This window comes from Haliotis rufescens, unplaced genomic scaffold (genome assembly GCF_023055435.1).
Source record: "Haliotis rufescens isolate VD_foot unplaced genomic scaffold, xgHalRufe1.0.p SCAF_12, whole genome shotgun sequence".
NCBI classification, from domain to species: domain Eukaryota; kingdom Metazoa; phylum Mollusca; class Gastropoda; order Lepetellida; family Haliotidae; genus Haliotis; species Haliotis rufescens.
In genome coordinates this window covers 13,041,796-13,163,691 of record NW_025963802.1, presented here as the reverse complement: position 1 = coordinate 13,163,691, position 121,896 = coordinate 13,041,796, and the positions used below count along the sequence as shown (strand labels likewise).

Sequence of the window (121,896 nt, the reverse complement as noted above, 5' to 3'; positions counted from 1 at the left end):
GTTCATGAAGGTGTATTTGGTTTGTTGAGGCCGTTTGTATATTGACAGCCAGTTGAACGTGATACGGGTACAAACGGAAATAGAAATGGAAAAGAACGAGTACCGAGCAGTGATCAAGTTTTTTACTTTAGCGAAAAGTACTCCTCAAGAAATTCATGTCTCCATGTCACAAGTGTATGGGGATAAGTGTCCTAGCTATTCCACTGTTAAACGTTGGGCAGCTATGTTTAAGGTGAGGTGAGGTGAAAATGGGTTAAACGTCGCGTCCAGGAATGTTTAAGGCCGGGAGAACAAGCCTTGATGGTGACGTTAGGACTGGGCGTCCCTCAACTTCCATCAATGAAGATTCAATCAAGGGGATAGAAAAAATTATACTGTCATGCAGATAGACGTACAGTAGAACATTGATATAACGAACTACAAGGGACCAGAGAAATCAGTTCGTTATATCCGTTTGTTCGTTATATCCGTGTTCGTTATATCCGTGTTCTACTGTATTACCATTGCTGACCTTTCAGGGTGGCTTCAGAAAGCGTCTTCCTGACTGGAATTGAAAAGCGTCATTATCGATTTGAGAAGTGTAGTGAAAAGCAAGCAGATCATGTTGAAAAAACAACTACAACACTTTCATAATTGTTGTTTTTGTTTGTTAGGCTTAGAACTTTTGACCAGCCTTTGTATATGTCAAATGTCAGTATCAAACAATCACACTTGGGTACTATAGTACTCACCGGTTGAAAGAGGAATCTCGAAATATCGCGATGATTAATTAACGAAGAGAGACGCATGTGTGTTAATACTTAAATACGAAAACAAGCGATTCCGGGAACAAGGAATAATATTTACAGTCATGATTAAAATTGCAAAGTGTCCATTTTGTTACCGATAAACATCATCATTAAGGTGTGATCACGTGGTTACAATCCGGGGAAGGATCGGCAGTCAGGTGACTGCGAGCGGCTATATTTAGTAGCGTGTGCAGCGTACGTGCATTATCAGCAGGAACTGAAAGAAAAATACGTGCAGTTGTTGTACATGATGAACATGTTGTACTTTCGAGACCCGTGAAGAGCCCGGGGTAGCATAGATCTTCAGCAACCCATGCTTGACGTAAAAGGCGACTATGCTTGTCGTAAGAGGCGACTTACGGGATCGGGTGGTCAGGCTCGCTGACTTGGTTGAAGCATGTAATCGATTCCAAATGCGTGGATCGATGCTCATGATATCAATCACTGGATTGTCTGGTCCAGACTCGATTAATTACAGACCGCCGTCATATAGCTGGAATAATGCTGAGTGCGGCGTAAAACAACCAACAAACCAACCTTAGCGTAGTAAAGGTCTGCCCGAAGAGCGGTTGTTCGGAAGTTCGATCCTCGGCCTCGTCATACCGAGAGACGTTAAAAAATGGTACTTGTTGTTACCCTGCCTGACATTAATAAGGGGCTAAAACAAGGATTGGCTAGCTCTGAGTCAGTATACTGTGTCTGATAGGGGTATCCATGTTAAACTGCCGTATGGTATCTCATTGGGCTGGCACCGTATCATCGACATAAGTAGTACAGGTACTGACTAGTACAAGCAGCCACACACACACACGCACGCTCACACACGTGAACGTTGCTGTATAAATGGGGTTGAACGTCGCGTTCAAGATATTTTCCACTTATAGAAACAATCTTGAACGCGACGTTAAACCCCATTTCACCTCACCTCACAGTTCACTTCTTGTACGTATCATAAGGCTTCAGGGGTTAATAAAATTCGGGTAGTAGGCACCTCTTTTACACACATACTTGAAGTCATTTGACACGTTCCGATTCAAATGGTAGGTAAGCATTACTCGTCATAAATCGATTTCAACCCCCTTCTGGTCGACAAAAGCCCTGGGATGTGATTACGTACTTTAGCAACAGTTAGGGAAAACACTCACGTTTCAATGCCCCATGTTCGGCCGTTAATGGTCATCGTCCAGAAATTGGTCGTCTGCAGCTCTTGTCAGTGTCGTCTGCTGCTGTCACGTGTTCTCGTCGAAGAAGCATCCGTCAAGGTGTGTCAACTGGTTGTAGATGTTGGGGGCACCGTTGGTTGTGGGAGGATTGATGGTGAATATGTATGTCGGTACCTCTTTCCCATTTCTTAGTTTATGGATATATTTTTTTTCGAAACAGCGTCGATGGGGGAAAGAAAACAAAAATGCAATTGGAAAAACGTGTGTGTTTTTAACTGATCTTTTACAAGTAATGTCGGTGATGTGAAAATAAAACGTAATGAAAGAAAACGAGCTGCTTGTGGTGTGTCTTTCATTGAATAGTAGCATGGAAGCTTCTCTTACCATATCGATCGGGTTGTTTTTACTACTGAACAAGGTGAATTTTGTTAAGAGACTCAAAAGGAAATAAAAAAGAATGCTTTTAAATTTTTAATTGTATGCAAAATTTGTTAAATTTGCAGTCGGTGGATTCAAATAAATAAATAAAAAGTAGTATATTTTTTTAGAATCAAGACGCCAGGGATAAACATTTAGATCGAGCCATTTCTAACTGTTTGGATTACGCTGCTGTGATGGCTGCTTAATGCCTTAATTTTGGCAAGGTTTCTTTTACAAGGAATGAAATCCATGTTAATTTCTTTGCAAAACCCCATTCACCATCTTAGAACGTGTGGACGCATTAGCAGTGATGGCTTCTGGGAAGTTCAGGAGAGTATATATACTTTAAAAATTACCTCTGAGAGTAAATGTTCTTCAAACATACAAACCGTATCCTTTAGCTCTAAAAAAACCCACATTCAGATAAATAAAAAAGATGTATCAAGGGATATCTTGATGGTTGTTCCTAGAAACAATGCCGGCTCTGCACATGAGCGGATGTGGTGGTGACGAAGAGACTTCTGGTCACAAAGCACTTTACAAGATTCAAACAAGCACCTGCAAGTGAATCGTAATCTTTAATAATGCAAGCCGCGTCTCAGTGCAAAAAAAGTGCTTCTCGTGTTATTGTATTTCATGGTTGTAAAAGAGGGCATACCATAAGGAAATTGCTTACAGAGGAATTAGCAATAAGACGTGGCCGTTAATGTGATACTGCTGAAAGCGGGGACGTTAACTGAAGTGGATTAATTAAGGATAATGAACTGTTCGTGTATTTCTTTCACAGACCACCTGGGAACTATGAACAGGCTTCTGTATTATTAAAAATGATCAGGCACTTATTCAGGTTAGGGACTGGGCATTGGTTGGGGAAGGGGGTGGGGGGTGGGGGTGGGGTGGGGGTGGAGTTGAGATTTAAGGCGGGGTATCATGAAAAAAATGACACAGTACTGGGTTGTTGTTTTTTTGAATATATATATAATAGAAAATTATGTTTTGTTTGTTTCGTTTGTTTGTTTGTTATTTAACGCCGCACTCAGTAATATCCCAGCTGTAAATAAACGAGTCTGGACCAGACAATCCAGTGATTGACATCATGAGCATCTACGCGCTTGGGATACGATGACATGCATTAACCAAGCGTGCGAGCCTAACCACCCGATCCCGTTAGTCAACTCTTAAGACAAGGCGGGAGTGTCATGCAAAAATTAACATAACCACTGCCACCACTCCATGATAAATGAGCTGCCCCTTTATGTTCTTCTGGATTATTTTTTATTGGTGACGGTGGTAAAAATAATGACAATGAAGGATGGTCTGCATGCCTACTGTCATGCCGAAGTCTGGCGTGGAGGGCACGTGTGTGGGTGGTCTGCATGTTTACTGTCATGCCGAACTCTGGCGTGGAGGGCACGTGTGTGGGTGGTCTGCATGTTTACTGTCATGCCGAACTCTGGCGTAGAGGGCAAGTGTGTGGGTGGTCTGCATGTTTACTGTCATGCCGAAGTCTGGCGTAGAGGGCAAGTGTGTGGGTGGTCTGCATGTTTACTGTCATGCCGAAGTCTGGCGTAGAGGGCAAGTGTGTGGGTGGTCTGCATGTTTACTGTCATGCCGAAGTCTGGCGTAGAGGGCAAGTGTGTGGGTGGTCTGCATGTTTACTGTCATGCCGAAGTCTGGCGTAGAGGGCAAGTGTGTGGGTGGTCTGCATGTTTACTGTCATGCCGAAGTCTGGCGTAGAGGGCAAGTGTGTGGGTGGTCTGCATACTTACTGTCATGCCAAAGTTTGTGTAGAGGGCACGGCACGTGTGACGGTGGTCTAGACGCTTACTGTCAACCCCGGAGTCTGGCGTGGAGGGCATGTGTGTGGGGAGTCTATATGCTTACTGTCATGCCGAAGTCTGGTGTAGAGGGCACGTGTGTGTGTGGTCTGCATGCTTACTGTCACGCCAGGGTCTGAGTTTTGAACGCAATGATATTACAAGCGGTAATGACGTAACTGTAATATTTCTGACGTCATAAAACACGATTCTCTCACAAATTCAGTCATTTGTTTATTGTAGGGAACAAGTGACCCAGTGGTCTAAAGAAACGGAATGTCTTTGTGCAGAGTTGCGTCCCTTAGGCGTACCAGGTCCCGCGTGTCGTTGGTTTCAATCACATGTTCTCCCCGATTATTCCCCTAACAACTGACTGGCCATGATATAACTGAAATACTGTGCAAAGCGGGTTAAACCAAACTCACTCACTCATCCATATATGGACGTGTGACGACAGCTCATTGCCCCCTTTCATCGTGCCTGGATCTGTGGGTTCGAATACCAGCTTGTCCCCGACTATGACCCTTGGTGTGTCTGCAGCATCTACTCCTGGTTTAAAGCATGTTAGGCATTCTCCAATGGCGTGATACAACTGACATGCTGTACGAAGCGGCGTTAACTCCAACTGACATGCTGTACGAAAGGTGGTCGGTCGGGTAGCCTAGTGGTTAAAGCGTTCGCTCGCCACGCCGAAGACCCGGGTTCAATTCCCTCCATGGGTGCAATGTGTGAAGCCCATTTCTGGTGGTCCCCGCCGTGATATTGCTGGAATATTGCTAAAAGCGGCGTAAAACCTCACTCACTCGCTCACTCAACGAAAGAGGCGACTAACGGGATCGGCTGGTCTGGCTCTGGGCTTTGTTTATGCATGTCATCGTATCGTAGTTGCGTAGATTGATGCTCATGATGTAAATCACTATGTTGTCTGGTCCAGACACGATTATATACAGACCGCTGTCATATAGCTGGAACATTGCTGAGTGCGGCGTTAAATGGCAAACAAGCACTCAGACATAGCAACTGTGTAAGTTTCTGGGTCAGTGAAATAATGCTGGGATTGCATGCGGCAAGGTTAGCGCAGACGGTGTGGTGTCGCAGGCGTTAGAGATTAATGAATGACTATATATATCATGTTTCAACATAAAAGGTGTCTCGATAATTGTATTTATTCAGCAAATTATGCTATTTCCATAAATATCCGATGAATGATTTCTTTTGTCTGCAGTCAAGCGTTGTTAATAATAGACGTCAGACTGTGTGCATTTAAAGCCGTAACAAACCGCAACCCTACATAATATACATATAGAAAGAGAGAGATAGGCGTATAGGTAGGACAGAATTTGTTGAGTAATGTCGCGTATTCAAGGGGAGGTTTGCGAAGATTTGGTAGGTATTGATGGTCAGGGAGGCCATGAAAAAAGCACTACATTCGCGAGAGTTCATGGGTAAACGACAGGGGCCATCAAAAACACATTTGGACAAGAAAGCAACGAAAAAAACAGATAATACATTATGACGTGCTGTGCTCAGTTTTGTGTGTTGTAAACTGTATAAGTATTTCAGCTTCCCGAGGCAAGGGAGTTAACTGACTATAAAAGTCCAGTTTCCAGGCTCGATCGTAGCGCCAGCAGTGGCGATTACGAGTTATGTCCCTTTCATGTCCCTCCTATTGACTAATCAGCTTCCATCTCTCATATCACTTGCATTTGCTCCAAACAAAATGGCGGCGCCCCGTCAAGACGATCTCATCGATAATCAAGATCTACATTAAAATAAAAACGGGTCTGACCCCGAAGAAGTGCATCAAATTACCTGAGCACCTTGATAAAAAAACATGAAAAGATTTGCAAAATATCTGTCGACGCCTTGTTGACGGTACACGCCCTTTGCAAATCCTGCAGTTGACCAAAATCTGCACGTTGAAGTCCATATTGTTTACAAGCCAGATGTTCGTAACGCGATTTGATTGGACAATGCATAGACTCGTTACTCCAGCCAAGTAATAACCCCGGAATTCAAGGCAGGTTCGGCATGGGTGGAGCTGGACTTTTATAGTCAGATAACTCACTTGATATCATAATTGTGACGTTTTGTATCTCATGGTCAGTATTGTGACGTGAGTTGTATTTTGTTGTCAGTATCGTGATGTGTTGTATATTGTGGTCAGTATTGTGATACATGTCAATTGAAATCAAAATAGCTTCAAATACTACCATTTGGGGGAATCAAACTCAGATCTGTGAAGCAAACCTGACATCTGCTGAGCTATTCCAGCAGTGAGTAAGTTGGGTTCAACTCTCCTTTGAACAGTATTTCAGTTATATCAATGCATGCAAACTCAATTTTGAGAGGAAAGACCAAACTGATTCAAGATATAGAAATTGCCTCTTTGATGAAAGCAAGGAGCATGGCTGTGTATCGTGGAGGATCAGTGGATTGTAATAACAGAGCATCTTACCCATGTCCAAGAGTGAGTGAATGAGTGTTGGTTCTAAAGACCATTTGAACAGTATTCCAGTTATATCAGGGCATGTCATCTTTATGAGGGAGGAAAGTCCGAAGTGTTGCATGTCTCCGACATTTATTTGGTGAAACATGTGAGCATGGGTATGATGCTGACAAACCAAGAAACATAATCAGGCCAAACTATGATTACAACCCACGATCAAAGGTTTCTGGTGTGTCAAAGGGAAGCAAATTGCAGCATGTTAGACAACTGGGCCACCTGTGCACCCCACCTGTCCAAGATTAATTACCTTTGCTTCACACCACACTCATCCTGGGGTCCTTAAATCCACAGAGCCAAAAAAATACTCAAACGGATATTAAACACAAACACATTTTATTGTGCACCCCCTTTGTTGTTTTATATAATTTCCACCAAACAATGATTGACAAGCAACAATTGGTATAGCTTCAGTTCACTGAGTGACTAGCTTCAAAGAAGCATGAGAGAGAACATCAGTTGTACATACATTTAAAAGGTTAACAGCTGATCAGTGTAACAAACAGGAAGAGACACCAGTCAAGTGTCTGCTAGTAACAGCATATATTAAAGATGTTGTGGCACAAACGTATGCGGGTAACAGTTTTTATTTAAGATATTTTATTTTGTACCACAACGATAGGCCAGTTACAGTAATTATTTCTATTTTTCATTTACCACATTCAAGTTCAGGGTGTAAAAAGACATTTATTACTCTTAACAATCTACCCATCCAAACTCACACTTGGAATTGATGGGAAAAAAGTTTCAAAAATTTGCATTATTAACCATTAGGTTCAATATAAATCAGTAAGTGGCCTTTATTCTCGGTTGGCATTTTAAAATTACCATGGAAATTTCTGGTAAATAATTGTGAAATAAAAACAATATTATTATTGGTGTCCACCACTGCCTTATGCCAAATATGAAAGGATTTTGAACATAGTTTCAAAATGTTGTCCCTTTAATCAGAACATGGTTGCCTGAAAGAATGTTATCCTACTCCAGACTTCTCAATTTCAACAAAGTTCTCTACATTATCATTTGAGCCAGTACCTTACAAAGGCATTGACAATTAGTGAGTGAGTATGGTTTTATGACGCTTTTAGCAATATTCCAGCATTATCACGGCGGGGGACACCAGAAATGGGCTTCACACATTGTACCCATGTCGGGAATCGAACCCGGGTCTTCGGCGTGACGACGAAGGCTTTAGCCACGAGGCTACCCGACCGCCCCGTATTGACAATGAAACGAGTTGATGACAATCAAAGAGTAAAGTGGATCCTGCACCATAAACAAATCAATCATCTAAAGTTTCATTGTTTCCATCATTCTCTAAAGCAATATCTGTATACCGTATTTGTCAAATGCAATTTTACAGCATTATTGACCATACCTAGCCTTTGACATTTTCACAAAGGAACAATTGCAATATTGAGTAATGATCAAATAGAGAAATTAACGAGTCTAGAGAAAACGTCCCAAGTTATTAACAAACATTACCCTATCCGATTTTGCACTTGAAGTGACAAGACCTAATGGAACACAATTGTGTTCATTTCAACAGTGTTTATCCAGCGAAGCTAGTCATACAGAGAAATGAGCAAAGTGGAGCTATTGCTGCAGCCACTACAAATAAGCATTTGACAGCTATATAACATAATTGACAACTGAGGGTAGTGCAATCAGTACCGTTCCTTGTACATAACATACACAAACAGACATACAACAGAAGCATTGTACAGAGACACATTGATATTCATGGATTTCCTCGTCATTCCATCATCAGTTGGCCAGTGATGCTGTACATTTCACACCTCTTAATGGATGTCAGATGGAAATATATACTGTGATATCATAGAACTAATAAATTAGGTCATACCAATATTTGCCTTACAGATATTCATTATCAAGTCGCAAATTGCAAGAGGGGAAATAATTATTTTTTTAAGGTTGACTTATAATTTTGATTTTTTAAAAACAAAATTGCAACAAAAAGGAAACTGAAAAAAGTTTTAGCATGTTTTATAACAAACCCAGCATCTTAAAATTGTTCATCGCCCCTACCTACATACCAAATATCAAATTGCCGGTCCCTATATCTGATGATGAAATAATCAGTTGAATCCAGTAGTCATTAATTTATTTCTTTTGTTAAAATTCATGATTAAGTATCATTTCAATGAATTGAGGTACTGACCACAAAATGGCAGTGTTGAAACATATGGCTTTGTTCCATGTATAAGTTTGTCATTAACTTCTCAATCCCTCAAAACGAGGAAATGCTAAAATGCCCATGTATGCAGGTTACTGATCAGTTTCAAATTAGAAGCTTTTGTTGCTATGGAACCACATAAAAAAACAATACAGATGGGTTTAATAACTCTGTGGAATCTCAAAAATGAACACCTCAATGCCACCACATCAGGTCTTCTTACAAGAGAACAGGCAGAGTATTTATAGTAAGCCATGGGTAACAAGCAGTCACCATTCGACAGGCTGTTTGTAGCTGGCAGGATTCAAAGTAACTGCATCGTAAGTTGACACACACTTCATCATTCAGGCAGTTTTCAACTGTTAACATGGCTGGTGTCACAAACATCATAGTTGCAGACTGAAGTCCAGGGTCCACTTGCACTAAACAATCTTAGCGCTACAATGACTGTCTATGTTTGAGTAGGGGTGGACAATGGTCATAATGCTAATACCTCTTTGTAGGTCAAGGCTAGGGCCCACTTGAGCCAACTCGAGCCAACTCATCTTAGTGCTACGATGATTGTAAGTCAATCTTACAGTAAGGTGACAATTGTAGCACTAAGCATGCTTAGACTTCCTTGTAGGCCAGGGCCAACATTCATACATAAACCCATCTTAGCACTACGATGATCGTAAGTCTGTTTAGAGTGAGGCTGACAATCGTTGTAGCACTAGACCTCTTTGTGGGACAGGACCAGGGCCCAATTGCACAAAACAATCTTAGCACAATGACTGAATTAAAAAGATGGGAATTAGAGCAAGTCTTAGCCCTAAGATCACCATGTCATACAAAGTGATTTTAGTGTCAGTACTGAAATAATTTCAGTGAATAGGAGTTTGATTTGTCTTAGAACTAAGTTCTCTTTGTAGGAGTCCAAGGCTCCAGCGGCTTTATTTTAAATTACGGGAGTCGTAACAGTCATTGCACATGAATTTATTTCCCATGCCCAAGAGACATTTACTAAAATCAGAGATTTGTGGAACGGAGCTTGAAAGCTTTCAAACTTAGCATTATCATGGCAATTTGTGAGTGAGTTTAACACAGCTTTGAGTGAATGAGTATGGTTTTATGCCGCTTTAAGCAATATTCCAGCAATATCACGGCGGGGGAAACCAGAAATGGGCTTCACACATTGTACCCATGTCAGGAATCGAACCCGAATCTTTGGCGTGACAAGCGTACACTTTAACCACTCGGCTACCCGACCGCCCCTTAAACCGCTTTGAACATTATTCCAGTTTTATCACGGTGTGACGGCTTAACGTGAGAAAACAATGTTAGGAATGGGGTTTATTGTGTCCAAAGTGCTAAGATCCAAAGCTATTTTGGTGCTATGAAAGCAGTAACATAAGATAATCGTAGCAGTAAGACGGCTTTGTGCAAATTACCCTGGCTGTTTCACAGCAATCCATCTAGAACAACACAATTTATGGAATATAAGTCCAATTCACTGGAGCTATTAATTACTTGTATTTAATCAACATTTACACTCTTATGGAAGTAAACAAACAAATGATCAGCAAATGTTGAAATATTTGACAAAAATGATATAAATCTTTATCTGAACACAAACACAATGTACGGTAATGCAATTAGGGCAATTTCAGTTTTCTATCACTGGCCTGATGAAAGTAATGTCAGTATTTTGGCATTGTCATAACCACCTATACTAGCGCTAAATATCAAGTTACAAAAACAAAATCTTCATATAAAAATGTTTATTAAAGCAGTAATTGATTCCTTACATCTCTTACGATCTGTAAAAAGAGTGAAAATATTGAAATGCTTGACTCTCAAACAGTTCTTGAAATCACAATACTAACAGCATGAATTTCACAAAGCTTTTTAATGGCACGTCATGTAAGCTATGGCTGTAACCAATTTGGAATGAACGGATGACATACTACCAAGACAGAGAGAAAAGCAAGGAGAGAACATACAGAAGAGAGATAGGAGATTCACCAGCAAGAATTGATCCACAAGACAACACATATAAAACCACTCCTCAGTCTTCGCACACAAGTTCTCTCACAACAGATTTCTGACAACCTAAAAACTGACCGTCTTGCTGAGACTGATCTTGATTGACAGTAATGACAGAATACGTTAGACAATCGTCAGGGGAGGCCATTTGAATGGCATCATGATGTCAGCATATAATGACTAACTCGGAAAGTGTACTTTATTGAGGATAAAGTACAGTCGGGGCCTTTCCTCTGTTAGCGAACATCATAGAATACCTTGGAAAGAACTGGTTCTTGTTTATCAGAATAGATGTAATTTGAACAGCGTCATGACGTCAGCCCATGATGCAACTCAAAAAGGGTATTCATTACAGGATAAAGTTCAATGGGATGTGGGTGTGTTGTGTGTATTGGTTGTAGGATGGCATGGTTTTGTTGAGAGGAGAGAGAAAAGTATTTTAGAAAGACATTACATTGGATGCAACAGGAAGGACAGCCTCCCAAATCAACAAGACACGGCAAGTCCAGATAACTTTGGAAGGAACACAGGCCAAGGCTGACTAGGCTGTAACCCGAGGCCGGTCAACACACATCCAAAGTTGTCAGAAATCTGTCTCGTCACATTTTACAGTTTATATGATCCTGAGTGGCAACCCTTCACATGATCTCCGCGACATGTAATGAAACACAGTGACTTCTTAGCGTCTCATTACTCCTTACGTTAAATCTTGTAGACTTGAGCAGGACTTGTCTGTTTACAAAGCATAATGCCCAACTTATAACAGCACTATCACAAATGATGCAGCGGAATCTCATCACAGTCATACTCTTCCTTCATTGATGGCGAGGACTCTCAAGTATTCCATCAGGTTTATATTTTCTTTCTGAGACAGGTCCACGCATCTCATCACAATCATATATTCCTTCACTGACAGAAAAATCTCAAGCATCTTGTCGCAATTCTTTTCTTTCACTGACGGAGAGGAATATCTTGAGCTTTTCTTCACATATATTCATTCCTTCATAGCCTCGTCTCCAAATGTACAGAAATGTATGGGGGAAAACGGATGTTAGGTGTTTTTTTCCAATCAATTAACATCAGAAGTGTCAGAACATATGGAGAATTTTTTATCAAGTACAGATATACTTCATGATGACCATCTCCTTCACAAAAGATATCCACATGAACAACAGTCAAACACATTTTGTTCAAGAAGCACAGACAATTACGCTGGACTTTCATATCCTTTAACTCGGACTTGAACTAATATTAAAACAAATATCCACAAGATAACATAAAAAGCATCCACATACACAAATTTTCCGTGTTTCAAAATTTGAAATTCATTTGGACAAAGTTCCAACAGAATGCCGACCGTGAGCTCACTATGCATTACACATGTATCATATAAAGGGAGGTAACTCATCCATGGTCACAGTCAGGCAATCACACAATCTCCACATTTCAGTGGGGTACAATAATAACAATGTCCTATGTACAATTTATACAACAGCAGGTGTCTTGCTGGGCCATCATGACTTCTTGGTTTCAGGCTCTGGCTTGACTATTTGAAATGAGATGAGATACTCCGGGTATGCCTGGAAGGAGAAGAGAAGGATTGAGATACAGTTGTGAAATATCTTGTTCGTGGTCATCCATTCAGGTATTTATCTAGATCTGCTCAGAGGCTGATATTCAGCCCCAAGTCTGCAGCCAATGTTAGAACATATCCCCAATCGGTATAAAACATTCCGAGTTCCAACTGTTAATTTAGTTTTACACTAACATGTTGAATGCAATGTTCAAATATCTTCAAAATGTATAAAGTAACAATTTTGAAAAAAAAGGATTGTTTTCTGATTTCCCTGCCAAGGGTACTTAGTTGGCAAACCTTGATAAATCCTGGAGTGAGTTCAAACTTAAAACATTGTACCAAGAAACGTAGTAAAATATTGCATTATTCTTCAACCTTTTCTTATCATCTATTTAATCACTAAAAAATTCATATTATTTCATTTGAAGATTTATATTCGTTTTGACTCCATATCTGTAGGCCACATCTGCAAATCTCCTGGTCCTATCTCAAATCTCCCCATCTCATATCTCCTGGCCTTATCTCCATAGCTCATATCTCTTGGCCTTATCTCCATAGCTCATATCTCTTGGCCCTATCTCCATATCTTGTGGTCCATCTCATATATCATGGTCCTATCTCATATCTCCCCATCTCGTATCTCTAAGCCCCAGCTCATATCTCCAGATCCTAGCTCCACAGCTCATATCTCCCGGTCCTAGCTCTAGCTCCTGGTCCTATCTCACATTTCCTGGTCCTATCTACACAGCTCGTATCTCCTGGCCCTATCTCCACAGCACGTATTTCCTGGCCCAATCTCCATATTTCCTATCTCCCAAATTACATCTCCATAGCTCATATCTCCTTGCCCTATTTCCCATCTCCCCATCTTACATCTCCTGGTCCTATCTCATATCTCCTGGCCCTAGCTCATATCTCCTGGTCCTACCTTCACAGCTCGTATCTCCTGGCCCTATCTCCACAGCTCATATCTCCTGGCCCAATCTCCATATCTCCTATCTCCCAAATTACATCTCCATAGCTCATATCTCCTTGCCCTATTTCCCATCTCCCCATCTTATATCTCCTGGCCCTATCACCATATCTCCAGATGCTTACCTGTTCCCCTCTGTATACCACATACTCTGCGAACGAGAGTCCGCCTGTACTCGGTCGACCTATCACAGAATGGTGGCCTGGGGGGGCATGTGCCATCTTCATCGCACTGAACTGGAGGAAAGACTTGCCTAGCGTCACTCGACATAACAATAACTGCCTGCAACAAAACAATCAAACTTGTGTTATAAAAATAATTCAACTGATCATCTCTGAATATCTTGTAGCACATTGGCAAATATTTAGTTTGTGACAAATTACTCAAAATAAAGAAATAATCCAAGTCACGCGAGGCAAACCAGGAACAGAAAGTGAATAACGATTCATTATCAAATACATCAGTTAAGTCACAAGCTTGATCATCCCATCTTCACAAGGTGTCTTAAAAGACAAGCACCGAGTACTGTCAAACACTTCCCATGGTGGAAATAAGTTTGTGTATTGACTTAGTAATATAGTACTCAACACTTGATAGGGATAACCAGCTATGCCATTCCCCTTAAATATACACAGTTTTGTGTATCAATGGAAAGATAAAAATAACCCCATCAAAAACGGAGTGGAATATTATTATAACACGGAAATATAAATAACTCACTGTACTGTCAAATACCACTGCCACATGAACTATGGATAACATTCACAGGGTGCAGGACAGACTGTGAATGCCAATACATACTTCAAATGTTGCACGAAAATAATGTTGGTCGGGTTGGTTTGTTGTTTTATGCCACACTCAGCAATATTCCAGCTGTAAATAATCGAGCCTGGACCAGACAATTCAGTGATTGACATCATGAGCATCGATCCACGTATTTGGGATGCTTCAACCAAGTCAGCAAGCCTGACCACCCGATCCCATTAGTCGTCTTCTACGACAAGCCTAGTTGCCTTTTACGGCAAGCATGGGTTGCTGAAGACCTATACTACCCCGGATCTTCATGGGTCCACATGAAAATAATGAATGTGTCGCATTTTTTCAGAAAAGTGATAAACAGAAAATTACTATTTACACTGCAGCCAGCAATATTACAGCAGCCTGTAACTGATCAGTTCTAGGCCCAGCAAACCAGTGGTGGATAGCATGAGCAACACTTAATGTCAACAAGGTACAATGAATTGAAATCAGCACAATCACACAGTGCTACCATCCAATCCTATGTCAATTGTTAATCATGTGGTAATTATCACATGCTGATTGATTTTGTTGTTTATATTCACCTTTGTCATCACATAAGAAATGTAAAAGGCGACTATGCTTGTCGTAAGAGGGACGAATGCAATCCCAATTGCGAGGATCGATGCTCATGTCAATCACTGGATTGTCTGGTCCAGACTCGATTATTTACAGACCGCCGTAATATAGTTGGAAAATTGCTGAGTGCGGCGTTAAACAACAAACAAGTATTTGTCACAGAGTGACGAAATATCCCCTGCCTGTACACCATACTACCAAATATGAAGACAATCCAGCGATTAGTTCTTGAGATATTGTGGCAACACCGTTTTCCAACTCCCAAAACAGATTTGCCTGCTGTGACCTTGAAAATGGGGTCAAGGTCACCAAATCTGACAGGTGTATGCGGTGTCTGTATATACACTATAGTTCCAAATATGAAGACAATCCAGCGATTAGTTCTTGAGATATCGCGGCAACACCGTTTTCTAACTCCAAAAGCAGATTTGCCTGCTGTGACCTTGACAATGGGGTCAAGGTCACCAAAACCGACTGGTGTCTGCGGAGTCTGTATATACACCCTAGTTCCAAATATGAAGACAATCCAGTGTTTAGTTCTTGAGATATCGCGGCAACACCGTTTTCCAACTCTTAAAGCAGATTTGTCTGCTGTGACCTTGAAAATGGGATCAAGGTCACCAAAACCGACTGGTGTCTGCGGAGTCTGTATATACACCCTAGTTCCAAATATGAAGACAATCCAGTGTTTAGTTCTTGAGATATCGCGGCAACACCGTTTTCCAACTCCAAAAGCAGATATGCCTGCTGTGACCTTGAAAATGGGGTCAAGGTCATCAAAACCGACTGGTGTCTGCAGAGTCTGTATATACACCATAGTTCCAAATATGAAGACAATCCAGTGTTTAGTTCTTGAGATATCGCGGCAACAAACAGGTGGGACGTACGGACGGTCGTGAATACTATATCCCCCGCTTCGCGCTTTCGCGCGGCGGGGGATAACAAACAAAACTAAAGGAACATGGAAACTATGCAGTTGACAGATACAGTGAGTGAGTGAGTTGGATTTAATGCCACTTTGAACATTATTCCAGTTATATCACGGAGTCTGCTTGATGTGGGAGGAAAGCCTGAAGTGGTGCAGGTCTCAGACGTTTACCTCTTTGGTGAAACTCACGAGTACAAGTATGGTGCTGACAATAGTGGAACATGGACTATCTGTGGACGCATTACTTACCTATTACATATATAACAGGATCTATCTTTATGTACAGGGCACCCAGTGCCGCCACCGATACCATACACATACTGGTTGCTCTTGGAGGAATTTTCAGCAAAATATATCCCTGAAACATACAAACAGTCAAAATACAACCCTGTAACTTGCTTTCGGCTTTTCACATATTCAAATCATTCTGTCACTTCACATAAATATCCACTAAAATTTGTTTTGTAACAATGTTATCTAAATGAAATTGTCATAGAATCATATTTTTATGCTAAGGTCAATTAATGTGTGGAATATTGAAGCATCAGACACAGCCTTGTAAATTCACGCTAGTCTGCTAGCCCGAGACTACTAAATTGTGCTGAGGACAAGATTCTCACTGACTAGTACCATTTGAGGGCCATAACTGTGAACTAGTTCTCAATGCTTCAAATTCGTTACAAATCGGTACTGAAAAGAACTGACAGAACTGACAGAACATTGTAAACATTTGTCTTGTTCCAGTGGGACTAGCTACAAACTGTGAGGGCCAATGTAATTAGGCTTCCACTGGTCCTCTGGACTAGTCCTAAGATAAATGAGTTTGAGGTTGCAGACACGAAACCCATTTATTGCCCATTCTAACCCAGAATCCCCCAGGAGGCTGCTCTTACAACCATTCAAAACAAGCAAGGGATTATGGGAACCAATACTGCAGCGGAATCCATTCAAATGCACATACAAATCTAAAACTAAATAAATGAACTTCTGTTCCAATGACATCAGATAACCAAACATACTTCATAGGCACCTGAAGTGAGATGAAATTGGGTTTAAAGTGGCGTCCAAGATAATTGCACTTATATAGCGACGTGCATGCACGTGTGTGTATGTGTGTGTGGCTGCTTGTACTAGTCCGGACTGATGCCGATTTATAGTGCTAGCTCACTGAAATACCACACCGCAGTTTAACATGGATACCCCACTCAGACACAGTATACTGACTACGAGCCGACCAGTCCTTGTTTTAGCCCCTTAATGCCGAGCGCCAGACAGGGTAACAACAAGTACCATCTTTTAACATCTTTTGGTATGACACAGCCGGGGATCGAACCCCGGACCTTCCACTCTCCCGGCAGACTCTCTACCACTAGACCACGGAGGCGGTCTCAAAGGCACCTGAAGAAATTATCCATAGAAATCCATAAATAAAAGAAACTTCCATTCCAATGACATGAACTTACCAGCACCAAACATGCCCCCGATGTAAGCATGTCGTTCATCGAAACCCTTGTGCACAATGGAGTTTGTGAAAGGTGAGCCATGAAACAGCAGCCTCTCATTGGGGTGTCCGTGGTTCTCTTCCCCGACCTCCTTGCGACGATGACAGTACCTCTCCCACAGTCGCTTGTTCCGAACTTTTTGGATCTAGGAAGTCAAGCAAATTTCATTAATTCTGATTAAAAGAATATCAAAATCCATCCAATAAACACTTTATAGTTATCTACAAAGGTCCAATGATGTAAAACAAATGTTAATCTAAATCCAGTTGTTTTTCTCAGGCCTACATATTCCATCCCATCTTCCTGAGACAAGGGTGTTAAAGTCCAGTTTCCATCCTTGCTGAACTGGGCTGGGATTGCCAGGCTTGATTTTAGGGCCAGCATTGGTGATTACGAGGTATGTCCCTACAATGTCACTCCTATAGACCAATCAGATTCCATCTCTCATATCATTTGTATTTGCTTCAAACAAAATGGCAGTGCCCAGTCAAGACGATCTCATCAAAAATTAAAAAAACCTGCGAAGTGCACCAAATCACATGAGCACCTTTATTAAAACCATAAACAGATTTGGAAAATATCTCAATGCCAAGTTGGCTGTACACACGCTTTGCAAATCCTGAAGTCGACCAAAATCAGCATATTGAAATCAATGTTGTGTACAAACCAGTTGTTACACGATTTTTATTGGACTATGCAAAGACTTGTCAGTACAGCCAGAATGTAACTCCAGAATTCCAGCCTAAATCGGCAAGGGTGGAAACTGGACTGATATAGTCAGAAGATGATTCGATCAGGTCTTTAAAGTGAACTTCTACTACACAAAGAAGTTAATAAACATGTTTGTGGTAGGCAAAAGCTGATATGTTTGATTCCCATATACCCCACAAAGTCTTGCATGACAGTATTAGGTATGCTTCCCCCAGAAAGCATGTGTGTACAAAGGATCCCAATAAACAGTGGTGGCACATGTTGGTTAATAGTTTTGGTTGCCAGGATGAACTTAACTTACAAATTAACAGTCCTAAGACCATCTGTCAGGAGGTACAAGTCTATTATTTAATAATGTGATAAAATTACCTTCAGAATATTATATTTATTAAAGATGCCTCCAACGCTGTCCTTATGGTCTCGAATAGTGCTCTGCATCTGACAAGAAAGTTGACAGGGATAAGTAACACGACATGTTTAAACAAGACAAAATCAGCAATTGATGTGCCAACTACCACAAGTCGTAGTTAATCAACTTAATGTCAACAAATGTTATAGGACTGCGACTCACTCCTCTGGGAGTTTTATATACATTTTATATATACTACTCAAAAGAAGTTACAGAACACCTGATATCTTTACATAACTATAGTTAATTTGTCACGGCTGGTGGGTATTACAACACACAGCATTCAAATATTATGGGTGATCTTTAACTTGTTTTGAGTAGTATACATTGGCTACAACAGTCTATTCTCAGTACATAAACATTTGTAACTTCCATAATTCAGGTCAGTATTGAGGGCCATGGTAACAAATACCTCACAATACAGAAGACAAGAACAGCCTACCAATGCCACGAGTTAAAATCCCATACGAGACTACCAGTGATTGACATCATGAACATTGATCTACGCTATTAGGATACAATGACATGCATCAACCAAGTCAGCAAGCCTGACCACCTGAACCCGTTAGTCAACTCTTACAACAAGCATAGTCATCTTTTACTGCAAGCATGGGTTGCTGAAGACCCCGTATCTTCACGGGTCAGCATCCAAAACTAGCCAGCAAGTGATGTATCTATTAAAGTGAACTTACCTGTTCCTCCACAGAGATGTACTCTGGGTCATCAGGTGTAAGGTCAATGAGGACCGTCCCAGAGCTGGACACACCCGAAACAACAGCCGCACCTGCAGAACAACAGAACCATGCTGTATACCATGGTGGGAAAAACTCTCTACCCCTCCTAATATACACCTTGTATACATCCTGCAGAACAACACAATCATGCTGTATACCATGGTGGGATATAACTCTCTACCCCTCCTAATATACACCTTGTATACATCCTGTAGAACAACAGAACCATGCTGTATACCATGGTGGGATATAACTCTCTACCCCTCCTAATACACACAGTGTATACATCCTGTAGAACAACACAACCATGCTGTATACAATGGTGGGATATAACTCTCTACCCCTCCTAATATACACCTTGTATACATCCTGTAGAACACAACCATGCTGTTAACCATGGTGGGATATAACTCTCTACCCCTCCTAATATACACCTTGTATACATCCTGTAGAACAACAGAACCATGCTGTATACCATGGTGGGATATAACTCTCTACCCCTCCTAATACACACAGTGTATACATCCTGTAGAACAACACAACCATGCTGTATACAATGGTGGGATATAACTCTCTACCCCTCCTAATATACACCTTGTATACATCCTGTAGAACACAACCATGCTGTTAACCATGGTGGGATATAACTCTCTACCCCTCCTAATATACACCTTGTATACATCCTGTAGAACACAACCATGCTGTTAACCATGGTGGGATATAACTCTCTATCCCTCCTAATATACACCTTGTATACATCCTGTAGAACACAACCATGCTGTTAACCATGGTGGGATATAACTCTCTACCCCTCCTAATATACACCTTGTATACATCCTGTAGAACAGAACCATGCTGTATACCATGGTGGGATATAACTCTCTACCCCTCCTAATATACACCTTGTAGAACAGAACCATGCTGTATACCATGGTGGGATATAACTCTCTACCCCTCCTAATATACACCTTGTATACATCCTGCAGAACAACACAACCATTCTGTATACCATGGTGGGATATAACTCTCTACCCCTCCTAATATACACCTTGTATACATCCTGGAGAACAACAGAACCATGCTGTATACCATGATGGGATGTAACTCTCTACCCCTCCTAATATACACCTTGTATACATCCTGCAGAACAACACAACCATTCTGTATACCATGGTGGGATATAACTCTCTACCCCTCCTAATATACACCTTGTATACATCCTGTAGAACAACAGAACCATGCTGTATACCATGGTGGGATATAACTCTCTACCCCTCCTAATATACACCTTGTATACATCCTGCAGAACTGCAGAACAACAGAACCATACTGTATACCATGGTGGGATATAACTCTCTACCCTTCCTAATATACACCTTGTATACATCCTGTAGAACAGAACCATGCTGTATACCATGGTGGGATATAACTCTCTACCCCTCCTAATATACACCTTGTATACATCCTGCAGAACAACACAACCATTCTGTATACCATGGTGGGATATAACTCTCTATCCCTCCTAATATACACCTTGTATACATCCTGTAGAACTGCAGAACAACAGAACCATACTGTATACCATGGTGGGATATAACTCTCTACCCCTCCTAATATACACCTTGTATACATCCTGCAGAACAACAGAACCATGCTGTATACCATGGTGGGATATAACTCTCTACCCCTCCTAATACACACAGTGTATACATCCTGTAGAACAACAGAACCATGCTGTATACCATGGTGGGATATAACTCTCTACCCCTCCTAATATACACCTTGTATACATCCTGCAGAACTGCAGAACAACAGAACCATACTGTATACCATGGTGGGATATAACTCTCTACCCTTCCTAATATACACCTTGTATACATCCTGTAGAACAGAACCATGCTGTATACCATGGTGGGATATAACTCTCTACCCCTCCTAATATACACCTTGTAGAACAGAACCATGCTGTATACCATGGTGGGATATAACTCTCTACCCTTCCTAATATACACCTTGTATACATCCTGTAGAACAGAACCATGCTGTATACCATGGTGGGATATAACTCTCTACCCCTCCTAATATACACCTTGTAGAACAGAACCATGCTGTATACCATGGTGGGATATAACTCTCTACCCCTCCTAATATACACCTTGTATACATCCTGTAGAACAGAACCATGCTGTATACCATGATGGGATATAACTCTCTACCCCTCCTAATATACACCTTGTATACATCCTGTAGAACAACAGAACCATGCTGTATACCATGGTGGGATATAACTCTCTACCCCTCCTAATATACACCTTGTATACATCCTGCAGAACTGCAGAACAACACAACCATACTGTATACCATGGTGGGATATAACTCTCTACCCTTCCTAATATACACCTTGTATACATCCTGGAGAACAGAACCATGCTGTATACCATGGTGGGATATAACTCTCTACCCCTCCTAATATACACCTTGTATACATCCTGTAGAACAGAACCATGCTGTATACCATGGTGGGATATAACTCTCTACCCTTCCTAATATACACCTTGTATACATCCTGTAGAACAGAACCATGCTGTATACCATGGTGGGATATAACTCTCTATCCCTCCTAATATACACCTTGTATACATCCTGTAGAACAGAACCATGCTGTATACCATGGTGGGATATAACTCTCTACCCCTCCTAATATACACCTTGTATACATCCTGCAGAACAGAACCATGCTGTATACCATGGTGGGATATAACTGTCACATCTACACCTTATAGTGAATGTGGTCAATCACTGACCACATCAAGACACGTCTTTATCAACTATATCCATGTAGTGAGTTCCACAAAAAATTGGGGCACAAAATTACCAGTGGGGATTCTGAATTTTTATTCCATTTTTCTCAATTCATCAATTGTTTCTTGGTCTGCAGTGTCTTGCTCCCTTGTCTATGTTGAACTGTACAAGCCTCACCGCATAACACAATACTCGGTGCACTAGTACATACCTTTTGTAGAGATGAGCTTCTCCACGCCTTTAAGTATTTTGTGCCTGTGACCATAAGCATTAATGCCAATGTCTTTCAACTCTTCGTGTCCCATTTCAACCAAAATGTCCATTGTAATTTGTTCCTTTTCAAAAATATCTCTGAGCTGCTCAAGCCCGATTGATCCAAGGAATGCCATGACACTAACAGCTTCAATGCTTCTCTCGCCTTCTCCGATAGACCTCTCCATGTTACATCCATCACCGACCTGCGGACTCCCTCCCACGGCACCAACAAACCCATCCGAGCTGCTGTTGAGAAGACTGCTGAAAGAAAGACAACAGTCCTTTTAGACTCGCTTTGGTGGTGAACATGAACAGTTGTTGATTAGTTGATGTAAAGAACATCAATTATTATGAAAAGATATCAACAAGGAGTAAACGTTTGGCATCGAAATATTGAAAGAGCTGAAACTAAAATTAAACCATCAGTAACATGAACTGGTTTTCTGTAATGACTATGTTAATCCCTTATACTTTGTTTGTTTGTTTGTTTGTTGTTTAACGCCGCACTCAGCATTATTCCAGCTATATGACTTCAGACTGTAAACAATTGAATCTGGACCAGACAATCCAGTGATTGACACCATGAGCATCGTTCCCCGCAATTGGGACACAATGACATGCATCAACCTTGTCAGTTAGCCTGACCACCCGATCCCATAAGTCACATCTTACAACAAGCATAGTCACCTTTTACAGCAAGCATGGGTTGCTGAAGACCTATTCTACCCCGTATCTTCACGGGTCTAATCCCTTATACAGTTTAGTAGATCTCTCTTGTAGAGTTTAGAGAAACGCTCTTGTTCAGTTTGGCGAGGGCGAGGGCGAGGGCGAGGGCAGGGGCAGGGGTGGGGGCGGGGGCGGGGGCGGGGGCTGGCGGGATTGGCCTGGCTTACGTGCGGGCGAGTGAGTGAGTGTGGTTTCACATCGCTTTTAGTTATATTCCAGCAATATCACGGCGGGAAATGGGCTTCACACATTGTACCCATGTCAAGAGTCGAACATGACACGATGAGCGAATGTTTTATCCACTAGGCTACCTGGACCCGGGATTATTATCACGACACTTACGTGCTGGACCATTACATGGTGTAGAACACATCAAGACACTTACTTGCTAGATGAAGAACTGCTACTGGTGAGGTTGCCGCCACTGCCGCTGCCTCCCCCGGCCTGCGCCTTGGGGACACTGGGGGGCATCTGCACTGGTGGCATGGCATCCTGGAGGAGTGCTCGCACATCATCCGCCTGGAACAAAAATATTTGAATTTCCTTTACTTATTTGAAATCAACAAAAGTCAAGATTGAGATTTGTTTGCATTGCTTGTTTGTTTGTTGTTTAACGCCACACTCAGCAATATACCAGCTATATGACGGTAGCGTGAAAATATTCATGTCTGAACCAGACAATCAAGTGGCTGATATTTTCAGCAACGATCCACATCATCTTCAGAACATGCTTCCTTTTTAGGGTTGTTTTTTAGTCAGCTTACCGTTGCAAGATCCAGAGGTGACTGGCCCTCCTGGTTCTTCATAGTGGGATCCGCTCCATGGGCAAGCTGGAATGTGACAGGTTAACTTGTCAAGACCATAAGTCATATTCCATAAAAATTAGAACTACTTATTCCAACATGTATTAAATTAATGCACATACAGATAATACTAAGTACATAACACCTAAATAACCATAGCAATAGTGTCAACTGCATCACAAAACATTATAAAACAACATTATTCACACACTTCAACCTGTGGACAAGCAATAAGGAAGGGGAAGTAACTGTAAATCTAACAATAGAAATTATCTCCCCTTGGTCCATTTTCCACCACGCACCAAGGGTACAGGTTCTCTCCTACACCAAATCAGAATCAGTTGTTCAGCCAGCCGCTTTTATAAATCTGGCAGCTGCAAGATTTTTTGTATTTTAAAATAAAGCAGGGGACATTTGATGTGGAATTGGGGTTGGTATGTGTACCTCCCTATACTAGGAAAAGGCTAAGCTAGCTCAAATTTGTGTTATTATTGCAGCAGTAAGGTCAGGCTGTGCATACAAGTACATCTAATGGCTGTTGAATGCCAAGTTATCTTAAACAGAATATAACGTCCCCATGGAAGTCTATGGGAAAACATTTTGTTTCATGTTACCAACATGGGGAATATAATTTTTATCTGACAATAAGACTGTATGCAGAGAGACAAACGAAACCTACCAGAAGGGAACAGAGCTGTGTCCTTCCTTTCTGAGCTGCTTCGTGGAGAGGTGTAAAACCCCATCTGTCTTGAGCATTAACACAGGTGTTGAATTTGATTAGTAGAGCAGCTATTTCTACATGCTGAAACAAAGACAAACAGGTCAACATTAATACACCATGCACAGGGGAGCTGGAGATACAGGTCTGCAAGTTTTCCATCCAATAAACCAGTTTAAATTATTTGAGTTTCAGTTAACAAATAACAGCTCATGTGGTTCATAAATAACAGCACATCCATCATAGATGAAACAGAGTAAAAGAAAACCAGTTAAAGGCTTGGATAGAATATCTAATGGGATGTTCACACATAAGTTGTGTGGGGCTGGGAAGGTGAGTAATGAATATCTTAAAGGTAAGGAAAATTTTTAACAGTTGCCATTAAAATGCAGCAAATTTCACTCCATGTTATTACCCTGGTCAATGGAGGAGTGGATTTTCATTCTCGGCTCCCTTTGTTTGGTTTTGTTTACCACAAATACAACCATAACAAAAATGAAACATGATAGTCTAAAATTGAAAACAGATGATTATGAGTGTTTCCTTCAGATCAGAACAATACTCTTCAAGGGTATTAAAATTTTCATATTGGGGAGTCTTAAAATGCCAAGGCAGAGATAAAAACTTTCAATGCTCAGAACCATGACTAAATTTTCTTCTTGGGAAGCCTTATGAAAACAAGAGTTGACAACTTACCCCATAAGAAGAGGCATTGTGGAGGGGTATGAGTCCACCTTTGTCCTGGGCGTTCACGTCAGCTCCATTCTCCAGTAGGAACTCTGCTACTTCCACATTGTTGTAACCAGCTGGAAAAGATTGTAGTGTTAGCAGGTTGTAGTGTTGGCAGGTTGTAGTGTTGGCAGGCTGTAGTGTTGGCAGGTTGTAGTGTTGGCAGGTTGTTGTGTTGGCAGGTTGTAGTGTTAGCCGATTGTAGTGTTTGCAGGTTGTAGTGTTAGCCGATTGTAGTGTTTGCAGGTTGTAGTGTTAGCCGATTGTAGTGTTGGCAGGTTGTAGTGTTGGCAGGTTGTAGGGTTAGCAGGTTGTAGTGTTGGCAGGTTGTAGTGTTGGCAGGTTGTAGTGTTAGCCGATTGTAGTGTTTGCAGGTTGTAGTGTTAGCCGATTGTAGTGTTGGCAGGTTGTAGTGTTGGCAGGTTGTAGTGTTAGCCGATTGTAGTGTTGGCAGGTTGTAGTGTTGGCTGGTTGTAGTGTTGGCTGGTTGTAGGGTTAGCAGGTTGTAGTGTTGGCACTTTGTAGTGCAGGTTGTAGTGTTTGCTGGTTGTGAGGTTAGCTGTTGTTTGTAGTGTTGGCACATTGTAGTGTGGATTGTAGTGTTGGCTGGTTGTAGGGTTAGCAGATTGCAGTGTTGGCAGGATGTTGTGTTATCAGTTTGTAGTGTTGGCAGGTTGTAGGGTTAGCAGTTTGTAGTGTTGGCAGGATGTTGTGTTATCAGTTTGTAGTGTTGGCAGGTTGTAGGGTTAGCAGTTTGTAGTGTTGGCAGGATGTTGTGTTATCAGTTTGTAGTGTTGGCACATTGTAATGTAGATTGTAGCGTTGTCTGATTGTAGTGTTGGCAGGTTTGTAGTGTGAACAGATTATAGTGTTGGCAAGATCCCTATTCGTCAGAAATAAGAATTGATGATTAAATCACAAAAGTTAAGCCCTACTCATGTTAGCAATACAACAAAGTCGATGAGTAATCATACCTGCGAGATGTAGGGGTGTAGAATTTCTGCCCTGTGTGTCCCGACAGTTGATGTTTTCCTGGGATGCAAGTTTCTGTACTCTGGCAAGGTTCCCTTTCTTAGCAGCTTCCAGCAATGCAGCATCACCTGAACAAAGTAACACATTGTGTTCTCACATCATCTTTTGTCTATGGTATTGTAGGTATCTTGTTATCACATAGTAACCTCACATATCATGATTTGTACGCCTCTGAGCCATCGGGTGATGAAAGGGTGTTCCATCTTGCATGTCATGACTTCAGTTGCCTGCATGCTGCACATGGCCTTTCTCTCGACAACGTTCATAGAATTCATGCTATATCACGACTGCAGTATTGTTTCACTACAAGGTATCTAATGGGTTTTTTTTCATTCTGGTATCTGTTGCATTTCATAAGTTAGTTCACTGCTGCTCGGTTTTGGTTGAAATGAATACCAAACCACTCAGTATGAAAGTAAGACAGTACTATAAGACTTATTGTGAGGAAAACTCCAAATGGCATTACATACAGAGGAGTCACGCTATGACAAACTACTGAAGATACGGTTTAGAACTGGTAAGAGACAACTAGCGGGATTGGGGGGTCAGGCTTGCTGATTTGGCTGATGCATGTCAATATCCCAAATGCATAGATTGATGCTGATGATGTCAATAACTTGATTATTTATGAACTGTCGTGATAAAACTGTCTTAATATTGCTGAGTGCTGCCTTAATCAATGAGTGAGTGAGTGAGTTGGGTTTAACGCCGCTTTTAACATTCCAGTTATATCACGGCATGTCAGCTTAATGTAGGAGGAAAGCCCGAAGTGATGCAGGTCTCAGACGTTTACCACTTTGGTGAAACCCAAGAGCACAGGTATGGTGCTGACAAACCTAGAAACATAATTGTGGCGAACCGGGATTCGAACCTACAATCATAGGTTTCTGGCGTGCCAAGAGACGCAACTCTGCACAGCACCTTAGACGACTGGGCCACCTGTGCCCCCCGCAGTTTTAATCAACCAACAAACAACACGTGACCAGTGTTTACCTCGGAGAAGATCTGCCACATCCTGGTCACCTTCCTTCACAAGGTCCAGCGGAGTATGTCCGTCTCGATTCTTCTTGTTTGGGTCAGCCCCATGCTGAATAATAAGAACTAACTGTAAACCCATTCTCCTTGAACTAGTAGGTGTACCCTGGCCTACATTAGTGTTGCCCAGAGTTGGCATCAAAACATCCCAAGTAAAATATATACTACTCAAAAGAAAAACATCCATTTCTTTCAGACTACAGGTAATCTCTCATGCCATAACTATAGTCATATGAAAGAAAGGGTGTTTAAACTAATTTTGAGTAGTATTGTTAGCAATTCATTTTTAAACCTTGATGTAATGCTGATGCAGAAACTTACTCTTTGAAAAACTATGACAAGGATTTCATTTGTGTGCTCCTTAAATTTCATAACCATAATAGGCTAAAAAAATAACAGTCTTGGTTCTCAGGCACCACCCACATCATCATAAAGTCTGCATGTTTTGTTTTTATTTCCATTTTCAAAAAAATATAAAATTTATAATACTTACCGTATTCGACGTAATAAGCGCCCCGCTCTAATAAGCGCCCACGGCGATATTTATTAATATATTGGCTTGTGAACAATCCCAATTAGCACCCCTTCCGATTGATCAATGTACACAAGACTTATTTATTCGTGTATAATACGCACTCGTGTGTTATATGCACCCTTAATTATGGGCAATAAATTCTGGAAAAATATATCTGTCGTATATAAACATTTCAGGCTGTCAGCATAAACCATGAAATTTATCTTTCAACTCTGTTTTTTCCCCACCAAAATACCATTCTAATAAGAGCCCCTATTTCTAATTTTGAGAGCGCCCTGGGCGCTTATTACATCGAATACGGTAATCACAATGCACAAAAAATATTGAAAATGGAAACAAAAACGAAACGTGCAATGAACCTATGATAATTCAGGCAGTTTTAGCCATAACAACATGGGGCAAGAGTTGTGGCAACAACCCATCATTCATAAACAAGATAACTTGAAGAGAGCAGGTCAAAGCCTCAGTCAAAGCCAAACATTTCGTACCTTCAAAAGCAACTTGCAGATTTCAAATTTGCCTTTAGAAGCAGCTTCATGTAATGGCGTAAACTTCCACAGGTCTGCAACATTTACACACGCTCCATGCTGCAAGGGGAAGAACACACATGAAGCTACATGTCAAGTGATTATTGATTGACAGATTTTAGAAAAAAACAAACATTACAGGTCTGACTAGAAATAAATCTGGCATTACTATTATTTCTAAGAATATCAATAACAGAAGATTTCTCTTTCCTTGAGACCTTTTTTGCCTACCTATATTTGAGCCCATTGAGCTGGTGGCCTTACATACAAATAAACTTTTTCTTAGCCCAAACTTTTGGTTCTTATGAGCTATACTATACTGTAAGATACTATCTACAAAAACAATCATTATCAGTAAGAAATAAAATTCAAACATTGAAAGGTTATACATGATCTGGAATATTGCATGTCTCAAACATATTACTGATGTGAATTCGTTTTTCTTTCAAAATCATTGTCAGTGTTCTCTCAGGAAGGCCATGTTGCCTTGCCCTTGGGACTACTGTGAATTACTTTTTCAGTTTGAGATAAGTGGGGGGTTCTTCCATAAATCTTGTCTTATTGACGATGAGGAGTACCATTAGGCATATCCCAGAAGTCCCTTTTTATATAACAAGGCTCATTGGTTATGTGAGTGAGTGAAAATTGGGTAAAATTGGGTCGCTTTGAACAGTATTTCAGGTATATGACGAAATGAGTGAATGAGTATGGTTTTACGCCGCTTTTAGCAATATTCCAGCAATATCAGGGTGGGGGACACCAGAAATGGGCTGCACACATTGTACCCACGTCGGGAATCGAACCTGGGTCTTCAGCGTGACAAGCAACGCTTTAACCACTAGGCTACCCGACCGCACCTATATGACGATATCAGTCAGCTTGATGTGGGAGTTAAGCCTGAAGTGATGCAGGTCTTAACCACTTTATTGAAACCCACAAAGCATGAGTATGGTGCTGTAAAACCTAGAAATATAAATAATTAGGGTGAAACTGTGACTCGAGTCGGCAGTCATTGGCATTTGCCGTATCCTATGGATGACAACTGACACCTGGGTCGGCCGTGCCACCCCTATAATATCACATGCTATGGAACATTTCAACAGACCTTTATGAGTAACTCTGTGACTTCAAAGTGGCCATAGGAGCATGCATTGTGTAGAGGCACAAGTCCTCCCTTGTCCTTGGCGTGTACATCAGCTCCTTGCTGCAGCAGGTACTCCACGACGCTGACACGGTTGTAGCCTGCAGCGAAGTGCAGCGGCGTCGAGTGGCGCCCGTCAACATCTCGACAGTTAACGGCATGAGGGTTCGTGGCCACAAGCTTCTAGAAGAAAATGCAAAGCTGATGAAGCGATCAAAAATGCCTGTAATCTTTATGTTTCGTTTTAGCCTGGTCTTAGCAATATTCAAGAATCATGATGGTAGCCTTTGGGAAACCAAAAATCTTCTACACCACTGACCCATGTGCAGAATTAAATCTGGATCTTTCACATGACAAGTTAACACCACTAAGCTATCATACCGCCCCCATCATTATGTCATCCTGGTATTCCTCTTGGTGTTCATTAATGACAGCTGCTAACTCCTCAAGAATAGTCCACATATTAATAGAACCAGTTTAAGTTGAACCGATTTCATGATGGTGGGATATCTAACTCAATCATATAATACCCATCATTTATTATTAATATGTATCAATTCACAAAATGTTTTGATTATTTGCACATCAGAAGGTTCATATTCTTTGATCGACTTCCTAGCTCAAGATATGAATCCCTTATTCAGTCTAATCTATAGGGTTTCAATTACTAGAGCATTCGACATCTGAAAGGGGGAAAAAAATATCAGCTTTTGTTCTTTGTTATCAAATGATATAATTTTACCTCGGAGCATCTTGATACGTAAGTGTGGTGATACATATTGCAGGGAAACTTTGGTGTATGGTTTCAACCTTACCACTAGTAACCGTAATTATTTATTTATTTCACACTAATGAATAGGCATGTATGGAGACCAGTCCACCCTTAAACACATTGGCTGCAGATACACTGACATGTTGCAGCATTAGGTTAAAAAATAATAATAGGCTTGGTTCTTAGGCACTGCCCCCATCATCATAATGTTCAACACACATTTCCTTTTTATTGCCATTTTGAAACCCCCCCCAAAAATCCAAAAATATTCCAATGGTAGTCAAATACTGTACTCCAATACTTTACACATCAAGGAATACATTTATGTAGGGAGGCCCTTTCCCAGGTTGATTGTACTTTTACTGTTTATTTGGTTACACAACTGTTAATTTGGCTAGTTTGAACAAATGGTCAGCACTATAAAATAAGTTTGTTATATCTGTCAGTTCATTATAAGGGTGTTTGTTATAAACATAGTTTACCTGTATACATAATTTTGTAAAAATTCAAGGCTTTTCAAGGTTAACACTAAAAATCAAGGCTTTTCATTACCTTAAATTTCAAGGCTCTTTCAAGCCTGTGCAAACCTTGACAGGTGAAAATGATTCCAAATCAGGCATGTTCACAAAAAATCTGGACATAAGAATTGGAAAAATACAAAATGGTGACTGGCCCACCTTAACCATCTCCATATCCCCTGCCTTTGCTGCCTCCAGTAACTGGTAGTCGATGTCCGTCCCTCCGACTGGGGGGTCCTCTGTAAACACAAGCATGGCCATAGATGAATTCTCCATGTCACAGGTAATCATAGAAACCTTTTTGTGTAACGTCTACATGTAATCATGGTACTTTCAATATTTACTGTCACAGGTGACTTCTTTACATGCTGTCCCAGGTAATATCGCTATGTATTCACGGGTAATATAGCTATGTACTGTCACAGGTAATATCGCTATAACTTCACAGGTAATATCGCTATATATTCACAGGAAGTATCGCTATGTACTGTCACATGTAATATTGCCATCTACAGTTACGGGTAATATCACTATGTACTGCCACAGGTAATTTCTATATGTACTGTCACAGGTATTATCGTCATGTACAGTCACAGGTAATATCACTATGTACTGTCGCAGCTAATTTCAGAACACACTGTAACAAAAAATAACACAAAAATCTTATTAAATGATACCAAAAGCTAAGTTCAGCAAAGAAAACAATGGGCACAGACTGGTGTAGGATATCACTTACCTATCAGTAGCCTCTGGATATTTTCTGTGGCTAGCTGGGCGGCCGTGTAGCCCTGGAGGGACACTATACTTGGGTCGATGCCGTATGACATCAGCAGTCTACACGCCTGCATGTTACCCTGTTGTCCCACCCGGTGCAGCGCTGTCTGGCCATGGCCGTCTAATGCATTCACCTGAAACAGCCAAATATACCTATATCTCTAACTCACCTGAAGAGCAATAATCCAGCAATATCACAGCGGAGGACATCAGAAATGTGCTTGAGACATTGTACCAATAACAGGAAATAAATAAATGTCCCCCGCCTGTAAATACACCATAGTACCAAATATGAAGACAATACAGCGATTAGTTCTTGAGATATTGCGGCAACACCGTTTTCTAACTCCAAAAGCAGATTTGCCTGCTGTGACCTTGAAAATGGGGTCAAGGTCACCAAAACCGACTGGTGTCTGCGGAGTCTGTATATACACCATAGTTCCAAATATGAAAACAATCCAGTGTTTAGTTCTTGAGATATCGCTGCAACACCGTTTTCCAACTCCAAAAGCAGATTTGCCTGCTGTGACCTTGAAAATGGGGTCAAGGTCACCAAAACCGACTGGTGTCTATATATTCACCATAGTTCCAAATATGAAGACAATCCAGTGTTTAGTTCTTGAGATATCGCTGCAACACCGTTTTCTAACTCCAAAAGCAGATTTGCCTGCTGTGACCTTGAAAACGGGGTCAAGGTCACCAAAACCGACTGGTGTCTGCGCTGTCTGTATATACACCATAGTTCCAAATATGAAGACAATCCAGAGATTAGTTCTTGAGATATCGCGGCAACACCGTTTTCCAACTCCAAAAGCAGATTTGCCTGGTGTGACCTTGAAAATGGGGTCAAGGTCACCAAAACCGACTGGTGTCTGCGGAATTTGTATATACACCATAGTTCTAAATATGAAGACAATCCAGTGTTTAGTTCTTGAGATATCGCGGTAACAAACAGGTGGGACGTACGGACGGTCGTGAATACTATATCCCCGGCTTCGCGCTTTCGCGCGGCGGGGGACAAAAATAAAGGTTTCTTCATCATATTTACCTACAAAACACAAAACAGAATCCAACTGGAGCCCAGAACAATACCTAGAGCTGAGGACACAGACTAAAGTGACTTCTAGTAATGTTTCAGCCATGAGATTTACAGTAACTAGGAATAAGTCAGGTTTCAGCATGGCAGCATCGACATGGCAGGACCCATTACCCTACATCTGATCATGTTCTCCTAACTCCTAATGCTGCAATGACCTACCTTGGCTCCATGCTTGAGTAGGACATCCATCACATCATAGTGGGCCTTATCTCCAGCAATATGTAGTGGTGTCAAGTAGCTGTGGAGGAAACAGTACGTTACCTAGGTGACCCTTGTAGGCAGGTTATGGGGTATTATACAGGAAAGATGCTAAGGTTCTACATAGAACACAATTGCTCCTCAAATAGAAACTTTCAATAATTAGTGTTATGGGCCTATCTGTCACAAGGATGATTCATATGTTTGTTTGTTGTCACCACACACAGCAATATGAGGGCTGTGTGTTAATAATTGAGTGTCGACCAGACAATCCAGTGATTGACATCATCCACGCCATTGAGATACAATGACATGCATCAACAGAGTCAGCGAGCCTGACTACCCGATCCCAGTAGTAGCCTCTTACGACAAGCATTGATTCTTATGTAACTAGTTACATGCAATAATATGTGCTTCAAAAGATTGGGTTCAAAATCATATTTAATTTTTGGAATATCATAATTTAGAAGAAGATAAAAGACAAAGAGCAAACGATTCTTCCTACATCGTTCAATGTCTCTGGGAATTGTAATCAAACACAAGATAATTGGCCAGACTCACTCTTTGTTTTTATCGTTGAGGTTAGCTCCCTTCCTAATGAGCTGCTCCACCACCTGCTTCCTCTTCGGGAAGGGTGAGGCCGCCGCACAGTGCTGAAACACAACATGAGAATTCTCAAATCACACAACCATTAACAGCCACATAAATGTCAGCAGCAGCATTTCATGAATTCCAGCGGACACCAATATGAACAGAGTCAAAGTCAAACTTGTTGCCTTGAAATGAAAAAAAATATAAATTCTAAAAATCCCTAAATAGCAAAAGGCACCATTGACCTGGTCTTTGCGTGTGCAAAGTTTCATGAAAGGATACCTACCAGTTTTAGAGATATGGTCTGGACAAACACCACTAAGAACAGAGTCAAAGTCAAACTTGTTGAGACAAAGTCCAAATTGTTTCCATGGAAATCAAGAAAAATAAACATGCAAAAACTCTGCAAAAGGCACCAAATAGCAAAAGGCACCACTTCAGGATCTGTTTGATGTATCTGCCAAGTTATGTTGGTATTTTAGTTGTACCCCAGAAACGAAATGATTACGGATGAACAGACAGACAATGCGACGACTATATCTCTCACATTAGGGGATTAATTAACACTGATCATAATGCTCTAATTGTTCAATTATTTAAGTGGGGCCAACTGACCTTGCAACAGGTGAGGGAGGAAACCAACTCTCAGCACTCATCATATTATTACTACAACTCAAGACTACCTACCAGAGCTGAATCCCCAGTGTAAGGATGCTTGAAGTTGACGACATCCATTGTCAAATATTTCTTCACCCTGGCCAGATCCGATTGTCTTGACCCCTCCAGTAATGAGTGGCCCTTGTATTCAACTGTAACAGGGAAAGGCATTGAAAACACAAACCAATAACATATAACCCCTGTCATAATTCATTATAATTCATAATTCATAATTCATAATTCATTACAGTGTGTTACAGCAAACATCGACCATACTCGTATCAAACTGACATATGCAATTGTTCAAAAACGTGTCAAATTTTACAGTAATGGAAAACTTTGGAATAAATAGGCAGCTTATGGAGACAAAACTAAACATTAGCTTTGGATCAAATACACCTAAAATGGCAGGCAACTGACAAGGCCATGGTCATCTAAACAGAACTCTTTCTTTCATTACTTACACTGTAGCCTCTCCTGGAGTTCCCTGGTGGGAGCAACATCCAACGCACTCTTGGAATGACAGTTGACCAGTGTTGGATCTGCTCCGTGAGACAAGAGCAGCGAGCACACTTCTACACGGGACTTTGACGCTGCCTCGTGAAGCGGTGTGAACTGCCACAGGTCCATGGCATTAACACTGGCACCAGCCTGCGACCACACATTGAGTTGTTTCAATAGGAGTTCAATGATTAGACTACTACAAGGATTCTTGCAACAATTCGTTTTTCCTTGTTATCATCACCAAGGTATTCAATCAATTAGGTAAAAACAAAAGTGATCACCTATAACAAAATCAAGGCAAAGCCAATGCAATTGAAAAATGAATTAACTCACTTTTATTGAAGACATGATGGTGACAGTTAGGTCTTAAACTGATTTGAACAGTATTTCAGTTCTATCACAATGTGTCAGTGAGTGAGTTTGGTTTAACGCCGCTTTTAACAGTATTCCAGTTATATCACGACATGTCAGCTTAATGTGGGAGGAAAGCCCGAAGTGATGCAGGTCTCAGACGTTTACTACTGCGGTGAAACCCACGAGCACAGGTATGGTGCTGACAAACCTAGAAACATAATTGGGGTGAACCGGGATTCAAACCCACAATCATAGGTTTCTGGCGTGCCCAAGGGACACTCTGTACAGCGAATTGCGGTGCCTTAGACAACTGGGCCACCCGTGCCCCCTCACAGTGTGTCAGCTATGAGAACAAGGTAATGCAGGTCATACACGTCTGTCACCAAAACATACAAGCGGTGCTGCTGACACGACAAGATGCAAACCCGAGATGAGCACATCCTGAGGCAGCAATGGGATACAATATTTGCACCAGTGTTTTCATTCTCTCCACCTCCAGGGCTCGCATTTCAGTAAACCTACACTAACCACAGGATCTGGTTCTCTCGATCCCAAATTATTCCCCTTAATTTTTATTAACATCTTACCGACCAATCAAATGTCCAGATAAGGAATAAGCAAAAGGGGTAGGGGAGGTGGACACAAGGACATTCTTTCCATCAAGAAGATCATTGAAGGCTTTCTTTTGCGTGTTAGTCAGTTTTCCAATGTTGAATTTCTTGCATACCATATCGTACTCAGTGGGACTGGCCGTCATGCTGAGGCTGGTTTGTAACTTGATTTCTGATTGGTCCATTAGACTTAGTAGCATAACAAATCAATTGGTTAATGACAATCAAGGGCAGGTAACTTAAGATCTCAAGAACAGCGGGAATGGATCCAGGGGCTGGTGTAGGTGTACCAAAGTGCGAACCCTGGGGGCATAGAGGATTCAGAATCCTCTCAAGCAATAGCAATCACACTGACCTTCAACAGCATCTCTGTGACCTCAAAATGTCCATAGGAGCAGGCATTGTGCAAGGGGACAAGGCCACTGAAATGCAGAATTCAATCAGGTTACTCAACGCTCAACAAATAATTGTCCTGATCTTACATGTCTGATCACTCTCAGCAGGGCAGAGATCTAATAGAAGATAAGACTTGGGTGATAAACAAATTACAAGTAACTCATATAGCACAGAAACATAAAAACATGTAGTTTTTCAGAGACGAAACATTTGACACCAGACATGTCTTAGAACCATGTCTTCACCAAAAAAAACCCCCAAAACAATAGATGCACAAAGTTATTAAAAACATTGCCAAAGAACCAGTTGCTTCTACTTCTTCAGAATGTGTAAGATGGCGTTTAGCAAACTTCCAACAATGGGGTACCAAGAATGGGCCTCACACACTGTACACACGACCATAATCAAAGCAAGGTGATGACATCTGAATGGGCCATCTCACCATCCAAGTTTACAAAGTAAACTAAGGGAATGAACACCACCCGAGAATGTCAAAACTGTATTTGTGAAACCTACCCCTTGTCTTTGGCGTGGACATCAGCTCCATGCTGTAGAAGCAGCTGCACGATCCTAGTTCGGTTGTAGCCTGCTGCGAGATGGAGTGGTGTGGACTGTGGACAAAACGGTCACAATGAGCTGCACTCAAAATATTCTCAGTAAACATCTACAGAAAACTATGTTAATAAAGAACACGCTTATAACGAACTGACCTACTTAATCTGTTTCTTTTTGGTCCCAACCATTTGCGTGTATATGCTGTATAATATTTATGCATATAACGAACTATTGTTATAATGAACTAAAATTAGTCTCTTTGAGTTTATTATACATGTTATAACCGCAGTTTCCTGTACTCCATGTGTAGTCTTTTCTACTATACTGGTACATCTCTTACTGATTTTGTTCCTAAGTGTTGATTGCAGTGATAAAAGCTGTATCTGATCACTTTGCGGAATGACTGTTTCACTTTAATTTGACTAACGTGAAACTGTAGACTCCCTGAACTACACAACCACTTTGATTGTATCCCCAGTGACCTACCTTCCTGCCATCACTGGCGTGACAGTTGACATTGAGAGGGGTTAGTAGTGACATGAGCTTCTCCTCGTTGCCGCTCCGTGCTGCCTCCAGGAGCTCGTCTTTCTTGTACTCCCCTGGAGAAATAGACAATAATCAGTGGTTGGCTGAAGGCTTTCCATCAACACCTAGTGCTTCACTGCTCACGCTATGTTGGATGCAGTGAAGCCTTGTTACTCTAGGCATGACTCTTCACGTATTATACTCAACCTTTGACAGGGATAATCAGATGTCATTCTATTTATATATACAGTAGTTAATTGTGACAATCAGTTTTGTGTATCATGAAAAGATAAACATATCCTTATCAAAAGTTGAGGAATTACATCTTTGTATACTACTCAAAAGAAGTTCAGGAACACCCGATTCTTTCATATTACTATAGTTAATCTGTTATGGCATGACAGATTAACTTTTTCAATTTGAAAGAACTGGGTGTTCCTTAACATCTTTTGAGTAGTATATGTATGCTAAAGAATATGACATTAGTTTCAAGCATTACACCAAGTATTTGTTAATCCTACAAATTGTTCATTCACGCGATTGTGCTACTGACAGGATTTCACAGTACTGCAAATTTACAGCTGTGGTCTTTTTACCAGGATAATATGTTACCAGGACGAATAATGTCTTATTTAAATTCATACAAATAAATTAAATATAATTAAATTTTAAAACAGGAAATTATAATTTCTGCCATGTTTACCCAAACATGAAATCAAGTAATAATTTCCTTTAAAAAATCTGATTGGATGATTAGTTTCGTTAGAAATGTACAACTATACAACTATACAAATACCTGTAAGAACGGCCTTTGCTGTTGGGTCAGAGAGGTCGAGAGCTGTTTTCCCATCAGTGTTTCTGATATTTGGGTCAGCCCCATGCTGTAGTAGAACTGGGAGAAAAAAATCAACATGTCACCATGGTAACAAACTAACACTTAATCCATGTTAATCACAAATCACAAATATTAATTTCCAGGATCAATTAGACATTTTAGAATTAGCAAGAGATGTAGAAATATTTAGCCACCATTCCAATGTGATTGCAACGGGAGAACACCACAAATGGTCTACTCCACAACTAATCCACCACCCCATACCTAGAATGAAATAAAACTATTTCCTATTTCAAAATGTGTGGAAAAAAGAGAGAGTAAAGTTTCACGAAAAGGAAAGTAAAGTTTAAATAACCACTGATCACATGAAATCATAATCCATTCTGTGAGAGAATACTTCGAAATGTATATTCCTGTTTTGTCAGCGTCACACAACAGAAAAAGCAATCCTGTCTCACCAATACAGACATCCAGCTTTCCCTTAATGGCCGCTTCATGGAGTGGAGTGTAGTTCCAGTTGTCTCGGGCGTTGGGGTCCGCCCCCTGTCTCAGCAGCAGCTGCACCACTTCCGCATGGCCGAAAGAGCAGGCGTTGTGCAATGGGATGAGTCCCCCATCGTCCTTGGCATGAACATTAGCACCACAGTCCAGTAGGTGCTCTACAACGTCCTTCCTCCCAAAGCCTGCAACACAGAGCAAGTGTGTTGGTGATTTTGCACAGTACTTAACACTATGACACAACAGAGGACACCATTATATCCAGGTGTCCAGGTCCAGGTTATCCATTATAACCTAGGTGTTAAGCATGATAAGCATGCGTATTAACCAATAGGCTACCCCACTGCGCCCATGCAAAAATATCATAAGTTAGATGAAACAGATCTTAGTAATGATAAGATATATAGTTGAACAACTTCGTAAGTACAATTAGGAACGACGTTACGGTGGTTCTAACACTGTTATCAAGCAAGTGATATCTCATCCATACTTAGTACACTAACTTCTCAATGCCTCTCAAAAAAAGATACAGATCTCGCCTAAACCTCTTACTAACTTACCAATTTACCAAAACACAGATTATTTACACTTTTGACATGTTTTGCATGAATCTTCGCATGCTTAGCGACATTATAAATAATTTCCCGGTTGATGAGATTACTTCTTTGATTACGTCTTTCAGACATTCAGTTGGAAATAAAAGTGAACTTTACCGTAAAACTATTCATTCAGTCTACACGCAGATGTGCCCTTTGACCCCACTGCAGCTTGTCAATGATTAAAGGTGAACACGCCATGATGGTAACCATTCATGTGTGTCAGCTTGACCGCAATCATCAATACGTAATCTAATACCAATATGAACAATCTACTTATGGAAAATGTATTAAAGTTATTCTTTCACACATTATGCGCATGAATATTTTATCCATGATTGTTAAAAAACTGTACTCCAGCCCTGCAAAGAAAACACATAACTGTGCAGACAAGAACATACACCGCACTAGTACATGCAGCGATTCATAACAATTCCAAGAAGCATTTATCACTTATTTATGTGTTCAAATTACCATTACAAAGTGGAAACAGTTGTGGAATGTGTCAGACATGGCTGGTGTGCAATACTAGAAGTCAGCAAACATAATCATATATTCAACAATAATTTGAATGTTTTATTTTTCTAAAGGATCTGATATTTGATTTCTGCACATCACATACATGCAGTTCTTGATAATGTAGATACATAGACAGGTAGACTGTTAATATATTCAAAACGCAGATGAAATAGCATGCTTTAATATTTGACATTAACCGCAGCCCATGTTCATATTCAGTAACAGCTACTGAACAATAGCACAATGTGTGTTATCAGAGACTGTTTCACAGGCAGTGGCGTGCACATGAACATCATGATTAAGATATTTCTCAGAAAAACTTGACAATTGTGTACCATATGCATGGTACACAAACATATAATGTTTATATCATAAAGTATAGATAATTTATTGATAACAACTACTTTATTTACTGTAAACATGGTAAAGGTGACATTTCGATATAGATCCTTATACAAATTCCAAAAACTCGCATTCAGGTAAACATGATAGATAAAGAAGTTGTTATCTATAAATTACCTATACTTTGTCATCCATCAACTAGAAGTATCGCTTATCAAACAATGTATATCATTGATTAATGATTATGGTGAGGTAAATAACGCAGATTGAAATACCTGTGTGAATCTTACGACGTTCACAATGTTGTGATGATGTGTGAAGTCTTCGTCTTGTTTTTCTACATTCAGACATCATAACTTGAAGTGCCATTACATATACATGAACTAATGAATAGTATGGCCATGCAACTCCAGTATCCACCTGTAGCCTGTCGGGCCTTTGACAATTGTGATGTGCATGGACAGATTCAGTATGTTTTATTCATCCACAATAAAGTGTCAAAACTTCCACATAAGGAGATGACAGATGAGGCTAAGGAGAGTGATAGGATTACCTGAACACATGTTTTTATGTAATTCAAGTGGCATTTACAGGTAGTGCTGCATTCATTCAGATGCAATCAGGCTCTTGGTTTCAATGTGTTGTCCAGACATTTTGCACTTAATGAGGTGACACTTCAGACACAAAGTCTCAATCAAAATTGTTTGAACAGTAAGGGTGTGGATGGGCTAGTCCAAGCTCTGGCTATGTGATTACCTCTAAACACCCCATCAACTTCACTTGAGGCTATTGACTGGCAGGTGTCATAATGAGACCAGCCAATCAGATGTAAGTAGCTTCCTGTATCAGCCAATGAGAGTGTGACCCTGATAGCCCTTTCACCATCTGGAGGGCATTCAACACATGTCAAAAGAATTATCTATTGAAATCTCATCAGAGCAGAGCGAGAGATTGTGTGTAATCCCCAGAGACTGTTGACACCCCTGGCAGGTGGTCAATACTACTAAACTGACCACTAGTCCTGGTCACTACTGGTCAACTGTCAAAGCTCAGCTGTACTCATAATTGTTATTTATGACTGACAGCATGACCTGTTGACATGGACAATTTATTGGGGTCATCTGAGATCAGTGATCTATGCTTGATAGCAAAGTGCAATGAATTTGAACTAATGAATAATTAAAATAGCCGTTGGCATCACATAATATTTCAGTGTACAACAAGTTTTATCAAAAGGATTGCTTACAAATTCTGAATCAGGAACACTTTACAAAATTTTAAAACACTTTTTTTTACACTTTAAAATTTTAAAATTTCAAAAAATCGATATAAGCAACCCCTAAAAGCCCCCTCTTGTGTTGCACACACAACTTTCACCCTTCTCGGAATACACTAAATGGTCTGGCCCGGCCCGTGTGCGAAATACGCTGCAGTCGGAAAGCGCACGTTAAATCTTCTATATCAGTCAGTCAGACTTTACAAAGTAATTGTACATGGAAAATGCACATTGATGATTTTGTAAGGAAATGTTGTCCTCTGGCTAACTGTTTAAGGAGTTATAAATATCGTCTATCCTGAACTACCTTAGAAACTATGTACAAAACTATTTTGATTATTGTTGTCATATTTGGGACAACCGTACTAATGAAAAAGCTAACTTATTAGAAAAATTACACTCAGATGCTCTTAGAACCATATGTGGCCCTGTCCGTGGTACGAGTCATCAGAAGATTTATAATGAAACAAATTGTAAGTCATTAAAAGACAGAAGATACAATTTAAAGCTGGTAATGTTTTACAAAATGAATAACCATTTATCCCCTGAATATCTTTGTAGGCTTATTCCTAGTACAGTTTCGGAAAACACAAATTATGACTTAAGGGATAAAACTAATCTTCAAACAGTGAAGTGTAAAACAAAAGCTTATGCAGATTCATTTATACCAGCTACAACACAACTTTGGAATATGTATATGGAAAACCTAATGGGGGCAGAGACCCTTACACAATGTACAATTCATTTGTTACATGTAACCTTCATTGATGTATTTATTGTAATATGTCCTATGTGTAATGGAGCGGTATTGACATAAGCGCTTCGCTTGTTTACCAATCCATTTTCACACTTTTGTGAAAGTAAATATGTTTAAACCAAACCAGGGAACAAACAATTTGGAAATTACTCAATTCTGTCCTGCCAATCAGAGTCTATTAAATCACAATAAACTCCCAAATTCGACATCTGCATCACAGCGGAAGCTTATATTTATAGTAGTGCAGTGGTAGAAACTAACAATTTTTGTCCACTAGTCCTTATATTATAATGATAACATACAGCAAAACCCTTAAAAATGACAAATTTCTACTTGTCCTTAATACCTTAACTATTGGGCAGTTTGGCAAGGACAACACAACTAGTGCCAATTTCCACCACATAGTGGTGTCATTATATGGTGATACAATACATTGATTTACAATCCTTGATCACAAAAGAGAAGCATAAAGCATCTTTGGTGTGATATCCACAGGAACAAGTTTAAGCGTGGTTACATTTGCAGGTTACATGGCTCTTCTTTGAAAACACAGAATTTTTATCTCCTAAATTAACATCAAATTGATTGTTAAAAAAATATGTTTTGAAAAAATGAAAAAAATCAACACTATCCCATGTAAATAGTGGTGGGACGATACAGCGATGCATCAGTTGATCGCAATTTTTTACTTCTCGATACAAGTTTCGATTACAGTTGCACACTTAGTAAAAAATGTTGTTTCTGACCTTGAAATGTTTGCTTGAATAACTGTTCCACTAAACACTAATCAGTAGTGCAAGTTAATAGTGAAAACATAAATATTTTCATTTGTTGTGCCATACTTGAAACTGCCAACTGCAAATCGTCAGTGTGCCAGGCTTTTGGCCATCCTGTCTATGAAAAAGATGGCTTTCGCACATGCAAATATCGTTGCACATATCGGCTCATCATGAGTAAGGTATCGTGATACGTATCGGATCTCGGAGTTGGTGTATCATCCAACCCCTGCAAATAACAGGGCTCAATTTAGAGAACTTTATAGAACTTGCAACAGGTTCATGTTGACATGAAAACCTAGTTGCAACAGACAAAACCAGGTTGCACCCTGGTCCCATCAATTTATAAAAGTAGAAACACAGAAGCATAAACTAGTCTAAATCTCAGATCCCTGATGACTGTGCCAGTGTCAGGTGTCATGAATTACACATAACACAGGGATTGGTGATGGAATGTGGTCAAGAGAGCTTAGAGATACTGAGTGTGTTCAAAGATTGATGTGTGGACAAGTACAGATTAGTCAGATAAAAATCAAAACAATTTTAACATGCACTTGGTGCATGTAGACATGAATATTAGGGCTACAACGAATACTCTATGAGACGAATACGATTCGTATCATGAATATAGTGTAATGAATACGAATAGCAATTCATGAATACAATAACAAGTCAGCAGTTGATGTATTATTTGTTGTAATCAGTGAAACAATAACAACATAATATTTTTGATATGGTTGGTTAATTATTAATATATTATACATTTATATACTGCACTTATCCAGGAACTAGTATCTGCACAAATGCGACAATTACCTGTGACCACAATACTGTCAAATTAAATATTATGAGAGTGTCGTCTTTTGAAGATCTATGCATATAATATGTTCTTATAGGTATTTTTAGGTACAGGGTATGTAAATGTACATGACTGCATATTCATAAATATTTGAATCTAGTGGCCACGAATAACGAATTCAATACGGTTCGATTCACCGAATACGTGAGTTAATCGTAACAGCCCTGATGAATATTACTTGCATTTTTCAGTAATAGGATGCACTGGTGCATTATCATGTAGCTACAAGGAGCCCTGAATAATCACGATGAGAGAAGGTCTGCACCAACAAAAGTATGCATTCATACATTTCCTTCAGAGCTGTCTCATATTTGAAACCTTCAGCGAGCCATGCGACTAACGAGATCAGGTGGTCAGGCTCGCTGACTTGGTTGAAACATGTCATCGTATCCAAACTGCGTACATCGATGTGCATGATATCAATCACTGGATTGTTTAATCCAATCCAGACAAGATTATTTACAGATTGACTTCATATAGATCTAATATTACTGTGCCACAAATAACTATATAAAATCATATTAGAAACATTACCGTTGCCATACAATGTCAGTTTTTTTAGTCAGCAGCTGTAACCCACTCTCTACAGTAACTGGATGTGCTTTGTCAGCAGTTTACAGTCTCGACACAAGAACATGTGTACTTACAAATATTTCTAAATTATTCACCAGAGCGGTATATATTTCCCGTTCATGAAATATTAACTTACAAATGTTTCAGACTTACCATGTCAATCATGATAATAGGTATGAGTGTTATTACAGATAACAAATAAAAAATTAATGTTGCATTCTCTTGCCTGTAGCCATGGTAGCTATGTTCATTTGAAGAAAAGTTGTAATATACATTATTAGTTTGATTGCTTTGTTGTTGTTTAACGCCGCTCTCAGCATATTCTGACTATATGACAGTGGTCTGTAAATTTTTGAGCCTGGACAAGACAATCCAGTGATTGACAGCATGAGCATCAATCCACGCAATTGGGATCGATGACATGTATCAACCAAGTCAGCGAGCCTGATCACCCGACCGCGTTAGTCGCCTTTTACGACAAGCATAGTCGCCTTTTACGGCAAGTATGGGTTGCTGAAGACCAATTCTACCCCGGAATCTTCACGGGTCCCATCAAATTGGGATCGATGACATACATCAACCAAAAGTCAGCGAGCCTGACCAACCGATCCTGTTAGTCACCTCTTACGACAAGCATAGTCGCCTTTCACAGCAAGCATGCAAGTGTGTGTGGTGTGGTGTGGTGTGGTGTGGTGTGGTGTGGTGTGGTGTGGTGTGGTGTGGTGTGGTGTGGTGTGGTGTGGTGTGGTGTGTGCGTGTCACACAAATGTTGAGATTTGATGCAGAGAAAGAATATGCTCCCGGCTCTCAGGCATGTTAAGTAAATTATCATTTATGATTATTATTGGGGGTCTCCTGGGCCCACACTTTCGTTAGTTTTTAACAATTATTTTAACAACTGTTAAACAAACCTGTACATAACCGACTTATTTTTGTTCATATTCAATTATCCGATAACTTGATTGACTAACTATCAAACAATGTCAGATAACTTATATCTGTATTCATGTATACATGTCATGTTATTAAATACAATTTGATAACCATATTAAAGTATTGAAGAAAATAATAAGTTGAGTTTTCTCTCTACTTTGCATAGGGAAAGAAAAACAACAGACTTGTTATTTGAAGGGTCAGTAAGATCCATGTCTCATTCTGCTAAAATTGTTGATAAGTCACAGCAGTTGGCATAGATGAAAAAACCCAATTGAAATCAGTAATCATTTCTATGCTGATTATAGATATCACCAGACTGATATCAGAGATAACACAAATAACACTCCCTAGCACAATCTGCGTGTACTTGCATGAACAAAGACTTTTCAAAGCAAAATAAGAGTAGGTTGGATATATATATTTACAAATAGGCCTTTCAGTTGTTTCATTTAACAGCCTCAAATATTTGTTTTTTAAACATTATTTAAAGACTAGTCCAGGACAAGTGTAAACCCTGTTTCACTTATCTTCAGAGTTAGTATTGTAGCTAGTCCTGCTTGAGTGAGACATGTTTGCTATGTTTACATGTTATGTCAGTTTTATTCAGTTCCAATTTACAGCAAAATTAAAACATGGAGAACTGGTTAAAAACAAGAAGCCCCCCCCCCCCCCCCCAATGTTACTTGTCAATGAGAACTACCAACAGGTTTTCACTTGACCATGTTGACCTCAGCACAAGTTAGTAGTCTCGGTCAAGCATGAATTTCAAAGGCAGTTTAATATGTTAAACACTCATCAGGGTTAGAAACTAACAGTTTTCATCCACTGGTACTTATAATGATAACGTGTAGTAAAACACTTGAAAAGGGGCAAATTTCTACTAGTCCTTATGATACCTTTACCATTGGGCAGTTTGGCAAGGACTATAGGACTAGTGCCAATTTCTAATGCTGCTCATGTATCAAATAATAACAGACATGAGTTAAAGGAACCACAATGCTGAACAAATAATGTTCTCTACTTAAAAGTAAAGAAAGGCTCCTGAGATACCTGTTCAGCATGCATCAATGGTTATCATAAGAAACCCAACTAAATTGGCTCAGAAACCCAACTTAATTGGCTCATATGAATCTAAGAAAGCATAATGAAGTCTAGACTGTGTGATTGTCTTTAACCAAAGGCAAAGTGCAATATCTCCAGCCTTAAGGCCTGTGGGCCAGATGATCCAAGGGTGGATATCCTAGCTGTTGACCTGATGTCAAAGGTTGACCTAATGACCTGACCCCCTCCAGTCTGACCCAGGGGAGGGGTTGTGACAGTGAATGAGGAGGGTGAAGGTTGACAGTTGACAGACAGAGACAACAGATGAGTGACTTCTGGCACACATGCTTGTCTAGGTGGTCCTGTCCCTCAATAGCAAATAGCCTGGATAAACACATATCAGCTGTGCCCTATCTCAAAGGAAAATACACTCTGACAAAAACAAACAAAGATTAGGAAATGATACTTTGTGTTTTACATGGAACTGGCATCACCAGGAACTTGAGTAGAGTAATAAAGTTCAATATGTTATTGTTCGTTATCATTATTGCATCATGATCATAATCAGAATATTTCACCTTATAACTTCCCTGACGCATCTTTAATGTTGAAAAGGTAATTATTATCAGAGCTCCAGATAAGCTGCGTATCTGCGTGTAATACGCATCAGAAATGCAGAAATGTGCAGTAAAATAAAATCCAAGCGTATCAAATATGCAGCGAACATTACAGATACGCTACAAATATAAAACTTGTGTGTATCATCAAAATATTGTGAAGTAACCCTGCGTATTCGATTAGCAAATCAGCGACTTATTTTGAAATTATAACGGGCATTCCGTCAACCTTGCCAAACTCCACGATGACAGTCAGATCATAATCATTTGCCATCACACTTTCTTTTGGAAGTATCATGGTATTTTTGAGTCCTACAAAGCTCTCGAACCCACACGACACCAGTTTGCAGGGACTAGATGAATAGTGTTTTTAAATATTTAACTTAAATACCCACATGTGTAAAAACTAGTGGGTAACAGAAATTTGAATACCCAGATAGAATTACTGATACCCAATGATTTTAAAATGCATGGGTAAAATACCCACAACACCAAAAGCTTATCTAGAGCTCAGATTATCAACATGTACAAACATAAACTGATTTCAAACCACCAACATCATGACTGAATGAACACAACGTTTGGAGTATATGCTTACTCCTTCATCAGGTGAATGATGGAGGAAAAAGTGTATACTCTAAAACATTGTGTTCCTCATAATAAAGAAGTTGACATCCATAAATTCTCTTCATCATGATCGAATAACTATCAATAATCAACCATTTCAAATAATCAGTTTTTAGAATCCATGAAATACATATCAGTCTTTGTAATAATGTAAACAATTAGGTATGCTCCTTTCAAATCATGACATGTTATAATAATAGTAGTCAGTTTGACATCATGCACTGACTATATGGGTATAGAAATTAGCACTAGCCCAAGCCAGTTTCGCTAATGTTAAAGATATCCTAAGGGCTGGTAGAATTTTGAACATTTTGGGGATGTTCCTCTAAGTTATTACAATTAGGGCTTGTACTTCATACATTCATTTCTTTTCCTGCTGACAGTGTAAATAGGATATCTAATCCTAAATAAGAATGTTCAATGTTGTGGTGAAAATTGCATTTGTAAACAAGCAACCATCTGGTGACATGTGACCCGTCATAAATAGGCATTTCATTTACATGCTTATTATTTTAATAGTTTCCTTTTTGATACTATTTGAAATTTCTCTGACAAAGTCTGGTTATTCTTAGACGTATCACTTATGAATGACAAATGTTGACTCAAAATATGTCACTTCAAGACTCCGGTGTGTGACATTCTAAGCTGCTCATTGAACAGATAAACATAACAGCAGACACCCAACCAAGCACAGTACAGATTACATAATCAATCAAATGCCTAAGAAACCATGGCAACTGGATCTGAACTTTCAGCATGTCACTGGCCTGACACACAGCAATCCATCAATTGCATCTGACGATGTATACGTATAATGCTAATATAAATATATACAAAGCAGACATTATTCAGACTTAGAAGCATCAGAAGCAATCTACGAATGATCAATGAACATCATTATGTCAGGCTGTTAGTGTTGAGAATTTTTGTGAAAGTAAAAAGTTGAAAATGTCTCTTATGCTACTCATCAGTTGGATTAATAGAGCCAAATGTCAAATTAAGTGATTTATCATCATGATCATTGTGAACAAAACAAAATTATTATGTACATGATGTACCATGGATAGATTTCTTTACAAAGACTTCAGAAATTTGGCTGATATTTGGCTCTTATTCATGATGATTATACAATTTCAAGTTGGGTACAAGATAAATCTTGACTTATTGACGATGAGGTGAGTGAGTATGGTTTTACGCCGCTTTTAGCAATATTCCAGCAATATCGCGGCGGGGGACACCAGAAATGGGCTTCACACATTGTTTCCATGTCGGGAATTGAACCCGGGTCTTCGGCGTGACGAGCTAATGCTTTAACCACTAGGCTGACCGACCGCCCCTTTTTCTGCAGAACATTTTTAACAAGAAAGTTGGAAATGTAAACGATGAAATCAAACAACTGAACAAGTTCATAATCATAGACTTAGTATTAACTAATATGTGTAATATGTATTGTGTTCTTTGGTCTTCTTTACATTGTCTGGTCCAGACTAGATTATTTACAGACCACTGTCACATAGCTGGAATATTGCTAAGTGCGGCATTAAACAAAACGACAATGAAGAAAATTACATGCAGAACCACAATTAGTAGTGCAATCATGATAAATGAAAAACATTTTTACTTGCGCTGGAAAAGAAAGTGTTACCATACCCAGTAACCTGGTGGCTCAGGCTTCATGCAAGAACAGAGATATATTTCCTTTATGCAAAACGAGACAACCTACCAAGTTGTCATGGCCTGTCATATTTGAAATCTGTAATCACTGATCATAATTTGTTAGTACTGTTCATTATATGATGGATGTTTTATTAGCTTAGATTATGTGCAGACAGGTCAATAATGATGTAACACTAACAGAAAATGTACCTCCCAAAACAAAGTCAATTCTTGCTTTGGCCTTGTAGTTGGAATCAATTTTATTTACGCTCTGACTAATTGCTCCTTCATAATTCCTACTTTATAATTCCAAAAAATGATACTGTAGTGCAACTGAACAATAAGAATTTTATCTTTACCATGTTTACAATAACAATGGTCTCTTTTCTGTGTTCTGTGGTCAATACCATAGTGGATGCCGAAATAGTCTGTCATACAGACCCTGAAAGAAATATACCCAAAACAGCCCTTGCAAGTCTATAATAGTCGGCAAGTCTAGATTACTGAAACTGCTGAAGTGTCTGAAGGAAAAGAGTCCAGATAATTTAACAACTGTCTTCTGAAAGATATGTTCATTTCAGAGGCTACCATAGGTATATGTCAGTCTAATGAAGAACAAAAACATGTTAACAGAAGTCAGATCATGACTTGTCTTCACAAATATCATGAAGGTTATTAGGCAATGTTAGGTGGACAAGATGACTAATATTGCTCAGCGAGCAAAAGCTATGAAACTTGGTGGACAAACCATGCAAACTGATGACTTCAAATTCTGATGCTTATGAAATGTCTCCATGGTCAGTATTGTGAAAAATATAAGAATGTTGAGGAAACAAATGCTTCTTATCTCTTTTCATACCCAATCACAGTCTGTGCCAAAAGGAGTCCACAAGCCTGAACTTGGCCCTTAGCATCATTTTCAATTTCAGTAGACTTTAATGTTATCATACAGCTATTTTGAGCAAACCGAATCTTACTAGACTAAGGCTTCAAACTAGGTGGCTAAAGTAGCAGAATGCTTTCATGATCACCCATTGATTGAACATAAATCATACATTGCATATAAAAAAACATTTCTTGATTGATTCCCACAAAAGAAAAGGCATTACATGTCATAGAATCATCACTTGTCAATTTTACTAGAATTAGGCATGACAACTAGTTGGCAAGTAGGGAAAAGTTGTGACTTAATCTCCTAAACGTAGTCACATTACATTGAGTACACAGCTAATTTGAAATTGCTTTTTGAGTGTATATCCTTATCCTTCAAACTGACCAGTTGGATTTAGCTGATGGAGTCAATGGTATCCACCTCTGCTTTTGCTTCAGCATCTCTACTCAAATGACCCAAAGAACATAGGGAAAACAACTGTGTTTCACACACTTTGACACATGAACGAACGGGATGACTAGTTTCATTGTTTACACAACAATAACCAACATGAAGATATGCAGCCATCAGCTGATCACGGGCTAAAGCAAAAGCAAACTGGACGTAAACTAATTCGGCTTGGAAAAGGCTCCATATTTTAACATACGTTCAGCGTTTGCAGGATAAGCACTTATTTTGACTTGGAAAACCCTTGACGAACTTTGAGCCTTGTCAGCAAATCATGACTAATTGATCTTTCTTCAACCAGCTGTGGATGTAAGCATACAACAGACATTTTAAGTTCAGGTCTACTGCAAGTAGGAAAGCGAAATTCATAAAGTGTGATACACAATAATGTGTAAGAAAAGTGCAGTAACAATATCGTGTAGGAAAAAATGGACTAACACTCAAATTTGATCAAAACTGAAAACACCACTAGGCCAGAGGCCCGAACACTTCCTTACCAGCAGCGAAATGAAGAGGTGTAGATTTCCTCCCTGCGGTATCCTTGGAGTTAACGTTGTGAGAATTGACTAATTTCTTAACTTTGCTTAAATCACCATTCCTACAAGCTTCAAATAATTCTCTTCCAACGTCATTTGAAGAAGGAGAAGAGGGCTCATTTGGGAGAATAGGACGACGGCCAGTCGCCATTTTGGACTAAGTTGCTAACATCTCGTTCGCACAACGAGATTGCGCGAGACTAATTTTGAATTTTCTGCGAAATTACAAAATAAAGTGATCGTTTGTGACAAGCTTATTTTTGGGATAATTATTATTCTGGGATAATTATATGCATCCCATATAGTACATGAGTTGTCAAAAGGTATTAATTAGGGGATATAAATTTGTTAAATCATTTTCACAAATCATTGAAAGGTACATCGTCATCACGAAGCTCACATGGCGGGAAATTTGGCGTGAAGTTGTTTACATTATCCAAAGTCGGCACTGTTTATACTTCATATTAATATTACTCAAACATGTCGGAACTAGATGCGCTGTCTCTGGAGGAAGATGAAGAGGTTGAAACTATGACAGCAGCTGAAGTACTTCAGAAATTAGAAGAGGTATCAAACTTGAATACATTTGATATTTGTCCTGATTCCGATCAGCAGTAAGAGTTGACATGTGTGTCAGGAAATCCTCCTACCCGTTTGTTAGTGTTGTTCCCTTACATCTCCCATATCTGTGAAGATCCGGGTTTGAATAGGTATTCAGCAATCCCTGCTTGTCGTAAGAGGCAACTAACGGGGTCGGGTGGTCAGGCTCGCTGACTTGGTTAATGCACGTCATCATCTCCAAATTGCGTTGATCGATGCTCATGACGTCAATCACTGGATTTTCTGGTCCAGACTCGATTATTTACTGACCGCCGTCATATAGTTTGAATATTGCCGACTGCTGTGTTAAACATCAAATAAACAGAGAAAACCAACATAGTTTTGCATAATTATGTAGACATGCTGCTTCAACTAATTAGCCCACATGTCACCACAGAACCACTGCGCTATCACAAATAATCATACCCAGGTAGATCTGGGTTAGAATAGGTATTCAACAACCCATGATTGTCGTAAGAGGCAACTAACAGGATCGAGTCAGCATCCCATGCTTGCCGAAAAAGGCGACTATGCTTGTTGTAAGAGGCGACTAATGGGATCGGGTGTTCAGGCGCTGACTTGGTTGATCTCCCAATTGCATGGATCAATGCTCATGATATCATTGACTGGATTTTCTGATCCAGACTTGATTATTTACAGACTGCCTTCATCTAGCTGGAATATTGCTGAGTGCGGCGTTAAACCAAAACCAAACACGAATAAAGTAAACTTGCAAAGTGTGTTTGTCATCGTAATCTTTTCAATACTGAAATTCCTCCCTCCAGTTGTGTTTTATGGACAGAATGCACCCACTTCAAAGGCTACAGCCTAATCACAGGTTTACTATTCAGAGCTCAAAATAAGCTGCGTATTTGCATAAATACGCAATACATAAACTGAAATGTGTAGACAAATCAAAACCTAGTGTATCAAATACGCAACAAAAACTATAAGTACTCTATTGAAATAAAATTAATGTGTACATTATAACAATTAAATAAACAATTGCGTATATTACAACTGTTAGATAAAATGATTGTGTATCAGCCGATCGCCAAATTCACTTAACAACAGTTACATTCGGAAATGCTTCTATGACAAACTTACTGATAGATGCCAATTGAAAAGTATGTTGTAGAAAGTGTCTTTCTTATAGTGCTAGGTTTTGCAAACAAAAATGGCTTCCCAGAAAGGGGGCTGCAAGCAGACGCAGACAGGTATACTACTATTCACATATTTTTGAATGATTTACAGGGATTGTTACAAATCAGGTTTAAAGTTAAAATACCCAAATGTTAAGAAACAGGGGGGTAAAATGTTTTTGAATACCTTCTAAAAATGATGGATACCCAATCAAAATCAAACCCCTGGGTAAATACCCAAATAACCAAAAGCTTATCTAGAGCTCTGCTATTGTTACTAAGAGCGTAAATTGAGGACAATGTGTCAGTACTTAATCCAGTTAATCACTTGCCTTAAATTGTTTATTGTCGCTTTAGATAGCCGAGCATGGCCACAGATGTTTTGATAGGCTGATTGTGAACACCAGAACAGCTCGGAGATTAACAGTTTGTAATAAACATAAACATTGACCACGCAGGATCACAAAGTGAGTTTTCTGCTATTAGTGCTCGTTTATCAAGCGATCAGCACTAGTGTAGGACTAGTCCAAATTTACTACCCTGGTACCCATCCCCTAAGACCCGACCCTACCCGGTACCCCCTGTAGGTCTCAAGAGATAGGTACAAAATGTCCGATTGGGAAAAGTTTGACCGTAGCCCTGGACAAAATGTATTTAGATACACGAATAAAACGATCTGGTCATGCATAAACTGAAGATGACTGAAGTTTTATAGTTATTCAAACATATAAAAGTCAGAAGGAATGGGTGCACAGTCAAAAAGAAATGCGAACATTAGTGACTTGTAGTGTAACCAAATAGTTCTACCGGGTAAATCATTTTTGTCATTAAACAATATATAATGTGACTAACCACGGGTCGGGGGTAGTCCTGCGGGTACCCGGGTCGGGGTGGTCCTGTGGGTACCCAGGTCCTCCTCAGTACCCACCCAACCCGAGTACCCGAGTTACCTGTCCCAGCCCTAATCAGCACCTGATTGGTTAATACCTTTATGTTCATGCACAGTAGCCATTTTTTCGCAACACTCGGAACTTGATAAAAATTGTTTGATTTTAAAGACATATTCCATACCCTACCTCACAAATAACCCCCAGGGTCTTAAAGGGATGCCTTACCCTGATTATGGTAAACAGGTGTTTGATTGGCAAGAGGTGCCCCACCCTAATCATAAAGGGGTGCTTCAGTGGAAAGGGGATCCAAGGGCTAAGAGTATGGTTACCTACTTTAAACAAAATTAACCTTAAAGTGCAAGATGCTTGGAAAACCGAGACAGAATTAATAATTTCATCAATTATTGGAACATGATATCTCTTCAGGAGTTCCTCAAAGATGTGACATTATATTTTTTCTGGTATGGTTTTTGGTCTTGACTCTTGGCATGATATGCTGCATATTCAGGTAGTGCTCTAAACTCTGACATGGTATGCTGTATATTCAGGTAGTGCTCTAAACTCTGACACGATATGCTGCATGTTCAGGTAGTGCTCTAAACTCTGACATGGTATGCTGTATATTCAGGTAGTGCTCTAAACTCTGACACGATATGCTGTATATTCAGGTAGTGCTCTAAACTCTGACATGGTATGCTGTATATTCAGGTAGTGCTCTAAACTCTGACACGATATGCTGTATATTCAGGTAGTGCTCTAAACTGTGACATGGTATCCTGTATATTCAGGTAGTGCTCTAAACTCTGACATGGTATGCTGTATATTCAGGTAGTGCTCTAAACTCTGACACGATATGCTGTATACTCAGGTAGTGTTCTAAACTCTAAAATGGTATGCTGTATATTCAGGTAGTGCTCTAAACTCTGACACGATATGCTGTATATTCAGGTAGTGCTGTAAACGCTATAATGGTATGCTGTATATTCAAGTCGTGCTCTAAACTCTGACACGATATGCTGTATATTCAGGTCGTGCTCTAAACTCTGACATGGTATGCTGTATATTCAGGTCATGATACAATATGCTGTATATTCAGGTAGTGCTCTAAACTCTGACAATGTAAGCTGTATATATTTTCACGCATGGTTCCGAACAGTGGTATGTGGCGGTCGGGTTGCCTAATGTTAAAGCGATCTCTTAAAGCCATGCCCAAGACCCGGGTTTGAATCCTGACATGGGTACAATGATATTGCTGGAATATTGCTAAAAGCTGCCTAAAAACAACACACTCACTCACTCACTCACTCACTCACTCACTCACTCACTCACTCACTCACTAAACACACTCACTAAACAGTGGCATGATATATTTCAGGTGTGGTTGGCTCTCAACTCTGATATGATATATTTTCAGGCATGGTTAGATGAGAAATTCTCCCCTGACCTCCTGGAGGCAAAGACCGACCTTGTGGATTGTATGCTGGAGCAGATCACAGCCATGGAGGAGAACATTCGATCAGCCAAGAGGGGAGATTTTAAAGTCAGCATTCATAGAATGGAGGTGAGAAGTCACATGTCAATGTATAGTCTGGAAGGTAATTTAAGGTACTGACGTTTACTACAATATCTGGAAAACTATTGGACCTACTCCAGTCAAAGTTGGTATGAGATTATTAAACAGTCATACATAACTGGATATTACATTTAAAGACAATCGGTGCGTGGATAAAAAATCTGTCTATTTAGCTATCACTATATTTCATCAACAACCAGACCTGTTCGTCACGGGTGGAACAAGCATTCATTGAAGCAGCCATCTGCTTAATGCTACCCCTGCGTCACAGGGCCATATGACACAGTTGAACCAATCAACTCAACTCGAAAGGGTGCACGGGAATCATGCAAGCACAAATACGGTGTTAGCGTTGGGCGTCTCAACGTGCGTGATTCCCGTGCATATGTAATATCCAGTTATGTATGACTGTTTAATAATCTCATACCAACTTTGACTGGAGTAGGTCCGATAGTTTTTCAGATATTGTAAATCGTCACGATATGGCTGAAATATTGCCGATGTGACGTAAAGCATTAACTCACTCACTCAGATATTGTAGTAAACGTCAGTACCTTAAATAACCTTCCAGACTATACAGCCTTAGATGTTGATCTAAAGTCTTGTCCAGATAACAAATGTTAACCTTATCTAACTGGTCCTCTAGAGTTTGTAGCTAGTTCTGCTTGAATGAGACAAAGATGTTTAAATTGTCTGTCAGTTTAGTTCAGCGTTAAGAACTAGTCATTAAACTGCAACTGAAAGTAGTGAAGGAAAGGAGAAGTAGCTTGTACAGTTAACCTGGTTTCCTCAAAGATATCAAACTGTCAAATGAACATTTCCACAAACACAATCATTCCTAAAACACAACAAACATCTCAATCAAACTAGCATTCCATACCTACAACTGTCAACCTCACTGATACGATTTATGTGCTGTCATAACTACTTCCTGAATGACAGTTGTCTCCCTTACATCAGTCGCATCTGTCTGTCAGCAGTTACTGCTTAGTTCTTTTATTTGTTTGTTTGTTGCTTAACGCCTCACTCAGCAATATTACAGCTATATGACGGCGGTCTGTAAATAATCGAGTCCAGACCAGACAGTCCGGTGATTGACATCATGAGCATCGATCTACGCAATTGGGATACGATGACATGCATCAACCAAGTCAGCGAGCTTGACCACCCGATCCCGTTAGTCGCCTCTTACAACAAGCATAGTCACCTTTTACGGCAAGCATGGGTTGCTGAAGACCTATTCTCTACCCGGATCTTCATGGTTGTTCTAAAATTGATTATACACATCACTCTAGTTTTTTTCTCTCATATTCCAGCACAGTGATGGTTTGAATACTGATATACTTATGGAGTGTGTGTATCACACAGACATGTCATCTTCCTGAGGCAAGGGAGTTAACTGACTCTAAAAGTCTAGTTTCCACCCTTGCCGAACTAGGCTGGAATTCCCAGGCTTTAGCATAGCCCCACCAGTGGCTAGTACAAGTTATATCCCTTCTTTGCCTCTCCAATGGACCAATCAGATTCCACCTCTCGTATCACTTCACTTGCATTTGCTTCAAACAAAATGGCGGCGCCCAGTCAAGAGGATATTGTGATAAGACGGATCTTACATCTCGAAGTGCATCAAATCACGTGAGCACCTTGATTAAAAACAGGAACAGATTTGGAAAATATCTGTTGACAACGAGTTGGCGGTGCACATGCTTTGCAAATCCTGCAATCGACCTAAAATCTGCATGACAGTTTACTAACCGGATTTCAATTTCGTTGGGCGATTTTGATCGGAATATGCATAGACTCGTTAGTCCAGCCAAAATCTAACTCCATAATACCAGCCTAGTTCGGCAAGGGTGGAAACTGGACTATTAAAGTCAGTTAACTCTCTTGCCTCGGGAAGATGCAGACATGTATGATAATCTTAATGCTTCCATGTAAAGGATGCCTTGTTTTAAATTGGTTAATGAAAAATATCGCGTGACTATTACCATGAACTCATTTTGCCTCCATGTCAGAGGGCATGGCTGACCCAGTCATCAAAGGCATCACAATTCACTGAGTTGCGTCCCTTGGGCACGCCAGGAACCTATGATTGTAGTCCCAGTTCGCCCCGATTATGTTTCTAGGTTTGTCTGCACCATACCCGTGCTTGTGGGTTTCATGAAAGTGGTAAACGGTTAAGTCCTGCATCACTTCGGGAATTCATCCTTTATCAAGCTGATGTGCCGTAATATAACTGGAATACTGTTCAAAGTGACGGTAAACGTCACTCACCCAACCAAACCCACACACTCATCCTGTTAGTTGCCTCTCGCCCCGATTATGTTTCTAGGTTTGTCAGCACCATACCCGTGCTCGTGGGTTTCACCGAAGTGGGTAATGTCTGATACTTGCATCACTTTGGGCTTTCCTCCCACATTAAGCTGACACATGGTGATGTAACTGTAATACTGTTAAAAGCGGCGCTAAACCCAGCTCACTTACTCACTAGTTGCCTCTTTTGGCAAGCAAGGGTTGTTTTAAACCGGATCTTCATGGTGATCATTGTACATTGTCATAAGGTGGGTGGGGTAGCCTAGTGGTTAAAGCGTTCACTCGTCACACCGAAAGTTGGTTTTGATTCCCAAAATGGGTACAATGTGTGAAGCCTATTTCTGGTGTGCCCCAACCATGACAGTGGTGGAATATTGCTAAACACAGCAGAAAACCAAATCACTCACATGCTCATTGTACATTAAACATTGGTCAGTACTTGTTAAGAATTTTCTTCATGTTTTCATTGTCCATTTTCTTTCCATCTTTCAGATTGACAGAATCCGATATGTACTCAGCAGCTACTTGAGATTAAGATTAGAAAAGGTAACTATTTTAAGGGTAAGGGGAGTGAGGAGACAGGACTATAATTCACGTCCTTACCGTCCTACAGCAGCCGTATTGAAAAAGCCATATATGGCCATTTTCTCAACCATTTTATTTTCAAATTGTAATGAAATTTGGTACATGTGTAGTGAGTATTGGCTCGGTATTTATTTGTTCCGTTCTTTTAGACATTTTATATTTTGACCTTGACCTTTGCAATTTGACCTTACTGCAAGCTGAACTTATGGCCATTACTCAGCCATTTTTGTTCAAAATGTTGTGAAATTTGGTAGATGTGTAGTTAGTAGTGGGACAACACATGTGTTCCGTTTTTAATGATATTTTATTTTTTATTTTTTTTTTATATTTAATCTTTGGCCATTCCTATATTTTCTCTCAAACTGCGTTACCTTACACATCATCTACTTGGAAAGCAATCCACCTGGAGATTTCACTTTCCCACCAATGATGACACCCCAATTTGTTCCGGAGTTTGAATCCAATTTTGCTATAGCAGCCATATTGAAATATATATTTAGGAAATTTGGTATATGTGTGTGACCCGTGAAGATACGGGTTAGAACAGCCTTCAGCAACCCATGCTTGCCGGTATAGTCGACTATGCTTGTCATAAGAGGCGACTAACGGGATCTGGTGGTCAGGCTCGCTGACTTAGTTGATGCATGTCATCGATCCCAATTGCCTAGATCGATGCTCATGATATTATCTGGTCCAGGTTTGTCTGGTCCAGACTCGATTATTTACAGACCGCCGTCATATCGCTGGACTATTGCTGAGTGCAGCGTTAAACAACAAACCAACCAATGGTATTTGTTTAAAATATTCTGTTTCTTTTGAAAATCCACCAGCCACTTGTGTTCAGTGTTGTTGCTGATGTTGCAGATTGAGAAATACTCCGCCTACGTCCTGCAAGCTGAAGCCCAGAGGAAGGATGATGACACGGCCTTGATGTCGCCTGGCGAATACACTTTTGCAAAAGAGTAGGTAAAATGTGGATTAACATGTCTGAAGTTTTGTTGGGGGTGGTGGGGTAGCCTTGTGGTTAAAGCGTTCGATCGTCATGCCAAAGGCCTAGGTTCGATTCCCCACATGGGTACAATGTGTGAAGCCCATTTCTCGCTGGGATATTGCTGGGATATTGCTGGAATATTGCTGGAATGTTGCTAAAAGTGGCATACAACCAGATTGTAAGGTGCTACTTTATGTCAGATCGAAGCCCAAGTTTATCCCACAAATGTTTAATTGGATTGAGGTCAGAACTTCTAGCTTTGGTTAGAATCCGTCCTCAAAAACCTATGATGATCTTAAGAGGCGACCAAATGGATGGGATGATCAGACGGTCTTGAAGGTTCCAAGTTAACATAAGTCTACTCGTCTGAGACAAGTATGATGTAGGAAGAGCTGATGGCATTTCGTTGTGGACTATCACTTTCAACATTAAGTAGATGGCACCACTGTAGCAGATCAGTTTGTGGACTAGTGTGAATAAAGATAAATTTCTAACCCTGGTCTTGGTTGATAGCATGTCCTTAACTCACTCACTCACTCACTCACTCACTCACTCACTCACTCACTCCATGCAAATATCATTGATTCATTCCTAGGGCTTGCTTGTTGTAAAGGGGGTCAGACGTTTTCTGAAATGGGGTCATCATGACCTTCAGTGTTCCCGTTTACCGTTAATTACCAGTTTTCTACCAGTAAAATTGGGCTTGGACCGGTAATTCATGTGACTGCCAGTCCTGTGGACCGGCAAATAGAGCACCTTTTAAATCTTTGTTGTTGAACAAAACATCGGCGATATTCATACAATGTATAAGATAAGTATATTTTTTGTATGAAGTCAGCTTGTCTGTTACCTTAAGGGTTTCCCCTTGTTTAATTTTAGTGCAAGGAAATAACATTTTGCTTTGCTTCAAGGTTAAATATATATTTGTAGCGACTTAATCTTGAAATATGAAAAAAGGGGAGAATCTTGTGACTGGACTTTGTGTGAATGACGTGTAGATCTAACTAAGTTACTTCAGAGATGATGTCAAGTTGAATGAATTAAAACCTGGTTATTTTTAAACGTTACTTAATTGTTGAAAGTTGGGACTGACAAAAATTAGGAGGGGACATGGTAATTTTCAGTGTTGCCAATCCACCAGGACTGGTAGTTTCAAAAGCCAGCGGGAACACTGACCAATGAAGCAATTGACATCTAGTATGTAAATAGAATTATTAAGTTCTTCATGCACATCAAAGTACAATATTGTGTAATATTTTTATGACTAATTGACTTGCATCGCAAAATACACAGTCAGGTAACTTTGTTTCATTTCCTACTCAACAGTTGCCACACAAGGACCACACATTTGACTAAAGATAACTATTTTGGTTCTTACAAAGTGTTGAGTCAGAGCTCCAGATAAGCTGCGTATCTGCCTAAAATACGCATCAGATGTGCAGAAATATGCAGTCATATAAAAACCAAGCGTATCAAATACGCAACGAACATTACAGATTCGCTACAAAAATCAAACTTGTGCGTATCATCAAAATATTGTGAAGTAACCCTGCGTATTTGATTAGCAAATCAGCAACTTATTTTGAAATTATAAACGGGCATTCCGTCAACCTTGCCAAACTCCACGATGACAGTTACATCATGATCATTTGCCATCACACTTTCTTGTGGAAGTATCGTGGTATTTTTGAGTCCTATAAAGCTCTCGAACCCACACGACACCAGTTTGCAGGGACTAGATGAATAGTGTTTTTAAATATTTAACTTAAATACCCACATGTGTAAAATCTAGTGGGTAACAGAAATTTGAATACCCAGATAGAATTACTGATACCCAATGATTTTAAAATGCATGGGTAAAATACCCACAACACCAAAAGCTTATCTGGAGCTCTGTGAGTAGTATGTTTTCATAATAAACTGTGTCATCTACTCCTCATGCAATCTCCTAAAAATCAGATCTTAGTTCTTGCTATAAAAATCTGTGGACATCCCATTACCGGTCACGTCAGAACGACCTTTCATCCGATCAAGCGTGGCCTACCAGATCATGAAAGTGACAGTCGGAATGTGTTTTCTAATCATGCACCCTCAAAAACGTTAACACGGGGTATTCTGAACGACAATTACGGCCATACAACTGATTCCATCAAAATTATCGTCTACCTCTCGCTTCCGTGGGATAAACATTTGAACAGTGGAGGCATTGCACAGCACTGCCATACAATCACAACCATATATTAGACATTCCGGAATGTTCATTTTGTTCAGTTTTCAAAATTTTAATCGAGAACTGTGTCAACATATTTTTCAAACGTAGTCTGAAATGGAAGTTGCCAGGTTGAAACGAGTGCCATAAAGCTCGAGAAAGCTGCTTTCTAATTGGCTGATGTCGACTTCTTGTTAATCGTTTCAATGGTCGGTCAAAAGGTCGTTCTGACGTGACCCGTAATGGGATGTCCTCAGATCTTTGTTTAGCGGCAGAGAGAACTTAGAGCTGATTTTAATGAGATTGTTTCTCATACAATACTGATGAGACAGTGATACGTTTCAAGAGTTCATTCTCATCAAACTGTTGCCATTATATTTCAGGTTTCAGCAAGGAATGGAGACACATTTCAAGACTTTATCCCTGAGACACATGCCGGCCAACCTACAAACACTAACTCCTGCGCAATCAAGTAAGTATTCAGGTGGTCCCCATGGGGATTCTGGGTTAGAAGAGGTCCCGAGCAGGTGGCCCAGTCGTTTCATGCACCCCAGTTGCAGAGTTGTCTCTCTTAGACGTACCAGGAACTTGTCATAATTGGTTCGGACCTAGAATCACCCTGATTATGTTTCTAGGGTTGTCAGCATTATATCCTTACTCGTGGGATATATACGCCATGATATGACTAAAGTACTGTTCAAATCTTGTTTGTACAAGTTCCTTTATAAGGTGCTATACATCTCAGTTAGGTAATTAGGTAATTATGGTAACGGTTCTCAGACATCCATGCATTGATCTTTATACAGAAAATCCAAAATAGCATGACAGTTTCTGTTAATATAGATCTATAGTTTCATGGATAATATATGAAAATAATACACGCCGAAGACCCGGGTTCGATTCCCGACATGAGTACAATGTGTAAAGCCCATTTCTGGTGTCCCCCACCGTGATATTGCTGGAATATTGCTAAAAGCGGCGTAAAACCATACTCACTTACTTACTATGAAAATAATATGGATATATGATCCAGAAATGAACACTACAACCCGTCTGGCTTTAAAGTTATGCTCTGGTAATGAAAGCTGTATTAAGGTAAAGTCTAACTTGTTGCCAAGAAAACAGCAGAAGGCACCGGTTCAGCATGTGTTTGATAAATATGCAAAGTTTCATAATAACATATGAAATGGTTTCTAAGTTATGCTTTGGAAATTAATGCTACACATATTTGAGTCAAAGTCCAGTTTGTTGGCATGGAAACACCATAAAAATATTTTTAGAAAGGCCAAAAAGCACCAGTTCAGAATGTGTTTGATGCATATGTAAAGTTTCGTAATAAAATATTAAACAGTTCCCGAGTTATGCTCTGGAAACAAAACATGACGGACAACAGACGGAAGGATGGACAGACAGCATCCATTCCTCCCACATTTTGTGGGAATAACTATAGTATAAACAAACAAATCAAGCGCCTAGTTAGTGTAAGGGGAACTAAGCTTACACCACAAACATATTGTATTCCCTTATAAAATCTTCAGTCTGGTCACATTTGACTGCTGTCCAATGGACTGACAGGAAAAGGCTGAAAATCAGGAAAGAGCTTCTCAGTGGAAGAGATAAGGCGGGGGGATTACCTGTTTTTTACATACTTTCTGCAATTTTCATAGAAGTTATTGTCATTTGTGCTCCAAACTTTATGAGAAGGGAGGTAACTCATGTATACAGTCAATTGAATTACCTCCCTTTTACCATTACAAATGTAGGGGAGGTGAAATGGGGGTTTAACGTCATGTCCAAGATTATTGCACTTGTATAGCAATGTTGGTATACGTGCATGGCTGCTTTACTAGTGTCCTTGTTTTTCTCAGTATATCTTGATGTTACTTACAGTTTATATCGGAAGCAATATGAGGCAGCAGAATTTGAGTATTGATGTAAAGTCTATGGCCACACACAATGTTCATTCTTTTATTGTAAACATTAGGACTTTACATTTATAATGCGCTCAGCATTAAGGGGATAAAACAAGGAGTGGTTGGCTTGGAGTCAGTATACTGTGTCTGAGTGGGGTATTCATGTTAAGCTAAAGCATGGTATCTCGGTGGGCTAGCGACCCGTGATGATCTGGGGTAGAATAGGTCTTCAGCAACCCATGCTTGTCATAAAAGGCGACTATGCTTGTCGTAAGAGGCGAATTACGGGATCGGTTGGTCAGCTCGATGACTTGGTTGATGGATGTCATCGATCCCAATTGCGTGGATGGATGCTCATCATATTAATCACTGGATTGTCTGGTCCAGACTCGATTATTTACAGACTGCCGTCATATATCTGGAATATTGCTGAGAGCGGCGTTTAACAACAAACCAACCAACCAGTGGGCTCCAATAGTTCAGAAAAGTACAAGCAGACGCACACACAATCACACATACACACACACTCACACACACACACACACATGCACATCGGTATACAAGTGCAGTAATGTTCGACGCAATGTTAAACCCCATTTCATCTCACTTATTGTCATACAGGAAGTTGCCTTGGTTAAAGTTAGTGTCAAGAAGTACAAGGGTGTTTTAGGACTTTGAGGAACTGTCGGTGAAGGGGCTGGTTCTGTTTTGGCAAGTATTTTAGGTGAGCCTACAAGCCTTGTGGTCTTCATACTGACCATTCTGTGTGATGTTTTCCAGTTATACAGCCGAACCTTGACAGCTACGTGTTCCTGCGCGTGAATGAGAATACTGATGGTGTGCTAGTGGAGGAGGAAACACTGGACACAGGGTGAGTTGACTGCACCCACATACTCCGTGCATGTCCCCAGGACTCTTTGACTGTCTCCCAGTGCCGATTCCAGACAGGATAAACACAGCCCGATTCGGGCAGAACAGGTCCCCAGTACCCCATGCTTGTCTCCCCATGTGGATTCCAGCAGAACAGGTCCCCAGTACCCCATGCTTGTCTCACCATGTGGATTCCAGCAGAACAGGTCCCCAGTACCTCATGCTTGTCTCCCCATGTGGATTCTGGCAGAACAGGTCCCCAGTACCTCATGCTTGTCTCCCCATGTGGATTCCAGCAGAACAGGTCCCCAGTACCTCATGCTTGTCTCCCCATGTGGATTCCGGCAGAACAGGTCCCCAGTACCTCATGCTTGTCTCCCCATGTGGATTCCGGCAGAACAGGCCCCCAGTACCCCATGCTTGTCTCCCCATGTGGATTCCGGCAGAACAGGCCCCCAGTACCTCATGCTTGTCTCCCCATGTGGATTCCGGCAGAACAGGTCCCCCAGTACCCCATGCTTGTCTCCCCATGTGGATTCCAGGACAGAACAGGTCCCCAGTACCCCATGCTTGTCTCCCCATGTGGATTCCGGCAGAACAGGCCCCCAGTACCTCATGCTTGTCTCCCCATGTGGATTCCAGCAGAACAGGCCCCCAGTACCTCATGCTTGTCTCCCCATGTGGATTCCGGTAGAACAGGCCCCCAGTACCTCATGCTTGTCTCCCAATGTGGATTCCAGCAGAACAGGCCCCCAGTACCTCATGCTTGTCTCCCCATGTGGATTCCAGCAGAACAGGCCCCCAGTACCTCATGCTTGTCTCCCCATGTGGATTCCGGTAGAACAGGCCCCCAGTACCTCATGCTTGTCTCCCAATGTGGATTCCAGCAGAACAGGCCCCCAGTACCTCATGCTTGTCTCCCCATGTGGATTCCGGTAGAACAGGTCCCCAGTACCCCATGTTTGTCTCCCCATGTGGATTCCAGCAGAACAGGTCCCCAGTACCCCATGCTTGTCTCCCCATGTGGATTCCGGCAGAACAGGTCCCCAGTACCTCATGCTTGTCTCCCCATGTGGATTCCGGCAGAACAGGTCCCCAGTACCTCATGCTTGTCTCCCCATGTGGATTCCGGCAGAATAGGTCCCCAGTACCTCATGCTTGTCTCCCGATGTGGATTCCGGCAGAACAGGTCCCCAGTACCTCATGCTTGTCTCCCCATGTGGATTCCAGCAGAACAGGTCCCCAGTACCCCATGCTTGTCTCCCCATGTGGATTCCGGCAGAACAGGCCCCCAGTACCCCATGCTTGTCTCCCCATGTGGATTCCGGCAGAACAGGTCCCCAGTACCTCATGCTTGTCTCCCCATGTGGATTCCAGCAGAACAGGCCCCCAGTACCCCATGCTTGTCTCCCCATGTGGATTCCGGCAGAATAGGCCCCCAGTACCCCATGCTTGTCTCCCCATGTGGATTCCAGCAGAACAGGTCCCCAGTACCCCATGCTTGTCTCTCCATGTGGATTCCGGCAGAATAGGCCCCCAGTACCGCATGCTTGTCTCCCAAAGGGATTCCAGCAGAATAGGTCCCCCCAGTACCTCATGCTTGTCTCCCAAAGGGATTCCAGCAGAACAGGCCCCCCAGTACCCCATGCTTGTCTCCCCATGTGGATTCCAGCAGAACAGGCCCCCAGTACCTCATGCTTGTCTCCCCATGTGGATTCCAGCAGAACAGGTCCCCAGTACCTCATGCTTGTCTCCCCATGTGGATTCCGGCAGAACAGGCCCCCAGTACCTCATGCTTGTCTCCCCATGTGGATTCCAGCAGAACAGGTCCCCAGTACCTCATGCTTGTCTCCCCATGTGGATTCCAGCAGAACAGGTCTCCAGTACCTCATGCTTGTCTCCCCATGTGGATTCCGGCAGAATAGGTCCCCAGTTCTCTGGCACAATACTCACTAACACATTCAAACTTTGACTAGAATATAAGGTCATATGGTATTGTTGATTGTGTTGATTGTGTTGGGTCCTGATGCTACCTGATGGCATTTAGGAGATAAGATGCTCGGTTCCAAATTAAAATAAGAGGTATCTACTCGACAGTGGGACCACATCAAATTTTCAAAACACAGTAGGTTTATCTCCATTCTAGCATGACGGCAACAATGCCTTGAAAACGGTGCTCCCTTGCAAAGCGTAACAACACAGGGTACAAAGGTCCACAATCTGAGAACATTTCGAAAATTGACAACAAGTAGTAACATATGTAACAAATATGAATAAAGTTCAACATTAAAATACCCATAGTCTTGAGAAGTTCAAAATAAGTGTTCAAAACACATAGTTGACAAATAACCCACGAAACTTAGTCCAAAGATAGATGTTTTAATTTCATAGCAACCTGCTCTGCACCATTTGGAGAGAACACTTTTCTTGGAAATCGAGTATGCCATTTCCATTGTAGGGGTGACAGGTTGAAGAAATAGTTTTAATGTGCTAAACAAATATATTTCTCGAAAACACTTTATGAATTAACATTCTACTATTTATTTTTCATGAGTAAGTTTTATTAGGTAGTTTGCAATTACCCTAGTATATAATTTTAAAAAATCAAAATAAATGTCTCTCCACGCCGAACTTGGATGTGGCAGAACTTGACCTACATCATGGTTACTCACACCTCACAACTGTCAATGGCTGACGGTTACATTTTGTGCCTCAGACAAGTTACACGAGCAAGATGACAACCCTGATCTTTGATGTGGTTCAATATTAACCTGTAGATTTACTGGGAATGAGCCTGCTGGTGCAATGCAATTGCTAATGGAACTGAGTATGACTGACGCAGCCGCTTTTTAGGCTGCAGACGAGCCGGCTATTTCGACACAAGGAATCTGCATGATTTGACCTGTCAATTTCAAGATTTCACTGATTCAAGGCCTGTGTGTGAAAGCAATGAGACATTTGTGACACAGAAATAGTTGTCTGTGTATGATTTTCCTAATTGTGCGTGTCCTGAAATGATTTTCATCAAGTTTGAAAAGCTGTAACTTCAGTGATGTCGGGACAGGGTTTTTGTGGCATTTCGAAGGGACGAGTGTTTTCTGATGGATTTTCAAATCCCCTCCTGCCAAATCTTTACGGTGGTGGTTGACTATCGATAACAAACAGGTTTGTAAACAACATGTTTTCATAAATATAGTTTCTCAACACATTTTTATAATGTTATATTTTACTTTCATTGTCGGTTGTTGCAATGACAAAATTTCCTGTTCTGAGTCTGTTCGTCATCGAACATGTCCCTAACAGTTTCATAAACATTTCATTTGCATGCAAAAGTTATGCCTTCGTAAAGTCTTGTAATCTCATCATCAAAGCAGTCAGGGTAAGGCCTAAAACATCACATCGTCGCCAAAAACATCTGATATCAAACTACCGTATTTCCTCTATTAGACACTATGCCATCTATTAATTTAACGAGAGCCGTTGACTCAGCGTGTATAAGAGACCTGTCTGGTATCAGAGACCCAGCGTGTAACAGAGGAAATATAGATACGTATTTCAGTTCACATGGGGGGGGTGATCGATCAGCAGCCATTTTTTTGTGAAAAGGTTTAATATATTTGAAAGAGTTTCCGTAGCAAAAAGGAAACCTCTTTTTAACCAATCATTTATCAATGCATGGTAGAATACGTGTCACACAAGGGAGGAGTACAAGGTTATAACCTGAACATCTGTGAAGAGATAACATTAAGCACAGATGAACAGTGAGTTCACGGATGTGAGTTCTTTAAAGCAGATGGTTTGCCTGCACAAGGTATTTCGGGTTTTCCCAGTTGTCTCCCTTGGACCTTAAGACCTGCAATGCCATAGATGTCTGTACGTCACGAATTGTAACTTCTTGATTTCCTGGCTTCTCTGTGAAATGAAAACTGCTATGTCAACATTGTGTGGAAAACAGGTTGTGTTTATTACCTTGTCTTAAAACAAGTGGTGTTTATTACATTGCGTTAACTCTTTCAATACCACTCAACCAGAAACGTTTACTGCTGTGACACCGAATTTCCAGAGACTCTTGTGTGATAGATGAAGCCAACATCTATCAAAGAAAATATCCGCTTGTAAAACATCTTTGCTACTACATGTTATACACCATTTGAAAGGCCCAATCCTATTGTTAATAAATATGAAGGGGCAGTCAGGTAGCCTATTGGTTAAAGCGTTCGCTCGTCACGCCGAAGACCCAAGTTTGATTCCTGACATGGGTATAACGTGTGATGCCCATTTGTGGTGTCTCCTGTCGTCATATTGCTGAATATTACTAAAAGCGGCATAAAACCTCACTCATTCATTATATATACCGTATTTTCTTGAGTATAGTGCGCACCCGTGTATAATGCGCACCCCCCTCTAGCAGGTTCAATATTTTGAAAAAAAAAAGAAATTTGAATATTATGCGCAGAAAAAAATTACACCGTACCCTTTCAGCGAAGTCCGGCAAACGAACGGGTGATGAGATACTTCGTCAGTACAAATTTGAAATTTGAGATACAAAATCACCAGACATGTTTATTTACCGATTAAATAGTATTTATTGTTCTGCTAGGCATTGTTTTATATCCAGGGATTAAGATTACCTTGTGTATTGTCTCGTAAACTAAGCCGGAAACAGCAATCAGCTGTACACACGTTTTCTTGGAATCGACCGGTGATTCGGTCAAGACACACCCAATGATATAACTTTACAGTATTTTTATTGCAAGGATCGGCAAAAATTGTATCTTTTTTTTATTAGGAATAATATATTCCATTATTTTCTTAATCATATGCAGCCTTTACTAAATATATTTAAAATAATAATAACCCTAAGCGTAGCAGCTGATCGCTATTCCCAGGTATTATTTTTTACATGGAACCAATCTGACCAGTCACCGTCAATGCTCACGCGCACATGATCGCGTGAGCGCGAGGATTTCATGTTGACATAGAATCGTCAAACAAAAACAAATATGACTTTTAACGAGTCAAAGTATGTCATTTATGATATATGTATCCATTCTCTGTCAACTAAAGTTCGTTTCAAGGCGTCAATAGCGGTATTCTGACCGTGGTTGCTGTTAATAACGGTGATTTGTGCGATCTTCCAAAATTAATAAAAACAATATTAAAAGGAATTTTGAATAAAATTAATGAAATAAGTTACAAACATAAGTCCAGATATACAAATAACACTTTTTATAGCCAGACAGTGTAATTACATGATTATTTTGCGTACTTCAGTATGGATTTGTTGACATGGTATTTCAGGTGTTTCGTGCTCACGGTAATGTCTTTCCATGGGGGAAAAAACCATCCAAACTCATAATTCGTGTATAATGCGCACCCCCTTCCACACAGCTGTGTTTTTTGGAAAAAAGGTGTGCACTATACTCAAGAAAATACGGTATATGAAAGTTATGTTTATCACATTATTTAAATAATGCATTTACAACTAAATAAAGTTTGTTGTAAATAAAAATAGCAGCTAACACATTCATAACGTCCAGATTAAGGACCAAGGAAGCGAAAATTTAACGTTTTTTGGCAAATATAAGATTTCATAAATTCCACATACCTCTTTCTTTTTTATTTTCATTGTTTAATACTTTTTTTTTAAAAAGCATAATAAATAGTATCTGTCATCACCCAATTCCCGATAACAGCGGCTGTCCGCTCAGTAACATGAAGAAATACCTCCTTTTTCGAAGTTTTGTAATAACACGTTCATCTAAGACTGACATATGACACATCGGTAGAAAGCTTGTGTTTTCATCAACACGCTTGTAACATCGCCTAGAGTCTTCGTAGCTGTATCATGCAATTTTGTAGGATAAACATTGGTTTCTAATGACGCTTTCTTGCCAAAATCTGCTACAAGGTTCGTGATTGGCAAATTTGAGCACGTGACCTTAGCCAGCCAATCAAACTACAGCCATGATACCGTCCTCGTGTATGATGAATTTCAGATTTTGAAGAAAGATTTTTTTGTTAAATTGTGTTATTCTGAACATTTTAAGCAGGAAATTGCAAGCTATATTAAAAATATGGAGCTTCGTGGATGTATCGTACTAGGCTACGAGCTGTGACAAAGATTTTTCATGCATATATTTTTGCATTAAACATCGTGTCTGAGCCAAGAAATCGAGGCGACGAAAGCTGAGATGTCATTTGACTTACATTACACACTATCGCACGAAAAGATAGAAATAATAATTTAGCTGTTAGTTTGACAACTTTTAGATATATTTTTGTTGATTTTATTTATTACTTTGTATACTATATTTAAAGATTTCCTTGAAACGTCTTTATTTTGCTCTTTGATATGTTCGATGTGGACCTGTTGTCAAAGTGTGTGTCCTAGAACTTTATTTTCAATAACATTGCGGGAAATAGTGAATAATTTTTTAATCTATCTATAAAAATTGATAAATTGAAATGGAATGGAATATGTATTTCAGACATTGTGAAATGTGATAGATTTAATAAATGAGTGATATGACAGGTAGGTTCATAAAATTATATACCATTTGATGTGACTACAGCTTGGTTGGTCTACCGGCCTACGATGTCTGTGGACTTAACGCTTCTTTACCGGCCTACGGTGTTGAAAGAGTTAAGACAGGTTGTGTTATTACATTGTGTTAAAAGAGGCTGCGTTTATTACATTGAGTTAAAACAGGTTGTTCTTATTACTTTGTGTTAACATTGGTTGTGTTTGTTACATCATGTTAAAATAGGTTGTTTATTACATGTTTTGTTTAATACATTGGTTTGAAACAGGATGTGTTTATTACATTGTGTCAAAACAGGTTGTGTTTACAGCAGTAGAAACTAACATTTTAGTTCTCTAGTCTTTATGATGATAACAAAAAGAAAAGCCCCCCCAAAATGGCCAACTTCTACCAGCCCATAACTATTGGGCAGTTTGGGAAGGAAGCCAGGACTGGAGCCAATTTCTAACGCTGGCTCATAACATTGTGGGTGCGGTCGGGTAGCCTAGTGGTTAAAGCGTTTGCTTGTCACGCCAAAGACCCGGGTTCGATTCCCGACATGGGTACAATATGTGAAGCCCATTTCTGGTGTCCTCCGCCGTGATATTGCTGGAATATTGCTAAAAGTGGCGTAAAACCATACTCACTCACTCACTCATTACATTGTGTTAATACAGGTTGTGATATAGAGGTGACAGGCTTATGTTGTTGAACCCTGAAAGTAGGATCATGAGGGGACCATCATTATACCCATACTTATCAGGGTCTGGTTATTTTTTAGGCTTAAAAAAAAGAAAAGAATTGGTTCTCAGGTGGTTGTTCAAATTAGTATGTAACCAAATAAACAATTGTGAACAATCAAGCAGGCAAAGAGCCCCTCTTCTTGAATGTATCCCTTGATGAGTAAAATACCGGGAAACAGTAATTGACTACTGTTGGACTTGGAATATTTAAGGATTTGGTTGGGGTTTTTTAAATGGAAATAAAAACGAAACTTGCGGTGGACTTAATGATGATGCGGGCGGTGCCTGAGAACAAAGACTATTATTGTTTTTAGCCTTACAGAGGCCTGGGGGGATGAGAGTGGTCTAAGGACTATATCTACCCCATCCCCTAACCACCCACCCCATCACATTTTATATGTAACTTTTCTTCATGTCTAATGTTCAAATTTATTTTGAAAAAATAGAACTGTCATATTTATTATGTCGCTTTGTGATAGATTTTTGTGCTCTACCCTCTGTGGTGTTAAGTTTTCCTGCAACATTTGTCTGGCGTGTTGTAAGTATCTTTCTAAGTGCTAGTGTCAGCAATGTCTAGTGCATCTCTACTGAGCATCTCGATTAGCAAGCGGAGCCCTGCTCTACACGGGTAATTCTATATCTCTGTACTCTGGCTTTGTAAGTTGTAAACACAAAGTGGGCGAAGAACTTTTGTATGACCTTGGGCGAAGGATCTGTTGTGTGTTTATCTAACACTTCCATAGAATGGCATGTGGCGGAATTCCCACCGTTTCAATAACTGCATGTTGCTTACAAAGGAACAACACATATTGCTGCAGAAAAATGACAATATCTGATATCTGTTCTGAGGAAAAATACCAGTTTATCATCAAATACTGCCTCTAACAGGAGATACTGCTTTCCTAATCTGTTGCATGCTCGGCTGACAGTCAGCCCAGCAAACAATTACACAGTGTCACAACGTTGTCACAACGTTGTGATATTATGTCCAACGTTATTCTATGGTCTCCTATTTACCTTTTCACAACGTTGTCATATTACGTCCATACAACGTTATTCTGTGGTCTCCTATTTACCTTGTCACAACGTTGTGATATTATGTCCTTCCAACGTTATTCTGTGGTTTCCTATTTACCTTGCCACAACGTTGTGATATTACATCCATACAATGATATTCTGTGGTATCCTATTTACCTTGCCACAACGTTGTGATATTACGTCCATACAATGATATTCTGTGGTATCCTATTTACCTTGTCACAACGTTGTGATATTATGTCCATACAACGTTATTCTGTGGTTTCCTATTTACCTTGTCACAACGTTGTGACATTATGTCCATACAACGTTATTCTTTTGTTTCCTATTTACCTTGCCACAACGTTGTGACGTTATGTCCATACAAAGTTATTCTGTTGTTGTGATCTCATTACATCCATACGACCTTATTGTGTTAACTCCTATTGATGTTGTGACAACATATTATAACAATGCATCCTACTTACGTCTCTACAAGCATGTGATAAGAGCTTTAGCTCGAGGAGTGGAAGGTCGGAGGTTTGATTCCTGGTACCTGGAACTGATGGTACTTGTTAGTTTGCCTGGCTCTTGGCTCGGAGTCTGTATACTGTGTCTCAGTTGGATATCTATCAGTGGGCAAGCATTTTAAAACCATTAGTCAATGTGGCCAGGGTGACGTATGTGTTGCCAGGATGACATATGTTTTGCCAGGATGACGTATGTTTTGCAAGGATGACATATGTTTTGCCAGGATGATGTATGTGTTGCCAGGATGACATATGTTTTGCCAGGATGACGTATGTTTTGCCAGGATGACGTAAGTGTTGCCAGGATGACATATGTTTTGCCAGGATGACGAAAGTTTTGCCAGGATGACATAAGTGTTACTAGGATGACATATGTGTTGCCAGGATGAAGTATGTGTTGCCAGGATGACGTATGTTTGGCCAGGATGACGTATGTTTGGCCAGGATGATGTAAGTGTTACTAGGATGACATATGTTTGGCCAGGATGATGTATGTGTTGCCAGGATGACAAATGTTTTGCCAGGATGACGTAAGTGTTATTAGGATGACATATGTGTTGCCAGGATGATGTATGTGTTGCCAGAATGACATATGTTTTGCCAGGATGACAAATGTTTTGCCAGGATGACGTATGTTTTGCCAGGATGACGTATGTGTTGCCAGGATGATGTATGTGTTGCCAGGATGACGTATGTGTTGCCAGGATGACGAAAGTGTTACTAGGATGACGTATGTTTTGCCAGGATGACGTATGTGTTGCCAGGATGATGTATGTTTTGCCAGGATGACGTATGTGTTGCCAGGATGACGAAAGTGTTACTAGGATGACATGTGTTTTGCCAGGGTGACGTATGTGTTGCCAGGATGATGTATGTGTTGCCAGGATGACATATGTTTTGCCAGGATGACGTATGTGTTGCCAGGATGACATATGTGTTGCCAGGCTGACGTATGTGTTGCCAGGATGACGTAACTGTTGCCAGGATGACATGTGTTGCCAGGATGATTTATTTGATGCTAGGATGACGTATGTGTTGCCAGGATGATTTATGTGATGCCAGGATGATGTATGTGTTTGCAAGATGATGTAAGTGTTACCGAGATGACGTATATGTTGCCAGGATGACATATGTGGTGCCAGGATGATTTATGTGACGCCAGGATGACGTATGTGTTGGCAAGATGATGTAAGTGTTACTAAGATGACGTATGTTTTGCCAGGATGACATATGTGATGCCAGGATGATGTATGTGTTGCCAGGATGATCTAAGTGTTACTAAGATGACGTAAGTGTTGCTAGGATGATGTGAGTATTTCCAAGATGATGTTAGTGCAGTCAGGATCACTGAAGTGTTGATGATGTCAGATTTGCCGGGCTGATGTAAGTATTGGCAGGATGATGTAAGTGTTGGCAACATGACAAGATGATGAAAGTGCAGCCAGGAGGTACAGCCTGATGATGTAAGATTTGTCTGGCTTATGTTTCTTGGTTTTGAAACACCATGTGTTTCACCAAAGTGGCCATCGTCTTCGATCTGCATCACTTCAGGCTTTCCTCCCAAATAAAGCTGACTTGCAGTGATATAACTGAAATACAGCTCAAAGTGGAATTAAATATTCAGCCAATATAATATTGTGTTTTGCGAATTTTCTGAAAACTATTTTACAGAATAGTGAAATGGGGTTGAGATGAAAATGTTGAGAAATTATACCATTTACAAACATGTGATGTCATGCTGTTTGTATCAAAATTGAGGCCTCATGTCTTGCACAAGGTTGTGTCACAGTTTTCACAATGCAGTTCTCCTGTTCAGCAAATTTTTGTTCCAACTGTACATTGTAGTTTGTACAATATCCCAGCTATCTTAGGGATTTAATGGATGCAAGTTGAAGCAGGCCAGACACAGACTTCCTGCCTACTGAAGCTGTGTTAAGGAAAGTTGTGAATGGTCATGGGGTGTACACGAAGGTGACTCTTTAGAAGACAAAGCAAGGTGAAGGTCGACAGGAAGCAGCCATGTGCAAGCAATGTGAAGGTCGCACTACTGCACGTTTCATATGGAAGAAATGTGTTTCCAGAAATACACATATACGAAACCACTGAGAGATATATAAAGTAAGACGAGGGAAGTCGCGTGTATTTGTTGAGGGTGTGCCTTGTACTGCCAACTCCTGGTTTTATATAATGTGAAGGGTGTGCCGACCCATGGTTTAAATCAAGGAAAAGAAGTGACCATTTATACTGAATATAATTGTTTACATTTTGTTTTATCAAAAAAAATTAAAAAACTATTTAGTGCAGATACAATGGATTACAGTGCATGCTATGTGTTATTTTACATATGTCCATGGCTTATGAGGAATGGTAGAAATAGCCACAAATATTACCTTGGTTTTGTAAATTGTAAATATATCATTCAACTGATGATGGAGTAAGTATACGCTCTGAAATGTTGTGTTTCCTCATAATCAAGAAGTTGACATCCATAAATTCTCCTCCTTATGTGTATCACTTCTAAATGCCATTCAAAGACTTAAGATGATATAGATATGATATTATTGTGTGATATGCGATGATTTAGATGCTTGAAAAGAATTTCAAACGAAACATTTAATGATATATTTGCATCGTCTTCTGTTTCTATATTCTAGTAAATTTATATATCCACAGTAATGTTTTTGAAAAAAATAATATGCATTCCGAAATTGTGTATCACTATTAAGCGCTTTGCTGCGTCAATGACTCAGTTTATACCGTATCATAAATTGAATCTCAATTTGTGTTTATCTGCGCCATCAGAAAATTGATGCTTGTATGTGACACTCACATGCTACCCAAGACTACTAATTATGCTGAGGACAAGTAAAGATCCAATGACAGTAGTCTTCAGACTAGTAGCATTTGAAGGATATTATTCTTAACCAGAATAAGCTTTGCTCCACATTGGAACTTAATAAAAGTTTGTTTGTTTGTTGTTTACAGCAATATTCCAGCTGTATGACGCTGGTCTGTAAATAATTGTGTCTGGACAAGACAATCCAGTGACTAGTCTTAAAAAAAATAAAAAATAAAATTAGATTCTAAGGCTGTTAGGGGAATCTGTTATGTAGAACCCAAAAGTGAATAAGGAAAAATAGATCTTATTAGTTTCTTCTGCTTTGTACACAGTTCAGTGAACTTGTATGTATTTGCTATTTAATTGGATCTTTCGGTATGAAGACATCTTGTAATGGAGGTCTGAAATTTGGGCATGAAGGACGACGGAAGAGGAAATTAATACCCGAAACTGAAATTGAGATGGATTACCTTTGTATTCAGTGGTATGTGTTGTATCATTAAGAACCCATTGTTTGTGCAGCCTGTTAAAAAGTAGGAACAGGACCATAAAGCCTCACTTTTGAGGGTCTTCTCATCCCCAGATATAGATGGAGCTGGGTAGGCCTGGTATGTCACCCAGGAGGGATAACCTTCCGTAAATGTATGTCACTCCAACAACCGGACCACATGCCTGGGTCGGAGAGCACTATTAATATAAGCCTCAGCCAACAATGAGCTGGCATTTGGCCAATTTGTTTCAGACACCAATTTTTAGGAAGTACCGTATTCGACGTAATAAGCGCCCAGGGCGCTCTCAAAATTAGAAATAGGGGGCTCTTATTGGAATATTATTTTGGTGAGAAAAAAAAGAGTTGAAAGATCGTAATTTCTCGTAATTTAATTTCGTGGTTTATGCTGACAGCCTGAAATGATACAGAAGAAAAGTCGTATTATACACAACAGATATATTTTCCAGAATTTAATTGCCAATAATTAAGGGTGCATATGACACACGAGTGCGTATTATACACGAATAAATACGTCTTGTGTACATTGATCAATTGGAAGGGGTGCTAATTGGGATTGTTCACTTGCCAATATATTAGCAAATATCGCCGTGGGCGCTTATTAGGACGGGGCGCTTATTACGTCGAATATGGTATATAAAAATATAATTTAGTGATGTCCCTACATTGCACATTTTCTCCCAAATGTCTCAGTTCCGTGGAAGAAAACTCTTTTGCTGATCTTAACCTGATAATGAAGGTTGTCCTTGGTGTTCAGTGTAAATAAAGCTTACACTGTCATTCAACAAAGGTCTGGATATAGGGCACTTCTTCACCCGACTGGCCTGACATTGACCTTGCCTTGTATGGTCATGGCTGACTTTGACCTTGACTTGTGTTGAGTTGTCAGCTGTTACCGGGAGTATTTCTTTTGTGATAACTGTGATGGAACTGGATTAATGGTTTTATGTTTCACAGAATGTAAATTGTCTGAAACATCAGATAAGTTCCATTGCAGGAAATTATGTGTAGATCAAAGTGCTGGATCATAGGCCAAGGGTGGATAGCCTCTGACAACAAAGGCCAAGTAACAGTCCTATCAGTGCTTGTATAAGAGGTCACCTGTCATGGTATGGAAATTTTTTTATATTGTCTCATTTGTGTGGATGGATGCTCATGATGTCAATCACTGGATTTTCTGGTCCAGACTCGATTATTTACAGACAGCTGTCATATAGCTGGAATATTGCTGAGTGCGGCATTAAACAACAAACCAACCAACCAAGCACAGACACAGCAAGCATCTTTCAAGCCTCCTTTAGAAGATATCTTGCTTCCCAAGGTGAAAGGACCATGAAAGGTCAGACAGTTTGTCAAGAGACACTCAATTATAAATCACCTTTAGTGGTGGAGCACACAGTCCCTGCCTTGACAGGCATTCTCACGTCCCAAGAATTTACACTGGGTCTTCTAGGTGGGCACAAAAAGCTATAAAACACAGATGAGTCGGATGTGACTGTCATGCCCTGAGACGCTTGCTGTGAATACCAACAAGGTCATATAGGCTTTAAGAGGCCATATATAATTTGAAAAAAGGCCTTCAATTTTGCAACTATTGTTGACTGTGGGGTTGATTATTTTTTTACTCCAATAATGCATGAGGATCGTGTTGCAAATGTTCCAATCTCATTAAAATCATATCTGAGTTCTCGCTGCCGCTAAACAAAGATCTGAGGACATCCCATTACGGGTCATGTCAGAACGACCTTTTGCGACCACTGAAATGACTAACAAGAAGTCGACATCAGCCAATTAGAAAGCAGCTTTCGCGAGCTTTACGGCACTCGTTTCAACCTGGCGACTTCCATTTCAGACTACGTTTGACAAATATGTTGACACAGTTCCTGATTAAGATTTTGAAAACTGAACAAACGAAGATTGTCTAATATATGGTTGAGATTGTATGGCAGTGCTTCCTGCCTCCACCGTTCAAATGTTTATCCCAAGGAAGCGAGAGATTGATGATAGTTTTTACGGAATCAGTTGTACGGGCCGTAACTGTCGTTCAGAATACCGCATGTTAACGTTTTAGGTTGCATGATTAGACAACACATTCCGATCGCCACTTTCATGATCTGATAAGCGACGCTTTGATTGGTCGGATGAAAGGTCGTTCTGACGTAACCCTGATGGGATGTCCTCAGATCTTTGTTTAGTGATAGGGAGAACTAAGATCTGATTTTAAGATTGCAAATGTTCATAGAGTGAGGTGAAATGGGGTTTAACGTCGCGTCCAAGATTATTGCACTTATATAGCGACGTGCATGCACGTGTGTGTGTGTGTGTGGCTGCTTGTACTTGTCCGGACTGATGCCGACTTACAGTGCTAGCTCACTGAGATACCATGCCGCAGTTTAACATGAATACCCCACTCAGACACAGTATACTGACTTCCAGCCGACCAGTCCTTGTTTTAGACCCTAAATGCCGAGCGCCAGACAGGTTAACAACAAGTACCATCTTGTAACGTCTTTTGGTATGATGCGGCCGGGGATCGAACCCCGGACCTTCCGCTCTCCGGGCGGACGCTCTACCACTAGACCATGGCGGTTGTGAAGATCCAGGGTAGAATAGGTCTTCAGAACCCCATGCTTGCCGTAAAAGACAACTATGCTTGTACATTCATTTTCTTATTATAGCTATCATAGTCGGGATTGGGTGATCAGGCTCACAGACTTTGTGGATGCATGTCATCGTACGTCTTCCCGAGGCAAGGGAGTTAACTGACTATAAAAGTCCAGTTTCCATGCTTGCCGAACTAGGCTGGTATTATGGAGTTACATTTTTGGCTGGGCTAACGAGTCTATGCATAGTCCAATCAAAATCGCGAAATCAAAATCCAGTTCATTAACTGTCGTGCTGATTTCGGTCGATTGCAGGATTTGCAAAGCATGTGCGCCACTAACTCTTTGTCAACAGATATTTTCAAAATCTTTTCATGATTTTAATCAAGGTGCTCACGTGATTTGATGCACTTTGCGATCTAGTGGGTCTGTTTTATCACAATATAGATCTTGATTATCGATCAGATCGTCTTGGCAGGGCGCCACCATTTTGTTTGAATCAAATGCAAGTGATACGAGAGGTGGAATCTGATTGGTCCATAGGAGAGGGACAATACTCTTAATAACCACTGGTGGCGCTACGATCGAGCCCAGGAATCCCAGCCTAGTTCGGCAAGTCCAGTGACTTTTAAAGTCAGTTAACTCTCTTGCCTGGGGAAGATGGTCATGGTATTCCAATTGCATAGATTGAGGCTCATAACACAGGATTTTCTGGTTCAGACTCGAATATTTACAGACCGCCTTCATATAGCTTAAATATTGCTGAGTTTCGTTAAACAATAAACAAAACAAAACTAAAAAAGAGTATAAATCCTAAGCAAACCTTGTAGTTTATACATTGTACTTGTATCACCTCGTTCTTCTTTTTCTCTACCTCAACCCCCTCCTCTCCCTAACAGAGGCGGTGGGGTAGCCTTGTGGTTAAAGCGTCGGCTCGTCACGTCGAAGACATAGGTTTCGACTCCCCACATGGGTACAATGTGTGAAGCCCATTTTGCAGTACCCCCACTGGGAATATTGCTAAAAGCGGCGTAAAACCTCACTCACTCACTCCGCATTTCGCTGTGCAGATTTGTGTTCCATGGGCCCGCAAGAAACCTGTTATCATGGGTTCAAATCCCGGTTCTCCCCGATTATGTTTCTAGGTTTGTCAGCACCTTACCAATGCTCGTGCGTTTCATCAAAGTGGTAAACATCTGACCAGCATCACATCAGGCTTTTGTTTTCGTCCTACAATTTCAGTCCAGAATTTTGAGTGAAGAATGTCTGGATTAATGAGGTTTTATCTTTATTATTAGTTGTTGTAAGTTTCTGGGCAGTAAATTTGGTCCAGTATTGGAAGAGATCCAGATTTGTCAGTCAAGTTTAGTGAGATTCAAGGGTATGTCTGCATCCACACCCTTTGTTTGTTTGAACATTCATTTTCCTATTATAGATATGATGGTTTTAGCAAGTCATAGATAAAGCAAGCAAATCCTTGTATTTTGTGCACTTTATTATGTTTAGCAACTTGGTCATTGGGAATTATGTTGTCACAGATGTTTACTTTGCAAGCTGAAGTACTTCACACAGAGATATCAACGAGATAACATTGTAGCAGGTCTGTAGGTAGCCAGTGAAAATGCATGTACCAACACAACCAAGATATCTCTCTCTCTCTCTCTCTCTCTCTCTCTCTCTCCCCTCCCTCCCTCTCACTTACTCACTCCCTCTCCTCTCTCTCTCTCTCTCTCACTCACTCACTCTCTCCCTTACTCACTCTCTCTCTCTCAATTATAATCTTTTTCTTTTTGTAATTAGGTTCTTTTAAACAATCATGTTTTTCCAACAAGTGGAAATGGTAGTTAATTATTCCTGAGCTTATTAACCGTGACCTGTGGACCAGCCGTCCTTGCCCCTCCCCAGAGAAACTTGGAGCCAGGGATGAAAGGCAACGAACAAGTGACCCTGAGTTTTCTTTCTTGAGGGCTCCCTGTTTAAGCTATGATAAATGTTACAGGTACCTGAGAACATTTCCTACCACCTACGTGATCTTTGTTGGCGACAGACTGTTACGATGCTGAGAAGTCAAATATTTAACAGGCAACTGAAAAAGAAAAATATTTGTGGTTAAGTAAAAAGTGGAATGCTTTTTAAATCATTGAGAAATTGGCGTGTGGAATGTCTGTGTGGCTTTATAAGAGTTGGGTTTTTTTAAACTGTATGATTCTCTATCAAGTGCATATGACAGGACACTTGTTTCACACAGTAGGGGTCTCTAGGGGCAGTTCTCTTTTATCTCAAGAAGTTGCAGCAGTAGAAACTAACATTTTGTGTCCACTAGACCTTATTATCATAACATATAGTAATATAGTAAAAAAGCCTTATATGGCAAATTTCTACTAGACCATATTATGCCTAAACTATTGGGCAGTTTGGCAAGGACTACAGTTTAAGTGCTTTTGTCTCCAGGGGTGGGTATCTTTTGTTTCTAGGGGTTGGTATCTTTTGTTTCCAGGGGTGGGTATCTTTTGTCTCCAGGGGTGGGTATCTTTTGTCTCCAGGAGTGGGTATCTTTTGTTTCTAGGGGAGGGTATTTTTTGTCTCCAGGGGTGGGTATCTTTTGTTTCTAGGGGTTGGTATCTTTTGTTTCTAGGGGTGGGTATCTTTTGTTTCTAGGGGTGGGTATTTTTTGTCTCCAGGAGTAGGTATCTTTTGTTTCTAGGGTTGGGTATCTTTTGTCTCCAGGGGTGGGTATCTTTTGTTTCTAGGGGTGGGTATCTTTTGTCTCCAGGGGTGGGTATCTTTTGTTTCTAAGGGTGGGTATCTTTTGTCTCCAGGGGTGGGTATCTTTTGTTTCTAGGGGTGGGTATCTTTTGTCTCCAGGGGTGGGTATCTTTTGTCTCCAGGGGTGGGTATCTTTTGTTTCTAGGGGTGGGTATCTTTTGTCTCCAGGGGTGGGTATCTTTTGTCTCCAGGAGTGGGTATCTTTTGTTTCTAGGGGTGGGTATCTTTTGTCTCCAGGGGTAGGTATCTTTTGTTTCTAGGGGTTGGTATCTTTTGTCTCCAGGGGTGGGTATCTTTTGTTTCCAGGGGTGGGTATCTTTTGTCTCCAGGGGTGGGTATCTTTTGTTTCCAGGGGTGGGTATCTTTTGTCTCCAGGGGTGGGTATCTTTTGTTTCCAGGGGTGGGTATCTTTTGTTTCTAGGGGTGGGTATATTTTGTTTCTAGGGCCGGGTATCTTTTGTTTCTAGGGGTGGGTATCTTTTGTCTCCAGGGGTGGGTATCTTTTGTTTCTAGGGGTGGGTATCTTTTGTTTCTAGGGGTGGGTATCTTTTGTTTCTAGGGGTGGGTCTCTTATGTCTCCAGGGGTGGGTATCTTTTGTTTCTAAGGGTGGGAATCTTTTGTCTCCAGGAGTGGGTATCTTTTGTCTCCAGGGGTGGGTATCTTTTATCTCCAAGAGTGGGTATCTTTTGTTTCTAGGGGTGGGTATCTTTTGTTTCTAGGGGTGGGTCTCTTTTGTCTCCAGGGGTGGGTATCTTTTGTTTCTAGGGGTGGGTATCTTTTGTCTCCAGGGGTGGGTATCTTTTGTTTCCAGGGGTGGGTATCTTTTGTCTCCAGGGGTGGGTATCTTTTGTTTCCAGGGGTGGGTATCTTTTGTTTCTAGGGGTGGGTATATTTTGTTTCTAGGGGTGGGTATCTTTTGTCTCCAGGGGTGGGTATCTTTTGTTTCCAGGGGTGGGTATCTTTTGTTTCTAAGGGTGGGTATATTTTGTTTCTAGGGGTGGGTATCTTTTGTCTCCAGGGGTGGGTATCTTTTATTTCTAGGGGTGGGTATCTTTTGTTTCTAGGGGTGGGTATCTTTTGTTTCTAGGGGTGGGTATCTTTTGTTTCCAGGGGTGGGTATCTTTTGTCTCCAGGAGTGAGTATCTTTTGTCTCCAGGAGTGGGTATCTTTTGTTTCTAGGGGTGGGTATCTTTTGTTTCTAGGGGTGTGTATCTTTTGTTTCTAGGGGTGGGTATCTTTTGTCTCCAGGGGTGGGTATCTTTTGTTTCCAGGGGTGGGTAACTTTTGTCTCCAGGGGTGGGTATCTTTTGTTTCAAGGGGTGGGTATCTTTTGTTTCTAGGGGTGGGTATCTTTTGTTTCTAGGGGTGTGTATCTTTTGTTTCTAGGGGTGGGTATCTTTTGTCTCCAGGGGTGGGTATCTTTTGTTTCCAGGGGTGGGTAACTTTTGTCTCCAGGGGTGGGTATCTTTTGTTTCCAGGGGTGGGTATCTTTTGTTTCTAGGGGTGGGTATATTTTGTCTCCAGGGGTGGTTATCTTTTATCTCCAAGAGTGGGTATATTTTGTTTCTAGGGGTGTGTATCTTTTGTTTCTAGGGGTTGGTATCTTTTGTCTCCAGGGGTGGGTATCTTTTGTTTCTAGGGGTGGGTATCTTTTGTCTCCAGGGGTGGGTATCTTTTGTTTCCAGGGGTGGGTATCTTTTGTCTCCAGGGGTGGGTATCTTTTGTTTCCAGGGGTGGGTATCTTTTGTTTCTAGGGTTGGGTATATTTTGTTTCTAGGGGTGGGTATCTTTTGTTTCTAGGGGTGGGTATCTTTTGTCTCCAGGGGTGGGTATCTTTTATTTCTAGGGGTGGGTATCTTTTGTTTCTAGGGGTGGGTATCTTTTGTTTCTAGGGGTGGGTATCTTTTGTTTCCAGGGGTGGGTATCTTTTGTCTCCAGGAGTGAGTATCTTTTGTCTCCAGGAGTGGGTATCTTTTGTTTCTAGGGGTTGGTATCTTTTGTCTCCAGGGGTGGGTATCTTTTGTTTCTAGGGGTGGGTATCTTTTGTCTCCAGGGGTGGGTATCTTTTGTCTCCAGGGGTGGGTATCTTTTGTCTCCAGGGGTGGGTATCTTTTGTTTCCAGGGGTGGGTATCTTTTGTTTCTAGGGTTGGGTATATTTTGTTTCTAGGGGTGGGTATCTTTTGTTTCTAGGGGTGGGTATCTTTTGTCTCCAGGGGTGGGTATCTTTTGTTTCTAGGGGTGGGTATCTTTTGTTTCTAGGGGTGGGTATCTTTTGTTTCTAGGGGTGGGTATCTTTTGTTTCCAGGGGTGGGTATCTTTTGTCTCCAGGAGTGAGTATCTTTTGTCTCCAGGAGTGGGTATCTTTTGTTTCTAGGGGTGGGTATCTTTTGTCTCTAGGGGTGGGTAACTTTTGGTTCTAGGGGTGAGTATCTTGCCTCTTGGGGTGGGTATCTTTTGGCTCTAGTGGTGGGTATCTTGGCTCTAGGGGTGGGTATCTTGGCTCTAGGGATGGGTTTATTTTGCCTCTTGGGTAGGGTATATTTTGGCCCTAGGGGTGGGTATCTTGGCTCTAGGGATGGGTATGTTTTGCCTCTAGCAGTGGGGTATCTTGCGCTCTTCGGAAACATGTATTTGGAGAGGGTTATAATGAGTCCTGGGAATGTGTCTGCTAGAAACATTTTTTTAAATCAAGTGCTAAAGAAATCATTACCATAATGAAATAGAAATTGATTGGTTTTGTTTTTTGTTGTTATTTTTTTCTTTTTCTCATAAAATCTGTCATGCAATTGCGAGGTGTCAATATTTGATTTGTTAGGAAATCAGGAAATGTAGGCTTGTGGCTAAAAGCTTCACAGTTCCTGCCTAGGGGAAGTGTTCAAATTTGTCCAGGTCTTACAACTGTTAACTTTGAGCTTGAACAAGATTGAAGAAGTACGTGGGAAATGCAAGTTGAGAGACGCGGCTGTTCAAGCTTCTTTGAGATAAATCCTAACATTGAAAATTAAATATAGCTAAAAAATTATTCCTGCATATTTAGTGACATTTTTGTGATCCCCGCCATCTCATGTTGTATTTTAGTTACTCATGTAACAACTTAAATTGCCATTTTTAGTATATTATTTCTTAATTTATTATTTAATTGGGAATTATTAATCTGTTGTAAAGTCTTTTTTGTGAACTGGAAAAGGTATTACAAGGTTGATCTAAAAAAATCTTTAATGTCTACATTTGGAAACATTTAGAAATAAAACAACATTATCATTGATTTTTGTGTGGCTGTTTTTGAAATATTTTAAATAATTTGTTTGTGCTGTATGATGTCTGTTCAAGAAATTTATTCAAGAAATGTGAGGAGCCCATCGGCCCAGTACACATGTGGGTTGAAAACTTGTCATATTGCAGAGAGAGGGTAATACATGTTATGTTTACTCAGTTTATGTTGTCTCAAAAACATTGCATGATGCCCGTAAACTGCAACATGCCTTATTATGGGTGTCTGTTGTTTGTTTCAGAGAGGAGATTGTGGACCTTCAGAAAAACGACCAGCACATCATGAGATACAAACCCATTGCTTCCCTGGTGGCCGCTGGAGCAGTCTCACTCATATGAGATACTTAGACATCTCATTCAGGAGACACTGTGAGACATTTCATTCAGGAGACACTGTGAGGGGTCTCATTCAGCTGTGATGCTGTGAGAAATCTTATTCAGATGAGACACTGTGAGACGTTTCATTCAGGTGATACTGTGAGGCTTTGAGACGTTTCATTCAGGACACACTGAGACGTCTCATTCAGATGAGACACTGAGACATCTCTTTCAGAGAAGACATTATGAGACGTATCATTCATATGAGACATTGTGAGACGTATCATTCAGATGAGACATTGTGACATATTATTCAGATGAGACAATATTTAACATTTTTCATTCCGATGAGATGTTTCAGAAATGTCTCACTCATGAGACACTGAGAGTTATTTCATTCAGAAGGGATGAGACATTTCAATCAGATGGGACAGAGCAAGGTGTCTTGCACGTATGAGACAGAGAGAGAGAGATGTTTCATTGTGGGATAGTGTAGTAGCAGAACTAGGTTTCAAAAACATCCTCTATTACCTAGGGTATAATACCTCTTTTCTGCAGCATTAAATATCCTGAACACATTGAGCACCAGAACTTTGTTTCTTATGTAAAGTCAACCACCTCAGTGGTCTAGTGGTAGAGCGTCCGCCCCAAGAGCGAAAGACCCGGGGTTCGATCATGGGCCATATAATACACAAAGACATTAAGATGTTACTTCTTGTTACCCTGTCTGGTCAGCACAGAGTCAGTGTACTGTGTCTGAGAGGGGTATTCATGTTAAACTGCGGCATGGTATCTCAACGGGATTGCACCATAAAATCGGCATTAGTCTGGACTAGTACAAGCAGCGCACGCCGCTATGTAAGTGCAGTACTCTTGCACCTGACGTTAACCTCACCTCACCTCATCTCTTACGTGACGTGACGCCACTACCTGCACCTGTTTTATCAGTAACTGAACACATAACCTCTCGCTGTTGGCTATTTTTAGCATCATGCCATTTTAACTGAGCTCAGAAAGATGCTATAGTAACAGATGGGTCCAGGCTATTTCTTCTCAAAGGATGGTGATATTCTTCACTGGACATACATGCTACACTGGACATACGAGGGTTTGCTGCAAGGCATAAGAAGCTTGTTCACTCAGTCCTGATCAATCTTCATCTTGTCACAATACTGGAACAACACACCACTGTCGCATACTGGAATAGATAGTGCCATATTTTGTTTATTAAACAATATTCACCTCATTTAGTGTTGGGAGTTGGTTAGTGTTGGGAGTTGGTTAGTGTTGGGAGTTGGTTAGTGTTGGGAGTTCGTTAGTGTTGGGAGTTGGTTAGTGTTGGGAGTTGGTTAGTGTTGGGAGTTCGTTAGTGTTGGGAGTTCGTTAGTGTTGGGAGTTGGTTAGTGTTGGGAGTTCGTTAGTGTTGGGAGTTCGTTAGTGTTGGGAGTTGGTTAGTGTTGGGAGTTGGTTAGTGTTGGGAGTTGGTTAGTGTTGGGAGTTGGTTAGTGTTGGGAGTTAGTTAGTGTTGGGAGTTGGTTAGTGTTGGTAAAATTATGAATGATGATTGGAACATGATCGGGAAAAAATGCTTTTTTCAAAAAAGGCACAGACCTTACCCTTTCTCACCAAGTGGCAAGTAGTGAATAATCATAAATAAAAGGAAAGAATGGATCCACAAGTTGACTGAATGGATCCACAAATTGACCAAATGGATCCACAAGTTGACAAAATGGATCCACAAGTTGACTGAATAGATCCACAAGTTGACCGAATGAATCCACAAGTTGACTGAATGGATCCACAAGTTGACAAAATGGATCCACAAGTTGACTGAATGGATCCACAAGTTGACTAAATGGGTCTACCAGTTGACTGAATGGATCCACAAGTTGACTAAATGGATCCACAAGTTGCCTAAATGGATCTACAAGTTGACTGAATGGATCCACAAGCTGACTGAATGGATCCACAAGTTGACAAAATGGATCCACAAGTTGACGAAATGGGTCTACCAGTTGACTAAATGGATCCACAAGTTGACCAAATGGATCTACAAGTTGACTGAATGGATCCACAAGTTGACTGAATGGATCAAAAGTTGACTAAATTGATCTACAGGGTTTTAAAAATATCAAATGGTCGTCCCTTACTATAAACTGACTGACCGAGATAAAACCTTGGTCCCATTTAGTGCTGTCCTTGAAGTGAATATCCTTTGTCATATAAATAAAATCAGATGAAAGCATGGAGTATTCGAAGCACAACGATCAGATTTTGGCACACTTATATCGCTTTACAATTATAGACAACAACAATCACGTATTTCGATTTGCGTGTGTTGGGTATTGATGACCGAGATGTTCGCGTGGAACCGACTTGTTGTCCAAATCCAAACAAGAAGCACGAATTTATAAACATTGGTGCTTTGTCTCCTAAATGACAACTCAGTAATATGAGTTACAGTGACATACGGCCTTGCGTCACCGCCCGTCCGCCAGGGGGCGACGGTACAGACAGTAGAGTCGAAACTTGTCATTCAGGTTGGATATTGCTTATTCATTCGATCACAATGGGTGAAAATCTCGCGAGACGATCGCTGTTAAGTCAACACTGCTGAAAAAAATATCGGGGGCACGGGTGGCCCAGTCGTCTGAGGCGACGCAATTCGCCGTGCAGAGTTGCGTTCCTTGGGCACGCCCGAAACCTATGATTGTGGGTTCGAATCCCGGTTCGCCCGGACTATGTTTCTAGGGTTGTCAGCACCATACCCGTGCTCGTGGGTTTCACCGATGTGGTAAACGTCAGACCTGCGTCACTTCGGGCTTTCCTCCCACATTAAGCTGACACGCCGAGATATAACTGGAATACTGTTAAAAGCGGCGTCAAACCCAACTCACTCACTCACTCACTGAATAAAATATCACATAAATGATGTCCACAGCACTCATCTGTATTCTTTACTTAGTTTATCTTTTAATTATGTCAAACGACAGGAATATGTTAGGATGTTGGTTGGTTGGTTGGTTTGTTGTTTAACGCCGCACTCAGCAATATTCAAGCTATATGGCGGCGTTCTGTAAATAATCGAGTCTGGACCAGACAATCCAGTGATTAATATCATGAACATCGATCCACGCAATTGGGATCGATGACATGTATCAACCAAGTCAGCGAGCCTGACCACCCGATCCCGTTAGTCGCCTTTTACGACAAGCAAGCATAGTCGCCTTTTGCGGCAAGTATGGGTTCCTGAAGACTTATTCTACCCCGGAATCTTCACGGGTCTGTCAGGATGTAAGTATATGACTTTAATTGACCTGGAAATAACGTGTGAATGAAATAATTGTTTTTGTCAATGTCGGTAATCCATTCTCACATAATTGTTGTATAGTGGACAGTGTAAGGGGAAAGACAGTGTTAGGGGCGGTCGGGTAGCCTAGTGGTTTTAAAAAGCGTTCGACCCGGGTTCGATTCCCGACATGGGTACAATGTGTGAAGCCCATTTCTGGTGTCCCCCGCCGTGATATTGCTGGATTATTGCTAAAAGCGGCGTAAAACCATGCTCACTCACTCACTCATCATCGAAGCAGTCAGTGTTGCGGAAAGACAACATGTGTTTGTAGAAATATGCCTTCCATAGTGGTCTAGTGGATGAAGCGTCTGCCCAGAGTGGAAGGTTGGTGGTTCGATCCCTGGACGCATCATACCAAAGGCGTTAAAGATAGTGCTTGAAAATGGTCAGCTCGGAGTCAGTATACTGTGTCTGAGTGGGTATCTATGTTAAAAGGCGGCTTGGTATTTCAGTGGGCTAGTACAATAAAGACAACATACGCACACGCACACGCACGTCGCTATCATGCATGCAACAGTCCCGAACCACGTTAAACCCGATTCCACCTGCAGAGGTAATAAGGACCCGTGAAGATCCGGGGTAGAATAGGTCTTCAGCAACCGTAAAAGGCGACTATGCTTGTCAGGCTTGCTGACTTGGTTGATACATGTCATCGTATCCCAATTGCGTGGATCGATGCTCATGATGTCAATCATCGGATTGTCTGGTCCAGACTCGATTATGAGCTCACCCGGGTCCGAAGGACCAAGGTGAGCTTATGCCATACCGTGGCGTCCGTCCTCCGGTCCGTCGTCCGTACGTCAACAATTTATTCAAACGACTTCTTCTGAACCACTAATTGGAAATTAACGAAATTTGACTGGAAGCATCCCTAGGTGGTGGGGATTCAAAACTGTACAAATGGTGGGGCTGAGGGGTGGGGCCACATAGGTGTAATTTGGCTATATTGCTTTGAACGACTTCTTCTCTGGAACTAAGAGATAGATATCATCCATATTTGGTTGGAAGCATCCCTATGTGGACACAGTTAAGATCCCCACCATATAACCATATGTACAATTGCTGAGTATAATGAGAGGAATGCATATATGCTACCAGGACTGGTCCTTCTGTTCATCTGTCTGGCACTCCCAAAGGAGTTAGAACTTTGACCATAACATGAAAACAGATATTATCCCCACCCTATAATAAACAGATACATCGTATACATTTGTTGGTTATGAAGAGAATAATACATTTATGCCAATAGAATTCGCCCTTCGACCCAGACCTTAGATCCTGGATCATAACATGAAGCGGTTCAGATCTTTATGCTACATTTTTTATCGAGAGAAATACACGTTCATGCTGTCAGATTTGCCATCCACCTATTTTAAATGCTTACTGTCAAAATTACGAAATATTTGCAGTATTATATACACGTACAATGCAAATTGATATTTTGTCATGATTGTGTGCATATCTAGGTGCTTGTGGTAGAGCGTCCGCCCGGAGAGCGGAAGGTCCGGGGTTCGATCCACGGCCGCGTCATACCAAAAGACGTTAATAGATGGTACCGCTTGTTACCCTGTCTGGCGCTCGGCATTAAGGGGCTAAAACAAGGACTGGTCGGCTCGGAGTCAGTATACTGTGCCTGAGTGGGGTATTCATGTTAAACTGCGGCATGGTATCTCAGTGTGCTAGCACTATAAATCGGCATCAGTCCGGACTAGTACAAGCAGCCACACACACGTGCATACACGTCGCTATACAAGTGCAATAATCTTGGACCCGACGTTAAACTTATTTCACCTCACCGTACTCCACTCGCGACCTTCACATTGCACAACGTACTGAAGTCTAGCGCTGCATGTATGCTATTTGCAGTTTGTCTGATTATGCTGCCTTGACCTGAATCTGGGTCCTACTCTCTTAGTATGTCATGGACACGTATAGCTATTTTCTGTTACACGCCACACAACAAACGCACATGCAACATCAAGTTAAGGAAGGTCATGGACATATTATTCTCGTGTGTTCCTAAACCATTTACCTTTTTAAGTACACCAAATTCGATTGACAATATATATCAAAAGTTATGAACGAGTAAGTACGAAAGCGGTCGAGTTTTCTGCCTCGGCGGCTGTGTCTAAAAGTAGAAACAGCGGCCGAGGGAGTAAACTCGTAAACCTTGGTGTTTTTTAGACTTAAAACTCAAGGCATTTCGATATCTATCTTGGAGTAGTATTTTCTAAAACTTTGACCGCCTCCGTGGTCTAGTGGTAGAGCATCCGCCCGGAGAGCGGAAGGTAGGGGGTTCGATCACCGATCGCGTCGTACCAAAAGACGTTAAAAGATGGTACTTGTTATCCTGTCTGGCCGTCTGCATTACGGGGCTAAAACAAGGACTAGTCGGCTCGAAGTCAGTATACTGTGTCTGAGTGGGGTATCCATGTTAAACTGTGGCATGGTATCTCAGTTGGCTATAGAACTATAAAATCGGCATCAGTCCGGACAAGTACAAGCATTCCTATATAAGTGCAATAATCTTGGACGCGACGTTAAACTTATTTCACCTCACCTCCAAAACGTTATCGTGGAATAAACACATACACAGTGCTACATGACAAACTATAGAGGTTTTATACGGAGTATTTAAAGCGTTGAAAGCCAATTCCTTGTGATATTTTCGATAAAATAGTTTAATCGAAGATAAGTCCAATACTGTTGTATATGGATCTGACATTTGGGATTTTGATATTAATGCAACTGAATCTATGCATCTGGAAGCGCGTGACCGTTTTTTACATGTCAAACCATCCTCAGCAAATCATGTTATTTATGGTAAATGTGATCGTTATCTAGTAGCCATCTATTAGAATTGTAAAGTTTTAGGCAACAATAATATCCTAACAAGAGCCAAGATATGTAAAAGTGTCTTACGATATGCTTCTAAAACTGCCACAGTCTGGGGAAGTGAATTGGGTATCACAGGTTAAACATTAAATTTGTTCTAGTGGATTTGATAATGTGTGGGAATACGTCTATTGATAATGTCCCAGCGTTTCTTGCTGAGTTTGTGTCTAGATTAAGATATTGCTATCAACAAGAATGGTATTCTTTTATATTTTTCGAAAACACTATTTCACTATTTAAACCTTCATTTGGACAACTATATGGCGGCGGTCTGTATATTAGGGACTTTGACTCTGACAATCCGGTGATGGATATTATGAACAACGGTCCACGCCTTCGGGTTTCGATGACGCTGAGCCTGACCAGCCTATCCATTTAGTCGCCTCTAACAACAAACATAGGCTGCTGGGAACCAATTCTGAGCCAAATTCAGATTTTTTAAAGGAAATGGTTTTTCATATCAAATGTTTTATCACTCAGCATATCAATGGGGGTCATTAACAATGTGTTGTCTAGTCTCAACTTCACGCCATAGTCGCGTCCACTGCACAAACACTTTTATTGGCGTCAAAACATCCGCACTGACTTATGCCCATGCAGCTGCACTCCCTGATATGACAGGAGGAATGCACCTACCTGCGTCTATATGCACAGCGTTACACGAACAGCGAGAGCGGGAGTTTGCTGGGGGACCGACGCTCTCGCTGACTTTCCCGCTATAAGGTGCAGCGGCATGTACAGATTGTTTGTTGTTTAACGCTGCACTCAGCAATATTCAAGCTATATGACGGTGGTCTGTAAATAATCGAGTCTGAACCAGAAAATCCAGTGATTGACATCACGAACATCGATCTACGCGACTAGGATAGGACGACATGCTATCAACTAAGTCATCGAGCAGTAATCGAGTCTGTTTCTGGCAATCTAGTGGCTGAGAGTATGAGAGCTCACAACGATCCGTGTTGTCGGTGTATCTTGAGAATAAACCAGGTCACATATTAACCCCTATCCTCATGTATTGGTTCACACAGCAAGACTAGGGTACTGGGAACCAATTCTGCCGGGAATGGGGGCACGGGTGGCCGAGTCGTCTAAGGCGCTGCGATTCGCTGTGCTGAGCTGCGTCCCTTGGGCACGCCAGAAACCTATAATTGTTGGTTCGAATCCCGGTTCTCCCGGATTAAGTTTCTAGGTTTGTCAGAACCATACCCGTGCTCGTGGGTTTCACCGAAGTGGTAAACGTCTGAGACCTGCATCACTTTGGGCTTTCCTCCCACATTAAGCTGACACGCCGTGATATAACTGGAATACTGTTAAAACAAGCACAATGATTTGATTTGCTCAGGACCATTTGTGGCAATTATATTTTCAAATGTATTCAAATTTACATCCATGATACATGTCTTTGGTAAATATATTTTCTATAGCATCAAAATTAGCTCACACAAGTAACAATTTATATTCATCCCCTTGCCTTCATCGCATAAAGGGCAGCCTTATGCAGTTGGTTGCCATCAACTGTCATTATTTCTCAACCGTATGATGGACTTGAGTCCATTATAATGACCACTGCTGTATAATCCCAATCCGACGTTAGACGTTGCTCATACTATCAATCACTGGTTGTGTTTGGTTACAAGTCGCCATATACAGTAAACTACGGTTATAACGAACTCAAGGGACCACTAAGTTTAGTTATAACCTAAGTTCGTTTATAACGAACTCAAGGGACCACTAAGTTTAGTTATAACCTAAGTTCGTTATGAGCAGTAAATGGACGAGACCAAAAAAACAGTTCGTCTTATCCGTTAGTTTGTTATAAGCGTGTTCGTTATAAACGTAGTTTACTGTAGATGGAATTACGCGGACGGAGGCGTTAAACAACAAATTATACCATCAGAACCCAGGATTATGCGAATTGAATAAATGTTTCATCTCCACAAAGTTGTCTGGATTTCACATATGAGCAAACTCTCTTCGCCAAATAACCATGGTAGACCCACATGGATTGTAGGTGAGGTGAGGTGAGGTGAAATTGGGTTTAACGTCGCGTCCAAGATTATTGCACTTATATAGCGACGTGCATGCACGTGTATGTGTGTGTGTGGCTGCTTGTACTAGTCCGGACTGATGCCGATTTATAGTGCTAGCTCACTGAGATACCATGCCGCAGTTTAACACAGTATACTGACACCGAGCCGACCAGTCCTTGTTTTAGCCCCTTAATGCCGAGCGCCAGACAGGGTAACAACAAGTACAATCTTTTAACGTCTTTTTGTATGACGCGGCCCGGGATCGAACCCTGGACCTTCCGCTCTCCGGGCGGACGCTCTACCACAAGACCACGGAGGCGGTCTACACATGGATTGTAGCGTGGTGTTAGAAGTGTAGGTGAAGGTAGCAGATACTCATGGCAGGTACTGCATGGTCGACTCTTAGTTAACATGTTTGGAAAGTGCCCAAAAAGAAGATCGGCCTCGCTGTACTTTCTCGCTTTTATTAACAAACTAGGGATTAGATAAACAATAGCATTAACGGTTTGTTTGGGGGTATGTATCGGTATAAAAGAAGAAAATGTCTGTGAATCAGCGTTTATTTCTCAGATCATTTAATGCAACGCTGTTATTGTGTGCTCTGTCCATTCCAGTAAGAATGTCGTTTCGTAGTTGAAAGTCCTGCAAGGCAGGTTTTGATCATGCATTCCCTGGACTGCCGAGGATGTCTCTGCTTATTGCTCTTGATCATGTATTATGGTGTACCAAGATTCAACATTCACGATGAGAGGGAATGCACCTGAGATCTAACTTTGCGTTTGCCATGTTGCAGGTGACACATATTTGTACTTATATCGTCTGTGATTGATGCTAATGTGTTTGTTTGTTTGTGAGTTACACTTAATACCTTTGACAGAACTGCACTCATATGTGATATAAATACACTATAGATATACCACCGGGGATGATCACGCCAGCAACACACACCGCCTCACACCAACAACAGGTAACGACTCCCATGCAGGTAGTCGACCTTGACCTTGTAGTACGCTGGGGGTGAGGGAGACATGTCATCAGAAAACAAAACATTTGTTGTGGGTGTGAAACAATGCCGCTTCTGCGCATCAACAACAGCACGGTGTTCGACGGTGACGACATCGGAGACGGTTTTTAATACCATTGGATAGACGTGGCATGAATTATTATTAACACAACGACGGAAAATGATATTTTAATAGAGAGTGGGGTTGAGGGTAGGGGTTGGGGCGATGGAGCATTGATGGGAGTTGTGGGTGAGGGTAGGGGTGGGCGGTAAAGCAAGGATCGGAGTGTTTGTTGTTTAACGCCGCACTAAACAATATTCCAGTTATATGACGAATCTGGACTAGACAATTCAGTGATTGACATCATTAGCATCGATCCACGCAATTGGGATACGATAAATGCATCAACCAAGTCAGCGAGCCTGACCATGCACCCGATCCCGTTAGTCGCCTTTTACGACAAGCATAATCGCCTTTTACGGCAAGCATGGGTTGCTGAAGACCTATTCTATCACAGGTCAGGACGGGAGTGGTGAGTGAGGGTAGGGGTGGGGCGATGGAGTGTGGATGGGAGTGGTGGGTGAGGGCATGGGTGGGGCGGTGAAGCGTGGATGGGAGTAGTGGTTGAGTGTAAAGGGCCTGTCACACCGTGACGATTTGGGTCGCCGGAGCTTTTCCTGAGCACAAATTTGGCGAGTTTCGGGGATCGGTACTGGTACGGCAGCGCAACGGTATCACATCGCTGAGAACAGAAGTACATAGTCAGGACATCGTCAGAACATCGGCGAAAAATTTAGCAATGGCAGGCGACGGTAGACATTTTTGAACATGCTCAAAAAACTCCGCCGTTGCTCTGCCGGAGCGACGGGACTACAACGGAAGTACAACGGCGGTACAACGGCAGTACTCCGGTATGGCTTCGTTAATATCAGTAGCGCCCCGTAATGGATCGGCGGCTCCCCGGTGGCCTCAATGTGTACCGTTCTGGTACCGATGTGGTACTGTAGTACTACCGAGTACCACCGAAGTAGTACCGATTTGCGCCGATAGTATCGGTAGTGCATCGGCAGCGCAACGGTATTACTCCGCTATAGCTCCGGTCAACGGTTATACATCGGTATAACATCGGCCGCGCATCGGTAAAACTGAGGTGACAGAAAAGTTATATTCGGTAGCACATCGGCTCTTACATCGGTAGGACAACGGTATCACAACCGTATCACAACGGGAACGCCGGTACTACATCGGTAGTGCTACGGTCAATTTTGATTTTTCAAGTGCTTTCTCGCCGGAGCTCCGCCTATTTTCTCGCCGTTAATTTTTTCTCCGGTTTCGTCCCGGCGAGGTACATTGGTTGTGCGACAGGCCCTTAAGGTTGGGGCGGTGGGGCAAGGATGGGAGTGGTTGAGGGTAGGGTGGGGCGGTGGGGCAAAGATGGGAGTGGTGGTTGAGGGTAGGGTGGGGCGGTGGGGCAAAGTTTGGAGTGGTTGAGGGTAGGGTGGGGCGGTGGAGCAAAGATGGGAGTGGTGGGTGAGGGTAGGGTGGGGCGGTGGGGCAAAGATGGGAGTGGTGGTTGAGGGTAGGGTGGGGCGGTGGGGCAAAGATGGGAGTGGTTGAGGGCAGGGTGGGGCGGTGGAGCAAGGATGGGAGTGGTTGAGGGTAGGGTGGGGCGGTGGGGCAAAGATGGGAGTGATGGGTGAGGGTAGGGTGGGGCGGTGGGGCAAAGATGGGAGTGGTTGAGGGTAGGGTGGGGCGGTGGAGCAAAGATGGGAGTGATGGGTGAGGGTAGGGTGGGGCGGTGGGGCAAAGATGGGAGTGGTGGTTGAGGGTAGGGTGGGGCGGTGGAGCAAAGATGGGAGTGATGGGTGAGGGTAGGGTGGGGCGGTGGGGCAAAGATGGGAGTGGTGGTTGAGGGTAGGGTGGGGCGGTGGAGCAAAGATGGGAGTGGTGGGCGAGGGTAGGGTGGGGCGGTGGAGCAAAGATGGGAGTGGTGGGTGAGGGTAGGGTGGGGCGGTGGGGCAAAGATGGGAGTGGTGGTTGAGGGTAGGGTGGGGCGGTGGAGCAAAGATGGGAGTGGTGGTTGAGGGTAGGGTGGGGCGGTGGAGCAAGGATGGGAGTGGTGGGTGAGGGTAGGGTGGGGCGGTGGAGCAAGGATGGGAGTGGTTGAGGGTAGGGTGGGGCGGTGGGGCAAAGATGGGAGTGGTGGTTGAGGGTAGGGTGGGGCGGTGGAGCAAGGATGGGAGTGGTGGTTGAGGGTAGGGTGGGGCGGTGGGGCAAGGATGGGAGTGGTGGGCGAGGGTAGGGTGGGGCGGTGGGGCAAAGATGGGAGTGGTTGAGGGTAGGGTGGGGCGGTGGAGCAAGGATGGGAGTGGTGGTTGAGGGTAGGGTGGGGCGGTGGGGCAAAGATGGGAGTGGTGGTTGAGGGTAGGGTGGGGCGAGGGGCAAAGATGGGAGTGGTTGAGGGTAGGGTGGGGCGGTGGAGCAAGGATGGGAGTGGTGGTTGAGGGTAGGGTGGGGCGGTGGGGCAAGGATGGGAGTGGTGGGCGAGGGTAGGGTGGGGCGGTGGGGCAAAGATGGGAGTGGTTGAGGGTAGGGTGGGGCGGTGGAGCAAGGATGGGAGTGGTGGTTGAGGGTAGGGTGGGGCGGTGAGGCAAAGATGGGAGTGGTGGGCGAGGGCAGGGTGGGGCGGTGGCTAGGTTTTTCCTTTGACATAAGTGGTATGAACTTATTATTTTGAGATAGACAAGTGTAATAATTCATTTTGACTTGTGTGTAAGGGATGTTTTGTTTAGTGGCTTCGAGATAGTTCAGACAGATCGACCCAAAGGATCAAAACAAACACTAGTACCTTATTGAGACCTCAAGTAGTTTGTGAAGGCCTCGATTATCTGAATAACTCTCGACTTTGTTTTTAAACAAAAGTCCCCAATCTCGTGACAAATTTCCCTCTTGAGATTAACTAAATAGCCTCGGACGAACCCCGCGAGCGTCAATCAAGTTAAAAAGAATTAACATGTGTTATCTGTTTTGTCCACTTCGTTTCGCAACAATCTCTGGTTACCTTCGGCCACATTGGAGTGAGGGGGGGAGGGAGTGTAAGAGGGGGTGAGCAGGTGGGTGTTTGAGTTGGTTTAAACGCGTCTGTAAAAGGTATTCCAGTTGTATCGCGGCGTGCCAGCTTAATGTGGGAGGATAGCCTGAAGTGGTGCAGGTCTCAGACGTTTACCACTTCGGTGAAACCCACGAGCATGGGTATGGTGCTGTCAAACCTAGAAACATAATCGGGGCGAACCGGGATTCGAACCCACAATCATAGGTTTCTGGCGTGCCCAAGGGACGCAACTCTGCACAGCGAATCGCGGAGCCTTAGACGACTGGGTCACCCGTGGCCCCTTCAGTTTAGTGATACACTGTCACTTTATAAGGTTATTATAGTGTCCGACACACACATTCAGTTAATGGGGTATGTTATGGCCGCCTTAATACTCGGTAAGTTGCTAGGATCAGCTTATTGTTGATCGTGGGTTCGAATCCCAGATTCAACCCGATTATGATCCTTGGTCTGTTGGTCTTGGCATCAAACCTTTGCTTGTAGGTTTCACCAATGTGCAGATTGTACGGTCTGACACCACTTCGAGTTTTCCTCCTTCATATTAGGCGGGCACACCTTGTAATAATTCCTGGTCAAAAAGCGAGGTTAAATTCGACTCACTCACTTATTTACATGACATCCTTTAATACCTTCCTCACTTGTATGAGTGAAAAAAAAAGATAAAATACTTTATCATGAATGAAAATCCCAGCTAAGATAAAACGTGGGACGCTCATTGTTAAGGTGACTTTGGAAAAAGCGCAAAGGTTACAGCAATGCAGATTATCGCATACCGTATATCTTTAAGTAAATACCTATCTTGAATATACACGTGCCTTGAGTGCACGCCTGCCTTGAACAACCACGTTCCTTGAGTAAATGTCTGCCTTGAATATAGGCATGCCTTGAACAAACACACGTCTTGAATACACACATGCCTTGAGCGAACGCCTGCCTTGAATAACCACGTTCCTGGAGTAAATGTCTGCCTTGAATATAGGCATGCCTTGAACAAACACACGTCTTGAATACACACATGCCTTGAGTGCACGCCTGCCTTGAATAACCACGTTCCTGGAGTAAATGTCTGCCTTGAATAAAGGCATGCCTTGAACAAACACACGTCTTGAATACACACATGCCTTGAGTAAATACGTGCCTTGAATAAACACCTGTTTTTTATAAACGCCTTGTTTTACTAAACACCTGCCTTGAATTAAAGCATGCTTTGAATAAACGTATGCCTCGATTAAACACGTACCTTGAATAATCGCCTGCATTGAACCAACTCCCTCCTTGAAATAAACACCCGCCTTGAATAGACGCCTGCCTTGAATAAACGCATGCCTTGAATAAATGCCTGGTCAGAAGTTAGGCACAAGGCACAATGATTAATCAACATTACAAAAAACATTCTGATGTTTATTAAAGGATGTACGGCCTTGTCACAGAAGATAAGTGGCACTCGAAAGTTTTTTGCTGTTTCTAAAAAGGCAACATTCAAACTACACGTACTGCATGAGACCACGCGTGTCAACTCGTGTTAACTACCCTCAAACAGAACCATGTTTTGTGTTCCATGTTTATAATAACTGTAGTTTTGAAAACGAACAAGTGTATAATATTCCTATTCTACAAGATATATACCATGGATCCATCCGTGACGTCACACTACACACGTCTTATGACAACACAGCAACGGTGTAATTTGATTGGACGGCTACATTAAGTGTCTTATCGAATCGGGCTCAAAACGAACTTATGGGAGCAAGGGGCCAGGGGCCAGGGGCCAGTGTCCTATTTATTAAAAAATATTATTTATTATATTCCTAGAAATGTAGATGTAATAATTTGGATGATCGAGGATGTCGGAAACTGGTTTAATTAGGTTTTAAAGAATGTTCAACTATATTTCCTTGTTGGACAGAAGGAGTGAGTGAGTGAGTATGGTTTTACGCCGCTTTTAGCAATATTCCAGCAATATCACGGCGGGGGACACCAGAAATGCAGAAGTTATATGTTGGAGTGAAAACAAATAAATAAACTGCACGTCCTCTGTGACGATATAGGTCCCACTAACAGATGTAGTGTCCAAGCTAGTCGTGACGTTTTAATCAATTTTATCACATACCAATCGTGCAATACATATGTGCATTTATGTATACTGCTTAAAAGTTAAGAATCACCGGATACGTTCATATTACTACAGTTAATCTGTCGGATGATTCATAACTCTTTCATTAGTAGTATATGCTTTTGGGTGCCATTTATAATATTCCATCCATATTACTGTAGAACACCAGAAATTGGTTGACTGACAACACTCGTGTAGGGAATCGACCCGAGTTACCTCCCCTAACTAAAAATGTTTGTTTGTCGATCACCTTATTATTTCATGGCCGAATGTAAATAATCTATTTCTCTCCAGACAAATTAGTGGTCGATATTATGAGCAACGTTCGGAGTGTCGGGGTACGATGACCTACAACCAACCAAGTCACTGAGCCTGACCAGTCGATGCTCTTTCGACATGCATGGCATTCTTGGGACCTTAGACCCGTGAATCACTATTTACAATCTGCCACAGATCTGGGCTATTGAAAACAGCCACACACGTACATACACGAAATAATCTTGAAAGCTCACCTCACCTTTTATTTTTCTATTTGGTCTAAATACGTGAATGGGCAATGTAGGTATGCCGGGTCTGCCTAATAATAACATTGTGATCAATTTACGCGATGAAATATTCGTGGATGACTCAATTGAGGTACATCCGGGTACCCTCTCATGTCATCCTTGACCGACGACCCAGGCTGCCGGAGTGTCTTGAAGTACAACCTCCTGTTGCAAGTGTCCAAGGGCGTAAGTTTCGGCCCTCGGATGGTAGCTCAGGGTGATGGCGGATGACAAAACTCAGGGGTGAAGTTTAAGACGACAGCAGCCATGTTTATTGTTGATGGTTTGGAATAAGTCGAAAAGGTACATGTTGATAATAACGTGACAGAACGCACACCGGGACCGAGTGGCCGATGTTCCCGGGTGGGAGAACTGTTCTGTCACTTACACGATCTTCTGGCTGTCTCCAGGCTGTCTCCAGGCTGTCTCCCTGACTGACCATGTCAGTCGGGTTTTGTAGAGCGACGTATTACATAACGTGTGGCAAGTTCATTGTCCCACATGTATGTATATACGTAAGATCCGGCGACGTTAGGAGGTGTTAATTAAAATTTATAGATAGCGCTCGAGATTAAGGGTCCTGCCCGAAGGGGCTTATGATAAGAGGGGATACGCCGAATGTTTGCCGAATATATTAAACAGACAAACGGCATAGAATTTCGGTGCACTTGGAAACATATTGAACCAGTTAGGTATTTAGATAAATGAAATGTACCAATAAAAGTATTGAAATGGTTTGCACTATTTAAGTAAAAGTATTGAAATGGTTTGCACTATAACACAAGATTGAATAAATGCCGTTTCCGACGGGACTACGTTTTAAGATGATACGTTACATGATCATGATCACGATGCAATACAATCAATCTCATTGAAATCTGATCTTAGTTATCGCTGGGGCGGTCGGTTAGCCTAGTGGTGAAAGCGTTCGCTCGTCTCACCGAAGACCCGGGTTCGATTCCCGACATGGGTACAATGTGTGAAGCCCATTTCTGGTGTCCCCCGCCGTGATATTGCTGGAATATTGCTAAAAGCGGCGTAAAACCATACTCACTTAGTTATCGCTACCGCTAAACAAAGATGTGAGGACATCCCATTGCAGGTCATGTCAGAACGACCTTTCGCAAACTTTGACCGTCCAATGAAATGACAAGGAAGAAGTGGACATTAGCCAATGAGAAAGCAGCTTTCTCGAGCTTGAGAGCTTTAATGGGATGTCCCCAGATCTTTGTCTAGCGGTAGTGAGAACTGAGATGAGATTGCAACACAATGCATTGGTTACCAGGATCTGGGACGATTAATTGATACGTCCATGTTAAAAACTAAATCGTTTTATATATTTATTACTTTTTTGTTTCACATTTTTTGGCGTTATTGTGTAGCTATGGCGTTTACCGTTTATGATGCAATCAACACCTGGTTTTCCCTGTCCATACTCGATAACTGATATACCGCAGTACTGTTTTGTTTGTTTGTTATTTAACGCCGCACTCAGCAATATTCCATCTATATGACGGCGGTCTGTAATAATCAAGTCTGAACAAGACAATCCAGTGATTGATATCATGAGCATGTGAACTATAGCTGACTATGGCGTCAAACAACACCAACACACAGGAAGGAGGATTTTTTCTTAAAAAAGTGAGTGTGTTGAGTTTAACGCCGCTTTGAACAGTATTCCAGTTATATCAGTCGTCTAAGGCGCCGCAATTCGCTATGCAGTGTAGCGTCCCTTGGCCATGTCAGAACTCTATGACTGTGGGTTCGGATCCCGGTTCGCCCTGATTATGTTTCTAGGTTTGTCAGTACCATACCCATGCTCGTGGGTTTCACAAAAGAGGTTAACGGCGAAAACCTGCATCACTCAATTCAGGCTTTTCTCCCACATTAAGCTAACACGTAATATAAATGGAATGCTGTTAAATGAGTGAGTGAGTATGGTTTTACGCCGCTTTAAGCAATATTCCAGCAATATCACGGCGGGGGACACCAGAAATGGGCTTCACACATTGTACCCATGTCGGGAATCGAACCCGGGTCTTCGGCGTGACGAGCGAACGCTTTAACCACTAGGCTACCCGACCGACCCTTATGCTGTTAAAAGAGACGTAAAACCCAACTCACCCATTCACCCCTCTGGCTGAGACCTACTTGAAAGGTTTAATGGGTGAGCGAGTGAGTTATCGCCGCTTGACACATAATTTCAGTTATATCACGTCTTGGAAGGAAAGCGCGTAATTTGCTTTGTTTCTTTGTTGTTTAACGCCGCACCCAGCAAACATTCCAGCAATATGACGGCGGTCTGTAAATAATCGAATCTTGTCCAGACAATCAAGTGATTGACATCATTAGCATCGATCCACGCAATTGGATGCGATGACATGCATCAACCAAGTCAGCGAGCCTGACCACCCGATCCCGTTAGTCGCCTCTTGCGAAAAGCATAGTTACGGCAAGAATGGGTTGCTGAACACCTCCCGGATCTTCACGGGTCGGAAAGCCCATAAATACACAGTTCGTAGCCGTTTACCTCTTTGGTGAAACCCAAGAGCACCGGTATGGTTCTGAACTTCTGACTGACCAAAGACCCTAATCAGAGCGCTCTGAGATTCGAACCCATGCACAGGCGATCCACCAGTTTCCTTCCAAGGTAATAAGCTACATTTAGGAAACGTCTTTTCCAAGGTATTGATACGTTTTGAGTTGGCAGTTCTAAATAATTCTTGCTGATATTTGAAAAAAAACATGACATTCAATAAATAAACAATACATGAGCTATATGAGGGATAGCCAACAGTAGATAAACACACAATATACAGCCTAGTCATAATACTTGGGAACCCTGGTGTCAGTTTGGGAATCTGCACGGCGAGGTCACGTGAAAGTCGCGTGGAGCTCGGCGTGAATGAATGCGGCCGGAGTACGTCACTGTGTTGTCACGTGATGCTTGTTGACCATTTTTAAAGACTTTCCACGTGCATGTTCATGTTTGCTGACATTGTTCAGCTGCGTGTCGCGTGCCAATACAATGCATTAATAACCATGACATTACTGGCACGAGGAAAAGATAAGACCTTAATAAAAACATAATTCAGTCATTGGTTCGTAAAGATATAGTCTAATCATTCGTGTTATTTTTTCCCCTTTGTTGTTTGACATTTCTCTGTAATAAACACACATGCTAACGTGAACGACATTGTGTATTATTGCGTAGCTATACCAGAGCCCTTACTTTCTGCAGTGCAATCACTTTAACCCTCTTGGTGCCACGGGACCATATATGGCCCCTCACTTTTCACACCCGCATAGTGCCAAGGGACCACATATGGTCCCGAGACAATTCGATTTGTAAACTGTGAATTTAGATATCAAACACTGAGTGCACAAAGTCAAAATTATAAACATCATCACCCCAATCATCTTAGCTTTAACATCGCGCAACTCATACTTTATACAATGCTACGGATTGCCAAATATGGAGATAATAGTAAAGTGGCTACCGCGCTTCTCGGCCTTTCTCTGCCATGTTTGAACACCAAGCGAATGACGGCGAATTTTGATTATGCACCCATGTCACATACACGTAAATATTTTCAGACAAAATCCTTGTTCATAAGAAATAATATGACCTGAGTGGTCAGAATACATGTTTCTCACAACTGTATACTTATTCACGTAAATAGATTTATCATATAATGGGTAGGTTGCTCGGCAGGATAAAGCCAACGGATAAAAACGATATCCGTTGGGGTCATATGCGGATAGAGATGCAAATATCAAAGGTCAAGTAGGACTACTTTCACTGTTTATAAACAAACATGGCGTCGCCCTCGTCATTCGGCGATCGAGTCAGAATTAACCATCGGGAATCTGGATAAACTACAGGGATAATTGCTATCATTATCAAAAGAACAATCTAATATACTGAAAATCAGTGTCTAACTGTGACGTAGCTAAGGCAATTTATAAGTTTTGGCAACTTTGGAGATATAAATTTCGAAACAGTTTTGCGAGGGCACGAGGCCTAGCCAAGCGGGATCAGTAGCCATATCTGTGCTTGTAGACCTCTGCGGCTTGAAACCTTCTCCACAAATTAAAATAGTTGGATTTGGCCGAAATAAGTCTGAATTGTTACCTTGTTTCGATTTGACGCTGTGTGTACATCTGACTACACTTCTTAACGTTATAACAGGACAGACCGACTGTCAACAACGTCTGGCCGTGACGTCTCATAGACTAGGGTAAGAGTAGCTTCCCTTTGACAAAGGGCAGTTACTATAGCGGACAGACCGATGGAATGCCGCGAAAGGCAATTAAAAACAACTGTTGTTTTACGTATATGTTGCTTCGCCACTGTATAAGAAACAGATTTCAGTTGGAACTATATCGGCTACTGTCACTGTCCGACTGACACATCACCTACCCTGTGACGTAATAAATATTAATGCACGCATTCCAGGAAAAGTCGCAATGTTTCGGTAATGTTTGTGAGAGAGGGAAAGCGATTTTAAAGCACAGAATTAAAGAATGACATTATATGATAAAGAGGTTATCACGCTTGTGTGTTTGGGGATGGGAAATATCCTGTATTAGGAATAAACACTATGTATTTAGCTCGCCAAGGCTCACTAAATGCAATGTTTATTCCTAATGCAGGATATTTACCATCCCCAAACAAACTCGCGTGATAACATCTATTTATCATAAAATGGGTAGGTTGCTCGGCAGGATAAAGCCAACGGATAAAAACGATATCCGCTGGGGTCATATGCGGATAGAGATGCAAATATCAAAGGTCAAGTAGGGACTACTGTCACTGTTTATAAACAAACATGGCGTCGCCCTCGTCATTCGGCGATCGAGTCAGAATTAACCATCGGGAATCTGGATAAACTACAGGGATAATTGCTATCATTATCAAAAGAACAATCTAATATACTGAAAATCAGTGTCTAACTGTGACGTAGCTAAGTCATTTTATAAGTTTTGTCAACTTTGGAGATATTAATTTCGTAACAATTTTGCGAGGGCGAGATCAGTAGCCATATCTGTGCTTGTAGACCTCTGCGCCTTGAACCCTTTTCCACGAATTAAAATAGTTGTGTTTGGCCGAAATATGTTTGAATTGTTACCTTGTTTCGTTTTGTCGCTGTGTGTACATCTGACTACACTTCTTAAAGTTATGACAGGACAGACCGACTGTCAACAATGGCTGACCGTGGCGTCTGATAGACTAGGGTTAGAGTAGCTTCCCTTTGACAAAGGGCAGTTATTCTAGCTGACAGACCGATGGATTGCCGCGAAAGGCAATTAAAAACAAATTTGCGTATATGTTGCTTCGCCACTGTATAAGAAACAGATTTCAGTTGGAACTATATTGGCTACTGTTACTGTCCGACTGACACATCACTTACCCTGTGACGTAATAAATATTAATGCGCGCATTCCAGGAAAACTCGCAATGTTTCGGTAATGTTTGTGAGAGAGGATAGGCGATTTTGAAGCACAGAATTAAAGAATGACATTACATGATAAAGAGGTTATCACGCTTGTGTGTTTGGGGATGGTAAATATCCTGTATTAGGAATAAACACTATGTATTTAGCTCGCCAATTCCACTCGCTTGATAACCTCTATTTATGTTCACTCCTTTACGAACAAGTTTATTTAGATATAGATCTACACGTTTTGTTTATTTTTATCGACTATCGGTAATGGCGGAATGGTCGGTACACATGAGAAAACGACAGTGTATATTTCCATTACATTTATGACGTTCATTGAATGAAATTATAACCATCATCACCCTAATCATCTCAGCGTTAATATCGTGTAACTCATATTTTATGCAGTGCTACGGATTGCGAAATATGGCGAGATTAGTAACGTGGTTACCGCGCTTCTCGAACTTTTTCTGCCATGTTGAACTGATGCGAATGAAGGCAATTTTTTATTATGCACCCATGTCACATACACGTAACTATTATTATATCAGATAGCCAATTTGAAAAAGAAATCTAATCGGACTGGTCAGAAAGATTTACTTGTCCCCACTGACCAGTTATTGGCGTAAGAGTACTAACGTTTAGTCCGCCACGGAAGTTTTTTGTTCAAGTATTGCATATGTTTATCGACTGTGTGTCATGGCGATTTAGCACGGCGCTTGAGACGAAACGACAGTGCAGATTGTCTTTTTGTTTATAATGCTGATTTACAGAAAATATTTAAATCAAAGATATGGAAAGATAGCTATGATCGTTAAATATTAAGGCGGTATAGTGTATGTTTATGGCCAGGAAGCTCATGATCAAAACCTAAACATTGAACGGCCAATCCCGAAGTGATCGACAAGGCACGTTCGCATCATATCTGTCCCGCGATTACTTGTCTACCGGTTGTCCTACATGTTTGCCCGTTTAGACAAATAACAGCTACTTTGTTCAAATGAAATGACTAAGAGTCGTGTGTGATTGCTCAAACTACCTGCCCATGTGAGTGACTTGCCCTAACTGTTTCCAATTTTGTCGCAAAAGGAGATTTCAAACGTGTGGCCACGACATCTAACGTCGACGCCATATTGTAAACAAATTGTGTCAAGGTCGGTTCCACATGTGGTAGCTCGGCCCTCGTTTCTGTCGATGGTACACGCGATACAAACATAATACAACTACTGAAAACATCAACATAACTTCTACAATGATGACAGCAATACCTTTTCGTATTTGGGTTAACCGCTTATGGATACGATGTGCTGTAAAGTTCGCTTACGATTTGCTTTTCCTTTCATTGAAACTGTGATAATGGCGCTAGCTGTGATTGGTTTGCTGAAATAGTATTTTGCGTGAGTCTAATGTACATGGTACATGCTGTGATTGTACAAGATAATTGATAACCAATCGTGTATGCATATATCATCAAATACACATTACTAATCTCTTCAGAAATTGGAATATATATCACAACACGACAGCTCGTGTTTCCAACATTCTGCCATGGATATAAGATCTAATATAAATATTAGATTTACACATTATTGATGTACACTGTACTCTCGATTAACGTATGATAATCTATTGCAAGTCTTCAACTCTTATTTGATATGTTATCTGAAATGTCAGCAATGAGCAAACTTTATTTTATTTCGTTACAATCTCCAATTTTATTCGAATAGGCTAATAGACGGTCTGTGATTTCCCGCCGCTGTGAATTTGTCGTCTAAAGTATTGTAATGCGGTCGGGCGTGACGTATTAGTCATGGGTTCGATTCCAAATATGATAACAACGTGAGAAGTTCGATAAGATGTCATTGAAGGGGCAAGTCTAGCGTTTTCCGCTTAATTTCAGGATTGGGTTCGAATCCCACTTACATACGCATGGTTCAAGGGGTGGAAGAGGCTCCCTGTCTACAGCTTGTCAACAGAGTCTAACAGTTGATAGGGATCAGTTGGGTACAATGTGTTACTGAGCTAATCTGTGTTGTCGCACCCCGACGGTGCTAATCATTTTAGTCAGTGGTTTGTCTGGCCCGGACCGCCCGACTGTGAAAGCCAAGCGCTGGTCTGTGCTGATCAATCGATATTCACTCACTCACCTATAAGTCCCAAACATTAGCTCTGGATAGCCTATTAAAAAGCGTCATCCCTCACGTCGATGACCCAGATTCGTTGCCAACGTAGGTAAAATCTTAGCGTACGGTACCGCCTTGATATTGCTTGAGTGTTAAATTTAGCCTAAAACTTCAATTTACTTGCATCAAATGTCAATGAGTGAATGAGTGAGTATGGTTTTACGCCGCTTTTAGCAATATTCCAGCAATATCACGGCGGGGGACTCCAGAAATGGGCTTCACACATTGTACCCATGTCGGGAATCGAACCCGGGTCTTCGGCGTGACGAGCGAACGCTTTAACCACTAGACTACCCGACGGCCCCCCCCCCCCCCCCCCCCCCAAAGTCAAAGAGTAAACATAAGGACAAATAGATTTTCAAAAGTGACAACAGGTATTCTTATTATTTCCAACCTTGACACACAATAATAAATAATAATGTGTGCACTTAAATTTTGCAATGCTCCATGCACTGACACTATTACCCGGTCAATAGATCAGCGTGCACCCGGTTTCCATTCTCAGCTCCCCCGGGAGTATATTATTATTTGCTGCTTCGACACGTACGTAATTGAGGATGTGTGACGTATGCTAGTAACCAGTTATATGCTGCAGAGATCAATATCACCCAGCTGTTTTCCTTGTCAGGTCGGGTGATATTGGAATATATCGCCCACTTTTGTTGACTCACTGTCTGGGGTTTGTCTGGAAACATATGGCAATCAAATATGTAGTCCCTGTTCTATATATTAGAGTCTATTGACCATGGACTCCAGTTATCTCGAAGGTAACGGGGAAGAATAGATCTCTAGAACCCCATGCTTCATTGTCTCGATGTTTACGGGGAGAACGCCCCAAGTATACACTGATTGTTCCGGGGCAGAATACGCCCCAAGTATACACTGATTGTGTCGGTGGTGATTCTGGGGCAGAAAACGCCCCAAGTATACACTGATTGTGTCGGTTGGAATTCCGGGGCAGAATACGCCTCAAGTATACACTGATTGTGTCGGTGGTGATTTTGGGACAGAATACGCCTTAAGTATATGCACTGATCGTGTCGTTGGTGATTCTGGGGCAGAATACGCCCCAAGTATATACTGATTGTGTCGGTGGGGATTCCGGGGCAGAATACGCCCCACGTATATACTGATTGTGTCGGTGGGGATTCCGGGGCAGAATACGCCCCAAGTATACACTGATAGTGTCGGTGGTGATTCTGGGGCAGAATACGCCCCAAGTATATACTTATTGTGTCGGTGGTGATTCGGGGCAGAATACACCCCAAGTATACACTGATAGTGTCGATGTTGATTCTGGGGCAGAATACGCCCCAAGTATGCACTGATTGTGTCGGTGGTGAATTTGGGGCAGAATACGCCCCAAGTGTATACACTGATTGTGTCGGTGGTGATTCTGGGGCAGAATAAGACCCAAGTATACACTGATTGTGTCGGTGGTGATTTTGGGGCAGAATACGCCCCAAGTATGCACTGATTGTGTCGGTGGTGATTCCGGGGCAGAATACGCCCGAAGTATACACTGATTGTGTCGGTAGTGATTCTGGGGCAGAATACGCCCAAAGTATATACTGATTGTGTCGGTGGTGATTCGGGGCAGAATACACCCCAAGTATACACTGATTGTGTCGATGTTGATTCTGGGGCAGAATACGCCCCAAGTATGCACTGATTGTGTCGGTGGTGAATTTGGGGCAGAATACGCCCCAAGTATATACTGATTGTGTCGGTGGTGATTCTGGGGCAGAATACGACCCAAGTATACACTGATTGTGTCGGTGGTGATTTTGGGGCAGAATACGCCCCAAGTATGCACTGATTGTGTCGGTGGTGATTCCGGGGCAGAATACGCCCGAAGTATACACTGATTGTGTCGGTAGTGATTCTGGGGCAGAATACGCCCAAAGTATATACTGATTGTGTCGGTGGTGATTCTGGGGCAGAATACGCCCAAAGTATATACTGATTGTTTCGGTGGGGATTCGAGGGCGGAAAACGCTCAAAGTATACACTGATTGTGTCGGTAGTGATTCTGGGGCAGAATACTCCCCAAGTATATACTGATTGTGTCAGTGGTGATTCTGGGGCAGAATACGCCCCAAGTATGCACTGATTGTGTTGGTGGTGATTCTGGGGCAGAATACGCCCCAAGTATATACTGATTGTGTCGGTGGTGATTCTGGGGCAGTATACACCCGAAGTACACACTAATTGTGTCGGTAGTGATTCTGGGGCAGAATACTCCCCAAGTATATACTGATTGTGTCGGTGGTGATTCTGGGGCAGAATACGCCCCAAGTATACACTGATTGTGTCGGTGGTGATTCTGGGGCAGAATACGCCCCAAGTATACACTGATTGTGTCGGTTGTGATTCTGGGGCAGAATACGCCCCAAGTATACACTGATTGTGTCGGTGGGGATTCTGGGGCAGAATAAGCCCCACGTATATACTGATTGTGTCGGTGGGGATTCTGGGGCAGAATACTCCTCAAGTATATACTGATTGTGTCGGTGTTGATTCTGGGGCAGAATACGCCCTAAGTATACACTTATTGTGTCGGTGGTAATTCCGGGGCTGAATACACCCACGTGTACACTGATTGTGTCGGTGGTGATTCTTGGGCAGAATACGCCCCAAGTATATACTGATTGTGTCGGTGGTGATTCTGGGGCAAAATACACCCGAAGTACACACTTATTGTGTCGGTAGTGATTCTGGGACAGAATACTCCCCAAGTATATACTGATTGTGTCGGTGGTGATTCCGGGGCAGAATACGCCCCAAGTATATACTGATTGTGTCGGTGGTGATTCTTGGGCAGAATACGCCCCAAGTATATACTGATTGTGTCGGTGGTGATTCCGGGGCAGAATACGCCCCAAGTATATACTGATTGTGTCGGTGGTGATTCTGGGGCAGAATACGCCCCAAGTATACACTGATGGTGTCGGTAGGGATTCTGGGGCAGAATACGCCCCAAGTATATACTGATTGTGTCGGTGGTAATTCCGGGACTGAATACACCCACGTGTACACTGATTGTCCTGGTGGGGATTCCGGGGCAGAATACGCCCCTAGGAACCCATGCTAGTCTCCGAGTCACCTTTATTTAGGACCAGGGGTCACGGGACATAACCTGGCCGAGTGTGTGTGTAGTGATACCGCTAGGGCGTGTACCGTACGTAACTAAGTTTTACATTTACCTCTTTTGTTAAACCCACGAGCACGGGTATGGTGCTGACTGACCAAGAACCCTAATCAGGGCGGTCTGAGATTCGAACCCATGGTCAGGCGATCCACCAGTTTCCTTCCACGTCTTCAAGGTAATAAGCTACATTTAATAAACGTCTTTTTCAAAGTATTGATATTTTTGCTGAATTGCAGTTATTACAAATTCTTAGAGATATCAGAGCAACATGATTTTAAATAAATAATAAATTAAAACTACATGGCCATTGTGAGGAATAGCTAACAGTAAATGAAAACAAAATATAGAGCGAAGACAATAACACTCCTGATCCCAAGGCGTTGTTTGGAGTTTGGAAACATGCGGACACGCGTGATGGCCTCAGCATGTGCAAGCTCGAGGTCCCTGCACGGCGTGATCACGTGGAGGTCGCATGGATCTCCGGGGTTGTGAATGGAGTACATCCAGAGATGTCACGTGGTGATGTTGATTATTTTTAAAGACTTTCCGTGTTCCGTTTTTGTTTTTACAGGATATTGGTCGTGGCCATATACGAAAGCTGATTATGCCTTCGTGACCCACTTTGTTGCTGTTGACCTAGTTGTGTTTTGTTGAATCTGATTAGTTTATTGATGTTATGTTGCACTTATTGTTCTTGTACTTGTTTCTACTTTGTTGACGAGAATGATTACACAAGTGTTCATTGTTGTCATGGTTACTGTTCGGACGCTTTTAAAAAAACGGAAATTGTTTCCGAAATTATTTGCGTTCATCGAGCATTGTTCTTGTCAAAGAATAATGTACTTCCAATGCATTAGTGTACTGCGATACTGCGAAGTTATTTAAAATACAACATTTATCAGTTACACTTAGTTGATGCTAGTGTCATGAATGTTCAGTTTGTTTATATTGTGACCTCTTTTTACGACCCACTACGCACTGAGGGGCGGTCGGGTAGCCTAGTGGTTAAAGGCTTCGCTCGTCACGTCGAAGACCCGGGTTCGATTCCCGACATGGGTACAATGTGTGAAGCCCATTTCTGGTGTCCCCCGCCGTGATATTGCTGGAATATTGCCAAAGGCGGCGTAAAACCATACTCACTCACTCACTACGCACTGGACATTTTACAAATTTGCCTGCATGTATTTTCCATTAACACTTTGCGATTCTTGTTATTTTTGGTACGAAGATAATACTGTATTTGAATTCTGTTCAGAAATAGCATCGAACTTGTTATAAAGTATTGGCTTAGCGTGTATAGATGTGTTTACAAATAGTGTGCTGCATTTAACAAGCGATAGGTGCATGTTAAAACGTATGAAAAACTTCTTCCAACTACATACTTAAGATGGTCGCAAATTTACAGCATTATGTTTACGACGTCTTGCAATGCGATAGCGACAGGGTCAATAAACTACTCGCTGACAGCAAACTCTGGGATGCAATGCGTCGTATGATGCGTCGTACCTGTGATGCGTTTGACTTGAAAACCCTGCAGGACCCAGGTTAAACTCACTTTGACCAAGGTATAACTTTGGTTGACCAGTGTTAGCCTCATGTTATTTAGGTCATACTTCAGTTGACCTAATTTGCTTGTGTATGCAAGGGAGACAACGCGACAATGGTTTCCACACTTTCCCTATCAGTCGAAGCATGGGCGAGTGAGTGAATATAGTTTTACACCGTTTTAAAGCAATATTCCATCAATATCACGACACCAGAAATGGGGTGACTTAATTTCCCAATACATATTGAACCCCTGGGGTGCGGTATGTTCGTATATTATCTATGAGAGTTACGGGGCCTGCAAATGGTAATATGTTTAATCCTTAATTATTCACGCTGTCTAAGAATGCTAATATCTCGTTACACGGAAACTAGGTCAACGTTTCCCGCATAGCGATTGGCTATTGGCCTGTCACCAACCTCCTTAGAACAATGAAGCTATTACTTTGAAAAGATAATTTATGAAAACATATTAATAACTTAACCACTGTCGATATATCAATGTCAACAGTATCATGTCTACCGCTATGATTATGTCAATGTACCCCTTGTTCCAAATCTTTCAGCAAGTCATTATGAAACGTATCACCAGTTTTGTTTTCACAACATGTTTGTTTTCTACTTTTGTATTACATGAATATTTAAACTGAAAGTACCATATTCTCATTCCTAAATTCTGAAGGTACCACAGGGACATTACAATTTGTTTTACCTTCCGGGTAACACATGTGCGCTATATCAACAGATAGCTTTGCTGCAAAATGTTTTTACTCCGTGTAGATCTTCTGGACCAAAGTTATCTTGTCTAGAATATTGAACTATTTTTTGCATTAACGTGAATAGATGATGACGTTCGTCAGATAGCTATGCTGCAAAATGTCTTTACTCCGTGTAGATCTTCTGTACCAAAGTTATCTTGTCTAGAATATTGAACTATTTTTTGCATTAACGTGAATAGATGATGACGTTCGTCAGATAGCTATGCTGCAAAATGTCTTTACTCCGTGTAGATCTTCTGGACCAAAGTTATCTTGTCTAGAATATTGAACTATTTTTGGCATCAGCGTGAATAGATGATGACGTTCGTCAGATAGCTATGTTGCAAAATGTCTTTACTCCGTGTAGATCTTCTGGACCAAAGTTATCTTGTCTAGAATATTGAACTATTTTTTGCATCAGCCTGAATAGATGATGACGTTCGTCAGATAGCTATGCTGCAAAATGTCTTTACTCCGTGTAGATCTACTGGACCAAAGTTATCTTGTCTAGAATATTGAACTATTTTTTGCATCAGCGTGAATAGATGATGACGTTCGTCAGATAGCTATGTTGCAAAATGTCTTTACTCCGTGTAGATCTTCTGGACCAAACTTAAGTTATCTTGTCTAGAATATTGAACTATTTTTTGCATCAGCGTGAATAGATGATGACGTTCGTCAGATAGCTATGCTGCAAAATGTCTTTACTCCGTGTAGATCTTCTAGACCAAAGTTATCTTGTTTAGACTATTGAACTATTTTTTGCATCAGCGTGAATAGATGATGACGTTCGTCAGATAGCTATGTTGCAAAATGTCTTTACTCCGTGTAGATCTTCTGGACCAAACTTAAGTTATCTTGTCTAGAATATTGAACTATTTTTTGCATCAGCGTGGATAGATGATGACGTTCGTCAGATAGCTATGCTTCAAAATGTCTTTACTCCGTGTAGATCCTCTGGACCAAACTTAAGTTATCTTGTCTAGAATATTGAACTATTTTTTGCATCAGCGTGAATAGATGATGACGTTAGTCAGATAGCTATGCTGCAAAATGTCTTTACTCCGTGTAGATCTTCTAGACCAAAGTTATCTTGTCTAGAATATTAAACTATTTTTTGCATTAGCGTGAACAGATGATGACGTTAGTCAGATAGCTATGCTGCAAAATGTCTTTACTCCGTGTAGATCCTCTGGACCAAACTTAAGTTATCTTGTTTAGAATATTGAACTATTTTTTGCATCAGCGTGAATAGATGATGACGTTCGTCTTTCAATGAACACCTAGAACCACTGGGGGTATTTACTAAAATTGGGTTTAATAGTACAGTAATCTATTTGATCAAAACGTTTGTTCGTCTGTGAAAGGATACCATTACAATTGTCACATGTAATAGGCAAGAGATCAGTTGTGCACCAGACCATTATCATTGTGATTACAGACAGACGGACGGACAGAAATTGTTTATTTAAGTGTCCCATGTCAGTTACAATATATCATGCAGTATGTAAGTTGCATTAAGACTTCTTTAGAAACTGGCATCCTGCCATATATGGTCATATGAAACACTCAAAACGCACAGCAGCATAATTAAATTATAATATATTAATCAAATATTCATCTACGTCTATACGTATATTAAATATATTTGATAAAACACATACTAAAAGTTTGACAAAATTTGAATTTTCAAAACCCTTTAAAATTATGAATAAAATGTTTTTTGTAATTTGTACAATTTGAGTGGTGTTTACGCGGTCTGCATAATGGGAGGTCTGCGTTTTGGGAAGACGCCGACATAATAGTTATCTGAACAAGCAATGTCTGATGTTCAATCTCATAGATACCAACAATTATCCTGTAGTAACCTGTCAGTCATATCGCACAACTGGCCAATCAGAGAATTAATAAGGGTCAGATAAACAATCGCATTATTGTCAATGAAGGTACATCTTGACATGACAGACACCGTTGTCGCGACATGTTGACTCTAATGGTATATTAGTGTCACGTTTCTTAGATCTCTAGATCTTTTGGGGGGCACGGGTGGCCCAGTCACCTAAGGCGCCGCGATTCGCTGTGCAGAGTTGCACACCAGAAAACTATGATTGTGGGTTCGAATCCCGGTTCTCCCCGATTATGTTTCTAGGTTTGTCAGCACCATACCCGTGCTCGTGGGTTTCACCGAAGTGGTAAACGTCTGAGACCTGCATCACTTCGAGCTTTCCTCCCACATTAAGCTGACACGCCGTGATATAACTGGAATACTGCAATACAGCAATATTTCGATTAAGTTAGAAAAAATAATAATTTAAGAATACGTCCATAATTAGTACATCATTCAAGTGTGGTTTGATTTTATTCTGATGCATTGAAACGATTGTTATTTATTTAATTTTTTTTAAAGATTTTATTCAATGTCAATCTATTATGGCACATTAAGGAAACTGCCGCTGGTGAAAACCTCTTCCTAACCTGTGTAAGGTGTCAGCTTATATACAGTGTGAGGTCATCGGAACCACAGTCGCGTCTCTCGACCCCGATACCTCGGGCGGGTCATAAACACACAGATCCAGCTTTGTGTTTTAGTCACCAAGAGCTGTTAGCCATGCACTTATACACTTATCCTCGACCACAGACGTTGACAGATGGATATGTTGCCTTAAATCAGAAACAAACTTGTCGTGATTCTGGAACAACCCTCTTTGTGACGCAGCACACTGTGAACATGCATGTGGAGCATGACGTGTTAAAGTCATATTTAATTTATTAACGTCCAATACATAAACACTATGTATACACTTCCTCCGTCGCAAGCAAATTTAGGATAACAAACCTCCGTGTTATGAGAGAATTATATTATAAAAGGGATGCTATGTACTTTAATTATAATTTAATTATAATTTAATTATAAATTTAATTATAAATGAACTAAACTGAACTGGAAACTATTAATACGCATTTCATACTGTAAGATTTAGTTTAAGTGTAATGCCACGTGAACTTGTGCAGTTGGGTGTTATAATTATTCTATAGAACATGTATTTTAACCATTTTTGTCGTGCCTCATAACTCAGTAATGGCTGGAAAGTGTTGTTTGGTATTGTATTTTATATATTGGTTTATTCTTAATATACACTTTGTGACACGTTAATTAACTACACCTTATCTTATCTATAGTACCCAAAACACTCAAATATTAAACGTTTAGACCTGGTCACCTTCTAAACATTAAGGTGACACTATGACATGTACTACTCAAAACAAGTTAAGGAACCCCCCACAAAGGCTGTGTGTTGTAATAGCCACCATCCATGGCAGATTAACTACCATGGCTATAGTCACAGGACCATGTAACCATTATAACCAAAAAATTTTAAAAAGTCGCAAAAAAATCAAAGACGAGGTCAAAGGTCTATGATTTTTTTGCGACTTTTTTTATTTTCATTGTTATAATTAGTTACATGGTCCTGTGCTATAGTCTTATGAAAAATCGTGCGTTCCTTAACTTCTTTTGAGTAATATATATATATATATACACACACACACACACACACACACACACACACACACACACACACACACACACACAAGTATGATCCAATTGCAGAAGAGATTGCTCAATACAAAGTAGAGCATAAATACAGATTTGGATACACTTTCCTTATATCACGGTTACAACAGATACCAATGATGTAACCTACATTGGGTTAGCAAGCGGTCCCTTCAAGACAAGGTATAACAACCACACAAAATCATTCAGAATTGAGAAATATGAAAAAGAGACATTACTCCTCAAGCATATCTGGAAGTTAAAACGAAACAAAACCAATTACAAAATCAAATGGGACATAATCAAGAAATCAAACACCAACAAAAGAGACTCAGGGATTTGCAATCTATGCATGGAAGAGAAGCTCGAGATTCTCATGCTAACATCTAACAAGCTAAACAAAAGAAGCGAGCTCATTTCCGTCCGTCGCCATGGTATACCCCCAAGCCGAGCAAAAAGTAAAGGGTCAAACTAAAAACCATGTTTCCTTATGCCTGATGATCGACAAGCATAGTCGCCTTTTACGGCAAGCATGGGTTGCTGAAGACCTCTTCTATCCCGGATCTTCACGGGTACGCCTTAAAGTAATTAGATAATGGGCACTGTGAACATTAAATGATCACTCGTAACAAGTAAATGCTGAAAAACATTTTCCTTCTGTTTCTGTCTTAAATTGTCGTGTCATATGGATCGGCCGGCCAGGCTCTGTGACTTGGCTGATGACGTCTCATCATATTATGTGGATCGCTGCTCATGCATTCAATCACTGGACCGATTTTATAGTGCTAGCCCACTGAGATACCACTCAGACACATTATACTGACACCGACACCCTGTGTGTGTGTGTGTGTGTGTGTGTGTGTGTGTGGTGTGTGTGTGTGTGTGTGTGTGGTGTGTGTGTGTGTGTGTGTGTGTGTGTGTGTGTTATATACTGTATATCAACTGTATGCCGAATTCTGGAATATATATCAGGCTCTTTCTGATAACGAAAAATCCGAAACATTTAACACGTGTGATAGTTATTAAATTTAAGCGTTCCAGTCTGTTACGCTGGTTGGGAGAGATGGCCATATCTCTTGATCCTCACCCACCACCACCCCACCCCCCACCACCACCCAGCCCCCATCTTCGTGCAAGCAAGTACGGAGCTTTTATTACGCATGAATATTTTATTCCGGCCATGAAGCGGTAGGCTGGATGGTATTTTCCCGATGCTATATATAGGGCCTTCATGTACACACTGTCAAGGTCGTTCGATATCACGTTGCACCACGTGGGTATTTGCTGTCTTGAATGGGGATCATTGACTGGGTTAAGGGCTGTTATTTACATGGGTGTGTGCTAAATTTGAACGTCAGGGTCAATGTAAAACGTCAAACAGTTCTCGTGTGGTTTAAGTTTGAAATGAGAAATTTTGTATAAATCGGTGAAAAATATCTGAATGTAATGCACATAGGATTCTATTTATAATCATGCAGTGAGGTGTATTATAAATTTACATACTTACCTTATCTATTAACGTTCGCGCTGAACTGAAGATTTGGTTAGGGCGGTGGGGTAGCCTTGTGGTTAAAGTGTTCGCTCATTACGCCTAAGGACAGGGTTTGATTGCCTACATGTGAACAGCGTGTGGAGCCCATTTCTGGTGTCCCCCGCTGCACCTTACCCGTGCAAGTCCGGGGAAGAAAAGGTCTTCAGCAACCCATGCTTGCTGTAAAAAGCCACTATTGTCGTAAGAGGAGAATAACGGGATCGGGTGGTCAGGGTCGCTGACTTGGTTGATGCATGTCATCGTATCCCAATTGAGTGGATCGATGCTCATGATGTCAATCACTGGATTGTCTGATCCAGACCCGATTATTTACAGACCGCCGTCATATAGTTGAAATATTGCTGAGTGCGGCGTTAAACAACAAACAAGCAAACGGCGAAAACCCTGCGACCTAAGGGGCTAAAACAAGAACTGGTCGGTTCGGAGCTTGTAAAATAATCGTATCTGAACCAGATAAGCATACATAATGAGCATCGATCTACGCAATCGGGATACGACATGCATCAATCAAGTCAGCGAGCCTCACCACCTGTAAATAATTAGTCTCGACCGGACAAACCAGTGATTGATACGAGCGACATAAGTATCTCACTAAACGATACTAGAATAATCTCTTCATATAAAACTGAGCTATTTTTTTATCTCTCGTGTCTCATAGGTCAACCGGCCGGGTGGTATATTATATATTTTGTCTTGTACTTTGAATGTATGTACTTTTATACTGCGTGACACGCAAATAAACTATTATCTTATCTTATCTTATCTTATCTTATCTTATCTTAACATAACATCCCCACCCCCCCACCCCCCCACCCCCAACCCCCTCCCCCTCTTCAATGACACCCAATCAAGTCGTAAACCCTGGCCACTCGATCTAAACTGCCGGGCAATAATAAGTACACAGTTGAAAATTGGATTTTTCCCAAATTTATAAAAACGTTTAGCATCTAATCGCCGAAACTCTCTGCAAACTTAAGGTCCAAAACACAACCATACCCGTATCAAATATATCTCCATCGCAAAACATTTCTTGTTTGTTTCATTTTAGCCACCAACAAACATGGGTGTATACTTTTGCCCTGCAGTTTATATAGGCGCCCTTTCGACAAACCTAGGTATACTAGGGGGCTGATTCTTACCTGGAAACGCCACGCAATAATACCCTATAGTCTATGTGACCATACTAATTGTGGATGACATGGACACAATGACTGTTCAGATTAGGCCTACCACGTCAGCGAGCCCGACCACACGATCCCGAGAGGTCGCCTCTCACGGCAAGCATTGGTTGCTGAAGTCCTATTCTACCCCGGATCTTCACGGGTCACTTGCCTGAGGAGACACCACATGTGTAGCAATGACTGGAATAATCAAAACGATTCACAACGTAACAGGCAAACACACTGTACCGCGATCGTTTGTACAGTTTATGTGAACACTGCGAACTGTCCTCAATATCAGCACAATGTAGGCACCTTGCCTCTACAATGTACCGTTTATGTGAACACTGCGAACCGTTCTCAATATCAGCACAACGTAGGCACCTTGCCTCTACAATGTACCGTTTATGTGAACACTGCGAACCGTTCTCAATATCAGAGAAATGAGGGCACCCTAACACTACAATGAACCGTTTATGTGAACACTGCGAACCGTTCTCAATATCAGAGAAATGAGGGCACCCTGCCACTACAATGAACCGTTTATGTGAACAATTGGAACCGTTCTCAATATCAGAGAAATGAGGGCACCCTACCACTACAAAGAACAGTTGATGTGAACAATTGGAACCGTTCTCAATATCAGAGAAATGAGGGCACCCTACCACTACAATGAACCGTTTATGTGAACAATTGGAGCCGTTCTCAATATCAGAGAAATGAGGGCACCCTACCACTACAAAGAACAGTTGATGTGAACAATGCGAACTGTTCTCAATATCAGAGAAATGAGGGCACCCTACCACTACAATGAACCGTTGATGTGAACACTGCGAACCGTTCTCAATGTCAGAGAAAAGAGGACACCCTGCCACTACAATGAACAGTTGATGTGAACACTGCGAACCGTTCTCAATATCAGCAAAATGAGGGGCCGAGAATAGAACACCCTCACCATATTATCACAGAACAACTTTCCTACAACTGGTATTTATTGTTCTAGAGCATAGAACGCCAGAATGATAGAACACTGATTGTCGAGTTGACCCTAATATCGATAAAGGTTCATACATTCACTTGATGTTCTTAACATACACTGCCTATTGAAAGAAATTGTTTTATGATTATGTTTTGCGTTGTTTAGTCAACAGCTTGTTTTCAAATCCCACTGTGTACACATCAGTGACCTTCAGGGTGTCCTATCGAAGCGCCTATCCTTTACCCAGATAGAGTTACGCGTGCTCCTCATCCATTGTGTCAGCCGTCAGTTGCTGTATATTTATGTCTTATTTTTTTCTGCCAGTTTCATTGTGTTTTACTTGCTCTTAGACCCTGACGGGAAAATGTACGTCAGCAAAATTAAAAATACTCTCATACCCGATTCAGGAAGGCTGGAGCGAGTAAAATAGATGTGACCTGTCTGGCTCTTCTACAGTGCTTGTATTCTGCCAATCCCTTGCACGGGATTACACACCTTGAAATAAGACACCAGTGAAACCGCCTCACTTGTTTCATATTTAGATCTATGCATAACAAAAATGACCAAAAAAAACTATCCATTAGGTTGTACAACGTAGTCTGCTATTATCATGCTTATGGAAAGGTTTTTGTTGCTTTTAACAAATAGACTGATCCTACATGTTACTCTCCGTGGCCTAGTTGGTAGTGTCTGACCGGAGAGCGGAAGGTCGGTGGTTCGATCCCTGGCCGCGTCATACCAAAAGACGTTAAAAGATGGTACTTATTGTTATACTGCCTGGCGCTCGGCACTAAGGGCCTAAAACAAGAACTGGTCGGTTCGGAGCTTGTATATGACAGCTATATGACAGCGGCCTGTAAAATAATCGTATCTGGACCAGATAAGCATAATGAGCATCGATCTACGCAATCGGGATACGACATGCATCAACCAAGTCAGCGAGCCTCACCACCCGATCCCGTTGGTCACCTACGAGAAGCATGGGCTGCTGAAGATCAATTGTAACCCGGATCTTCACGAGTGTTTACAAAGTGAAATAAATTTATTGAAAGCTTATTTCCTTATGACAAGTCTTGTAGCTGTCCCTTGGACTACCTCTTGATGATTCCTTTGCTTTTTTGACCGTGTGATTACACACTGGTCTCTTTTTTTTCTTTTTTTCTTTAACGCCGCACTCAGCAATATTCCAGCTATATGGCGGCGGTTTGTAAATAATCGAGCCTGGGCCAGACAACCCCGTGATTGACATCATGAGCATCGATCCACGCAATTAGGATACGATGACATGCATCCGCCAAGTCAGCCAGTCTGATCCCGTTAGTCGCCTATTACGTCAAGCATAGTCACTTTTTAGGGCAAGCATGGGTTGCTGAAGACCCATTCTCCCCGGATCCTCACGGGTCTTTGTTCTTGTTATACTATACTCAACAACAAAAGAAACGCGAATACCATCAATGTTGGTTAATGTAAGACGAATTATTCAAGAGATATCATATTGGTTCGATGCACAAACGAACATACTGGTACGTTGTGTGAACCGACGCT

At 41.3% G+C, this 121,896-nt stretch overlaps 3 protein-coding genes across 4 annotated transcripts; 1 reads left to right on the top strand and 2 right to left on the bottom strand.

The window, feature by feature from the left end:
• Positions 1–7,013: 7,013 nt before the first annotated feature.
• LOC124142023 (poly [ADP-ribose] polymerase tankyrase-1-like) lies at positions 7,014–50,950 on the bottom strand. Of its 2 annotated transcripts, none has more exons than XM_048393370.1 (27): positions 50,728–50,950; positions 38,277–38,501; positions 37,780–37,875; positions 36,945–37,057; positions 36,420–36,514; positions 35,863–35,929; positions 34,503–34,689; positions 34,069–34,190; positions 33,352–33,443; positions 32,752–32,830; positions 31,456–31,627; positions 30,879–30,958; positions 29,394–29,612; positions 28,250–28,348; positions 27,185–27,278; positions 26,134–26,259; positions 25,127–25,236; positions 24,392–24,514; positions 23,674–23,739; positions 23,295–23,428; positions 22,140–22,444; positions 19,085–19,176; positions 18,353–18,421; positions 17,234–17,417; positions 16,020–16,128; positions 13,591–13,747; positions 7,014–12,496 (listed from the first exon to the last, which is right to left on the bottom strand). In XM_048393370.1, exons 1-27 carry the CDS (start codon positions 50,915–50,917, stop codon positions 12,431–12,433), a joined length of 3,471 nt encoding a protein of 1,156 aa, XP_048249327.1. In that variant the 5' UTR covers positions 50,918–50,950; the 3' UTR covers positions 7,014–12,430. The 2 variants fall into 2 exon arrangements, with proteins under 2 accessions (XP_048249327.1, XP_048249328.1); XM_048393371.1 differs by having other exon boundaries at positions 29,394–29,609.
• A 186-nt stretch (positions 50,951–51,136) lies between these two features.
• LOC124142024 (DNA replication complex GINS protein SLD5-like) lies at positions 51,137–86,218 on the top strand. Its single transcript, XM_046510262.2, has 7 exons — positions 51,137–51,333; positions 54,813–54,959; positions 57,777–57,830; positions 58,734–58,831; positions 61,453–61,541; positions 63,763–63,853; positions 84,897–86,218. The coding sequence occupies exons 1-7, from the start codon at positions 51,247–51,249 to the stop codon at positions 84,991–84,993; spliced, it is 663 nt and encodes a 220-aa protein (XP_046366218.1). The 5' UTR covers positions 51,137–51,246; the 3' UTR covers positions 84,994–86,218.
• A 9,352-nt stretch (positions 86,219–95,570) lies between these two features.
• Positions 95,571–96,968, bottom strand: LOC124142068 (vegetative cell wall protein gp1-like). The gene has a single exon (XM_046510333.2). It carries the CDS (start codon positions 96,966–96,968, stop codon positions 95,571–95,573), a length of 1,398 nt encoding a protein of 465 aa, XP_046366289.2.
• Positions 96,969–121,896: the final 24,928 nt, after the last annotated feature.

Bases quoted from the DNA above. Each gene is read 5' to 3' on its own strand.
- LOC124142023 (XM_048393370.1), bottom strand. From the start codon at position 50,917: ATGGCGACTGGCCGTCGTCCTATTCTCCCAAATGAGCCCTCTTCTCCT. The intron at 25,237-26,133 runs GTATGATTACTC...AATCTTTTCCAG, and splicing joins TACACCCCTACATCTCGCAG to CTGGTTACAACAATGTGGAA. The intron at 17,418-18,352 runs GTAATTTTATCA...TTGACTTCCTAG, and splicing joins ATAAATATAATATTCTGAAG to ATCCAAAAAGTTCGGAACAA.
- LOC124142024 (XM_046510262.2), top strand. From the start codon at position 51,247: ATGTCGGAACTAGATGCGCTGTCTCTGGAGGAAGATGAAGAGGTTGAA. The intron at 57,831-58,733 runs GTAACTATTTTA...CTGATGTTGCAG, and splicing joins TGAGATTAAGATTAGAAAAG to ATTGAGAAATACTCCGCCTA. The intron at 58,832-61,452 runs GTAGGTAAAATG...ATTATATTTCAG, and splicing joins GAATACACTTTTGCAAAAGA to GTTTCAGCAAGGAATGGAGA.
- LOC124142068 (XM_046510333.2), bottom strand. From the start codon at position 96,968: ATGTCAAAGGAAAAACCTAGCCACCGCCCCACCCTGCCCTCGCCCACC.